A 144179-nucleotide genomic window follows, 5' to 3' on the forward strand; every position below is an offset into this window, starting at 1 on the left:
TCACCTTGTCACTATCTAGACAACCTGAGTTCTCACCTAGTAATCCCAACACATCTGCCTCAATCTCCCCTTGAAACCAGGATGATCTAGCTTCAAGGTACTTTCCATTTCATCAGTAGGGTCATTCTCCTTTATTGATAGCATCAAAAAATTTCATATGGTACTTGTCCAGTGACTTGTTGGACAACACAATGGACAAGATTTATTCAGAAACTCTGATGTGGATATGTACACAAGGTCCATAATCTTGGGCAATGTCAGCATCTTAGTTCCCTTATTTAAAAATAGAGATTAATTTTAATGGTCAGCTTCTTACAGATTTTCTTATGAAGTGATTAATGATTATAGGGGGTTTGGGAGAATAAGGTTCTTTGCAGAAATTCAGCCAAATTTACTTTTGAAATTGAGTTTTTCTTGAGGTCAAGAACAATGTCTTTGTATCCCCATAGATGCCAGCACAGTGTCTGTACAAAGCTGACACAAGTACATCTTTATCATTGGATTAATTTGGGGAAAACACTGAAAGATGTGCCCGTTTCTTCATCTCTACCACAAATTAGCTCCTTGGTTTAAAGTCTCATTTCAAAATAAAATTATTTTAATTGTGATACAATTATATTTTCTACTATTCTACTACTTTTCTACTCTTCTACTACTATTTTGTTATAATTGTTTAAAAAGAACCATTAGACATCAGCATTACAACCACCACTCTCCTATGTGAGTTTACATAAAGTGAATATCATAAAATAATTGGGAAGAAATCTCCATTATATTTAGCCAGGACCAAATAACTTTTCTGAGATGCTCAGGGGTAATAATGACACTCTGATCTCATTCAGAAATAGAAGAAATTAAATACTATTTAAACAGAAATCAAATACTAATGGGTGTGTGTGTGTGTGTGTGTGTGTGTGGATAGAGAGGCCTATAAATGGAAGCTTTCAAGGCAAGATGATGATGCAAGGATCCCCTGAAGAAATGTTTCTTGCTACCTTTGGGTACAGGAAAATCCAACCCTGACACCTCTTTGCTAGATTTTTCCAAAGAAAACTGTGAGCTAGCCTTCCAGTTAGATGCAAATCCCTTATATCTTTTGATTTAATTTATAACAAGAATGTTGATTGACCAATTTTTCACCTATTGACTCAGTCATCACTGGCAAAGAATCTCATACTTAGAATATAAAGAGCTAAGTCAAAAGTTTATGGATTTGAAAACTACATGATTCTGTTAGCACCTTTCCGCACAATTCTACCATCTTTACCACAGAAGCAGAAGAGGAGCCCCACATGGTATTAGAGACATTTGGAATTTTTTTTTCTATGTAGCCCTGGTTGAAGTGGCCGTTATTCTGCTGAGGATCCTCCTCATACATAAGGAGGCTACTCCTCAGAGAGTTGATACAATAAATCACTAAGACTATTAGAAGTCTTGCCAATATTGCCAAGACTGTCAAAACTTGTGCTTCATTGACACAGGTTTTTTAACCACCCAGTTTCACCTTAAGGTCATAATGAGCCTGTAGAATAAGGACTGTGATGAGGGAAGTTCTTCAAATACAGTGTTAAAGTCCCAAGTAAAAGATATTTTCTTTAAAAAAGCCCTTTCTGACATTTTTGCTTACAGATCCAGAATTTTAATTGATGCCATTTGCCTTGTATCTGAATGTGAAAACCTCAACCTTGCAGAGAAAGTTTATAAACTTCCGAAGAAATATTAGTCTTACTACTTTTTTCATTGACTATCAGTTATGATTAATACTATCATCCAATGGTCTTGATGAATCACTGTCACCAGACTGGATTCCAAATCAGGTGTGACCATTTTCCAGAAATCCCAACTACCCTTACTGGACAAAGATACACTATCACTGAGGATATTCAAAAGTATGTAGCTCAGACTCTGGCCAGATAAAAAGTTTCAAAAATATTTTGAGCAGTTACAGGATTTTTGGAATAGGTATATAGCTTATTGATTTGCCTTCTTACACTGAAATTTTCTTCATTATGAAGCCTTATCTTGGAATATCTTTTGACCATGTCAATCCCCTACTCCCATCAGAAAGTTCCTTGTGGGTGCCTTAATTGTGATGGCTGGCTTCATTCTTTTCTCAGCTATGTGTCTGACTTTCTAGACTTTGCCATTATTGACCTTATTTAGGTATTTTCCCCTTTCTCTCCTGCTTCAGCTCCCTTGCATGTGCTATTTAATGCAATGTTCTTGAGAGTAGGGAAATCTCTTTCTTTTGTATCCCTATCCCTTGGCACAATATATGGCACATATTAACTGCTTAATAAATACTTTCCCCTTTGTTTAGCCTCTGTGTAACAAGTTTGAAAGACAAAAGTTATTGGAATACATGAGTTTTTTAAAAAATTTCCCCCTACTATTTTATGATTGTGTCCACAAAACAGTACAGTATAGGGGGAAATATACTGGATATAGATAGAATCAGAGCACCTAATCAAATTTTGGTTCCACCACTTATTATTGGTGTGACCCAAAATGTCACCCAACCTCTCATCTGTGAAAAAAAAAAAGAGTTGGACTAGCTAGCATTTAAGGGACTGTGCAGTTCCAAACCTGTGAATGTATTTATTGAGGAAATATACTGAATAAATCCAACTCCCAGAATTAAGATCTAATAATCAAAGAGAAACTATGTGGTCATGTGATCAAACTTATCCCATGTTGGAATCCCTCCTTACATCTCAGACAGAAAGGTTGTAATCTTTCCTTTGGAATACTCCCAGGACAGAACTCAGTAATAAGAATTCCACTCCATTGTTAAATAGCTCTGGGAGTTAGAAGGTTCTTCTTGGGACTTTGCCCCTTTTTGCCATTATTTGTAGCTAGTTTTATTCTTTAGAGTCAGGAAGGAAAAGACTACTCTCTTTTCCACATGTTCAATCATTCTTTAGTTGTGTCCAACTCTTTATGAACCTGTTTGGGATTTTCTTGGCAAAAAAAACTGGAGTTGCTTGCCATTTCCTTTTCCAGACATTTTACAGGTGAGGAAACTGAGGCAAATGGGATGATGTGATTTGCCTAATGTCCTCTGACTCCAGACCTGGCATTCTTTCCACTGCACTACCTATCTGACCCTACATAGCTCTTCAAATACCTGAAGATATCCATTGTGTTCTCCTATAAGTAGAAACATATTGTAATGTAAACCTTATGGACTTCAAGTGTCAAAAAACCTGATAAATCCTAATTCTGCTGTCCACTAATTGTGTCTGAGGCAAGGGATGAAGTCTGGGGGAGGGCTCAATTTCTTTATTTGCTAAATGAAAGAATTAACTTTATAATTCCTATGATTCTGGCTCTAAATCCTCTCCCTTCTAGACTTACATCCTTAATTCCTTCAACTTTTCCATATATGATCTTAATTCAAGTCCCTTCACCATTTTAATCTCCTCTTCCAAGTATATTCACAGAATCAAACTTCATCAGGTGTGGTTGGACTGGAGTAGAGTGGGACTTTTTACTTCCCTTGTTATTTGGTACATTTGTTGACCAGTCATTTTTCAGTTGTGTCTGACTGTACCCTATATAGGGTTTTCTTAGAAGAGACCTTGAATGGGTAAATTATGATATATGAAGGTTATGGAATATTATTGCTCTGTAAGAAATGACCAGCAAGAGGAATACAGAGAGGCTTGGAGAGACTTACATCAACTGATGCTGAGTGAAATGAGCAGAACCAGAAGATCACTATATACTTCAACAACAATACTGTATGAGGATGTATTCTGATGGAAGTGGAAATCTTCAACATAAAGAAGATCCAACTCACTTCCAGCTGATCAATGATGGACCGAAATAACTACACCCAGAGAAGGAACACTGGGAAGTGAATGTAAATTGTTAGCACTACTGTCTATGTACCCAGGTTACTTATACCTTCGGAATCTAATACTTAATGTGCAACAAGAAAATGGTAATTACACACATATATTGTATCTAGGTTTTATTGTAACACATGTAAAATGTATGGGATTACCTGTCATGGGGGGAGGGGGAGATAATTTGGAAAAATGAATACAAGGGATAATATTATAAAAAAAAAGATAATTGTATAAATATGTTTACATATATTGAATATTGTATAGTATATATTGGATTGCTTACTATCTAGGAGAGAGGGTGGGGGAGGAGGGGAAAATTTGGAACACAAGGCTATGCAACTGTCAATGTTAAAAAATAATGCATGCATATTTTTTGAAAATAAAAAGTTTTAATATAAAAAAAAGGAAAAAAAAAAGAAGAGACCTTGAATGATTTGTCATTTCCTTTTCCAGTTCACTTGACATGTGAGGAAACTGAGGCAAACAATATTACAGTTGTAAGTGACTTGTCTAGGGTCACACAGTTAGTACTAGTATAAGATCAGATTTGAATTCAGGAAGAAGAATCTTCTCGACTCCAGGCTGCACACTATTCACTGCACAACTTAGTTATCCATTTTTGGAGCATGATTATTCTGGGCACTGTGCTTCTATCAAACCTAAAGTTCCATTAGTTTTTTGGTCATTTTTTTACTGATGACTTTGCTTTTACATAATTTTTCTCAGGATACATTCCCGCCCCCCCCCTCCCCAATTAACCCTCCTTTAAATCAAGGAAAACTATTTTGTTTTTTGCAGAGTGAATCAAGCACTTAATAAGCACTCACTATATGCCAGCATATGCAATGTATTGCATCCATAATACACTAACTTTCTAGGAAAAAAGATTTTTTTAATAGTTCCTCAGGATCAAAATTAGATATTGAAATTAATCAGAATTCAATTGCCTTTCCATGCTGTTTTCATTTACACTTCGCTGTCTTTAATAGTTAATAATAGCAAGAATTATCTAGATTTTTTTCAGGTTTGCAAAGCACTTTTACATATATCATATGATCATCACAGCAACCCTATGAAGCAGGTACAGATATATATATATATATATATATATATATATTTAACCTATAAAGAAGCTGAAACTGAAAGATTAGACAGTCTTCCCAGGATGCACAGCTCTCAAGTGTTTGAAACAGAATTATGAACTCAAGTCTTCCACACTCTCCTCCCACTCTAATATTCTATCCGTTAGACAACTAGCTGCCCCAATATACTTTTTATCTTCTAAGAGTTTCGTTCCTTCTCTCTGCATCAGTTTAATGCAAAGAGTTAATTCACGTGCCCCAGGCTCCCCCAGCCAGATTTAACTGCTCTTGACTGACTTTTAAATGCAGTGATTAGTATCTGGCCTGCCTTATCTGCGAATAACTACAAGTAAGGGCAAAATAGGAAAGCCCTAAACTCACTGCAATTCGCGTAGTGGAAGTTCAAAGAAGAGTGGGAGAAGGGCCAAACGCCCTGCTGTCACTGGTGTGCCCGGCCCTGCTCTTGGCCAGGGAGACGGGGGTGTTGCAGGGGCGGTGGATGGATAGTCCCCGTGGCCACCAGCGCGCGCCAACTGCCCTTTGAAACCGAAGGCTCAGTCGGTCTGCACTGCTTTGGGCGTTCTGGCAGATGACTTGAGCTCTGCAGAGGACTGCCGGACTGCCGGACTCCTCACGGTAGGGCCGGCTCTGCGCTCCTGGGCCTGCCAGCTGTGGAGCACCCGCGGGAACTGTAGATGGAACCTCCGGGTCCGCAGGTGCGGCCGCTGGGAGGCGCCGAGGAGGTCCAGATGTGCCAACCCATCTTCCCTTCCCACGCTAACCACCTCGGGGAACTGAGCGCCGGCCAGCTGCTCAAGTGGATTGACACCACTGCCTGCCTGGCAGGTAAGAGAGAGGCTCAGGCAGCCAAGAGAGAGAGTGGCCGCTGCTGCTGTCACCGAGGTTTGTAGTAATGAAGGGGCTGAACTGCCTCAGACGTGAAGGTATCTATTGGAGCCCCCTCAGGGTCTGGCATTTACCTGGCTATCTGCCGTACAGAAAGTTAAATTGCCTTTACCACACGTTCCCTGACAGCCCTCACTATTTGCCTCACGTTCTCCTCCTAGTGACCCAAATTTGGCGTGGCCACTCAACGTCCCAAAGTAAAAAAAGAAAAACAAGCCTGTGCATCCCAACCCTGGCTGTGACCTCTAGGTGTCCTGTCCTGTCCTGAATTTAGTATCACTAACTGGTGGGCTGAACCCTACATCCTATATCAGTCCTAAAAATCCAAATGGGAAGGATGCACAACAATTATTTATAGAATCTGTTGAGAAAATGCAAATATTCAGCAAATTTCACATCAGCCACTGAAACGGCTTCAATTCTGAGGCAACTAATTATTCTAGATTGATAACAGAGCCAAAACTAAAGATAAAGGGGTACTTTTAAATAATATTGTTTATAAGTATTTATTCCAGAAAATTAAATGGGAAATAATTATTTCATGACAAATAAAAGCTACGTGTTATTGGAAAGATTTAAGGCCTGTGTGGAGAGTAGCACTGGGGATTCAGCTGTCAAACTCATAGCTTTACTAGTACCTTAGGCAGAGCACACAAATATTTTGTCCAGGCAATGTGTTGACTTCCTTAAATGGGTAAATCACTTTAACTGGGGGAGCTTTAGTTTCCTCATCTCAATAGTGAGGGTGCTGGGCTGAATCCACCCTTATAATCCTTTCCAGTTCTAACATTCTATGATTTTTAGTGATTCTAAGGTCAGAGTCTCTAGGGAACTAGCAATGTAGACAGATTGGTTTCCCATCCCCTAACTTCTTTTTCAAAAACTTGCTCTACCATTTGGTATCCCACATCCCTCATCTCTAGCCCCAAGGGCAAATGTATAAATACATACAACTTAGAACAAAACTTTAGAATGTATGACCTTAGGAATACTTTAGATTTTCCCCAAGGTCACAATCCAGTTAGTGACAAAATATGAAGAGAAACAGACACACAATCCTATATTCTTGTCAGACATCACGGAAGATTTAAACCATGTGTTTTAGTTTTCGAATGTTATATAAAGAGGCAGCAGGACAAGTCACATAAGCTGCAGTCAGAAGACCTTAATTTGAACTTGGGTTCTGTCACTTTCAGATATGTCCTATCCATGAGGCAGCTAGGTGGCAGATAGAGTGTCAGATTGGAATAAAGAAGATGAGTTCAAATTCAGCCTCATATACTTACTATTTGACTCTTAACCTCTCTTTGCCTCAGTTTCCTCATCTATACAAAATGATAATTCTTGTATTACCTACTTCATGGACTGCTTGTAGTGAGTGTGTTGGAACCTTTCTAAAGCCATAGACAAGATTTAAAAATTACCACCTTGTATTTAATAATTGCACCCTGGGTCTTACTATTGCTACAATGGGGATCTTCACCATAACAAGTATTATTATTATTATTATTATTATTATTAAGGTCTATAAAGCAAAGAGATACGCTCTATGAGCCAACAGAAAGTTGATTTGGCCTTTGCCTTTACACTAGAAGCTAGGCTCATTTTTAAGTTCAGGCTATTTCTCTGAATTACCATGGTGATATAATTGAAAAATAAAGTGAAAGAGTTTTGTCATCAATGCAAATTACCCCCCCCCCAAATCATTTCGTTTTTGATTGAATTTCTTACACTGGGAAACTCAGGATCTAAAAGAATCTAAGTCTTAGTCAACAATTCCATACATTAATAATAGTTATGACAATAATAGAGAAGATTGTCATGGTGCAGTAAAAAGAACACTGGCTTAAAGTTAGAGGACCTGGATTCAAATCCTGATTTTGCTGCTTGCTACCTTTACCCAGGTAAAGACGTATCCCTTAACTTTGATCTCAGTTTTCAGATGTGTAAAATGAGGAGAATGGATGTGAAGGTCCTTTTGAAGCATCAAAAAAGAGCTCCATAATGGCATTCCTTCAGGAGAACCTGGATAATACTCATATCATAGCCTATATTGTGAAATACATCTCATTTTTAGAGTTGTTCAGTTGTTTTCAGCCATATATGACACTTTGTGACCTCATTTGAGGTTTTCTTGGCAAAGATACTGGAGTGATTTCTTATTTCTTTCTCCAGCTCATTTTACAGATGAGGAAACTGAGGCAAAAAGGATTAAATTTCTTGTCCAGGGTCACATGGTTAGTAAGTATTTGAGGCCAAATTTGAAGAAAAAAAAAAGACACTCGAAGTTGGGCACTCTATCTCTTGTACTACCTAATCATTAACACTTTAAAAAGGGCTTGTGCAAACTGGGAGTTTAATAAATGTTTGTTGACTTGAATTATCATTTAGCATTTATAACAGTTACATGAGGTATTGTAAGTAGTACATATATTGTGTGTGTGTGTGTGTGTGTTGTGTGTGTGTGCTCATTTTAAAAATGAATAAATTAAGTTTCAGGATGGTAAAGTGGTACAATGAAGTTTATATAGTAACTAATTCAGAATTCAAATCCAGTTCTCCTGTTTTAAGGTTAGCTCTCTTTCCATGGCACCACATTGCCTGTTTGTACATAGTAAAGGCATGATTTTACCCAATAGAATAGCCAAACATGAAAGGAGGGATGCTTGATGACAGTTGGACCAGATGAAGAGCTATTCTGTCAGCCAGGGCTCCCTTCTCATGGGCACTTCTGCATGTCTAGAGCACAATAATAACTGATGTTCATAATAAGGGCCCCAAGGCACTGCAAGATCTTCTAAATCATTAAAGGATGATTAATGTGTTTAGCTTAGCTTTAGCATTAACTACCTCACTTCTGTCAGGGGTATCAGCATTTTTGCAGCCTCCCAAGTTGTAAAGCTTGGAGCTGTCTTTGAATTCTTTCATATGAGCCTTTATCACTTATGATACAATAGGAAAAGTTACCAGATTTAGAATCAGAAATTTAAACTTCAGTTCTGCCATTTCTCATTGAGTGACTTTGACCATGTCACTTAGGAGGTTCATGTTTCTATATCTATTAACTATTAACTATTAGCTAGACAATATCCAATATTTTTTAATTGCTGAATCATATGATTAAGCTTATATATGCAATCATGTAAAATATAATTCCATATTAATCATGTTTAAAAGAATAAGCAGAACAAACAGAAAGAAACAACAAAAAAAAGAAAGTAAAAATAGTTTGCTTCAATCTGCATTCAGAATACATCAGTTCTTTCTTTGAATATGGATAGCATTTTCTATCTTGAATCCTTTGGAATTGTCTTGGATCATAGTATTTCTCAGAAGAGCTGGATCATTCATAGTTGATCATTGTACAATGTTGCTGTTACTGTGTACAACATTTTCCTGGTTCTGCCCACTTCACTTTGTATGAATTCATGTAAATCCAGGTTTTTCTGAAATCCACTTGCTCATTACTCCTCATAGCACAATAGCATTCCATTACAACCACACACTGCAGCTTGTTCAGCCATTCTTCAATTAATAGGCATTCCCCCAATTTCCAAATCTTTGCCATCACAAAAAGAGCTGCCATAAATATTTTTATACATGTGGGTCCTGTCCCCGCAGTTTTTTTAAAACAGCATTTTCCTTCTAACTATTCTCCTTGCCTCAATCATTTCTCTTTCTAATACACATTGAATAAGAACTAAAATACTGTTTTCATCATTTTGCTCCCCAAGAACCTTTGATGTTCCTTGTTACTTAGTACTCTGCCAGACTTTCAAGGCCTTTAATAATCTTGTTCCATCCTACCTCTCCTATCCTTTCTTAATATTTCTATGTGGCATTCTATTTCAGCCAGGTTTCCTCATTATCTCCCAAGTCAAATCAACAAGCACCTAATATATACCACGCACTAATGCTAAACCCTGGGGGTACAAATAAAGGTTTGTTTTCAAGATCCCTGTTTTCAAGGAACTCAAATTTTAATGAGAGAGAAAACATGACTCCTTCTGCCCCCAAAAAACCCCCTAAAATTCACCACCCTCTTTACAATCAAAATAGATAGGGGATAGATGGGGAATGATCTCAGAGAGAAGGCTTTAAGATTAAGGAAGATTGCAAAAGACTTTGCAGAAAATGGAATCTTAGTTGAGACTTGAAGGAAACTTGAAAATGGAGATGAGAAAGGAGAGAGTTCCATGCATGGAGGACAAAGTGAAAATTATCAGACTCAGGAAATAAAGCTCCATGTTTGAGAAAAAATAAATAGCCTAATGTCATTGAATCACAGAATATGTGTAGGAGAATTAGTTCTAAGAAAATCAGAAAGGTAAAAAGGGCCAGGTTACAAAGAAATTTTAAAATCAAACAGGATTTTCTATTTCATACTAGAGGTAATAGGGAGCCACTGGAGTTTACTGAGTATTAAGTGATTACAGGATTAGAGCTGTACTTTAGGATGGTCAGTTTTGACAGCTGAGTGAAGGATGGATTGAAGTGGAAAGAGACATCAGATAGGGAGACCCACTAGCAGGCTATTGCAATTGTACAAGCATGACATGTAGTGAAGGTAGAAAACACAAATCACCAACAGATTGAATATGAGGGATGAGAGACACTGAGGACTTATAAATGACACCCTGTTAAGGAGCCTCAGTGACTAGTAATGATCTCAATTGTAATGTGGAAAGTAGGAAAAGGGAAGGGTAGATAATGAATTCAGTGTGGTTGGGCCTGCTGAGTTTAAGATGCATATGAAACATCTGTTTTAATGATGTTCAATAATAGGTAGTTGTAGATGCAAGCCAGGAGGTCTGGAGAGAGATTATGGATGGATAAATTCATCTGAAAATCATGTGCAAAGAGATGATCATTGAATCCCTGGGAACTGATGAGGATACCAAATGAAATAGTACCATATAGAAGAAAAAGAAAAGTGGGCCCAGTAATTCACTATGGTTTGTGAAATGATAGAAATTGCTCCATGGAAATTTCTCCTCAGCTGCATAGATTTTTCCTATTTGGCTGTTGGCCTGTGGGTAGCCCCATTTCGAAACATATGCTGAGAGAAGCAGGCAGGTGAGTAACTTTGTGTACTTCTATTACAAACAGTAGTGTGCCAGGAATATTTTCACTCTCATTTCCACTGGAGTTGGCCCCACTGATAAATATAAAGAGGAAAGAAAAGAATCCTTTTTAAAAGAATGTAAATGTGATATAATTCATTGTTTCTTTCTCAGCTCATTTGGTGATATAGGAGAAAGCTAAAATTCATATGAAAAATTCAGTTTTTGAACTGAAAAAGTGAATCCATCCAATTTGTTTGTGATTTCATATTAAGGCAGAAAATCCTTATTTAAAGGGGACACAATCTTTTGCCATAAAAGACCCTAGATGATGTAAAAGGACAACCGTGAAAATACAACAGTGTTGAACTGATGCAGCACAGAAGCCAGGATACTCTCAGACTCTCCTCTCTTCTATTTTCCCTAGGAATCTTATTAATGTAAATGATAGCTGAATTGCACTAACTTCCTACCCTGAGGCTTCTTCATAGTATGGTTGTGATTATGGGCTACCTAAGACTACATCAATGATGTATAGGCCCGGCAGATACTCTTAAGCTAGAAAGCTTTATGCACTTGTCTATGTATCTGGCATTCAAAGACCAACCATATTAAATGCAAACATACACCAGATTACTGACCACCAGATAATGAATCAGTTTGGCCACTGACACTCATTAAACCATGCTAATGCATGGAGAGAGCTCTCTCATGAGTAAAGTCACAAGACTTTGAAATTCAAAAGAAGGTAGATGAATATTAATTTGATCAAGCTAACATGTCAATAAGGTCTCTAACTCACTATGTGCCCAGTATTGAGTTCTCAAGAACTGACCCTCCCTGATTTGGTTTTAAGAGTCAGTGTTGCAGAGTGGAGAAAGTCCTGGACAGGACTTTATTAGTTTTCATCTCACATTTAACATATGTGAACATGACCATATTTCAGAGTCTCAGTTTCATCATTGTAAATGAGAATAAAAAAATCTGTAGTACACAAGATTGTTGTGATCAAAAGAAATGGTTTATGTAAAGCATTTCAATACATATATCTATATATCTCGTATATGTATAATTATTTTTAATTGTTGTCTTCCATGTTAAAACAGGAATTCTTTGAGGGCAGAGATTTTGTTTTTGCCTTTCTTTGTATTTCTGGCACTTAAATGTAGTGCCTGGCATATAGTAGGATTTTAATAAATGTTTGATAGTTGTCTTGTATTAGTAATAAAATAAAAGGTCAATAATGTGGGGAATATTAGACAAAGCAAGTAAGGATGGTTTCCCTAAATTAAATAAATTCGATTGATGTAGACTTTTTATTTCAGCATTACAAGAAACTCTTTAGATAAAGGCATTCCCTCTAGCAATGTAGGTTCACATCTTATCAGCAATGTTAGAGCATTACTTAAAATCCTTAGAGCAGGCTTGGGGAACCTTTTTTCTGCCAAGGATCATTTGGATATTTATAACATCATTCATTCGCTGACCATCTAAATTATCAACTTAAAGAACTCAAGTAGTGTGAGGTTGTTGTACCTTGCTTTCAGTTTATCATCACCTGCTGTTGCCTTAGCAAAGATCAGATGGGATCAGCTGCCCAATTTTCCCCATCCCTATTTTAGAGGTCAAATGCCTCATCTAAGATCACATAAGCCAATATGTATTTGAGGCAGGATTTGGACCCAGTTTTTCCTGGATCTGAAACTAACTCTTTACCCACATATCTCACTGATTCCCAAAGTTGATAGGATATATGTTGGGTGATATAATTTATAAATTCCACATCGGCTGAATAAAAATTTCTATTTAAACTGGTTGGTGAGCTGTATTGTATTAACACAGAAACCAACACATATAAATTTAGAACCTTCCACACAATAGTAAAGATATGTGCAGTCTAAACATAACTCATAGACCAACAGCACAACTTCAAGCAGTCCAGAAATGTGCCCAAAGAGGTATCATGACAGATGAGAAGAGACCAGTTAGAATTAATTCATTTCAGTTTCATTTGTTTTCTCTGATGGTGAAATACATCTGCTATAACAACCCTTTCTTTTATCTGTTGGTTTGAAGCTGAAAAGCATGCTGGAGTCTCCTGTGTAACAGCATCAATGGATGACATACAGTTTGAAGAAACAGCCAGGTAAGGGATATGATGTGATGCTGCTAACCCTTTTTCCTGCTTCTGGTGATTGATTCCAGAAGTATGTTTCCAGGTAGTGGTTCACCTTCATCACTTGAAAGTAATAATCAGGTCATCAGCAGAGTAAATTACCCCGGGCCTCATTTAAATGGTTTTAAAAACTTAATATCCAAGAAAAACTTAGTTCTTATTTGCAATATAAAGCCAAATTCCTAATTACATTGTTTGATGAAAAAGATCTCCCAGCATTCTTGAATGCATTTTGGTAGTATGTAACTGGCTGCTTCAGGATTGATTTCCTTGAATAAAAATAATTAATGATAATAAGCAAACTCTACTAGGATATTTCATTATAAAACTGTTAGGCAAACTAAAGAATCTGAGTAGTTTGGAGGCTGGAATTTAACAAAGGGCAGACTGAGGCAATTCTCTGTCTGAGATATCCTTGATTAATAAGGACATGGACCTTGGTAACAGAGAATGTTAAATGTCTAGCTCTCTTTAGTGCCAAGCCCCTTAGCAAGGGCTAATGACTTTTTATATACCTAAATGTGTCTTTCTTCTGGATTGGGCATCATTTGGACATTCCTTGGCAAATGTAAAGGCCACCCTGATTGGTGAACGTTTTAGTGAGGAGATGGGCTAATAGTTCTTGGCTCCTCCCTATTACTTTTTTGGGCTAAGGCTAATCCTCAGGATCAATGTGCAATAAAGAAAGGGGGCTGACTTTCAGAGTGCCTGATCATATTCTTCTCTGCCATTAAAGGAATGCCAGTTACTCTGGGAAAGACAACTGTCTCCAGAAATTTTGGTTAGAAAAATATAAAACATCTCAGGCAGGTTGTTGGTTTTTTTTTTTTTTTTTTTTTTTTTTTTTTTTTTTTTTTTTTTTTTTGGCTTTGTCTCTCTTCTCCCCCTTTTTAGAGTGGCTCACTTCAAAATTTGATTAAGAGAGGCAAGAATCATCCCTTTGGTAGAATGCTTAAACTGGTTTCTGCTTACACTGTAAGCAAAGGTTCTTAGAGACACATAGGTGGTGCAGTGGATAGAGTACTAACCCTGAAGTCAGAAGGACCTGAATTCAAATCCCATCTGACACTTGATGGGTTTTAGCTGTGTGCTCCTGATCAAGTCGCTTACCCCCATTGCCTGGAGATGGGGGAACTAAGAGCCCTAATTCAGAGAGAAGCCTTGAGGGTGGGAATAATTCCAATATTTAGCCAACTGGGAGAAGTTTATTTTTTGTTAGTGTAAAAGATGAGAGAAGGAAATGCTGCCAGAAAAGGGTATGTTATACCCTTTAATATTAAATATCAAGTGATATAGCATCACATTAATTTTCCTCAGTAGAAGAAATTAATATAATTTCTAAGTAAGAAAAGAGCTCAGAGGTCATCTAGTTTAAGCCTCTAATTTTACTCATGGTAAAGCTGATGTCCAAAGAATTTAAGTGAATGAAGAACTTAAGTCAAACAGGTACTAAGTAGTATTTGAACCCAAGTCCTCAAACCCTGAATTCAGTATTCTTTCCACTGTCCTATACTGCCTTCTCTAAAACAATCAAGCAATCAACATAAGTGCTGGATGGTGCTGAAAAAATTTATTTAGGGTTTATAATAGTTTTTGTTATTGTTGTTGTTGTTGTTGTTGTTGTTGTTGTTGTTGTTGTTGTTGTTGTTGTTTTTAAAGGAAGGAGCCATAGCAAAAAGTTTGATGGGGGATTTGGGCAAATTTCCAGCGCATAGAGTATGGATATACTTAAATACATAAAATACATTTGTTTAACCCACTCATTTGTCTTCTACTCTTCAACTAGCATGTATTAGACAGAATCTCAGGAATTTGAAAGAATACCAGAAGTTACCTACCCAGTCCAATCCAGTCCTCAACAGAAATTTGTTTAATACATCTTGTTTTAAGATCTTTAGTGATAGAGAACTAATCACTCCCCAAAACATCCCATTACATTTTTGAAAAGCTGCTATACATAGTCAAAATCTGCAGGCAACTTTGCTTAGGTTAACTGTCTTTGCTTTGCCAAGTTTCTCTCAAGCTCCTTTACTTTGATTAAAATGACACTTTTTCCTATTCTTCTTAAGAAAGCACAAAAATAATTTTTTAAAAATTAGAAAGTTCTTAAAACTATTTTTAAAATATTTTGATAGCTATCTTAAACACAGCATTTTATTCACACATTAAAAAAAAACATTAGTCAATAATAACTTGAGTGTTCGAATATATTTTTAGAGGGATTTTTCTTTTTTTTACAGTCCTGTGTGAGATAGTGAAACTCACCCAAATTAAAATCAGAGACTATCAAGGTAAAAAGCAAAAAAGGATTATTACGATCTCAGGAGAAGGGACAATTCCCATTAGACAAGGTGTCAGTTGAGGAGTACAAAGCACAAGCTGCAAATGCAGGATTATATAGACCCTAACACAGAACCCCCCCACACACTGGCGGGTGAGTTCTAAATTACCCAGAGACTAAATATTGACTCCAGAATACAGAATACACTCTACCTTATTAAGTACTTAGATGCTAAAGAAAGGAGATTTTTTTTTTTTTTGGAGGGGGGAAACTGGAGGGAAATGTTTGTTTATCTAAGATAATCAAACACCTGCAGCTTTTAGCTATAGCTCAATTTATTATTGCAAAGTCTCAAATCATAATTAGGTTATAGGTTGAGCTTTTATGAGAGGTCTTCATTGGTAGAATGGATGAAAGGTCTTCACTCAGTTCATCCCATTCAGTCCAAATTATTATTGCACCAGATATAGGACCATGATTGAAATGGACATTTTAGTGGATTACAAATTATATTATACATAGAAGTCAATAATATTATTCATGAACAACAATCTAATATGATCTCAGACTATATAAAGAGATGTAGGCTCTGGGATCAGAGAGGCAGTAGTTTTATTGTCCTTTACCCTGCTTAGACTACTTCTCAAGTATTGGGTTTGGTTTTGCCTATTGTACACTGACATACTGTGGTAAATTGAAAGGCATCTAGATGAAGACAAGGAGGATGATAAAAGAGCTTGAGATCATGCTGCTTAAAGGTTGGTTGAAAGAACTTGGATTGCTCATCCTGTAGTAGAGAAAAAATTTGGGGGAGATACAATGGCATATTCAAACATTTGAAGATCCCACCAACACAAAAGAGATGGGATATGTTCCCTTTACATCAAAGGGAAGAACTAAGAACAGTAGGTGAAAATTACCAGAGTGCAGGGTGATATAGGAAAAAACTTCCTAATAATCAGAGCTATCCAGAAGTGGACTGGTCTCCTTCAGAAGGAAGAGCATGTCCCTTTCATTTATCAGTCTGGATGTTACTTGGTAGATACTTATAGAGGAAATCTTTGTTCAGATAGCTAGATGACATAATGAATAGAGGGTTAGGCCTGGTGTCATGAAAACCTAAGTATAAATCCATCCTCAGAGGCTAACTGCGAGATTTTGGGCAGGTCACTTAGGTCTGCCTGTTTCAACTTTAAAATGAAGAGAATTTCCACTTAAAAAACTACACTGTACAAAATATTTGGAAATTTACCTACCAAAGCACACTAAGAAACTATAGAAGTATACAGTATACAGAAGTATAGAAGTACAACTATAGAATATTCTTTACAGAAATAAAAATAGACCCAAGTAGTTGAAGAGATATTAGTTCTTGGGCTATCCCAATGTAGTGAAAAGTATTGGAACTGTGATTTTATTGGCGTAAGGAATTTCCAGTTGAGGAAGTTCCCTCTACCAATGTAGATCAACACTTTTTCTTGCAATTTATCTTTTTTGGGAGTTACTTGGGAGTAATGAGAGGTTAATAAACTTGCCAAGGATCAAACAGCCAATATGTGTTAGAAATAAAGCTTAAACTCAGGTCTTCCCAGATTCCCTGTTATTGTGTTATCCACAATAATATTTTGTCACAATAAAAATGACAATTTTTCCTAAATTAATTTACTTATTCAATACCTTATCAATCAGTCTTATTTTATGGAGCTAGAAAAATAAAATACCAAAATTTATTTGTAATAACAAATAGTCAGGGCAGCTAGGTGATGCAGTGAATAGCGCACCAATCTAGAAGTCAGAAGTACCTGAATTCAAATCTGTTCTCAGTCACTTAACACTTCCTAGCTGTGTGACCCTGAGCAAGTCACTTAACCCCAATTGCCTCAGCAAAAACAAAAACAAAAAGAAAAAAAAAAAAAAGATCAAGAATCTCAAGGGAATGAATGAAAAAGGAAATGGGAAGGAAGGGGGCCTAGCAGTACTATGTGTGTTACAAAACAATAATGATTAAAAATGTTAAAAAATAAAAAAGTTGACCAAAATTTAATACACAAAAGATATAATAATAATATAATATATATTGTTGGATATACAAGTATTACTATTTGATATAAAACTAAGAAAACTAGAAAACAGGCAGAAATTGGACAGACCAACAATTCACATCAGACCTCGAGTAGTTCCAAATAGTTAAAGGGTCTAACTATAAAAGGTTACCTTGTAATTATATTAGAGGAATAAGGAAAGCACTGACTTTTGTAACCATGGATAAGGAAGAATTCATAACCAAATAGGAAATGGAGAAGATTATAAAAAGATAATATAATCATTTATTGAGTCACTACTTTAGTTAAAATGAGAAGGAAAAAATCTGGAAAAGAAACTTTACAGCAAAGCTCTCTGATAAAGATATAATCTCTGAGTATATGGACCTGATAAAAATGTGTAAGAGCAATAGTTATTCCTCATTAGATAAGTGTTAAAAGAACATGAACAAATAGTTCTCAAAGGAGGAGATCCAAGCAAGTTTAACCACATTAAATATACTTCTAATCACTAATAATTAGAGAAATGTTAATTAAAATAAATCTGAGGTTCCAGCTCATACCTATCAGGTAGGCAAAAATGACAGTTGTTGAAGGAACTGAAGAAAAATAGGCATATCTGAGGAACTCTCTGGGGCAGAAGGGAGCTGTTAATTGGCCCAGCCATCCTCAGAAGCAATTTGGAACTGTGCCCTCATAGTCATTAAACTTTTGAGTCAACGATACTAGTTACATACCCTAAAGAGATCAAAAAAAGAGAGGGAAGATGGATTTGCACAAAAATATTTATAGCAACTTCCTTTGTTACCCCAGACAACTAAGAGGAGATACTTCAAGTGGAGAAGAGATGAATAAATTATGTTATAATTACTGCCAAGAAAGGAAAAAGGAAGGAAGGAAAGAAGGTAGGTTGGTTGGCTAAAGGAAAGAAGGAAGGGAGGGAGGAAGATTGGAGAGGGGGGAGAAAGGAGGATCATTGAAACATTTTTTTTTTTTAGGCTGGGGTTAAGTAACTTGCCCAGGGTCACACAGCTAGGAAGTGTTAAGTGTCTGGGATCAGATTTGAACTCGGGTCCTCCTGAATTCAAGGCTGGTGCTCTATCCACTGTGCCACCTAGCTGCCCCTCATTGGAACATTTAATAGAAAGTACACAAGTGAAAACAAAAGAAACTCGAAAGAAAATGGAGACCACCAACAGAACGACTCTGAAAGTAACATTTTCTAATTTAAAAATGTTTAAAGCAAAGTATATACAGTAGCAATTCATCTTCATATACAATCATACTTTTTACTGTTCTACTTTGTATATGAAAATGCTCTTTTTTGTTAAGTGCAGAATAATTCTTGAAAGATAGTGATGTGTTTAAATAATATTTGTCCAATAGTTCTTTTACATCCATACTTTAGAAATTTCCCACTTTTTAATTGTTAAAATCTAGTTGACTTTACTATCCTAATTATAGATTTTAGAGTTTCATATCAACTCTTCTAGTAAAAGAACATAGATTATAGGAGAGGAAGAAAAAGTCAAGCAAAACAAATAATAATGTAGCAACCATATAATTTAACTAGATACGTTAAAAATATATATTATAATGCAATATAATGCAACAGAAGTATATTAAGTAAGTCTAATAGAACACTTTGTTGCATGCACATAAGATACAAAATTTGAATAAAAATGGTTCTTGACCTCAAGAACCTTAAAATGTAGTAAGGAGTTAAAAATACCAGCATTTTAAAAAATGGTTTAATTTATGAAATAGCACAAGCACTTCCATAAGATAGTAGAATTTTTAAATAGATGATTGCATGTGAAAATACAAATCATTATGTACAACTTGCTATTCTTTTAAGATATATAATAAAGTTATTATGTATTTTTTCTTCCCTTCCTCCAAGAGATGGCTACATGAGACATAAATATGGATACATATATGTAACATATTTATATACACACATATACATATATATACAACACAAATATATATCAAATATGTTTTATGTAACAAACATTTGTATAACAAATATATATAATATATGTAAAATCATTTTATATATACTTCTACTTGTTACTTCTTTCTCTGGATACAGATAGTATCTTCCTTCATATGTCCTTTGTAGTTAATTTAGGTATTTATAATAATCAAAATGACTTGGTTACTCAGTTGTTCTTAAAACAATATTGCTGTTACTGTATAAAATGCTCTTTTGGTTCTGTTCATTTTCATTTCATTCTTTATTATAAAATAATAAATTATATATATATATATATATATAATCATATAGTATAGTTATATATGTGATTATAAACTAGCATTTATAATCATAAAGCACTTTATTACATGGTAAATGCTTTAGAATTATAAAACTAAAGTGTGCGAGTGAAGGTTGTTATCAGTAGTGCGCATAGGGGAAAATATCTAGTGGCCCTTTCTTGACAGCAATGATGATGATGATGATAATGATGGTGATTACAGTGATGATTAAAAAAAATCTAGCATTAAGAATGCTATTTCTTCCATATTCCCATGTATTTTTTCCCCCATGGTCAATGTACCTCTTTACAAGTAAGGAGTTTTTAAATGGGTGCTATATAGCTTCCTAGGAAGATGCCATGGATTTTTTTTTTTTTTTTGGTATCTTTTTCATTTCTGAATTCTGTTATTTTCACTACAGTCATAACCTCATTAGTGATATCTGATTTTGCCATTTTGTGACATTTAATGTGTATGTTGCTATATTCCTCTGGGGCTATTTAAAGCAAGGGTGGGGGATCTTTGTTCCATAAAAGGTCACTGGCCTATAGAAAAAAATCAATCCGGTTCCATTTACAAAAAATTACTTAATTTTGGTTTTATTTTTGTGAGAGAACAGAAAAATGTTTAACTCACTCATCTCTTAAATTAAGAACAGGAAATATAAAACTTTATTCAATAAGTATAACAAATATTGAAAGTACATAAATGAATGAATGAAGCCTTTATTAATCCCTTACTATATGCAAAGCACTATGCTAGTTTTGAAAATAAAAATAGAAAAGTAAGGTAGCCACTTCTTGCAAGGAACTCACATTCTGTTGGAGAGACAATAAATATAGGTTTTAGTTGCAAGCCAGATAGAAAAAAATCCCATAGTCCTTAGTGGGCGGCAACAAAACAGATGTTAATGTCTTTTTTTAAATATTATTTTTATTGATAACATAATATTAATTTCTGATGCAGAAACTATTATCAGTGGTAAGGACTTTGGTGGCAAGAACTTTCCTTTCTGGGTCTTTGCTAGCGATGGCTATGGCTCCTGAAGAAACAATCACCAGACTGCATTTCCATAGGACTTGTGTCCCAATACCATGGCCAAGGACAGTGGGCTAGAAGCATTACTATTTTCAAGCTTCTTGGGTTCAGGATTCTAGGCTGTCTCTATTAGGGTATGAGAAGAGATAGTGATCAAGGTAGCAACAGAAATTGCCCAATGCATTATGCCTCCTGTCTTTTCCTCAGGATGACTTGTTGCTTTAGCTAAGAGACTCCATCTCCCCTGTGGGTCACAATTAGTTGACAGTTGGATGGATGATGGATGGATGGATGGATGGATGAATATCTTCCACAAAAGTATCACACTGGTGGCTCTTCTTAGTATAGATATAACCTTGACATATTACAGATTATAGCAGGAAAGCATGAAGTCTAGCAGCTCTTACTTCCCAAGATAAACAGACTTCAGGAATATACCCAGTGATACCCTATATATTTCTAATATAAAATGACTAGTCAAAATAATTCTGAAGAAGTACATGACTAATTTAATCACAGTTGATAAATTATTAGCCACAGAAACTCTAGAAGACAATTTACTAAAAGAAGGACTGCAATCTGTTTTTGTGGAAAGAACAAGTATATTAATGAAATTATAGATCCTTGAAATATTATTATTATTATTTTTTCCTGAGGCTGGGGTTAAGTGATTTGCCCAGAGTCACACAGCTAGGAAGTGTTAAGTATCTGAGATCACATTTGAACTCAGGTCCTCCTGAATTCAAGGCTGGTGCTCTATCCACTGTGCCACTTAGCTGCCCCTGATCCTTGAAATATTAAACAAAATATATATTCACCCCAGGCCTTACTTTTATAATTTCATTTTTTAATAAATCTGTTATCTTATTCTTATTTACCTGTGAGATTGTAACCTCTTTGAGGGCCTGAACTGTGTCTTGTTTTAAGGAAGAAGCCATTGGTTCTTTCTTCATCCTGTGGCTAGAAAAGTATTTTCTCCCACTTCCTAAATCCCTGAGTTTTAGAGGCATACTTTGTCAAAGGAATATGATTTCCCCTTTCTCCTTCTCTGTATACTCGCCTCCCTAATCAGCTAATCCTATACTATTCTAGGCTTTCTTCTCTGTACTCTTCTAAAATGCTCTCAGGAATTCATGAGTTAGCCCGTTAAGATCAGAGAATAGTGATCCAAAATGAAAGGGATGATTAGGGAATATTCTATCATTAGGTGATAGTAAGTAAGAAAAAGAAAAATATAAAGGGAGAGATATGAGGAGAAAAGACTTTCTATATGGAGTTTTTAAAATGTCTTTTCTCCATAACAAAATATAAACACCTTAAGGGAAGAAACTGTGTTGTGTTTCTGTATTTATCCCTAACATTGTGCTTGTATACAGTAAGTACTTAATAAATATTCGGTTTAAATCTTATAGCATAAACAAAAGAATTGAGACAAATTTAGGCCTGAGAAAGACCTTAATTTAGAAAGTCAAAGGTCATCCTGGGGTATCTCTAAACATCTTGATTTATATCCTGCCCCTGGATTCTGATGTTTCTGGAGGAGAGAATGTGGCTGAGGACTTTGCTCAGTTCTGCCTCACTTAAATCCAATTCAGGCATTAGTCAACATATCACACTTGTGATGTCATTAATCCTCCTCAGGGATGAGGGACAAACAACAACAATAGCATAAACCAGACTCAAACCAACTAGCAAATATTCAAAATGTAATAGATATTTCTGAGCTATTATTTTACTCAGTAGCTTTTCACAGCCTTTTTCCTTAGGCTAAGGTAGCATTCTGAGCAGATGGCTTAGGATGCTTGGGGTTGGGGATGGAATGTCATGGTGAAATTAGAACTTTTTTTCTTTTGCTGTTAACTTTAATTTTATCATGCATGGACATTGTCACCAGCATCTCACCATTCAAGACGCTACTACTTTGTAGCCCATAGACTCTGTTGGATGTATAATAAACTTCAGATCTAACATTAACCATACTAGACAACTGAAATTTGATTTTTTCTCATTAGGGTTGGACAGATCATCATTATCAAAGCTAAAGTCATCAGAGCATTCACTACCAGCATGGAGGTAAATAATTGTCTAAGACAATTCAAAAAGAATTATGATGAAAAATGCTACATGCATTCAGAGAAAGAACTGATGGAGTCTAAATCTATATTGAATATACTATTTTCAGTTTGGATTTTGTGTGTGTGTGTGTGCTTCCTTTTTTTTTTTCTGTTTCTTCTTTCATAATATGACTAATGTAGAAATATATTCAACATGATTATACATGTATAACTTATATAACTCCCCTCTTGGAGAGGGGAGAGGAGAGGAAATTTTGGAATTCAAAATTTTTACATGTAATTGGGGGAAACAAAATACTATTTACATTTTTTAAAAGTTCTAATTGTCTCACTCTTCATAGGTTCTTATTCATCTCACTGCAGTGAAGAGGGATCATATCTTTACTATAATACATTTGATACCAATGCTTGGAAAATCCAAAAGATAAATTGCCCTGACAGGCATTCTCACAGATTCTAATGAACCAGATCATCTCTATTTTATGTTAAAATCATATGTCTTTCATAAAGCAAGAAATAAAAGAATTATATGCACAAAGAGTAGCAGGAATGTTCCTTTTTTTCTACAAAGCAGGAGAATCTCATTCTTTGTGTCCCTAAGTTAACTTGATCTTGCTCTCCCTTCCCTTTCTCACTTTCCTTATGCAGACCAGAAGCCCTTAAATGTCTGAAAAACAAAGTAACTATTCAAAAAGATATTTCTGTGACCTTAAAGGGTTTGGTTTTTAGCATTGCCAAATGCAAAATTCTATGGATCATTCAAAGCTTCTGACAGCTCTTTTAAAAATAGCTCTTGTGGAATGATGATTTTTCTTTGTTTTTGTTGGTACCTGTCATTTCATTAGCATAGGGAACTATCTCCACTAATAAAGATAGATTGGCAACTGTTCTGCAATTTATGGTCTTAGGGAATTGCTTGAGACTTTGAGAAGCTACATAACTTATTCCACGTGGTGCACCTAATATGTATATATATATCTCAAGGGTATGACTTGAACCCTCATTTTCCTAAATCCAAAATTAATTCTCTCTCTCTACTATGGGGCAATGCTTCTCTGTCCTGGATATTCTGATATAGCCCCATTATTTGGGTATTGTGGGCTGTTTTTGGTGGCTCCATCAGCCTTTGGGCCCATAAGTCTTCATGGAACTGGTTGAGGAATAGCTAGGTGATTATGGTGGATTTGCATTGATGTATCTATACTCTTTCACCCAGTTTCCATTATTACAATCGATCTATATTTGTGTGTCAATTGACCTTGGAGTAAAACTAAGCTAGTTAGTCATTTGAGAGGAAGGTCAGGGAAGAAGGGATCTTGACCTATTTCCCAACACTCCTGAGGTTTTTGTTTTTTTTGTTTTTAATTTAATTGATTGGTTTTTTCGAGACTGGGTGTCCCTGTATCATCCAGACTGAGATTCCATTAGCCATTCACAGGCCTGATCCCACTATTGATCAGCATGAGAGCTTTATCCAAATTCATTTCTGACCTGGTTTGGTTTACCCTCTTTAGACATTCTGGAAGCCCTCTGTTCCTCTCAAAACTGGTACTAGATTTTGTGCAGAGACATGGATTGGCTTTAGCCCCCTGTGGCTCAGCACTCCTGAGCTCAAGAGATCCACTAGCTTCAGTACCCCAACCCCCAGTAATAGAGATTACAGGCTAGTGTCATTATTCTAAGCCTGTTTTTCTTTTAAATAAATTCCTGCTAATCTTATTTTCTTCACATTTAACCTAGTTGTTTATTTCCCTTTTGATCTGATTTTTCTTGTACAGCAAGATAATTGTATAAATATGTTTACATATATTGGATTTAACATGTATTTTAACATGTATAACATATATTGGATTGCTTGCCATCTAGCAGAGGGAGTAAGGAGAAGAAGGGGAAAATTTGAAGCACAAGGTTATGCAAGGATCAATGTTGAAAAATTATCCATGCATATGTTTTGAAAATAAAAACCTTTAATAAAATTGTTTTTTTTTTAAAGAGTTGTCAGAAGCTTTGTATGCTCCATAGAATATTGCAGTTGCAATGTCCAACAAAACTAAACCCCTTAAGGTGACAGATACACAATTTGAATAGTTACTTTGCTTTTTAGAGATTCAAGGGCTTCTAGTCTTCATTTGGAAAGCAAAAAAGGGAAGGCAGGACAGTTTAAATTAAGCTAAAGGAGACAGAGAATGAGACTGCTTTGTAGGAAGTCCATAAAAAAAGGGGGAGTTCCTCTATCATCTGTGTATATATTTCTTTTACTTGGTGTATGAAAGACAGATGATTTCAGCATAACATAGATTTCTGGTTCTTTAGGGGTTCTAGTTGAATTTTGGTTAATCAAAGATTTTAAAGTATAATTAATATTAATTAATCCAGTAATTTGAAAGGAAAACTACATTACTTACTGGATTTGTATATGATGATGACACCAGAATGAGTGGCCATCATTTGTAACTAATGAAATTGTACCTTCACTGAACAATGAACCTAGTACTCCCATAATTCTGCAGACATATAAGGTTGCACATGCAGAATTGCAAAGAAGTAGTTCTTATTAACCAGAACCCAGACATTTCATGTTTCTGCCCTCACCTTTGTCCAGTTTATGCCTGAGGATTTGTTTTTACAATCTTCAGACCCAGGAATAATCAATCTCTTTGTATCATATCTCACAAGAAATGTCTTGCCCTTCTGCTTCTAGTGTCTTATAAGCTAAAACAAGTGCCCTTCTGCTGCTAGTGTCTTATAAACTAAAAATAAGACAAGCATCTCCAAGTGATTTAGAGAAATAACTGCATATTCGTCAGAGTGAACTATGCTATAGGAGATTTTTGCAAATGAAGATGAGAAGAACAGCTGCTTTGTTTTTCTTTTTTTCAATGCTTTAGCATAATACTGAATATAGTCAGTGCTTAATAAATGTTTATTGATTGATAGGTACTAAAGTTCTCTTTCTTTTCATTTTAGATTGGCATTAAAGTCATAGTGCAAGATACATTTACCAGATCTCAAAAACTTGTTAGTGTGGCATTTTCTACGTTTGTTGCTAAACCAGTTGGAAAAGAAAAGGTAAATTATCTCATTCAAGAAAAATCTGGTATGTAAACTCAAAGATGTATTCACAAACTGAATTGACATTTTTAGTCTATCATCATTCCTACTAAGATATGTATGTTCATTATTTGTCAGTATTTTAGAATGATACTTAGCCAGTAGAATTTCTTTAACCAGACAGCAAAATAGCACTTGGCAGTTTATGGAAGAGGCAGAAAAAAGCTTGGTATTTTAAAGATATGAAGGTCATACCAAGCTTTCAAAAATATTGCTTACTGGTTTGGTCATTTCTCATGGCTCTATAACTCAAAACTGATTCTTTTTTTAAAAGTAAGAGCAATTTAGTAAGCAGTTTCGTGTTATGGTCCAATCATTTTTGATACCTTAAGGAAAAAAAAAACAGTCCAAGTTGCTGAGTTACTGAAGTTTAAAAATAAGCTCCTAGGCATGTGTGGTAAATATTCCCATAAAAGAAGCACATAGGCCTAATGTGCCTTCACAGCAGGAGAGCGGGCCGTTGGTACCATGCTGCTCAGGAGGGAGCCTCATCTTTCGGCTGCTGTGGATACACAATTCTACTTACTTGGTTTTCCATTTTTATGGTCAGGTGGGACATAAACATATAGTAAAACCATTTAGATGTTGCCTCTTAAAAATGTTAATTTTTTTTTCTCTTTCTTATTTAAATCTTTTCCTGTAAAGTTCCCCCTTTTCCAACTTCTCTAAAGCTCCCTGGTGTTTTTTCTTCTGTCTTATTCCCCAGGCCCTAATGATTTAAATGTTTCTTTTTTGAAACCTGTCTCCTGCCTCTGTCTTTGTCCATCTCTTTTAAAATGAACATGGAAAAAGGTACTATTATGATACTGGCAAGGGACTACAGTAGGGCTTTACTATATTGTTCTTTCTGATGCATTTCCCCAAAAAGTCAGGCAAATATCAACCACACAAGAGCACCATTAGGAGTATTATAAGCTAGCAAAAAAGCCTAGCATAATATCTGGGGCCAGATCCAGTTCTGGTACTTAACACCTATGTGACTTTGGGCAAACTCTGTGATCAGTTTCTTCAGATAAAAATGGGAACAATCATATATAGTGCTTACCTCAAGGGATTGCTTTAAATAGCAAATGGAGTTATGTATACATACATATGTATATATAAGTGTGTGTATACATTATATACATACTTAAACATGCATGTATGTATTCAGCAAATTTCAAAATGCCATAAATACCAGCTATTAGGGGAGAAAGGGGAAGTGAAAAAACATTTGTTCAGTGCCTACCTGGGCACTGTGCTAAGCATTTTACAAATATAGCTAAGGTGAGTCTATTAATCAAAAGCATTTATTAAGCACCTACTATATGCCAAGTGCTGTGCTAAACACTGGAAATGGAAAAAAAAGGCAAAAACAGAGTCTCTCCCTTTGATTTGCATAATCTGCCCTCAAAAAGAATTTATCCTCTAATGGGGGAAACATGCCATTAATTAGGCACATACTCCATATATACAGAATAGATGGAATTGTCCAGATGCCCTAGTGCCATCTGATTTAGCTTGCCAGGTCATTTTTAATAAATGGGTTACATTTGAGAATGAAATTATCAATTTTTTGATGAAGTTTGGTTTTATGTTTAAGTCCTGAATGTCAGAGAACATCTCTGCACCTAAAGTTCCCTTTGCAGAAGAAATACATGGCAGGAAAGGAGTGGGAACAGCCTTGGAGCATGGCCCCACCCACTTTCTCAAAGCAAGAAATAGTGTCCAGATACTCCACCCTCTGTACCCAGCATGCAAAGAAGAGCAAACACCCCTGCCATCAGCTTCTTCCCCTCACTTAATTTTCCTTCCCTAAAATTTACAAAATGGAAGTGTGTTAAGTTAATGCTTAAATCCCATTCAGACTGAACATAAAAAATTGCTTTTAAAATCCTTCTCTTGGAAGTCTGGTAATCTGGGCTGCTGCCATAATTCTTTGGTTCAGCTAATTCCTTATCTTAAAACATTTAGATATAACCTAACTTTATTTTCCCCTTGGCAAAGTTCCTATTATTCATTCACACAACATTGAGGCTGTAAGTGAAAGATCAATGGCCAGGTTTGCTCTTACAGCCGGGCATGAACAGCTACTGTTTTCGGTTCAAACTGATAGTAGGTGTGTTTTAGGATAAAATTGAAGTGATGAGCTTGGCCCACCCACCTCCCTCAGGCAGGTCAAGCTGTGGAGCAAGGCACTACAACTCTAAACTCATCAAATGTTCAGATGTCATAAAAGTTAAGTAGCACTTAACTTTAAAAATCTGCAAAAAGGCTTTATTAAGTACCTACTTTGTGCTAGGTACTGTACTATACAGTCATTATCTTTTTTTGCTATTAAAAAACAGGAATATTTTGTCCATGACAATTATACTCTGGCTGTATGGTTTTTATGCCATCCAAACATGATGTGCTCCTAAAGCCTTATCACTGATGCATTTATATAGTAATGTATAGCTCAGCATCTATTTCTAAGAAATTCCAATTCCCTGAAAACTTTTTTTTTAAGATCAGAATATTGATTATATTATGAAAATTTTTCAAAGTATTTCTTGTGGTAAAAAGAAAAAATTCCAATATAAATGCCTTAAGCTAATAACAATTTATTTAGTGTTTTCAGATTATATACACCTATATAGATAAAGGAATTAGAGATAATTCCATTCCCCTATCTCCATTCTTTTGCATATAGTATTCTTCATGTCCTGAATGCTCCCCAGTCACTTCCACATCTTAGAATCCCTTCAACAATCAGCTCAGGCACCATATTTTACATGAGATTCCTTTCCCAGAATTCTTTGTATGTATTTATTTATCCATGTGCATGCTATTTCCCCAAAGTAAAATGTAAGCTGCGTTGAGGAAGAAGACATTTTTATTTTTATCTCTATAGCTCACTTTTATATAGCTCTTAAGGTTTGAAAAAAAGATACATTGCGTCATTTGATCCTAACAACTCTAAAGGGGATGTTGCTAATATTGACGTTGGGGTATTATAACCCCCATTTTACAGAAGAAAAAATTGAGAATGAGGGAAAGCAAATGATTTCCAGCCCAATCATACAGGTAAGTATTTTTGGTAGGATTTTGAATTCCTAATTTCATGACTCCATGTCCAGCACTTTATTCCTAGCATGTAGTCAGTGATTAATAAAATGCATGTTGAGTTTAATTTGATTTAATTTGGAAAAAAAATTATGACAAATTTTGTCAAGAGTTTATTATGTAGAGGTTCACCTGAGTAATTTTGAAAGATAATTGAACTTCAGGAGGAAAAAGTGACTCCATGAAACATCACATAAATGTGTGCTGCAAAGTCAGAAAAAGAAACAATGCCTTCTTTCATGGAGCATATATTTTACTGGGGAAAAAGTATACACAGAAAAAGAAATGCAAAATACACTTGAGGGTGAGAAGGGAACTGGTATGAACACTTAGAATGAACAGAACAGGTCTCTTACAGATTATGGTAGGCCTTGAATTGAACTTTGAAGGGAAGTAGGAATTCTAAGAGGCATATGAGGAGAGAGCATGAGGGATAGCCTATGCAAAAGAAAATGGAGGTGAGAAATGGAAGGGCTTTCCCAGTTCCTTTCATTCAAAAACCAGCATGGATTTAAGTAATCTAAAAACACAAAATGAAATTATTTTTTAGCTTAAAGCAATTAAATTGGCACCCTCTCCTCATACCAGAGAAAAATACCTTTTAAAAAGAGCTCTGAGGCAAAAAGCTGGGAAATAATCTTTATAGCCAATGTTTCTGATAAAGGCCTCATTTCTAAAATATATAGAGAACTGAGTCAAATTTATGAGAATACAAGTCATTTCCTAATTGACAAATGGTCAAAAAATATGAGCAATTTTCATATGAAGATATTAAAGCCATCTATAATCTTATGAAAAAATGTTCTAAATTACTATTGATTAGAAAAATGCAAATTAAAACAACTCTAAGGTACCACCTCTGGCCTCTCAGATTGCTTAAGATAACAGGAAAAGATAATGATACATGTTGGAGGGCATATGGGAAAACTAGGTCACTCATGCCTTGCTGGTGGATTTGTGAACTGATCCAGCCATTCTAATGGAGACAATTTGGAATTATATCGAAAGAGCTATGAAACTTTGATACATCAGTGTCACTATTGGGTCTGTTTCCCAAAGAGATCATAAAAGAGGCAAAATAATCCATATGTGCAAAAATGTTTGTAGTAACTCTTTTTGTGGTGACAAGGAATTGGAAACTGAGTGGATGTCCATCAATGAGAAATGGCTAAATAAGTTGTGGTATTTAATGTAATAGAAAGAATTGTTCTATAAGAAATGACAAGCAGGCTGATTTCAGAAAAGCCTGAAAAGACTCACATGAACTGATACTGAGTAAAATGAGCAGAATCAGGAGAACATTGTATACAGCAACAGCAAGATTATATGATAATCAACTAACTTAGCTATCTATTCTTAGCAATGTGGTGATCGAAGATAATTTCAATAAACTTGAGACAGAAAATGCTGTCTGTAACCAGAAAAAGAAATATGGACACTGAATGCAGATCAAAGCATACTATTTTCACTTTTTTGTTTTTTTCTTTCTCATGGTTTTCCCCTTTTGTTTTGAGTTTTCTTTTACAACATGACTAATATGAAAAATGTTTAAAATGATTGTCTATGTATAACATCAGATTGCTTGCTGTTTTCAGGAGGCAGGGAGGAAAAGAGGGAGAAAAAATTTGGAACTCTAAATCTTATAAAAAGTGAATGTTAAAAAAAATTTTTTTTACATGTAATTGGAAAAAATAAAATACTATTAAGTGGAAAAAGAAAAAAAAAAGAAAAGTGCTCTAAATATTATATCCAAAATCAGGTGTGGCTAAACCATTTAGCAAAATTATTGAGGTTACCCATTTTGGTTTTGTAGATTTGTTTAAAGCCAGTCACCCTTCTGACAGAACAAGATCAAGTGGAGCATGATCTGGCTTCAGAGAGAAGAAAAGTCAGACTTCAGCATATGGACACCTTCCAAAACTTGATGAAGGAGAGCAGCAAGTTGGATGGTTAGTAGCCTTCTTATAGACACCCTGACTGAATGGCTACAAAATGAAGAGATATTATTCAGAAACCCATGCATTTTCACTTCCTATTGCAATTCAACACTCCCAATATAGCTTGACACAGACTTAAATTTAATTGAGAAATGCTTAACAAAATAAATAAAAATACAACAAAATAGAGATAGCATTACATTTTAAAACCAGGTCAACATTGGCCTCCAGGGATCCTTATGTAGAGATTAGGAGTCTGTTTCTATTTAAGTTTGATACCTCTGGTATAGACAGACTATCCCCCTTGTAGGCAGAGCTGGATTTTCCATTTAAGTAAAGCTCATTTGCTCATCTGGTTGGTATCTCTGTCAAATCCAGACCTAATCCACATGGCCTAATGGGATGGCACCATTTTAAGCTATGGAGTTTCTCCTTTATGTATAGTATGCTAATTATCTTTTACATTTCTAATCTCCTGTTGTATCTATGATAAACCCTAGTTTCCTGTCTAAGGACCTCCAAAACTTACTTTTCATTTCATTTGTAGATCTGGAATAACTGATAATGCCTAGAGTCCATAAAGGATCACTCTTTTTCTGCCCCATCAACGTACTCTATCTAGCTCTAGAAGCTTATGTTTCAGAAATAACCTATACAATATTTCTGAGGATTTTTTGGTTTTGCTTATTTGTTCATGACCTCATTTGGGTTTTTTTTGACAAAGACACTGGAGTGATGTGCTATTTCCTTCTCTAGCCTCTAAGGATTATGAAGTCCTTGACTAGAAATTGGTGTCATTAAGAATACCAGTGGTATACACTCCAGTGTATCACTGCTGAAAGTGGAAGATAAGGGTTTCAAAAGAGAAAGAATAAGTTGGGAAGTGAACAGAGATTTTAGATTTTGAGTGAATAGATTTCCAAGTATTCAGAAAGGATATGTAAGATTAAATGATCTAAAATTCTTCAGGGGAAGTTGGCTGATGAATCTCTCAAAAATGACAGGATATTAAGATAATTGAAATGAGTAAGAGAAGGAAGCAGTTGCCTAAAGAGGCAGTTGTAGATCTCTAGGGAACAAATAACCAATTTGGTTTAAAAAACTGTAGAATTTGGAAGCACAGACCAGAAACTATGGATCAATATAAAAGTCATTTTAACAAAAGTACCAAAAGCATTAAAACTCAAAATGAGCTGAGACTGGCAATGAAAAAAACCTGCTAAGCAAAACCACAACCAAAAAGGCTTTTTTAGAACAAAGACATGCTAGTAGAGCCACTCTTGCAGGTGGATATGATGAAAATAACAACTATCAGCAACCAAACCATTCTGCCCTGTATTTTGCTTGTTTTCTCAAAGAAGGAAAATAATCTTTGGATTAGGAAAGACAGAACAAAAATGAGTTACAGGAAGTTGAAACAAAAGATATTATTTGTTAAAAGAGTGTTTAGTTGCTCTTGATGAATTCATGTAAGTAGGTATATGTAAACTAGATTCCAATGTGCTAAAATAACTGGTGAATATAATCACTGACCTATCATCAGTGAAATTTGTAAAATTCTAAAGAATGGACAAGACTCCAGAACAGGAGGTGGGAAAATTTCTTGTTTTTCAAAATACAAAAGATGTATTCAAAAAGGTGTATACAGATGATATTAGGCCAATAAACTTGACTTCCTGACAAAATTCCAGTTGTATTATTGAAGAAATTATTTTTGAACATTCAGAGAAATAGTGATCACTAAGAACCAGTATAACTTCTTCAAGAGAAATCATACTAGATTCGATGCATTTCCTCTTTTTACAGGGTTAGCATCAGGAGACTTGTTAGGAGAATGTAGACAGGGCACAGTTGGCTTTTCACAAAAGCATTATAAAAAAGCATAAAGTCCTTCATGACATTGTTGTGAATGAAATGGAGAGACATATACTAAATGATAGTAATGGTCAATCAGGTTCAGAATTGTTTGAATGACCAGACACAAAGACTAGTGAGTGTTTTTGGTTTGGGTTATTTTTTTTCCCAAGAGGAGTCAGTGTTAGGGCAGTTAGAATGCTGGGCCTTGAATGAGAAATACTTGAGTATGAATCTGGCTTTAGAAATATGCTATGTGACCTCGGGCAAGTCATTTAACTCTGTTTCAATTTCCTCATTTGTTAAAAAACAACAACAACAACAAAAAACTAAAGAAGGAAATGGATAAACCATTCTTATATCTTTTCTAAGAAAACCCCAAATGGAATCACAGTGAGTTGAACATGACCAAAACAACCGAATAACAAGAAGTCAGTGCCAACTTGGAGGTAAATAGCTTGGAAGGACTGTCCCTGAGCTAGTCGATACTTTTTATTAATAGCTTAAACTCTTATCAAAGGTAAGGTGGAATGTTAAACAAATGGGCAGATGGCATAACATTGAGACGGAAAACAGAGGCAACATCCAATCAAGATAGATTATGGGCCAATTCTAATTAAATTACACTTAATTGGGATAAATGTAAAGTCTTGTTTTGGTCTCAAACTATGAACTTCATAGTATAGGATGGAGGAAATGTGTTTAGATAGAAAGTGATTTGGGACTTTTAGCAGACTGTAAATTCAATATTTGTCAACATTATAGCATTTTAGCCAAGAAGGCTAATACAATCTTAGACTATATTAAGAGATACACAGAGACTCCTAGGAGGAGGGAGCTCATAGCTGCATTCTATTCCAGTCAAACCATATACAGAGAATTGTGTTCAGTTCTAAAATTCAAATCTTAACAAATATATTGAAAAACTTGAGCAAATCCCAAGGAAAGTGACCAAAATGGCAAAAAGATTGGTGACCTCATCTCTACCTCTTGGCTTCCCTGGCTTTCTTCAAGACCAAGCAAGAAGCTTTTCCCAATCCCCCTAAATTGTAGTGTATTACTTCTGTTGACTATCCTCTGCAAAGCTTATTTGTACATAGATATTTTCATTTTCTCTTTCTCTATTAGATTGTGATTTTTTTTAAAAAGCAGGAATGATCTTAAATTTCTTGTATCCCTGGGACTTAGCATAGTGCTTGACACATTGTAGGCAAATAATAATGTTTGTTGACTTACTAAGTGAACTTGCCATATGCAAATCAGTTGAAGAGAACATGAAGGAGGAATATGATTGCTGTCTTCAGATAATTAAGGGGTAGAAGTGAAATTAGGCATGTTCTGCTTGCTTTAGAGGATGGAACTAGGACTAATTCTTCTTAGAAGCAGATTTCAGCAAATTTTAAGGAACATTTTTTTAATAATTATCATAGTCCAAAAATTCAATTGGTAGTGCTGACTATAACCTTTTACAGTGGAGCCATCCATTAACTCCATCATCACCATGATGCCAGTTAGCACCCAGTATGTCCTATAGTTGCTCATTCTGCTGAATCTTTTTTTAAAATTCTAAAAAGTATACTTAGACTTGCCATGACAGAAAGATATCCCTTTGGTGTGTGTAACAGCTCACCAAAGATAAAAGAAGAAGCTTTCTTTCAAAGTACTGTCAATCCTTCAGAGGAAATACAACTCCTAAAATTGTCATTGGGAGTATGTGATGTGATCTGGGCTCTGCCAGCCTTCCTTACTGCATACCAACCTCTAGAAAGCATTTCAATAATTTCTCACAATTAGAAATCTGAACTTTAAAAGGGAGAAGCATAAAGAGACCACTAGTGGAACCCACAGTTGTCTAGCAATGTGAATGAGGCTCGAGTCTTTTTGAGTAATATACAGTCACAATAGGCTTAGAGTTAGAAGGGACCTTAGAAAGTATCACTTCCAATTCCCCCTTTTTAAATTTTTTATTTTTATTTTTATTTTTATTTTTTTATGAATGGAAATTAAATGGTTTTCCCAAAATCACATAGCTAGTAAGGGACTAAGACTCCAAACTCAGTGTTCATTTTACTACAACATGTAGTTGTTTCCATAGCTATTCAAATCTACCTTCAGATTGCCATAAGAAAGATCTTTTGAACCCATTACTCACCTGGGCTTATAGCTTATTACAATATGACTGGATCATAACAAAGATAGCAAATACCATTCTGAGCTCAGTAAAGGTCAACTGTATTTCTAGACAGGATGTTTATCTCATCCTGGATTCAGCAAATAGTATCTAGTATATTGTAATAACAAACACAAATAAAGTATTTAATTGGTCTTAGAGTAATTAGTTGATAGAGTAATTAGTTGGTAATCTTGTCATAGTGCTTTCTATCCAAGTTGTCAGTTATGTAGATTTTGATAGGCCATATCAGATGTCCTTGTCCCTCCCCTACTTAAGAGCAAAACAATTTAGATAAGATTTTTATAGGAATTGGCTTTTTTCAGGAATTGTGGAAATGATGACTCTGGACATCATTTTTTACAACAACAAGATACATTTCAGATTAACAAGTAAACAGAATCAAGACATAATCATCCAAATGTTAATAGCAAATATTAATAGTAATATAAATAAAGGTTATTAACATATTTTAGTTTCTGTCTTGTAGGAAAATGGCTGTCAGAGCTACATGTCATAAACTTTCTTAGAATAACATTTTTTCAAACTATATGTATTTGTGTGTATATGTGCATATATATACATATATATAATTTTATTCTCTTTCCATGTGCAAAAAGGGATGCAATGTGGTATAATAGATAGACAGCTGAATTCTGAGTTCTATTAAAATTAGGTTCAAGACTGACTATGTGACCCTAAGTGTCAATATGCTGGGCATCTCTAAGACAATGAGTTGCAGAATAAGTGCAGATCTGTAGTGTTAGATGGAGTTTTCTTATCAGAAGCAAATTATTCTAAAATCTTCCTGATCAAAAAAAATTATTCTTTGACTTTCATTGATTGTATTTCAAATACATATTAGCTCTTGTAAACTAGATTTGTTAAACACTCAGCCCATAAGCTACATACAACCCCCAACCTTCCCAAGTGTAAACCAAACCAGATTAAAATGGAATTGGGAAGTATTTGGCTAAATAAAAATATTATAAAATATAGATATCATTATTTTTGAAAACTAAGTCAATATGCTGCCCACAGAGATCCTTCTGTATGGAATAGGGGTCCCTACTTCCATTTAAGTATGATGAAATGTTGGAAACCACTAAGGCCATAGAAAATCACTTTATTGTTGCTACCTTGAACAACAATCATTGTTGATGATGGCAATAACAAAAACTGTATCAGCCTTCATAAATAATATCCATACTAAGAACAAAAAAAATTTCAAAATGTGAAGACTCTGCAGTTGCTTTATCTCTTTTCTATTAGGAGCATTCTATAAGAATGCTTTCAAATTTGCCTCCAGATACTTTTTTTTCAGGAGAAAAAAGCAGGTATTTATCTGCCTATGCAAATAGTTTACAAACATTATCTCTTTAGTTCCTCACAACTATCCTGTGAAATAAGTACAACAGGTTTTATTATCCTCATTTTTACATATGAGGTAACCGAAATTAAGAGAAGTTAAATAACTTGTCAGGAGTCAAACAACTAGTAAGTATCTAAGCTAAGGTTTGGACCCAGGTCTTCCTAACTCTTGAGTCAATCACTGCCCTAATGTTTAACAGTATAGCCACCTCACATGCTAGTGATTCTAATGGAGCTTACCTAAGAGATAACAGACTATTTATTTAAAAGTAACAATCAGTTTTTATACTGCAATAAGCAAGAAGCAATATAGATTTCCAAAGTAACAGAACATCAGCCATCTGAGAAAATTGGGTCAACTCTGAGCCCATCAAGCACTTCAAAGTATAGTGGGAATCATTTTTTTAAAACTGGCTTGAAAAAAAAAAATTAAGGCATTTACTAATGTCAGGGCAATTTGCATACATTAGTAAAGCATTTGCAAATTCACTTACTATTTTTAAATGTAGTGCTTAAGGGGAATTTCTGTTACTGAATATTTTCTTGAGAAAATACCAAGTTCTTTCTGCATCAGTCAAAATATCATACTTAGAAGGTAGGATACCATTTTTTGGAAAAATGTTTTGTGTCCCAAATGAAACTTGTTAGGGTAACAGGAAAGCTGAAGAAGGTCCACAAGCTCCAAAAGATAAAAGAATTACATCACACCAGACTCACTTTCTTATACATTGGGGTGAGAGTGGGGCCCATTGTCCTGGTACCTTTTTGTCATTTTCTGCTGCCATGAAAGGCCAAAAGAGGTGATGTGAGAATTCTTGGTTATTATTAATCATGCAATCAATTAAATTTTGCTGAGGAACTATTATTTGCCTAACTCTTTGCTGACAGTCATATAGAAAGAAAAATGTCAGTCTTTAGTCCTTTGACCTTAGCCTATGTCAAAGATTACTGACTTAAAATTTTATTCTGCTTTATTTTATCCTAAACTCAATAATCATAAATAAGAACAAATAATCAAATAATGAACAAGACAGCAAATCATCAATAAAGTCATAAACTCTAAACTATTAAGTCTGCCAAAAGTAAACTATGCCCCTTTAGCAAAATAATACTTTATTCACTTATGAATTCTTTTCTTAGCTCTTTTATATGTGTGCATTTATCAGATTTTGTTGCTTTTGCAAAGATTTAGTCACAACCAGTAAATATACTCTGATTATATCATTTCTTGGTCTCATCACAATTCTTTGTATCCTTCCTACTTGTCATTTTATGGCACAGCCATAATCCATAACATTAATATACTATAAATCATTTAGTTTTTCCCCAATTATTAAACATAAAAGCTGTTTACAAGTTAGGGGTTTGTTTGCTTTTTTGGAGCCAATAGGAATATGTTTTTATAGATGGCTCATCATTCTTCCTAATAATATTCTTAGGCTATAGTCCTAGCAACACCTCTTAAAATGTCAAATAGCATGGTCCTAGAAAATCATTATGTCATAGATTTAGATCTATAAGGGCCCTTCCTGATCTTAGGGGCTAGAACAGATATATCTGCACAGTATATTTGTAATATACAAGATACACCAAAAATGTATTGCACTTTAGAGCTTTAATAGTTTCATATACTGTTTAATATTTAATAGCATCATATTATATAACTAGTAAGTAGCAGAGTCAAGATTCAAACCACGAGCTCCAGTTTCCATATCCAGTGTTACTTTTTTTCTGCTTGCCAGAATCATAGAATTTAGAATCTGCATGGGATTCTGTGGCCATCCTGAATGGAAGCCTTACATAACCCTTATATGACCAATTCTCTCATTTTACAAATGGCAAAAGGGTTTAAGTGACTACTCAAGGTCACACCCACAGTAAATATCTCATTTGGAATTTGAACTCAGGTCCTTTGACGTTAAAGTAGTTGTTCTTTCCCCCTTTACTTTATGATTATCCTTGGCTTTCCAACTAGCTTGAAAACATGAAACTTACATGTCAAGTTGTGCTGTAAATATTACATAATACATCCAAAGTACAAATTTACGCAGATAAGCACAAACAATCCCAGGTATTGTAGAGCTTTTCTTGGCTGCTAGATGGGATGTTTGACCCAAATATGACAAATAAGTCTGTGCTCACAGTAAGTGGAACCCTAGACCATGTGCTTGTAAAGCATACCTAAAATTTCAAAGAAAAATATTTATACTAAGTATCTCTCAGTGATCTAAACACCATAGGTATTTAACTTTTATAGCCCTTCTGTCCTTAATTCTGGGGTTCAAGTCTCACATGATGGCCAGATCACATATTCAGGTCCCCTGAGTTTAGACACTAACAGACCATCTTACAAGAATAGACCATTATTTCCAGAAAACTGGAATGGGATTGATATTGACATTTGGACTAAGTTTCTTCACACTTGGCCAAATAGACAGGAGTTTTGTCTTTGCTTTTTAATTCAAGGAGAAAGTAGCTGCATTTGTACTGGCAAATAGGAAAAAAAGAAAACTTACTGCTGGGAATGATTTTTTCAATCCTCAGGATCTCCTTTGGGCATTGTTACTGAGCAAGATCCACTCCTGATGGACACTACAGAACACATTGGATGTTCAGTGACAGGGGAAGTAATGATTGCTTCTCTGGAAAGGAGACTCAACCCCTGAGTCTTTAGAAGGAAGGAGATGCACTTTTATGGGAAATGACATCTACCTTAAGGCCAGATTTACCCATCTGAAGATGATGGAGAGTCACACCTTTTACCTGATAACCTTAATCAGTCTCTCATGATTATGTGAGGATAGCATAGTTGTATTATGGGGAGTGATACAGGAGAAATGACATGGTAAAGTGAAGGTCATGGACTTGAACATCTTGTTTTCCAGAGAGAGAGTTAGGATTTTTGTTTAATCGTGCCCAATTCTTCATGACTCTATTTGGTTTTTTTTTGTTTGTTTGTTTTTTGGCAAAGATACTGGCTCACTTTGCAGATGAAGAAACTGAAGGCAGATAAGGTGAAATGACTTGCCCAGGTCACACAAATAGTGTCAGAGGCAGGATTTGAACTTAGGAAGAATAGTTTTCCTAACTTCAGGTTCAGTGCTCTATCCACTGCACCTAGATCTGGCCTAGAGGTAGGGTAGACATATCCTAAAGATCATACAGATAAGGACAACTCATTACAGCTATTTCAAATTATATACACACACCCACAACTCACCATGTATATATATTTGTATGCCTACAAACACAGACTTATATGTATGTATGTATGTGTATGTGTGTGTGTATGTGTGTGTATAAGACTAAACCTGTGATTTTATCTCCCTCCACCCTTGTAGATGAATATACCTTCTCTATAACTTACCATCTTAGAACAAGAATACTTAACCTAAAGTTCACAGACCTCTAAAGGGTGCATGGGTAGATTTCATAGCATCCATGAATTGTTTTTTTTTTCCCTTTAGCATTTTGATAACTTCACCAATTACACTGGATTCCTTTGAAATCCTATATATTTTATTTGATTCACTTAAAAACATTATTCTGAGAAGATATCCTTCATCTAATTGACTGATGGGTCCATGACTAAAAAGGTGAAGACCTCTTGTCTTAGAGAGCTGTTGGAGCAGTAACTCAACCAAGATCAATAGTGATTAGATGATAGAGAAGTTCTCAAACCCGGGTCTTCCTGCTGTTTAAGGTCGAGTTTTTCCCACTGTGCCATTCCATTCAGCTTCTCAAAAAAGCAGAGGCTTGATTGTTTTTCTTAGCTCAAGTCAAAGTCTGCTGCCTCAGACTGGGGTAGAATCTTCATGGTCATATTCTAGTAGACAGCTATCTGTCAAATGGATATAATTTGCATATAAGCTAATACATCACATCTGAACATTGTATTTTTAAAATATATAATTATTATATTCCAGATTTCAAAGTGTACTGGAATGAATGGATAAATCTGATCCAGGGAGGATTAATCTGGAAATCTTCATAAAGGTGTTGTTTTGAGAATTGGTAGGCAAAATATTTTAGTGTGATGTAGAGAGATAATTCAGATAATTTTGGTGAAAGTTGCTATTTTGTCCCCTTGATTTTTTGAGTTTCTTTTTGGTGAGAGGATTAAACTAAAAGACTTCTAACTCTAACTCCATGATCTTATAAGTGAACCAAATTCATTTTGATTGTGTTTGGACTCTGAATTAAGTTCCTTTATAAAAAGATGACAAAGGTGTTCTACATGAGTTGTCAGAGTTTTATAGCTAGAAGTCTTGAGAGAAGATGGAGATCTTTGTGGCCATTTTGTTTAGAGAATAACCCAAAATATCCTGTTGTGAGTAAGGTCTCTGGATAAATCAATGAAATGTGATAGAATGGAAGCAGAAGAGTAAGAGAAAGATAAATAAATTCAAATCTGGCCTTTAAGAACATAGGTTGTCAGTAGTCACTTTTCCTTACCTGCTTACTGGGTAATATGGCAACGAAAGTTGTTTCAAAAATGTTTTTATTGAGACTCAAAGTAAGTTCATTACAATCTTTATGCATGCATGTATAGGAATTTCCACACCAGATGATCTTGCAGTTCCCACCTAAATGGATATTCCTCCCTTCTCACGCTGCAAACTTAGCTCTGTCCCTGGACAAACCCACCGGATATGTGCTTTCTGAATTACATATCTACCCAAACAACAACACTTGTGAGATTTAAGCCTTGCTGGTGATTCACTTGATGATGCAGGAAGTATAATTGAATACATTTTATTTCTTTGCAGCCAGAGTAAATGATTTCTCCATTGTTGACAGTAAAAACCAATTTGTCAGTAAATGAAGGCAATATGATTCTGAAGCAGCAGAAGGACACTGAGATGTACAGCAGCATTGTGTCTTTTCTGCTCATAACAGCATTTTTTATAAACCCCAACAGCATTTCCATAGCAAGTGGCATCCTCATTCTGAGAGGTTTAGAACACTCAGTCACTGTGCCCCAGAGGGGCACTGGCTTACATACATATCTCAGATCTTGAATTCCTTGTTTTATTTATCCATTTTTCCAACCAAAATTCTGAAAGGAAGTTGTTAACAGGGAGCAAGATGGTTGCAATATTAAATCAAAAAGAAAATATTAAATCCAAGACATATCAGCAGGTATAGTAGTCTCTAGAAGAAGAAAATGCTTTCAATTTTATCTTAACTCCTTGCATGAAGATGAAACTTATCCATGACTAGAATAAAACTTGTTTGCTTCCTCAGGAGGTTGTATATTAAAGGGACGAGTGCATCTTTACAGGCAACTAGGGGTTAGCTGTTCTGCTTGAGGGAGTGGTCACCCTGGGGACACTGGTTAAAACTACTTCATTTAATGTTTCTCATTCACATTTCAGATGCCATCTGTGAACAAGAGGATGGTATGATTTCAACTGGTGATACCTCGGTACAGAGCATTGAACTTGTCCTTCCACCACATGCAAATCATCATGGAAATACATTTGGGGGACAGATTATGGCTTGGATGGAGACAGTGGCTAACATTTCAGCAAGGTTGTTTATTGGATTTGACTTTTGGACTGCGTCATAGAATTGTCTCTTAGAAAAATCACCTACTTTTCTGGCAGGGGTAGAGAGGGTGAGGGAGTTGCACATGAATGAGGGAAAAAAAATTAGGGAGGGTTAGATACTCAAAGTGGCCACATCAGGAAGTATGCTAGTATAGTAAAGACCTGAAAGAAGTTCGGGAAATAGTACCTTTCACAAAAATTATTTTTTTTTAGAGAACCTACACTAAAAGTCCTTTACTTCATGATTAATTTCTTCTTTTGTTTCAGGCAATCAACTGGAATTTATTAAGTTTAAGGGACCCAATGGGCAGTTGGAGATGCAAGACAAGAGGTCAGCAGAGAGATTAAGGCTGAACAAATAGAATTGAGAGTCATTTGCATAGAAATAATGATTGAATCTATGGTAGTTGATGAGATCACTAATTGAAATAGTATAGAGGGAAAGAAGAAGAGGACACAAGACAGAGCTTTGAGAGACCCTTGAGGTTGGAGAATGGGAGCTAAATAAAGACCCAGCAAAAGAGACAGAGAAGAACAGTCAGACAGCTGAGAGAGGGGAAGGAAAAAGGAAGGAACAAAGGTAGGAAAGAAAGGAAGGAAGAATGGGAGGGAGAGGGGGAAGGAGAGAAGAGAGAAAAGCATTTATTAAGCAATTACTATGTAACTGTTACTTATACTTTATAAATATTATCTCCTAAAATCCTGAAAAGTAGGTTGTGATTATTATCTCCACTTAACAGTTGAGGAAACTGATGCAGAGAAAGGTTGTGATGATTTGCCCTGTGTCACACAGTTTGCAAGTATCTGACATTGTATAACCCTGAGCAAGTCCCTTAACTCTGTTTGCCTCAGTTTCCTCAGATGTACAACAAACTGGAAAAAGAAATAGCAAGTCATGCTAGTAGTTTTGTTGAGAAAACCCCAAAAGGGTTTTTCTGCCAGGCTGGGGAGGAAAAAAGGATGGTGAGCCAGGCACTGAATGCATCAAGGAAAGAAGTGTCCTGGAAGTCAGTTCATAACAGCCACCAGAGTCTTCAGTGGGTAATAAAGATAGATTAAATGAACCACAAAGGAAAAGAGGTTACTTGGAGAATCTGAAGAGGCAATGAGGATCTGATGTATTCCAACTTCTCCACTGTGACCAGTGAGTCAGAAGTTGTGAGTGAAAAGTTTCCCCATTGCTGGAAAGAGCAACCAGAGTAATCAAGAATGAGACAGAGTTGAAGGAAGCAAAAAAGGGAAAAAAAATTAAGATAAAAGCTATTTTATTACTTATAGATCAGGCATTCCAAAGTGTACAATGAATGGCTGGGTCATTTTAAAGTAAGATTTGGAGTGGGTAGAGGTAAAAGAAAATGAGAATAAGAGAGTAATCAAAGGAGATGGAGAATAGGATTAAAACAATGGCATGTGGACTTTGAAACTCACTGAGATGAGAGTATATGAAGGTGGAAGTCATCTTAGTCATTAAAGAATGAGTTCAGGTAGATTATCCTGAAAATGACCATCTGAGTTCCTAGTTCAAAAAATAAAAATAAGATGAGAATTTTCACACTTTTCTCTGAATTATGGATGTTGATCTTGTGACAGAAGCTCATTGTGACAATAGTTTTATTACACAGGTGAATAGACTGAACAGAAATAGAAAATGCTTTAAAAAAAATTGTCTCACTACAAGCCCCTTTATGGTAACTTAAGATTGTTGTCTGACCTTTGAAAGTACCAGTTAGAATTGCTATGGCCAAAGGTTTAAATGAAAAATGAGAAGGAAAAGGAAGTAATTTTTGTGGGGAGGAAAATGCATTTAAAATTTTCTTCAATTTAAAAGAGGTGATGTGTTTACAATAACTATGTAGGGAATGAGCAGCTTCAAGGCATATTGAAGAGTTAGAAATAGTTGAATTGGAACTGTCTCTTCTGATGAAAAAGCGTAGTTCATTCTTTTTCCAAATTTAAAAGAAAATTTAAATATTCATTCATATAGAAAGCACCACTCTAGAAAGTTGTATATACTTCGGCCTTGAACTATGTTTAAATGAAGGAATTTTGTTTTTAAATAAAATGAGATTGTCATTTTATGTGGTATCATTTCTGAGAATGTTCCTTTGCAAACATGAATAATATAACTAACATGGTTGAATCCTTGACTCAAATTCTTTCTAGTGCAAATGAAGGACTAAGGTTTAACACATAAACCTAAAGAAAATCAGGGAATATAACCCTTTCTTTGATTTAAAAAAATCTCATTATTGTTTAGAAATTTCACAAAAATAGTGTGACCTGGTGGGCAAAAGAACCTCTTGGGTTGTGAATGGCAAGACTAGGAAATTTTGTGTGTGGAGAAAATCCACTAGTTTTCCCCTTCCTTTTGATGTGCTGGTACATTTCTTTAACTGTAAAACTGATGCATCAATGATACCGCACCACACCAGAAAAATCTGGCAGCCACTTCCATATTTCCCTCATTCCATAATCTAACAATGGTTATACATACCATGTTTATGGTTCCAGCCCTCCCTGAATAGGAGTATAGATTCCATTAAAGCAAACTTAACACAGGAACTCTTTCCTTAGGAACTAGAATAGAGTAGGTCTGTTAACATTAGGGCAAGGCAGCTATCAAGCTACAATTTGGTAAATTATCACACTCTGTATGCACAGACAATACAAAGTAGTACAAAGTTTCTTGCAGATGGCACATAGTAACACTGCCAATATGCACAAGCCATCCATTTGTTTTATTCTTTGGAGGGGGAAAAAAGATAGTCATTTAGCAAACAATTAACTTGAGTCACAGTGAGGGTAGCTTAACTGGAACTAGATTGAACCCACTTTAATCAACATTGAGCACTGGTGTCTGCACTCTAGGTTTCCCTTTTTAGGATTGCAAAAAGGCCAGATTGTTCTCCAAGCCAATGTACACCCACTTACCCTGACCTTGCTCTTAGTGAAAGAATTCTAAATCACACAATTTTTAGTCTGCAATTCACTGCATAAGGGTTATGAAGGGGCGGGAACACCCTAATTTATTTTCCAGGAGGATCTCCTTTGTCTTATTCTTTTTCTTTTGTGTTTCTCATTCAGCCGCCTCTGTAGCTCACATCCCATTCTAAAGTCAGTGGACATGTTTAAATTTTGGGGGCCATCTACCATTGGTGATCGCCTTGTCTTCAATGCCATTGTGAATAATACTTTTCAGAACTGGTAAGAGATGGCTCAGGGTAAGAGGGTTGGCTTGCTTTTCAGACTTTTATTTTGTGATCTTATTGGATAACTTGAATTCATGTATGGATTATTGTTGTTATTATTATTATTGCTTCATTTTGAAGGAAGGGAGAATACAGGCACATACTTTGAAGTAACTATCTTTTTTCATTTTATTATCAATTTTCTGACCTCACTTGGGGTTTTCTTGGCTAAGATATTGGAGAGGTTTGTCATGTCCTTCTCCAGCTCATTTTACAGATTTTACATTTTAACTCATTTATTACAGATTTAACATTTACTCATTTTACATTTTAACAGAGGCAAACAGGGTTAACATATTATCACACAGCTAATAAGTTTTGAAACCAGATTTGAACTCAGGTTTTCTTGACTCTAGACCAGCACTCTATCTACTGTACCATTAACTTTTAAATTGTATTAATTTAACTTTTCAGTTATAGTCTTTGGTTTCAAATGTACAGCTACATTGTACCTGCTTAGTGCATAACCACTAAGTAAATTATGGATGATGAAACAACATCTGGTGATGATGGGTCTGGCATTTAGCACTACTCTGCTTTGTATTTGTTTTAAATTGTTCTTTCCATGGGAGAGAGCTGCTCTCAATTACTTGCTATTGTTTTATGTAAGTGTCAAAAAGCATTTTTATCATTACTAATTTAATTATTGTCTAATTTGTTTTGTTTTCTTGGGTTACAAAACCATTACTTCTAGAAAAGAAAGATTAAGTATCTAGAACCAATGGCCTAGCAATCAAACTGAAGGCTTTTACAAACCAATTTCATTCTTGTGTGCTTCAACTATAATGCTGGAGAAACTGAGGCAAGATAGAGATTAGAGAGTATTTAATAATTTATTAAATGGAAGAGATTCACTGGGACCAAATGGATTCATAGTTTGGTCCCAGGGCTGATTGATACTATCATACCCAAGAATCCAGCAAACAATGTGAGTTCTCAATGACCTATATATACATGGCTCAGCCTCAGGGGGTAGATTCAGGGGGTGGAGTCAGGATGTTGAGAGTGGGAATGGGACTCTGACAGGGTGGGGTGAGCCACTAGAGATGAGATGACATAATAGGAGGAGGCACCCCGGACTTGGGGAGAGGCATCTTGATAAAACTGTATCTGACATTCTGATTGCTTGGGATGGGGAAAGGCCTTCTGATATTTTAAAACATCAGATCTTTATTCTTATCAAATATTCTGATAAAGAGGGAGGGGAGATTTTGCAGGACTGAGCTTTGAGCTGACAATTATAGAACAATTAGAGAAACTGAGTCAGGATTGGGTCAGGATAATTAGGGAAACTGAGTCAGGACAACAAAAGAAAACTATGGCATAGCACAACTTTGCCCCAAGTGCCCTCACTTTGGTCTGTATTACTCCCACATAGAGTGCTTTCTAGGAAATCTCAGAATATATAACTCTACAGATGTGGGAAAAATGGGTCCCTGGCTATCAGACAAATGCTTAAAAAAACAATCTATGTATCTAATGTAAGAGAGCAAGCCTTTAGTCTACCCCACAGATGATGCAGAAAATGCTTAAATTTGCTCAGTGTTCCATACCCAATTGATATAATTTCCTTTTTTCTTTTCTGCCTTTTCCCAGGGTCTTACTATGCATTGCTCCCCCCACCCCCCACAAGGAAGGCAGTTAAATCATTAAGTACCAATATAAATGGAGATATAAAGTCAAAAGATGACATGATCCTTCCTTTCATTTCATGAACTTATATTCTATTGGGGGAGATAATATAAACCTATAGAAATATTTACAGAATAAATAAATAAAAACAAGGCAATTAAATAAGGTAGTTAGGGAGGAAGAACACTAACAGAGGAGGGAAATCAGGAGGGTTTTAGGGAGAAGATGGTGCTTCAACTACAATTTAATGACAGTGAGAGATGGTATAAGAAAGAAGTAAGGAGGAAATGAAAGCCAGATCTGAGGGATAACCAAAAAAAAAAAAAAAAAAAAAAAAAAAAAAAAAAAAAAAAAAAAAAAAGCATGGAGTTAGGCAATAGAGTGCTGTGAGGGAAATGGGAAAAAAAAAGTTGATTAAATAATAATTCCTTTTTATTTTTGTGAGTGGCTCTTTCTAGAAAACTTGAATAGAATTCTAGACTTATAGTATGACTTTCAAGGGTGAATTCCCCCTAAAAGGGAAACATATTTGAGGCTATCAGAAAGGCAACCAACCTCCTTCACGTGTGACTTGCACCATCTGCCTAACTCCTGGTAACAGAGGGGTCAAAGTTGAAGGTTTTTGCTTCTGACTATCATGGCTTAAATTCTCTTACTATGCCTCTAGTTTTGGGGCCCACATATGGGATTCCTCTCATTCTCTAAGATGCTGGTGCTGTCCAGGAACTTTCCTTATCTCCCTTGAAGGCTTGTGTTCCTTTACTCTTAAACTTGAGATTCAAACCAATTATAAGTCTGGTAATTTCAAGACATTCCTTTTGTCTTATATAGGCTAAAGCTTAGGAATTTGCATTGTTTGGCATCTTGATTACTCTGTCCCAAGATCATGAAAGGCATTACTACTGTCTCTGTTAGCTAACCTGCCAGTCTATGCACTTATGATGCAAAGACTCTTGACACTCTAATATTGCCTTGGCAGTTGACATCTCTTAGGTCAAGAAATTGTCATATTGTGAGCGGAAGAAAAATACTCCTTCAGTTCCTGCATGATCTTTTGAGTGGACAATCATCCGCTCTCCTTCCTCCACTCCAGAGATTAAGGTCTATTCTCCTGCTTCTTATCTCTGACCTACAGTTAGAAAAGAGAAGAAGGAGTAGAAAAAAGTGCCCAAGTTATAATTAAGATACTTTTTTTGGTCAGCACAAGATATGATTCCTTGCAAAACAGACCTGTCTCTAGGTTACTAAATTCATTCTTAGTAGAACCATACTAAGTTTAGAATGGGTCATATGAACCCAAAGATCCCATATTCTCCAAGGAGATAAAAATAGGAATAAAGGTCTAATATACATCAAAATATTTATAGCAGTATTATTTATGGTAACAAAAAACTGGAATGATAATAGTTGCTTATGATAATAATATGTAGGACTTCCACGGTAAGGTTTACATGATATCTTACAAATATTATTTCATTTTATCTTCCCAATAACATGAGAGATAGATGATGTTATCTCCATTTTACAGATGAGAAACTGAGAAATTATAGGACTTGCCCAAGGCCACACGGCTAGTAAGTGTCTGAGGCTGAGTTTGATTTCAAGCCTTCCTTATTAGTCCAGTGCTCTATCCTATCCACCATACTACCAAGCTGCTTATTAAACAAAATAGATACTTATGGATTGGGAAATGGATAAATAAATTGTGGTACATTGATTCAATTGGCTATTACTGAGCCATAAGAAATGAGAAATATGAAAAATACTAAAAAATGTGAAAAATATGAGGTTAATATGAATGGTTGCAAAGTGAAGTGAACAGAACCAAGAAAACAATACATATAATGACTCAGCAATGGAAATGGAAAGAACATCAACAAAAACAAATTGGTTCAAATGGACACAAGTACCTCTTTCAGAGGAAAATGCCATCAAGCTCCTCAACAGTTAATTGAAGAACTCGCCAAGATTAACTACCTACACAGTATAATGAAATCCTCCTTCTTCTCCTCCCACATCCAAGGTACCAAATGAGGGACTGTACCTATTAATTCAAACAGTGCCTCAAAAGCTGTATTATATAAGTGATGTGAATTAAGAAGTTCTGTGAAAGAGAATGTACTAAAGCCATAAGCATAGCAATAGAGTTTGGGGCTTGTTTGATCCAGAGTATAATTGCTCAAGGATTAAAAAAAAAAAAAATTCTATGAATTTCACAGGATTAGAAATTTAGAGGACATGAAAAGTCATCTAGTCCAACCCCTACATTTTGAGGTGAGGAAATCAAGGTTTAGAGATATTAAATGACTTTCTCAGATCACACAGGTAGTAAATGGAAATGCTGGGATTTGAATTCAAGCTGTCCACATTGGTTCTTCAAAAACACTCTGCTGCCTTTTCTGCCATGGAAATTTATAACAAGTCTGGTCAAATTTGCCTTATTATGTTTTTTTTTTATCTTGTAGGGTTGAAGTCGGGGTTCGTGTTGAGGCTTATAACTGTGATGAATGGTCCAAAGGCCAAGGCCGACATATCAACAGTGCTTTTCTCATTTATTATGCTATTGATGATAATGAAGAACTCATCATTTTCCCTAGAGTCAAGCCTGTTTCAAAGGTCATGCTTACAAAAAATTATATGATCAGGTCTTTACTAGCTCCTCCTCATGGCATTACATATCCCTTTTGCTTATACTATTCCATTCACTGTCTACTATTTAAGAGTCTTATCCATTTTTCAATAATAACCATTTAGATAGCACTTTGAAGTATACAAAATCCTTTCCTTAGAGTGAACCTTTGCAGTAGACTATTTCAGTTTTTGTTCAGTTGTGTATTTCTCTTTGTGTTTCAGTTCTCTTTGTGATCCCATGTGGGGTTTTCTTGGCAAAGATACTAGCATAGCTCTCTATTCCCTTTACAGATATAGGTCTGAGGCAAACAAAGTTAAAGGATTTGCCTAGGGTCCCATAGGTAATAAGTGCCTAGGGCTGGATTTGAACTCAGGAATACCAACCTTCCTGATTTTAGGCACCAAACTCTAGTTACTGTGCACTTAACTGTACCATTTGTACATGCTCATAATCTCCATTAATGTGTGTCTTTCCCTTTTGACCTAATAGGTAGTGTCACTTTGCTTAAGTCAGAATTGCCTTATTTTTCATATCTTTTCCAAACCTTTTTTTCTGAGTCATAAAATGTAGTCGCTACATTACAAAATAAAAGAGCAATAGAAAAAGTCATAGGAGTGGAAATTTTAGTCATTTATCTATTTGGATGTTATGTGAGTGTTAACTCTTAAATCAAGTTAGGATATTCCACACAGGTATAAAAGTTCACAATTAAATTTTTAAAATTATTTAGTAAAGATGGGCAAAAATAAAGAATGCTAGATTTGGGGATAGAAGACCTGGTTGGGAATCCCTACTATTACCTATAATACAGGTGTTTTTAGACAAGGCACTTTTCCTCTATGCTCTTCAGTCTTCTCACAAATAAAATTGGGGAGGAGATGGCAAATTACCCAACTGATAAAAAAAAAATTTCAGCTCTAAATCTAGTACTGAATTTTTTTTTTTTTTTTTTGCAAGGCAGTTGAGATTAAACGATCTGTCCAAGGTTACAGAGCTATGATGTGTTAAATGCCTGAGACTGGATTTGAACTCAGGTCCTCTTGACTCCAAAGCCAATGCTGTATCCACTGAGCCATCTAGTTGCCCCTTAGAACTGAATTAATTAGGGAAAATTCATTAGTAGGTTTTTGTTTTGTTTCTTTAAAGGATGATATTAGAAGATATCGTGGGGCTATTGTACGTAAGAGAATACGACTTGGCAGGTATGTGTTGCAAGATTAAAAAAAAAGGTTGCTAAGATTTAATTAATATTACATACAGTTGGAATTTTTTTTTAACAAAAGTATCTTTTTTCCAAGAAATGATTTTAGTTCAGGAAATATAAGAGCTGTTTGAGAAACTGTTGTACCAGAAGGGACTATATATTGCATCACTGTTGATGACCTTCCAAAAGCTTTTGGACCATTCAACCAAACAGCAGAGCTACCACGTGCACACCATATGCTAAGCACAGGGCTACTTGCTAGAGATACAAAGACTAAAAAGAAACTGTCTATACCTTCAAAAAATTTTGTTGTTGGTCAGAACCCCATTTGGGATTTATTTGGCAAAGACAGGAGAGTGGTTTGCCTTTTCCAGCTCATTTTACAGATAAGGAAACTGAGGCAACCAGCATGAAATGACTTGATTAGGATCAAACAGTAATAAGTGTCTGAAGTTGGATTTGAACTCAGATCTTCCGATCTCCAGACCTGGTACTATAGCCATTGCACTACCTAGCTGCTGAGACCATTACATTCTACCAATTTACAGTTGTCTTTTACCATCTTGACCAGTTTAATGAGTGTGAATCATGCATATGTTAGGAATAACTTTTTAGTTACTTATCTATCTTTTTGTTTAAATTCATTCATCATATCTTAGATTTAGAGCTAGAGATGAGGTTACCTCCAGTGAATTTTATATTCGATTTTCTGTTTACACAGTGCTTGTTCCAATAAAACTTAAATTCCTTGAGAGTCAGGACTGTTTCCTTTTTGTTTTTTTTATACCTAGTACCTAGCACAGAGCTATCACATAATAGATGCTTAATAAATGTCTGTTGAATGAAAAGATGAATAAATGAATGGACAAAGGATGAATTTTGGAAGCTGATGAACATTATCAACTTTGTTTCAGGAGATACGTTATTTCTCACAAAGAAGATATTCCACTTTGTGTTCACTGGGATACAAGCAACCAGGTAATGGTTTTATAATCTGGATCTCCCTAAATGCAAACTAATTCTTCAGGAAAAAATATAGGTTTTTCCCCATCATTATCTTGGGCTGCCTAAATAAATAATAATTTGGTGACAAAAAATAAGTCAAGTCCATCCCATAATTTTGATACTCATTATAATTAATTCTACTGTTGCTCAGTCCCAAACACAGGAAGCTATGTAGTCACAGAATAGCATAATCTCAGGATTATAGATGGGACTTCAGTGGCCATTGAATTTAACCTGTACTTGGAAATGAATTCTTTCTTCAACATCTCCAATAAGTGGCTATCTAGTCAACTACTATTGCCCAAGGCAACCTTTTCCACTTTTAAATGACAACTCTAATTTTTAGTTCAGTTGTTTTCAGATGGTAGCTCACAGGTTAATGGCCCAAATCTGGTCTTTGTGAGACCTATTTAGTAGTTTGAGAGGCAGCATGCCATCATGGAATAAATGTCTGGTCTTTAGATCAAAATAGGCTGGGGTTTAAACCCCTAACAACAGTGTAGCTATTTTTCCTTAGGAATCACTTAACCTCATAACAGCAACACCCACATCTTCCTCTCTGTTGGATAGATGGAATTTCTACACCAGGCAGCTTCATATGCAAATTAACTCACAAACCTAGGAGGAAACACTTTTTTTAAGCTAGGTGCTAGAATTTTTGAAGATTATTTCATAATATCTGATGAGAAATGTGTTTACTTAATACATAGTTGTTACAAACCATACTACAATAAAACCTCAGGCCTGATGTGATTTATGGATGAAATGTAAACAAAGATTTGGAAAGAGACATAGGACCAGAGAATGTTAATTTGAAAAAAAGACTTTCAATATTAAAGGATGAGAAAACAGACAGTGTAGCATGGGCCTGGAAAAACACAGCTTCATGATCAGGTTTTGGTGGTGCTTTGAATCTCTTCCAATGGGGAGCAGGGTTCGACTGCTACCAACAAACAACTCACTCTAATGCTAGACCACCAAGAAACTTGTATGAGTTTTCAGACTCTACCATGCCATTCCAGGAAAGGAGAAAAGACAGGTTTCCCCACAGAAAACCAGCCTTCCGGGCTACAGTTTCTTCTCAGTGGTTTTTTTTTTTTTTTTGCTGATTTATCATTTTTGCCAATTTGAAGGAAGTGAATCTTGCCTCTGTTGGTCATTTACCTAAATGGTGACAAACTCAAAAAGAAATGGAAACCATTAATCCAAAGGATCCCTGCAGCTGCCTATTGGCTTAATTTTAAATGTAATGTTTTAGTTTGTTGTTCAGTTGTAGCCTCATGTGGGGTTGTCTTAGCAAAGATACTAGAATGGTTTCCACTTCATTTTTCAGATAAGGAACTGAGGCAAACAAGGTGAAATGACTTGATCTGTTCACAAAGCTAGTATCTGAAACCAGATTTGAATTCAGGAAGATAGAGTCTCCCTGACTCTTAAGACTTGCATTTTAATCACTGAACACAGCTGCCTGAATGTAATGTTATCTTTATTTTATTGTGTTTTTATTCATTTTGTTAAATATTTCTCAATTATATTTTAATCTGTTTCCTCAGCTGGGAAGTGTTGCTGGCCACAAACAGCATGTTTGACACTTCTGATTTACAAGTCCCCATATCCTGCTTCCAGTTGTTAGTGACCTCTTCCAAAGTCACTTTCTATCAGTATATGTTTCTCAGATTACAGATCTCTTATGACAGGTCACCATCTCTATTTTTTTATATGCAAATGAAGTCAACAATGGGGTGGGACTAGATCACCTGTATGGTTCCTCCAGTTCTATAAGTTTATAACTCCAGTATTTATTTGCATAAAATCCAATCTGCATCTTTGAAAATTTCTAGATTTGAGGTATTCTGGACCAGTGAGGGAAAAAGGTCAAAACTTTCTATAGAAAATGTCTAGTTCCCTGAGCTCCAAAAATTTTCTTAGGAGTTGGTTGAGTGATCACAGTATTTGTGAAATATTATACAAAGAGAGGATTCTTGAGATGTTCCATGAATGAAGACCCTCAGGCAGCTTGCCGAGAATGACAGATCCTTGTTGTTGTTATTGATAATGATGAGGATGAGAAAGAATTTACATAGCCCATAAAACATACAAGATATATGTATATTATTTCATTTGATCCTTACAACAACCCTGTGAGATAGGTACTATTATTATTATCTCCATTTTAGAGATGAGGAAATTGAAACAGAGTGCTCAAGTGAATTACTCAGGGTCCTATAGATAATAAGGATCTGCTCACATCTCCTCCTGACCATGTCCAAACCAAGAAAAATTAAAAGAGGAAAGATTATCCTTAGGCTAATGTCAAATTACTTTATAAGATTATCCAAGCTCATCTAGGGGCAAAAACTAAATGAAATGCTGTAAGTTATGTATTATCAAGTCTGTGCTCCACTTTGAGGGGTTCAAACTGTGTATTAACCATTGCAATTTTCTGCTTCTTAATTGTAAGCATAAAGCATCAAGGTTCAAACCACAACTTAAAGAAGACCACAATACAAAGGCCTTCACATATTTTCTCATATCTGCTATCATCCCTGCACTTTTCATTCACTTCTTTCTCTCAAAATAATTCCATTTCAGGCATACCTGAGTCACAGCAATGTGGATGCTCTCAAAGCCCTGGCAGCCAAAAGTGGTTGGGAGATCACAAGTGCTGTGGGAAAGGTAAGAAAGTGACATCAGATGTCCAAAAAGCAAACCCTGCTTGGCATGGCTATTGGTTTCAAGAATGCACTGGCTAGAGTAAAATAGTGTTACAGGAGGCAGTTTGTTCCATAGGAGCAATGTTGCTTATGGACAACTGACCATGTTATATATTATGACTTTACCCAAGGAGGTTGATTATAATGTATTAGCTATATTGTTAGAAAATATTGATAGGGCAACCTCTTAGGAAATAAATGTGTCTATGATGAAAATTCCATATCAAATCTGAATAGCTTTTTCCCCCTAAGGATATACAAAATCATTTTAGAACCATAGTTATTAAGAGGCATTCTAATCTAAAACAAACTAGCAAACAAAAAAAGCCACTTTTCTAGCCTTATCTTCCATTCACTATCCCCCAATTGTTCTAAACAAACTCATTTACTCATCTTCTCTAAAATATTTTCTACTTCCTCTGGGCTTTTGTTCCCCCTACTTAGAGTGTCCTTTCTTCTCAAACCCTATCCAAATCCCTTTAATCTATTGAATAACCAGGTCAAAACCCACCTGTTCTCCAAAATTTCTTCCAAATGCCCCAACCAGAAGGGGCTTTTCCTTTTTCCAGATTCCTTTGACAATTTTCTTTATAATAACTCCAGCAATTTGTAATATGTTGCCTCTTAACATTCCTTCTATTGCAATCACTTTTTATTATTTACCTTTTCACTGGTTTAGATTTAGTCTCTGTAGCTAGACCATAAGCTCCAGGCAGGCAGGTACTATGCTTTATACTTCTTGGTATCTCCCCAATACATCAGAGCATGGTACTTTATAGATAGCCAGACCTCAATAAATATTTGTTATTTTCATTTAAAATGGATATTAGGAGTAAGAAGTGGTGTGTATAAGATACAATATTAAATAATCAGATTGATGTAGGCACCAAATGTTGGGGTTTGATCATGTGAAGAATTCACAGTGACTATTCTGTTTGGGAAAAGGTAGATTTATTTATGAGAAGAGGTTACAGGCAAAATGAAGAAATACAATAGACACCAGAAATGGTAAATGTGAAATATATATGGGAGAGTAATAAGGTTACCAAGAAAAGGAGTTTGAAAGAATTCATTGAAAGATTATTCCATGAGGTGAGTTTGCCATTGACTGGCAAGTAAATGCAGAGAGGGTTTTAGCACCCTAAAATAATTAATTAGATAAAAGAAGAAGAAAGACACCATGAGGCATGGGAAAGGATAAGGAAAAAGACACTACAAAGCAGAATGTTGTGGCGGGATTCAGCAAAGATGGTGTGGGACATGAACAGATTTATAGGGGAAATTTAACCTTGGCGATTTGACTTTACTTGCATTTCTGACTGGACACAGCAAGGTGGGGCTATCCAAGACCTCCATGGAGTATCAGACTATAAGATTGAACTGATCCCCATTCCCTGTTTGCCTCAGGGAGTACTCTTACCAGTACTTTGGACTTTTTCTCCCAACCCTCACTTAGTAACCCAGGACCTCATCAGAAGAACCAAAGTCTTTGCAGCCAGGAGCCATCCCAAGACAACATCATCATAGATTGACCCTTCAAGTTTCATTGTCTAGATTTTTACATCTTCCTTAAAGACAGCCTCTGAAAATTTTCAGCAATATAAAAAAAAAAACCTTTATTTTATCAAGATCATTAAACTCTAATTAGGATCTAGCCTCCATGCTGAGGTTCTTTCACTATCTTTTTGTACGTGGCAGCAGTCAATTCAATCATTCAGACTGTCTCACAGGTCCTCTTGGTCTAGATCTTGGTCACCAGCCATGAATGGCTTACTGTTATGAAAGGAATAGAGATTTAACTTTAGGATTTTTAAAAAATACCTTTTTTCTCTAACTCCAGTCCATATTGCTAACAGATGCTTCAGGGTTTAGTTTTTTTTTAAAAGCAATATAAAAATTGCTTCTTGCATCATATTTAGCACCTGAAGATTCATAAGCAGCTTTAGAAAGCACAAACTCACATCTGGCATGAAAAAGAAAGCCATATTTAGTGTTCTTATATCATTGTACTTTTGTAGAGGGAAGAAAAAAAACCTGCATGATTAGGACTTAATTATTGTCCAAATCATTTAAAGCAAATGTTGTAGGAAGCAAGATACTTATTCATGTATCTCTCTTTGTTAGAATTTGGGTCTGTCCTTTTGGATTCTCTTAATGATGAAATCCTAATACTTATGAAACTAAGAGAAAAAAAAATTTTCTGGGTACATTTTAAATTATATATATTTTTTCCTTGGAGGTATTCTCTTTCTCCTTCCTACCTTTTAATTTAATAATGCTTGCAATGAAGCTGCTAAATTAATCTTTATTTCAGCCTTGGAAAATTTGCCCTAGTTTTCATTGCAGATTAGATAGTTATGAAATGTCCAAAACTTCTGATGAAGTATAGGCCATTTGCTTTGGGACTGTGCAGTATTAACTTTCAGTCTTGTCTGTTTCTCTACTTGGAAACAAAAGAAATATAGGAATCCTGTTTCTGATCTTCAGAAACTTCATACTCTAGTTGAGGAGACAGGATATCCAGAGATATAAGTGGCAACTTTGACAAGTGGGGCAAACTTTAAAAAATCACCCAAGGTAAGCAGCAACAACTGTTTGTAAATCAATTTTTTAAGATTAATTCAAAGAGGGGAAATTCTGAGGTACCACACAATTAGAAGCAAACGTAGATCCATGGGTTCCAGGCAGAGAGAGCCCAGCTTCCTGTGAGGCTGCTGCTGCTGACACTAGAGTTGGGAGGATGAGTGGGTCAGGGCTGATGGGAAAGGGCTATCAGGGAAAGCCCCTACATTTCAATACTCTGGCCCCAGATTCTGATCATTCTGCCCTCATTGCAGTTCTAATAACACATATACAACCAGATATGAGTTCTACAACAGGAGATAAATGAATGAGGTTGTCTGATTCAGACCAGATATTTTAATGGCAAAAGAATTCAATGCTAGAGACCATCTTACAAAATTCTTTGATTTCTGATTTTTTTTAAGCTTCAAAATAAATGTGTTTTCTTGGAAGCTTTGTCTCTATTCCATCTGGCAAATGCTGACTTTTCTTTCTAGTGAATGGAAATAAAAGGGCTGATTTTCTTGCTGCTTTGTTTGCACCAGCATCACCAGTACTGCCCAGAAGGAATGAAAGATACAATCAGGGCTTAGCAGTGACTCACTCAGTTGGATTTCTCTCCCCACACCTTTGCTCCTCTGAGGAGCAGGTGGCAGTACCATGGGTCACTTAAATAGCTACTCTTCTCATTCTCCAAAGCTTTCCTTATTCTGGACAAACAGGGATCAGGAGAAACTTTATAATGTGATCTCACAGAGGTGAGAGGAGCCCTAAAGTGCTCGAGAGGATCCTCAGCTCCTCTTAACCCCTTTCTGATACTAAGTCATTCTGCTATGCTAGTAGTTGAAGAGGAGTTAAAGGGAACCACTCCATTTACTGGCCTCTGTGAAGGAGGGCCACCTGTGCAGGATCTATATTGGGTATAGTATATTGGGGGTCATCTTGGTAACTTCTAGAAACCATATTTTCATTTTTAATTACTGATTATTAAGTGTTGGTCCTTGGAAGTCTCTCTATACAACTTTTGGTCATATAGCATCTACTGTAAAGACTTGGAGGAGTGTGGGATAACTGAGTTGAAATCCTGCTAATGTGGTTTAATCTCTTCCCCCTTCAGGAAAAAGCTATTATCAGATAAATCCCAAACCATTTAGGAAGGAATTCTTTAGCAACTCTCATCATCCATCCCCCAATCTCTGGGTATCTCCAAACAACCTTCTGAAATATTAGCACATCTCTAGCCAGATACATTCCCTCTGCCTCCCGACCCCTCCCTCTGGTCTGTCAGGTCTGGTTCCTGACTCCTCCTTCTGAGTTCTGACCTTTATTTCTCTAGTCTCCATGAGAAACCCCTAAGAGTGAATTTCCCCTATAAAAGATTTGATTATGGATGAAAATCTTTGTTATGTTTTCTTCAGGATGAAGTCCATCATGAGGTATTGTCTTTCTCCTCCTCATAGTGCCTTCCTTCTAATGGTGCCATTCTCCTTACTCTAGCTAGCTCTGGTCAGTTTAACCTGCTGGACAATGGCTCTCTCTTACCTTTGTCCTGGTTAATTGTGTTCTCCTAAGGGAACTTGTCTTTATCCTTTCTAACTATATGCTCTCCCAACTCTATTTCATATTTACCACTCCCGGGGTCTATTGTATCCTTTCATTTTGTCTGTAATCTCTTTCCTTAAATAAATCTACCTTTCGTCAAAAAGAAGGGCCATTTTGAATTTGTCACATGTTTCTTTTGAACTAGGTATTGTTATCCAACCTCATCACTGCCTCAGATGCTTGTTAACTATGGCAATCACTCTAAATCTAAAGACCTTAGCTTAAAAACTCTAAGGTCTCCCACTGCATCTAGGGCCATTTCCAATTGTCCTGATATCTGGCCACTGGACCCAGATGGCTCTAGAGGAGAAAGTGAGGCAGGTGACCTTGCACAGCCCTCCCTCACTTAAATCCAATTCATTTGCATGTCATGGCATCATTTCCCTCTTTGAGAATGAAGGACAAACAACAACACAATGGGGATGATAACACCTACCTAATAGGATTGTTCAGTAGACCAAATCAGGTAAAATTTGTAAAAAGCTTTGCAAACCTTAAGGTGGTTCTTCATAAGCTAGCTATTAGTAATTGGGGTAATAATGATAAAATGCTTTAGCATAAAGTAAACTGAGGAAATAGAAGGGAGGGAAGGCAGGCAGGTGGAAGTACATAAATAACTTTTTCCCCCTTTAAGTTGTTTTTAGTAGTTGTTTCTCATTTTTCTCCTTTCTCTTATTGAAGATATTTATGTTTAAATAAAGGTTTTTCTCCTTCACAGCCTAGTTTTTCCATCTGCTTGATTCCTGCAGTGAAGTCTTAACCCCATGTTTGTTTATCTTCTCACAGCTTGTTGCCATGGGAATGATTTTAAGATTGGAAATTCAACATTAACTTCAAAGCACACAGAAATAGATGGAGAAAAGGGGTGGAACAAGGGTTCGCTGGTAGCTCAACACTCATTTCTTTGGTTATCATCAAAAATCACAGTACCAAGAAAAAGTTACCATGACAAAAGAATAGATTAATGTTTAAGTAGAAGCCAAATTTCCCTTTCCTTGTAGAAGTCCTTTTATCTGAGGGAGCAGGGGTCTAAGAACTGGCCCCTAAGTAAGGCTTATTCTCAGATACATAAAGAGAAAAAGGCGGGCTTGAAGCAGTAGAATAGATTACTGGGACCAGAGAGGGTTTTGGACATTGGTCAGACCAACTACAGATCAGGATAGTGCTGGTCACTGTGCTGGTCACATTGCTACTTGGGGGGGTAGGGGGAGGAACAGAGCCTTCCTTCTCATTATTATCTTTGTCTTCCTCCTGAACCCACCTTTTCTCCCACTGCAACTTCCTCATTTCTGCCAAAGTGAAGATATTAGTGTCTTTCCTATCTTGGCGAGTATTCAGCCCACAAACCAAGCACAATTTTTCCCTCTCCCTTGTCAGCCCCTTTCCAATCAGGTACCAAGTCTTGTTGATTCTTCTACATCTCTCTCACACACACACATGTAAATGTCTATATATATATACATGTGTATATCTATGTATTCATGTGTGTGTGTGTGTGTGTGTGTGTGTGTGTGTGGATGGATGGATGGTTGAATAATAATCTGTTCACCTTGCACTCACTCCTAAATCCAGGCATCAGCTTTTGTCTGGACTATGGCAATAGCTTTCTAATAGATTTACTTGCCTCAAGTTTCTCCCCTCTACCTACAGCTACCGAATTGATAAAAAATAGTTGCCCTGTTCAAGGAATTCCAGTTACTCACTCTTGCTTTTCGAATTAAATATATAATACATATCTCTATATCCATGTATTTAGAGCAAGAGAGAGAGGCATAGATATGCTTATACACACAGATTTAGCAAGATTGAAAGTGTTTTTGTAATATATCAGCAGGAATCTACACACTTTGTTTAGACTTCTAAGTGATTCCTCTGTTGCATGCATACATATGGACTGGAGTCAAGTTGTGAAGGGCTTTAAATGTTAATCAGATGACAAATACACATATACATATATGCATATATTATTATATGTATATCTTTATAGTTTTTATAAGTAATATAATCTATCTATATGTCTACCTATGTGTGCATATTTATATATACCTATATTTATCTATCTATTTATTTATATTTATACATAAATATATATATATGCATTTGTATATCTATAGTTATCTATCATCCATTAACTTTTAAAGCCTCTTAAAACCTGATCCCAGACTACAGATGTGTCTACATATATACACACACATGCACAATTCATGTATATAGGTCTCTGTTATATATGTATGTATGCATGTATCTATCTTAATATATTTGATCCAAGAGGCAAGAGTGAACCACTGGAGTTCCTTGAGTAGAGTAACTATGCTTTAAGAATATCCATTTGGTAACTTTTCTTGATACTGTGATTTTAATAATAATCAGAGATATGAACATTAAATGCATAGAGTGAATTGGAATGGGAAGAGACTTGAGGCAAGTAAATCAATTATTTAAAACCCTTCACAACCTGGCTTTAGTCAATTTTTCCTGGCATATTTCACATTATGTTATCTCACATACTTTATTTTCCACCTAAATAAGGTTCTTCCTCAGTGTGTAGCAGTGCTTTTCACATAGTAGGCTCTTAATAAATACTTATTTATTGATTTTTATGCAGACAAGTTATTCTACTTTTTGATTTAATAAACATTTTCTACCAGTTTTTACTAATGAACAAAAGAATCAGCTTTGAAATTTTGGGTGCATTAAGATGATTTTTCTTTTTTCTATTTCCCTGATCCCCAGAGCATGCAACAGAGAAATCACTTAGAAGTCTAAACAAAGTGTGTAGATTCCTGCTGGTATATAACGAAAACACTTTCAACTTGCTAAATCTGTGTGTATAAGCATCTAAATAATATTTTACTATTTTCTTATTTAAAAGAAAGACCATCCAACATCTTGAGAAATATCAAATTGCCTGATTTCTGAGTCCTAGACAAAGAATTATCCTCATTTTTCAGGAGGGAAATTTGTCCACTTCCCAGTAATTGGAGGAAGGAGGAAGGAGAAAGAAGAAAGAAGGAAGTTGCTTCTAGACTTTTGGGCCAAACCTAGTTAGCCAGATTATTTGAAGTGAGGCAACTTACCCTTATTTTGCCTCATGGTGTTTTGTTTCATTCTCTAACCATTTAAAAGATGTTTTAAACATATGTAATATTTTCTCTTGATTTGAGCACTGATTACTAGATCCATAATTAACTTCTTTTAAATGCTATTCTCTTTCAGGTCAAAATGCATACCTTGGAGGAGAGAGATGTTTTGTCAGTATGGGTAGAAAAGCAAGTAGAGAGACCAGCTAAATTAGCTTTTAGCCTCCTGTCTGACTTCACAAAGCGACCTCAGTGGGACCCTCATTACTTGTAAGAATTAAACATTTTACTAAACTCTCTCTGATAATATTTTTTAAATCAATTTATCCTTCACAGCACATATTCAGGCAGAATTGAGGACATGATTCTATCTCCCAATATACCAATATATAGTTCATTGTTTAATTAATTCTTTGTTTAATTAACAAGTATTTAATAATGCCCTAGTAAGTAGGACTCTGTATCTGAACTTTTGGGTAGATACAAAAAACAACAAAGATGGTTCTCTGCCTTCATGGAAATTATAATCTAATTGCCTTTATTCTATTCCCAAATTATCTTAGCATCATTCTTATTTGTTTCCCTACTCAAGAAGGTTGTAATTATGCTAAAAAAATTATTCTCGGGGGCAGCTAGGTGGCGCAGTGGTAGAGTACCAGCCTTGAATTCAGGAGGACCTGAGTTCAAATCTGGTCTCAGACACTTAGCACTTCCTGGCTGTGTGACCCTGGGCAAGTCACTTAACCCCAGCCTGGGGGGGGGGGGGATTATTCTCTCTCATCCTTTCTCTTAAGTCTTGGAAATATGAGGAAGATGGCAGTAGCTGTTTGAGTAAACAGAACCATGACACATATTTCTTCCAGTCCTCATTGACAACTACTCATCTGATTAATATTAACATTAATATTAGCACTATGACCTATATCAGCTAGGAATACTTGCATGTATAAAACATACATTTTCCACATTAGATATTGATGGTTCCAGCAGATAGTTTCAACCATTCCTTTTGCACTTTTGGAATACAGAACCAGAAGGCCCCTTTCTCACCTAATTTTTATGATTAAATAAGGTAACATGAGTGAAAGAAAATAAAAGAAGCAGGATTCAAACCCAGGACCTCATCTCAATTTAGTACCACTCCTTACCACCGTGCTGGCTTCACAGAAATCTTATTTAAATGTAAATATGGTATTATGTGCTTACTGTTTGTTTGGCAGGGATATTATGAGTGTTATATTAAATGGTATCATTTATTTCCTAATCTTAATAAGTCAGAGCTCCAAAATTTAAAATTTTTTAAATTTCCTGTAATTAACACCATGTAATAGACAATTTAATACAATTAAAATGAAACTTCTCTAGGGTTGTGTGTTACATTTGCATGACTGCCAGAATAATACATCATGGTTAATGTCATCATAATGACCCACTTTGGGAAAAGGGAATGCTTTCCATATAACTCCCTGTTGTAGGCATTTATGTAGGAATCTCTCCAAGCTCTCCAACTTGTTCCTAGGAAGAATAATAACAGAAATTCTGCCTCGACTCATCTCCTAATTATTCATAACAGAGAGTTCCTCTATTCACTAAATATGCTGTGGGGAAGACTGGTTTAGTCAGGGGACTGAATCCAGGGGTATCTGACAAGGTTAGTCACTTTCTGAGCATCTCAGAACTTATCAGAATGACCAAAATGATCTATCGAAGGATCTGAAGTAAATTCATCATCTTCTGCTTAAAATCCATTTCCTCCCTCTTATGCCCTTCAAGCTCCATTTTAGGTCTAGAATTATAATCCTCTTTGTCCTTCTGACAGCCATCTTTTTTATTGGCTGTTACTGACTCTTTATCACATTCCCTTTAGCAGTCTACTAAAATTTTTTCATGCTCCCAAAGCCACCTTTACCTATCAAATTCTCAGCTGATAACCTTGCCTTCCATTTCAATGAAAGTAAGGCTATTAAATAGAAATACTCTTGATTTTGCTTCTCTACATCCCATATTCTGGTGTCTTCATCCATCTCTCCTGTCTCATTGGAAGAGGTGATCTTCTACCTGTGCCCTTGATCCCTTTCCTTTCCATCTCCTTTGAGAACTTTCTCTCTACATCATTGCCTTTCCTGAATTTTTTTTAAATAAAATTTTACTCATGTTTTTTGTTTTGACCACCTAAATTTTCTCTATATCTGACTTATTTCTATCTTAAAGAGCCATGTAATGGAAGAAAAAATTATTTTTAAAAGAAAAAAAGGAGGAACCCCCCCCCAACAAAACTGATCAACAGAATTTTAAAATCTGACATATATTGTGTTCTACGTGCATGGATCCTTTCTCCTTCCCCCTCTAAACAAGGAGTTTACCCCTCTAACCAAGGAGTTTAAGGAGGTGTCTTCTTAGATCTTTTCTTTTGAGTCATGCTTGTTCTTTTAAATTATATTATATACATCTTAAAAATAAATTTTGTTGATATCTTATGTTTGTCATACCACTAAACTCATGGAAATCTCACCTCCTCTGCAAAGGAAAGGATTGAAGATGCATCTCATTTCTTTTCTTTGGGAGCATGTTTGTTCTCTGTAATTTTACAATGTTCACTTTTGATCATTTTGTGGTGATTCTTTCCATTTATATTAGTGTGACCATTGTATATATTATTTTCTTGTCTTTGCTTTCTTTCCTCTATAGCACACAACATAAAACTTACCAGGTTTTTCTATGTTCATTGATTCCATTACATTCATGGAGAACAATTTTGTGAGCAATCTATACTTTGTGTACTATTTTGTTTCCAGATCTTTGCTAACACATGCATACACACACACACACACACACACACACACACACACACACACACACATTTGCACAGTGCTACTATAAATATTTTGACTTATATGGGACTTTTTGTTTTTGTCATTGACCTCCTCGAGGCATACGCCTAGAAAGTAGAATCTCTAGGTCAAAGAGTATGACCATTTTAGCCACTTTATTTTCTTAATTCCAAGTTGCTTTACATAATGGTTATACTAATTCACAGCTTCACAATCAATATTTTAGTGCTTCTGTCTTTTCTCCATCTCCTCCAAAATTGATTAACCTTTCCTATCCTTGATAATTTTCTCATTTTCTGGTGAAATCTTGGGATTATTTTAATTCGAATTTTCCTTATTATTAATAGTGATTTAGAGCAAGTTTTTAAAGAACTGTTTGTTCATATCATTTGATTATTATTAATGGGAAAGATGACTTTTGGTTTTATAAATTTGTTAGATATCCATATATTCTGGATACTAACTCATTATCTGAGAAATTTGATAGATTTTTTTCACATTTGTCTGCTTTGCTTAGAATCCTAGTACATTAATTTTATTTGTGTGTTTTTAGTGTAAATATAATATAAATTATCTATTTTATTTTATGTATTTGCTTCTATCTTCTATTTGACTAAGAATACACTTCCTACCCAAAGTTGCAAAAGATATGTAATCTCCTTCCCTTTTAATTTTTACTGTCTGATCTTTAATATTCAGGTCTTCTACATCTTTAATTTCTCCATCTCCACTGGTTATTTCTCCTCTGTCTAGAAAGATGCTCATATGTCCCAGTCTTTAAAAAATTTTCTTCCCTTGATGCTTCCAGCAGCTTGAATTATCACTGACCTATTTTTCTTCTTCTCCTAAAAGCCAAACTTTTTAAAAGGATATTACAGTCACTGCCTCCATTACCTCATTACCATCATTAGTCTTCTGGAGCTTGTGATCAATTATCTCATTGCTCACAATTCTTTAGTTTTTCCAAGTTATTGTAGTCATATAAATTGTTCTTCTTCTGCTCACTCACTCTGCATCAGTCTGTACAAGTCTTCCCTTCTTTCTCTGAATCTGTTACTGCAGTGCTTCTTATGAGGTATTACTATTCTGATTTATTTTCTGATCATTTCTCTGTTCTAAACCTTACATCCTATAAAGTAAAATATAAACTCGGGTCAGGATTCAAAGTTCTCTATAATCTAACCACAATTTACCTTGTCAGCCTTATTTCATGATACCTTCCTATAATTATCATTTACTATAGCCAAACTGGACTACTTGCTATATACCCTGAATACAACTTGTATTTTCTTATCATTTTTTCACCTGAAATGTATGCCTCTTTTGCCTGTTAGAGTTGTTCAAGGGCCAGATTACATGGCATCTCCCTAATCCATCTCCTTCCCCAGGGAAAAAATAACCCTTTCTTCTGAACTCCCTTTCTATCAATTTTATTAGAATATCACATCAAGTCTTATATTTGTATACACATCCAATCTCATCTCTTAAACTGTAAATTCCTCAAAAGCAAGAAATATGTTTTGTTTCCATTTGCATGTGTATTATGAAGACTTCCTTTGATAGAAAATTGAAGTAAGTTTTGCAGGTAAATATAGAAGCTTATAGTTATATAGCAAATAACTTTGCAAAAAACATTTTAACTGAGTGATATTTCTTGCCCACACCTTCTGAGGAGTATATTATGACCATAAAGTATTTATTTTCTCTGTTCCATGTACTTATAGGTCTTGTAAGGTCATAGACTGGGTGAGCGATGATGACACAATATATTATATCACCTGTCCAAAAGTGAGTAGCAGTAAACCCATAGATTTGGTTGTCCTTGTATCACGAAGAAAACCTGTCAAAGATAGGTGAGTATATGAAGTTACTAGATTATAAACTCCATGGGAGCAGGGAATGTGTGTTATTCATCTTGGTCTGCCTCAGCACCTAGGACAGCTACTGCACAAAAAAAGACACTGAATTCATGCTGAGTTGAATTAATTTCAGCTCAGAAATGCCTGGTAGTTAAGTTTTTGTATTTTAACTCTTCAAAGACCTGTGATTTCTTCAGTGTGGAAACTCCCTGTAGCAATGCAGAGCACAACCCCTTTATGCCTTAATAAACCATATTCAAAAGTTGTTGTGGCTAAAAAGTACATCATCATGGAGCCAACATGGTGATGAACCAGTTCTCCAAGCACAGGTTGGTAACACATGTAAAATCTGTCTCTCACTCTGTACTTGCAGTCTTTGAGCTTAGTAAATGATAATAGAATTTGTACTATTTGGCCATAGTCTTTCAGAATTCAGAGTTACTTCTATGCCATGATGAAAAATCAGAACAGGATTTTATTGTTAGAATAGAGACCTATATAGTCATCTCCTCTCAATCCAAGCCCTTCTAAAAGCTCCTCCAGGTTCAAGTCATGCTTTGAGTCAGTATCTATGCAAAATCATAGCACATAAGCCCACACTAATATTTCTAATATCATACCAAAGAGAGGATACACTAGTGTAACTTAAAAAAAAACAACAAAAAAACTTTAAATTAAATAATCCAGAAAATAAGCAAAAACAAGCATTTATCAGGCACTTGTCATGTGCCAAGCACTGCAATTAGTGCTTGGAAATATAGATACAAGCAAAAAAGAAAAGCAGTTTTGTCCTTAGGAAGTTTACATTTCAATGAGGAAAGACAACACATAAAAAGGAGCTGAAAAGCAAGTTAAAGGGAAATACTCACATGAAAGCTTGGTGGCAAGGTTCAGAAATCCAAAAGCAGAGTAAGAAGAAGGATAAAGATTAGGTAGCCCAGGCCTTTCCTTATCATGAAGATCTTGGAAAGAATTTCAATGAAAGAAGTAGGCTATTCCAAGGTAGAGGGTTCAAATAGACAGGGCTTCCTTATTAGATACTTATTAGATACTCAACACTTTTGAGTCCAACCAAAGCCAGTCTAATGTGTTATTGGGAAATATTTAGCAAAATAAACAAAAACAATAAAACATAGATAACATTATGTTTCAAAACTGTCACCATGCAACAGAAATCTTTATGTATGGATTAGTAATACTCAGTTCTATTTGAGTTTGACACCACTGTTCCGAGGTGAGAAGGCTGCATGGATATTCCATGGTGAGGAAGCCTGAGGAACTTAAGGACCGTCCAGAAGAAGACTGCAGCAGAAGCATAGTGGCAAATTTCATAAAGTCAAAAGCAGAGCCAGGAGGAAAATTTCTGTCTCTACACACACAAGTGTGTACTCTCCCACCTAGGGAATACCCATAGAAAGGATGTGTGAGTAAGGAACCCATGTGGAAAGCACACAGGTGCCATATGTAGGATAAGGAAATATATAGATATGCTATTTTGGACGAGGATTCTTTCTAGTTGGGGCTCATTGCATAGACCCCTTATTGTACTGTTCAAAACTCCTCAGTATATTCAAAATTGATTCCTACTTAGAAATCCATTGAAACCTCCTTAGGAAAACCAACCAACACACAAAAAGTATGTAACTAGAGCAACTCATGCTCCTGGGGCTGTATGCTGACTAGAACCCTTCTATGGCTGTGCTTCCCACAAAACTACTGCTGCCTGCTACTGGCTGGTGATTATAGTGAGCTGCAGGCATCTTTCTCTTTTGTTGTCTCAAACTACTAGTATCCCCTTTTCTGCACGGAGCCAACAGGGTAATGAACCAGTTCTCCAAGCACAGGTTGGTAACACATGTAAAATCTGTCTCTCACCTTGTACTTGCAGTCTTTGAGCTTAGTAAATGATAACAGAATTTGTACTCTTTGGCCATAATCTTTCAGAACTCAGAGTTACTTCTATAGCTGGTTTCTTTTCTGGGAGGCTTTCTGGTGGGTCTCACCTGATTCTGACTGCTAGTTGTTTGCTGAATTGCAGCTGCTATGTGGCCTTTTCCCTCAATGAGAAAAATTTCAGATTAGTTAGGTCATAGACTCAGTGTCTAAGTCAGTCCTTGGTGATTTAAGTTTCCAAGCCAGTCAAAGAAACCCTCCCCTACTGTTTTTCTTTTTAATGAAAAGTCTCCCTTTTGTAGGCAGAATGAAAAAATGTCTATTTCTTTCAACTCCTAAAAAGCAAATCACCTCAGGAGAGACATCCAAGCAGAAGGAAAGGACTGGGTAGGACTGAAGTCTTTTGCTATCTTCTCACAAAAAAGGAAGTCCTCTTGAATTGAAAAAAATTCCAAGAATATTGATTTTGAATGGTGCCCCATGGAATTCTTTCTCGTTGGGGCTCATTGCATAGATCCCTTATTGTACCATTCAAAACTTCTCAGTATCATTTATCACTGATTCCTCCTCCTTTGTAGAAAAAGTGTTACTACTCTATGAAAAGGTTAATCCCTCTGCCCATTCCTTGTTTCTCCAGAAATTTACTCCAGCTGTTACTCTCATGCATCATCAGAAACTCTCTCTTTGCTGATTCTTTCCCATCTGCCAAAAAACATTCTCACATCTCTCTACCTTCCCTGGACTCTTCTTTCTCCTACAAATTGTTCTCTTCCCTTTCATGACCAACTTTGTTGAGAGAAGATGCCTCAGCAGTTCTCAAAACTACCTCCAGTAATTCTCAAAGATTCATGACAACTATCTCAGTTTGTCAAAAGAATTAAGTAGTAACTGAATGTCTATGGAAGTTTCTAGATATTCTGCTATTATGTCACAATTCTTCCAGGCAAAGAGTATTGCTATGCAGAGAGAGAAAATAAAAGAACCTTTTTTCTCCACTTCCTTAGCATCTACTTTCTGCTAAGTCTTTGCTTTTTGTATCTCACTGCTCTCTCAAAAATTGCCATATTCCTTGAAATTTTTTACCTAATGTTTTATTGTTTCTTTTTTTTCCAGTCCTCTTCCTACTTAACCTATTTGTAGCATCTGACAAAGTTAACTAATTCATCCTAGATACTGTACCCTCCTTGGACTTTTGAGATAACTTTATATTTTTAATTTTCTCTTCTCTCTCTTAATTGCTCCTTCTCTGTTTCCTTTACTGGAACCATGGTCTCGTGTTGACACCTTAAGATGGGAATTACCCAAGGGACTTTCATCAATTTTCTACTCTTTTTTTTGCACTCTTTATTGATAATGCATTAGCTCTTATAGTTTCCTTTTATCTCCTCTAACCTATAACCTCCAAATCTATAAAATCGTAACATCTGTTTCCTGTGCTGCAGACTTGCATCTATAGCTATATCCACAACATTTTCATCTGGTTTTCCACCAGCACCTCATACTTAGAATATCTATTATTCTGCTCTTCCTCCTTGGCCCTTTCTGTAATTGGAACCATTGTTTACCTAGTCTCCCATGTTCAAATGTTTTTGTTATCCTTTTCTCCCTAAAGCCATTTCAATGCAGGCCTTTATTTCCACATCCTGAATAGTGAAGCATGACCTTAAAGTAAATATGTGTTCCATATATTTTTTAAAAATTTATTTTATTTATTTCATTATTTCCCAATTATATACATTTAAAAACACCTTAATAATCATTTAGAAAATGTTTGTGTTTCAAGTTCTCTCCTTCCAGCCTGTCCCTCTCTCTCCTTAAGAAAATAAGATATTTGATTTCAAGTACACATATGAAGTCATGCAAAAAGTATTTCCACATTAGTTATATTGCAAAAGAAAATCCAAACAAAATAAAACAATAAAAACAAAGTTTCAAAAGATACACTTCAATCACAATTCAGAATTCATCTCTGAAGATGTGAAGAAATATGCTACAAAGATAAAAATAAAAGGACTCAGGAGTGTATGAAGCAAGTTGGTTTATTTATGGTTCTTGCAAGAAATGAGCAATCCACCTAGGGGCAATCTCTGGGCTGATCTGTATTTATGATGGGGGATGGGAATGAGTCTTTTTTTTTCCTATTCCAAAGTGCAAGGTCCCTCCCTCATCACCCTGATTGACTAGTAATGATGTAAACAGATTTCTTAATCTTTCTTGTTTTGGGTTTGATTTTTTTGGTGGTTTTTTTTTTGTTGTTGTTTGATTGTTTGGTTTTTTTTAACCACTTCATCAGTTCAGCAGCTCACTATCTTGTTTTGTACAACTAACTTGGTCTGACTTGACTTTCTCTTTGTTTCTATGTGGAAATACAATTCTATACATTACAAACAGATGGATAACATTTTTTTTTTTTAATCTTGGGTACTTTGGAACTATTGTGGATCATTGTCTTAATCAGAGTAGCTAAGTTTTTCACAGTGGATAACTATTGTCATTCATTACTTTGTACTGAATCTTTCTCCACTGATCTGCTACTATTTCTTAGCCAGTTTGTTTAGATGATTACTGTTTTGTAAAATAGTTTGAGATATAGAACTACTAGGCTACTTTATTCATATTTTTTTTCCATTGATTGCCTTGGTATTCTTGACCTTTTATTTTTCCAAATGAATTCTGTACAATTTTTTTTTCTATCTCTATAAAATAATAATACAATATTGTTGTTATTGTGTACAGTGTTCTTCTGGTTCTGCTCACTTCATTGTGCATGAGTGCATATTAATCTTCCCTTGTTTTTCTGAAACCATCTTGCCTGTTATTTCTCATAGAACAATAGTATTTCCTCATCATATACCACAACATGTTCAGCAATTCCTCAGGTGATAAGTAATCCTTCAGTTTCCAATTCTTTTCCACTGCAAAAAGAGCTACTTTTTAAAATGTTGTACAAAGAGGTCTTTTTCTAGTTTTTTTTTTTTTTTGTTGTTTGTTTTTTGTTTCTGTTTTTTTGCTATCTTTGGAATATAGATCTAGTAATGTAATGGTATTTCTGGATCAATGGGTATGCCATTTTATAATCCTTTAGGCATAATTCCAAATTGTTTTCCAAAATTATTTGATCATTTCACAACTCAACCAACAATTCATTAGTACCCCAATTTTTCCACAACCCCTCTAGTATTTGTGGTTTTCCTTTTCTGTCATGTACTCATTCTAATGGGCATGAGATGGTATCTCAGAGTTGTCTTAATTTATATTTTTCTAATTAGTAGTGATTTAGAGCAGTTTTTTTTTTCTTATGACTATTGGTAACTTTGATTGCTTCTTTTGAAAACTACCTGATCATATCTTTTGACCATTTATCAACTGGGGAATGGCTCTCATTTTTATAAAATTGGCTTGGTATTCTATGAGATTGAGAACTGAGGCCTTTATCAATGAAACTTGCTGTAAATATTTTCCCATTTCCTGTTATCCTTTTAATAGTGGCTGCCTTAGTTTTGTTTGTGTACAAAGCTTTTTAATCAACATTATCTATTTTACTTCCAATAATCCTCTCTGTCTCTTGTTTAGTTATAAACTCTTCCCTTATCCATAAAACTGACATGTATATTTTTCCATGCCCCCCTTTTTTGCTTATAATATCACCTCTTATATCTAAATAATTTATCTATTTTGATCTTATCTTGATATATAGGTGAGATGTTGATCTATGCCTGTTTTTACCAAATTGTTTTCTAAGTTCCCAAGAAATTTTTGTCAAATGTTGAATTCTTACCTCCAAAGCTTGGATTTGGAGTTTACCCAACACTAGATAACTATTGTCATTTATTACTTTGTACTGAATCTACTCTACTGATCTGCCACTATTTCTTAGCCAGTAATAAATTGTTTAGATGATTACTGCTTTGTAATATAGCTTGAGATCTAGAACTACTAGGCTACCTTATTCATATTTTTTCCCATTGATTGCCTTAATATTCTTGACCTTTTATTTTTCCAAATGAATTCTGTACAATTTTTTTTTCTATCTCTATAAAATAATTATTTGGGCAATTTGACTAGTATACCATTGAATAAATACATTTACTGAGGTAGAATTGTAATTTTTATTATATTGCCTTGGACTGATGAGCAATTAATATTTCTCCAATTATTTAGATCAGTTTTTAATTGTTTTCTTTAATGTACTTATTTAAAACATAAGTGCAAAATAAGAAAAAACAAAATAGAAAAATAAATTCAGAAAAAGAAAAAAAAAAGAAAAGAAAACATTGTCATGTGCCTAGAACATAGGAATGATTCAAAATATGTAACAAGAAATTTCCATCCAAGAAAACACACACACAACACACACACACACACACACACACACACACACACACACACACACCTTTACATACATTATAGATCAGTCTTTATTTGTGTAAAAAGCATTTTGTAATTGTGTTAATAAAGTTCCTAGTTTGGAACTCCCAAGTACTTTATATTGTCTTAAGTTATTTAAAATAGAATTTCTTTTTAAATTTCTTCCCCCTCTGTCTTTTTGGTAGTATATAAAAATGCTATTAATTTGTGTCCTATTTCTCTGGCTGTTTTAAGACACTTCACTTGAACTAAAGCAATGGATTGTAAAAATTTCTTCTCAGCTCTATTATTCAGTTCATATGCCAGATGTCTCCCATCTCCAGGAGAAAGAAGCTGTCACTATTACTTGCAAATAGTGAGATTATTTGAGATCTATTTGACTTTTTTTTAAAGCTGTTTAATTTCAGTGCCAAAAACCACAAACCAGGTTCTGAACATTACAGAATGAACTTTTATCATAATCCATTACTGGAAGGCATTGAAGCAAATAAAATTTTCTTAGATCTATTACTAGGTAGAGTTGTTTTTTTTTCTACAGTAACAAGCACAGAAGACACATGAGTCATTTATTGTCCTTTCTGTGGGATCTATGAACTCCATATAAAATTCTTTGTCGCATTGTAAGGCAAACTCTTACTATATGAGAACTATCTAGGTATCCATGTGATCTATACTTGTTACCTTTTGCCCATTTATATTACAGTTGTGCTTTTTTTTTTTTCCTCTATAAAAGAGAGCTCCCTCAGAGATATGGCCAAAAAAAAAAAAAAAAAAAAAAAAAGAGTATGTGATGGGGTTAGAAATTAATCAAAACATTTAGTAATAGAAAAAAACCCTTCAATTTGAAGCTGGAGAACCTGGGCTTATGTTCTGCCTCTGAGGCTTCCTGGATAACCTTAGGCAAATCACTTAAACTTTTGGAGCTCAGTTTCCTCAGTTGTAAAATGGGGCTGATAATGGAGAGATTAGAGGTAGTGGTAAATGCCGGATAGAACACTGGGCTCACCCCTACTAGCTGTGTGACCCCAGATATGTCACTTAAGTTTTCTTGTTCCTTAATTTCCTGATCTGCAAAATGAGAGAATAAGTTGTAATGATCTTAAAGGTTCCCTTTATCTCTAAATCTATGATTCTGTGTCCTTACAAGAGTGCTATGAAATAGTCATTTGTGAACATTAGGTGGGAGATCTTATTCATCTCTTATTAATTGATCTCCTATTCACAAAATAGCAAGTGGATAGAGTGGCAGACTTGGATTCAAATCCTTCCTCAGACAATTAATTACTACCTTGTGTTACCTTAGACAAATAACATAACCTTGATCTGCCTCAGTTGCCTCGTCTGTAAAGTGGGAGTAAAAACAAAAACAAAAACAAAAAAAACTATATTATAGGATTGTTATAAGGTTCAAATAAAAATGATATATGTAAAGTTCAAACCTTAAGGGATTATATGAATGTTAGTAATTCAATGGTCTGGCGGCAAGGCAATATGGATGGATAAACAAGAAATGATGGGAGAAAAGCTAAGAAAGCTGAAAACTGAGAATGAAGAGGAGGATCTTCAGAGAGTACCTTACAGGTGACCAAGGCTGATGCTACTGATGGAAATGACAAATACTGGGCACCAAAAGAATCCTGTTTGAGGGGGGATTTTGTCCATTATGGAAAGGCCATCCAGAGTTTAAAGGGTAAAAGGGCTGGTGACCATCTGCCCAAGGATACAATCACCTGGAAGCCTGATGGAATATAAAACTAATTTTTTTAAACCATTTTCTTTATCAAAATGAGGAGGCCTCTGGTGACAATGTTATCTAAAGGGGAAGTCAAAAGTACAGATTTAAAGGGAAAGAGATATAATGTGCAGAGAAGAGCTTGACAAAGCAGCAGGGAGTAGATAAATTTTTTTTTGGTCAGAGTAGCTAAGACAAATGGGAAGGTACTCTAACCTCTCTCCCATTTTTCATTTAAATGAATGCTAGAGGGGTAGCTGGGTGGCACAGGGCCAGCAGGACTTGAGTGCAAATCAAGTCTCAGACATTTACTAGCTGGGTGGTCCTGGACCAATCATTTAACTCTGACTGCCTCCAAGAACAAACCCCAGAAGTGTAGCCCATGTTTAGAAAAATGGCAAGGCCTTTTGAACATTACCCAGGATACTCTTGGCTCTCATTGTCCCCCTGAATCCTTTTCTATATTCCATCTGTCTCTTCCTCTGGTTCACATTTACATGGCATACTTGAAGAAGTAGAACAAGCTTAATTCTAAGAAATGGGCAAGGAAGAATAGAAAAATTTAACAAAAATAATCCAAGTCCTAAAAATTAAACTGAAAATTGTCCATTTGTACGCAGTGGTATGTAGGTAGAAAGGTGCAAAATATTTGCAGTCCTTTTCCAAAATGTTTCTTTCACCTCTATCACTTTTTCATATATTTGAATGTGCCCTCTCCCAAGAAGGCTCCCATGGAGATTGCTGATCTAAAAAATCTAGGCCTTGATAAAAGCTACAGGTTGGGGTGAAAAGAACATAAAATTCAGACCCTGACAGTTCAAATCCTAGCTCTGAAGTTTATTGGCAGTATGACTGGGAAAACTCCTTGATTTTTTGGCCTCAGTTTCTCCCTTTGTAAAACAGGGATGATTATATTAAGCTCCTTTACTATGAGGAAAGTACTTGTAAACCCTCAAGAGGTACATATAGGACAGTTTATTTTCAAAGTGTTGCTAGTCTCTAAGATGGCCATAACATGTTTGCTTCATAATAAATGTCTTTTGACTCTGACATAATCTTATTTTTCTGTGACACCTGAGGATGCTTCTTTTCCTCCTCCAGTAACACTTACGTAGTAGCAATGAAGTCCGTCACCCTGGCATCAGTCCCCACCTTCTCCACAGTACAACAGAAGTGAGATCACGTGTGCAGGATTCCTGATACAGGCTGTTGACAGCAGCTCCTGCACGGTAAGTTTGCTAGAACATCTGCTGCTTTTCATAGAGCAGACGAAGAAAACTTTAATTCAGTTCTGCCATAGGGGAAGGACAGTCTTACAAATATATGTGAACTCTGAAAGACCTAAGAACTCTGATCAACTCAGTGAGCAACTACAGTTCCAGGAGACCCACAATGAAGCTTGCCATTCTTCCTCCTGTGAGACAATGGACTTAGGAGGCAGACTGAGACATGGGTTTGTTTGTTTTTTTTTTTTTTGATATGAACAGTTCTGGATTTTGTATTGCTTGACTGCATATTTGTTTATAAGAGGTTTTTTTTTTTTCTTTTTTAAAAAATTAGGTAGAGGGAGTAGAAAACAGACTTGCTAATTGAAAAAGAATTTTTTACAAGTGATTTCGGTTATTTATAGATCTTGATCATATAATTCTTAGATGCATCCCAGAACTGACCTTAACAGGTCAGTTTATGGCCTCATCCCCACCAGAGATATAAATCCTAACAAGATGTTCTATGTTAAAGTATTCTCCATTTTATAAAAATTCAGTTAAAACATCAAGATAGATTATATATATATATTTTCTTTCTTTTTGCAATAGGTATCATACCTGATACAAATTTCTTCTAGCACCCTGCCTTATTTTGCTGGAAATATTGGTGGCTGGTCAAGGTCCATTGAAGAAACAGCTGCTTCATGTATCCAGTTCATAGAAGAAACTAATGACACATTTATAAACAAATAATATTTTAAATAGTACAGCTCTCAGTGGTCTGTTTGTGAATTATACATTTTGTGGATTACTTGCAGCAGTTTTTTTATTCCAAGTCCACTTCTTCCTGACATCTAATAGGCTTGTGGGCCAAGGAATTAACTTTTATATTAGTCTAAATAAGATGGAATCAGGTGATGTTGAAGAAAATCATAAAATTCATTCCAGCACTTCAGGGATCAGTGATTTTGTGGGTGTGGGCCTTTTTTTCACCTGTATCAATCACAACCATCCCCATCTCACCAGATAGTTTGATGAACTGCTGTGGCCAAGCCCCTAGCGAGGACTCTTTCTAACCTTAGCTGTTCCAGTGTTGGATGACAGATGCACCATTTTTCCATAGGTTCATATGAAAGACTTTACAGCTTACAAAGAGTGGCCAAAGTGTGGTATCTGCTGACACAGCCTTCTAAAATCTAGGATCACTTTAGTATCCCAGTGAAGCACCAGAGTGGATCTTTAGTGGAGTGTACCTTACAAGGTCAGGTTTAAATGATTATTTATTTGTACACTGTACTAGATCCATCATGCTTCCCTCTGGTGGCTTGGATAACTGAGAGTTGACTGTTATGTAGTATTATCTATATGTTATGTAAATTGATATAGAATCAGAAAAGGGGCTCTTAAAATTTTTTTTTTTAAAGAACTAAATGGTTGTAATAGTGTGACTGGTGCACAATTTACATCTTTGGAAAACTTAAAATGAAGACTGGTTAGAAACTGAATAGTTGATTAATAGGATGACATTGTTTCATGGGAACAGCAGGTGCCTGTATGTCAGAAGCATCTGACAAGATGTATTACACTTTTAAAGCTTGAAATTAGGAGGACATTAAAACATAATGGAATTCAATCAATTTCAGTAATAGGAACTACTTACTGGTGTCATTTAATATATATTCAAGGTGGCTGATCAATTTAGTATCTATTGCTATATATACATGTAAAGTACCTGCAAAATGTGATATCGAGGGGTAAAAGAACATTAAGTGAACTCTTCTTTCAGAACTATTATATTAGCACTTTATTCTTTGACATTCATTCTTCTAGTCTAGTTATCCATGAATTGGATAGGTCCTAAAGGCAAATCAGCCCTTTCTAGGTGAGCCTCCTCTTTGGGAGAATTTTTCTGCAGTCTAAATCAGGGTTTCTTAAACTTTCCCCCCTCACAACCCTTTTTATCCAAGAAACTTTTATGTGACCCTAGGTATACAGGCACATAAAATAGATATACAAATAAAATTTAATGATAACAAATTATGATCCCCACATTCAGTTATGAGACTCCACATGGGGTCATGAGCCACAGTTTACAAAGCTGAGGTCTAAAGAACCATTTACCTGAGTTTTACTTGAACTCAGAACTTAGTATTCTGCCACTATAGTCTATCCCTTCAAAATCTCCATTCTCTCATATCTTTCCAATATAAACTTGTTCTAATTTTTTTTTTTTAATTTTCTCTTGGTATGTCCAAAATAGGGCTTTTATAAATAAAGTCTATGGTTATCCAAAGCTATTTTTCTGGATTTATTTTTAAAAAATGGAATAGTGACCATAAAGCCTAAAATCATTGTATATGTATTAAATTTAGGAGAAAAACAGAAAATAAGAAATGATTTATATGGAAATATAAAATGAAAGTAACTGAAAATTTTTTTCCCAAAAAATCTCAATGGCTTTTTAGATTGCTTTTTGATAATAGGGAAAAATGTAAGCTTAGCAATATAAGGGCAGTTAGACCACAAATTTATATTGCAGTATTTTTTTTTTAGCCCTCTCATACTGTCAGATGGCCCATACAACTGAGATTTCCAAATACTGTCTGCTTGCCCTTAACAACAATATGGTGTTTGGGTTTGCACCTTCTGAAGCCTTTTTAAGACTGTAAAAGTTTGGTTAGTTGTACAGTGTGAGTTCAGCTTGATATTTCTCAGATGTAAAGATGCTGTCAATTCTAGCCTTTAATATAGTCCTTAACAACAAAGGATGGCTCCTTCTTTGTGATTTTGAGGCCAAATCAGAATCCTTCCAGCCATTCTGATCCTAAGTTCCTCATATCCCAGACTGAAAGAATTCTTTCTAGTTTTCTTTCTGGCCCCAAATAGTGAAAACTACTTTTTTATTCTTTCTAAAAGGCTTTATGTTTATACATACAACTGAATCCTTCTCAGAAAGGGTCAGGAAGGACTTAACACTGAGTCTCATTTTTTAACATCATTAGAGTTTATTAAACCTTTGACGTAAGCTGCCTAATTTAGGATTTAGTTGAAAATTAGAACAAAGCACCTTTCTTTTAGGGTTCTTGGGCTTATAATTATAGTAGTAACTTTAGTCACTTAAGTTTTAAAGAAGCCCAGCAGAGACAAGTGACAGTGACAGCTGAAGGAGCCATTTTAAATGTGCTCAAGATGCCTTGTTTCATATGGTCTTAAAACAGTATTATTAAAATTTAGTAAGTCATAGTCATGGTATAATTCAACAACAGCTCCAACTTTCACATGTTCTTTTCATGGGTGCATGCTTAAAATCTCTGCCACCTCCACCCCAAAGTCCAAATTCTTGAGCAAACAATGCAGCTCAGTTGGCAGCTTAGCTGCCCATCAGTGGGCCGAAATGAAACTCAAAAGGGCAGTTGTAAGTCCTGAAGTTACAGGTTATTACTTTTTAGATTTTAGACAGCAGGAGTCCTTGATTTAATGTCTATCCAAATTATTAGGGACTTTGCTAACCTGACATTAAAAACTTTTTGCATGAGGCATGCCATTTTTAGTATTTCTTTTTAGTTCTTAAAGCAACCAAACTTTCTGGTGTTCTGGACACCAAATTCCTCTACTCTTGGTCAAATGGACTACATTGCTATGGCCTGGTATTCTTAATGTATGTTTTCTGTGTCTCCTGGACGTTGTTCCCTAATACCTGCTTGTGCTAGTACCAATGATCTGGTTAGTGCCTTTTGTCTACTACCTTACTTTGCAATGCAAACAGGGATGAAAATTATGATTTCAAAAAAATCTGATTCTCAACTGTGTTATGTCTCCCCAACTATGGTAGATAAATGAATATGGTTTATATTTTTACATGCATTTAATGACTTTTGACCAAAGCGATAATTCAATGTATTCATATATTCCTTGATGTCTATAGCCATATTCATATGGTTTTATTAATGATTCTCATTGTTTCTCTCTGGTCTCATTCAACTGAAACAGCTCTCTCCAAAAATTACCAATGATCTCTTTAATGGTTAAATCTTGAAGGCCTTTTATTTTTGGTCTCCATGCTTCTTAATTTCTCTAGAGTTCCTGGCATCCCTTCTTCTTGGATCCTCTCAACCCTTTTCTCTTCTGTTCTTTCACTTATAAATATCTTTCCATAGATCATCATCCAGGAGTCAGAATCATTATAAACTTTTAAATAAATTTGGAAAACCTTACTGGTATATATTCCTGGAATTATACAATACATATGTACACCTGTGTATTTAAAAAAGCATAGCTACAAGGTAAAGTTTTTGAGTAGAAAAAATGATTAATACTATAATAGCTTTTGAAACTTGAAATTGACCATTTATAGAGTTGAAAGGTAATAAATAGAACAGCAGATTTTGGTAGGAAGTTCAGGGACTGCTATGCTAACTAGCACATAGAAGGAACAAGTTTTGAAAGCAGAAACAAAGCTTTTAATTTGCTGATCCCTATTCTCCCTAAAATAAAGTCATCAAAAAAAAAAAAAAAAAAAAAAAAAAAGGAAAAAAAAAAGAAAATGTCATCACATTCATCCCTTCCCCATAATATGGATCCATCTTACCAGAAAAAGATCCCATAGATTTCTTCTTTCCACTATTAGATTGCAAGCTCCATAATGGCAGGGAGTAAGACTTTTCATATTTATCTTCCCAAGTACACAGAGCAGATGGTTGGTAACTTGTCAAATTGAGTAACTATGTATGCACATTAAGCCCTAAGGCCACAAGATGGGACACTTCAACAACAACAACAGCCTTCTTCCATTTTGATTTTCCTTTAGCACCCAATTACCAGCCTAGCTTTCATTATCCTTTGCCAAGGAATGCACGAATAAGACTATTAAGCATTAAGAGTTCTAGGCCATGGAGTTACACATTCTAAAGCAAACTTCAAACTGTTTCCAGCGCCTGTCCATTTCACCTTTGCATTATCTCCCAAATACTCCCCCTTCTCTGACCCACCTTTCATTGGGGCCAGCTCTTCTCACCTCACACCAGGACTACTGCTACAGGCTGCTGGGAAGTTCACCTCATCTTTCCCCTTCCAATGCACTCTCCATTTACCTGCCAAAGTGGTTTTCCTATGTCACCACATCACTCCACTAACTCGATAAACTCCAATGGCTATCAAATACAAAATGCTCTGTTTGGAGGTTAAAGCCCTTTATAACCTAGCCCCCTCCCACCTTTTAGGTCTTCTTATGCATTACATTGACTGGTACTCTTTAATCTAGTGACACTGACCTCCTGGCTGTTCCATAAATAAGAGACTCTATTTCTTAGCTCTGGGCATTTTCTCTGGCTGTGCCCCATACTTAGAAAGTTCTTCCTCTTCCACTTTACTTACTGATCTTTCTGGTTTCCTTTAAGTCTCAACTAAAATACCAACTTTATAGGAAGCCTTTCTTCTGGCAAAAACTGCCTATTTATTCTATGTCTAGATTGCTTTGTATATATGTTTGTATGTTATCTCCCCCAGTAGATTGTAAGATTTTTTAAAACCACTTTTAAAATTTGTTTCAATTACATGGAAAAAAATTTTAATATTTATTTTTTGAAGTTCTGAGTTATCACTGAGAAAGCAAACAATTTGGTGTAATATATAACTACATAGTGTAGTCATAAAAATCTAATTTCCACATTAGCAATATTGTGAAAGAAAATGGGAAAAAAAGGAAAAGAAAACTAAGTATGCTTCTATCTGAATTCACATTCCCATTAATTCTTTCAAAACTCAGAAATGGCTTGGAACTCTATTTCACTAAGACATTCACAGTAGATCAACATACAAGATAGCTGTTATTGTACACAAGTTTCTGGTTTCTGCTCACTTCATTGTGCATCAGTTCAGTCTTTCTAATTTTTTTAAAATCATCTTTCTCATTTCTTATAGTATGCTATCATAATCATACACTCATCAGCCAGTCCTCAATTGATAATCAACCACTCAATTTTCAATCCTCTGCTACCACAAAAGGAATTTTTGTACATATAAGTCCTCTTATATTAAAAAAAAATATCTCTGTGGGTTACAGACCTAGTGATGGTATTGCTGGATCAAGGGGCATGCAGTTTTGTAGTCCTTTGGGCATAGTTCCAAATCTAGAATAGATTAGTGCTCCTACTCCACTAGTTTTCCCATATTGCATCTGACATTTTACATTTTCCTTTTCTAAATTAGCCAAATTGTAAACTGCTTACTGGCAGGAGCTGTCTTTTACCTCTTTTTTGTATCCCTCCAGCTTAGGGCAATGCCTGGAACCTAGTAGCTGCTTAATGTTGATTGCTTGATTCTAAGGAGGGAGACCACATACTTAGGGGAAAGGACCAAGGAGTAGCTTTATAGCAGCTCTCTCTCTCTTCTTAGAAAAAAACTTATTTGCTCTCCATTTTTTAGATACTCATTAGTATTAGCAATCCTAGACCATTCCTTAAGTGTAAGTATAGGAATAAAAGGAACACAATCCTTATTGTTTCCTACTAGCTTTGCTATCAAACTGGATATAAGTACTGAGTTTGGAAACAGAAGACCATGATTCAACTTTGCCCTGTCACTTACTAGCTGTGAGACCTCAGGAAACTCATCATGTCTGCCTCCTAATGTGTAAAATAAGGGTATTACATATCTTCTACCAGGGCATGGAAATGTGAGAGTAAAATGAGTATTTTTAAAGTGCCACAAAAATGTGAACCCCTTTCAATTTCTTGCCCAGACCTTGCTCATTCACCTTAGTCCTTCAGGTAACCCCTGTTCATTTTAAGAACTAAAAAGAGAAATGTGCTTATTTTAAGCACTTGAATATTATATTTAAGTAATATACCAATCTTAGCATTTGGAATGGCACAGAGGATTTTGGAGGGCACAGGTATTTTCTTTCTTTTTTTAAATTAATTTTATAATTATAATTCTTTTTGACAGTACATATGCATGAGTAATTTTTTTTTTTTTACAACATTATTCCTTGTATTCATTTTTCCAAGTTTTCCCCTTCCTCCCTCCCTCTACTCCTTCCTCTAGATGACAGGCAATCCCATACATTTTACATGTGTTACAGTATAACCTAGATACAATATAAGTGTGTAAATTCAATTTTCTTGTTGCATAGTAAAATTGGATTCCGAAGGTATAAGTAACCTGGGTAGAAAGACAGTAGTGCAAACAGTTTACATTCAATTCCCAGTGTTCCTTCTCTGGGTGTAGTTGTTTCTGTCCATCATTGATCAACTGGTGAATTGGATTTTCTTTATGTTGAAGATTTCCACTTCCATCAGAATATGTCTTCATACAGTATTGTTGTTGAAGTGTATAGTGATCTCCTGGTTCTGCTCGTTTCACTCAGCATCAGTTGATGTAAGTCTCTCCAGGCCTCTCTGTATTCCTCCTGCTGGTCATTTCTTACAGAGCAATAATATTCCATAACATTCATATACCATAATTTACCCGACCATTCTCCAATTGATGGACATCCATTCATTTTCCAGTTTCTAGCCACTATGAAAAGGGCTGCTACAAACATTTTGGCACATACAGGTCTCTTTCTGCTCTTTAGTATTTCTTTGGGATATAAGCCCAGTAGTAGAACTGCTGGGTCAAAGGGTATGCACAGTTTGATAACTTTTTGGGCATAATTCCAAATTGCTCTCCAGAATGGTTGGATTCTTTCGCAACTCCACCAACAATGCATCAGTGTCCCAGTTTTCCCACATCCCCTCCAACATTCATTATTATTTATTCCTGTCATCTTAGCCAATCTGACAGGTGTGTAGTGATATCTCAGAGTTGTCTTAATTTGCATTTCTCTGATCAGTAGTGATTTGGAACACTTTCATGTGAGTGGAAATAGTTTCAATTTTGTCATCTGAAAATTGTTCATATCCTTTGACCATTTATCAATTGGAGAATGGTTTGATTTCTTATAGAGTCAGTTCTCTATATATTTTGGAAATGAGGCTTTTATCAGAACCTTTAACTGTAAAAATATTTTCCCAATTTGTTACTTCTCTTCTAATCTTGTTTGCATTAGTTTTGTTTGTACAAAAGCTTTTTAATTTGATGTAATCAAAACCTTCTATTTTGTGATCAATAATGATCTCTAGTTCTCCCTTGGACACAAACTCCTTCCTCCTCCACAAGTCTGAGAGGTAAACCATCCCATGTTCCCCCAATTTATTTATGATTTTTATCTTTATGCCTAAATCTTAGACCCATTTTGATCTTATCTTAGTATGTGGTGTTAAATGTGGGTCCATGCCTAGTCTCTGCCATACTAATTTCCAGTTTTCCCAACAGTTTTTTCCACATAATGAATTTTTATCCCTAATGTTGGTATCTTTGGGTTTGTCAAAGATTAGATTGCTATAGATGTACCCTTTTTTGTCCTTTGTATCTAATCTGTTCCACTGATCTACCGGTCTATTTCTTAGCCAATACCAAATGGTTTTGGTGACTGCTGCTATGTAATATAGCTTTAGATCAGGTACACTTAGACCACCTTCCTCTGAGTTTTTTTTCATTAGTTCCCTTGAAATTCTCGACCTCTTATTCTTCCATATGAATTGTTATTTTTTTCTAGGTCATTAAAATAGTTTCTTGGGAATCTGGTTGGTATAGCACTAAATAAATAGATTAGATTGGGGAGTATTGTCATCTTTATTATATTCACTTGGCCTATCCAAGAGCAATTAATGCCTTTCCAATTATTTAAATCTGACTTTATTTTTGTGGCAAGTGTTTTATAATATTGCTCATATAATTCCTGACTTTTCTTTGGTAGATGGATTCCCAAATATTTTATACTCTTGACAGTTGTTTTGAATGGAATTTCTTTTTGTATTTCTTGCTGTTGCATTTTGTTGGTGATGTATAAAAATGCTGAGGATTTATGTGGATTTATCTTGTATCCAGCAACTTTGCTAAAGTTGTGAATTATTTCTAATAACTTTTTATTAAAATCTCTGGGGTTCTCTAAGTATACCATCATATCATCTGCAAAGAATGGGCACAGGTATTTTCTACTGAAGTAGTGAGGTAGGCTTCCACTCAAGTCCTTTCTTGACACCCCTCAATTCTCCAAGGCTAAGCCAGCAAAGACCCAGATTTGGCACATTCTACAAGCCAGAAAGGTTAGTTCTTAGAGGATAGACATTGAGTTCATGTGTCAAGTGACTGATCATCAGTCACCAGTGGAGAACTAGCATAGAAATGAACTTTCTTCAGGCTTTAGGAACAGCCTAAGGCAAAGGAGATTATGATCTGTGTCAGCAGAAATAGTGCTTATACTAGCAACAAGTACAACAAAAATCAGATATTTGAGTAGGGGTATTATTAGAACTTGAAGGAAGGACCTGGCTTTAGTCCTGACTCTGCCATGAAGTGGGCAAGTCAATGCAACACATGGGGAGGAAAGGTATTAAAGAGTTCCAAAAATGTGAGCTGATATTTAAGTCACACTCTCTAGGGTTCAGTTTCTTCATCTGGAAAATAAGGGGGTTGAGCTATAATGATGTTTAATTGTCTTATAAAGTTATATAGGGGCAGCTAGGTGGCACAGTGGATAGAACACCAGCCCTGAAGTCAGGAGGACCAAGTTCAAATCTAGTCTCAGACAACACATCCTAGATATGACTGGGCAAGTCATTTAACTCCAACTGCCTCAGCAAAAACAAACAAAAACAGACATATATAGTCTTATAAACTGTAAGACACACCAAAAATGAGGAACAATAACAGTATTTAATCACTTGTATTTCCCCTCATGCTGAATAGTGTATGGTATGTATAAGACACTTAATTCTGAATTATTTTCATTCTAAAGCTAAGATTCTGTGACTATCTACCACATTCAAATCAACACATTGAATGAAATTCTTATAGCTGAATTGAATCTTTCACTACAAGTAAAAACCAAATACTAATGCTTTGCCCTTTTCTTCAGGAGGCCTGGGTTAAGCACACTTGGCACTGGAGAGACAGTGAGTCTTTTATCATTCAACCACAGCTCCTTTCAAGAGATACAAATTACTCAGGCAGGACCTGTCAGAATTCCTAAAAAGAGCCATTTAAAAAAAAAACAGATATTCAATATTTGACATTTGCAAAATAATCTTGATTATTTTACAATGGTCACGATTAACTTTAAATGCAGAGGAAGGGGCTCCAGAAAGGAAAAGATTTTGCTCTGAAAACTGAACAAGAGTATAGGGACTGGAGGGGCAGCTAAATATAAGTGTTTCAAGTGACACAGGAATAGTCTGTCCCTTCCATGACAGGTAAAGCAAATTTTGAATGTTCACTTCCCAAAGTGGCTGCTGCTCAGTTCAGCTGGATCAGAATATACTTTTTTTTTTTTTTTTAAAGGTATATCCAATTCTTTAAGCCTCTAGATAATGAATTATATTTGCTGTCCTCGTGTTTTCATTTCATTCCAGAAAAAAACAGTGAAGCCTGTTTAAAAAAAAATACCAACATTGTTCAGTTCCTCAGACATGACAACAGTGAAAAGTATCTCTTTTCTTATTTGGTAAATATTTTGCTAGCAAAGCTGCAGTAACTAATCACAGCTGTTTCCTTTAGTTATAAATGTATCCAATCAGGTAAAAAATCTCAAATGAAATACACAATACACCCGAGTCACTCCATTATACAGTACAATAGCAGAGTTATGTCTTGTAAAATGTATGTATTAAGTATGCATGTATTCATCAAATAAAACAAAGGATCTAATGTCTCCCTGATTAGTGTTCTAACTCCATTATGGCGCTGCTTCCAGCTCACCCTGACTCATCTAAATACATGATCACGAGGCTGAGTTTAAGGCTCCATTTGCTCCATGCAACAAAAACTGTCCATCTGGTCCTTTGCTAGAATTTCTCTCACCAAAATCAAGGACAAGAAGCAAGGGGCACAGGTGCTGGTAGACTTAAGTTTTGTTTAAGTTAATTATAATTCTGTGCCTCTGAGCAAACCAAAATTGGAATGAGTCCAATATTCCCTTCTTCTTTCCAAAAGAAAGAGACCAATTTCCATTTTTGTGAAGGATTCTGTTTCCAAAGTCATAGGCAACCAGATGAAGAGAGTCAGGAATGAAGTTTTAAGGCAACAAGTACCATGACAAGCAAAAGGTAAAGTTAATTTTATTAAATATTCAAAAACAAAATAAAATTTAAGGCTCTAGAAAAATTTCAGCTCTTAAAATATCATTGTATTCAAATAAATTGCAAAGAGATGTAACTTTTACAAAAATAAAAAAAGCTCACCTCCACATGAAGGTCTTTTTATCTATTCAAAGTCATTTTTAAGAAAACAAGATTTATACCAATTGGTATCATTATACTTTGCAAGTGCTGTTTTGTTAAGAGGTAGGTTTCCCTCAAAACTTCCGTTTTAAGCATCAAATGCTTGTTTTTGACTATTTCATGGTGGAAGCAGTCCACCAAGTTGCCAAAATTCCTTTTATGGAGTTTTGAGTGCTAAAGAGGACTGCCACCACCATGAAATAGTCAAAAACAAGCATTTGATAGTTAAAACTCCATAAAAGGAATTTTGGCAACATTCAAACTGTATTAACATTATTAGATATCATCTCCCTGCTATCAAAAGTTAACAACCTTGGCTACTAATTTTTTTTGTTTTTGTGGTATGGGAGCTTCCAAAATTTCTTCATGATCTGCACTCATCCCCTCTGTCCAACGACCAACTGTGACCATGTTATCTGTAAAAGAAGTTAAAAAAGAGAATTCAAGGAAAAAAAAAAAAGAACAATGAAGATAGCTATTGGGAACTTCACAGACTTAGTAAAGTAACTGGCTTTGACAAGAATAATCATAAGTAGGGAAATCTCCATTGCTAAAGGAAAGTGTGCATTTTTGTAATTGATTATATCTCTTGATTTCAAAGTACCACAGGCAATTTCTCTTCCCAATTAGGGAAATGCAGGAACTACTTTGCATTGCATAAATTGATGAGAAGGCTCTTTCTTTCTTTCCCAGAGTTCATCATTAGTGAGTCAATGAATTCCAAGAGTCTGTAAACAGCAAGGCTTATGAAGCCTCAGTTTTAAATGTACAAGATTCCACCTGTGAAATTATACACCATCTGCTTGTCATTCCTGTCATTCTGGAAGTGGTGATCCTCCCAGGAGGGAGAATTCACTTCCACTTCATCATTTTAATCTCATGGCTGAAGATGTAGTAGAGCCTCACTTTCCTTCAGACTCAACTGTGAAGAGGTTTCTAGGATGTGAAAATTAAATTTTGGGAGTTGGGGGGGAGTGTAAGGGGCCAACATACATATTGAGGTAATATTATCATTTAAGATTTTTAAAACCACCAAGTCTTTTGTTTAATATTTGGGGTTTCCACAATCTCTTGAAGAAAGGGGAGTGGATGGAACCAAAAACTACATTTTAACCACAGAAAGGATACGTAGGCTATGATGATACTGACCTGCTTACTTTCATAAACAGCATTAGGAACTTTCTATTCTATATAAACACTCTATGGGAAGTCTCCTGTGAATTTTATAAAAGTTTTGCCTCAGCTGGCACTTATTGGCTTTTATGACCAACAATGACCAGTCTTGTAATTAGTAAAACAACTATTGGCCAGATAACAAAGGTTAATATCATAAGCATTTAAAGAATATTCTCACTATTTCTGCACTTAAAACTATTTACCTAAAGTCTCTGCTTCCAGATTTACCTAGAATACCTCAAACTTGGGAAACTTGGGGATTTAGTTTTTACTCTTGTATTTTTTTCCTCTAAATTTTTTTCTTAAGGATCAATTCCTTGTCTTAAGTAGCTCCAGGGATTTAAAATTTTAGGTGACTGTGAATAAGTTTAATGAAAAAATTTACCTTCCTTATAGATTCTTGCAAAGTTTAGTTCTTTATGATCCATAAGTACAAGGAACAGCAGACTATTTAAGATTTAATAATTGTTTAATTTATCACATAATTAGGCAGGGACCTCAACTTGTTCTTTTTTTCAGTATATTATTTGAGGTCTTTTTTTGGTTTATTTTATTAACTCTACCAAAGGATGACCAAATAAAGACCTGACAACCAGCCATGCTAATCAATCTGTCAACCTTTTAAGCTATGAAAAAAGGCAGAGAAAATTACTTGCTAAAATAAAGATTTTATTTCTACAGGAAGAATTTCAATGATCTTGACTCTCCATTGACATTCATAATCAAGTAGTTTGTAACTTTCAGACCAGTTACCCCTAATTCCATGTAACCAATTAATGTCAAAATTAGTATGAAGAAAACTGAAAATCTATGAGAAATTACTTGTGGCCATCAGCAAGGCTAGCATATACAGCAAAAGATGGTTCATTTGTAATCCGAGTCATTTATAAACTGGCAGAGATCTTATAATACCTTCTGAATTATATATATATATATTTTAAAGTTAAATATTAACCAGAGAACCCTTTGCTCTGACTGTGTGTGTGTCAGTGTGCTCCCTCTAGTCCTAAATTTTTAATCCTCAATAGACTTTTGCTAAACACCTCAATTACTGAAAAAAACTATGAGATGAGTCAAGGGGAAACTCATGTTTATAACATAAAACTTTACACTTTCTTTCATATTTCAAGATAAAGTTTTTTTCAGAAAAAGCTCAATTCAATTCTGTTTACTTAGTTACAATCCCTCTGCCCCAATTTAGGTAGTAGAAAAGAGCTAATTTATTGATTGGTTAATTCAATAGGCACTAATATACACATACAACAATAACAACTATGGTAATAGAAGATTCAAGAGTTTAGATTTATTAGTAAAGGAGTAAAACATGCTTATGGGAAATTATGGCGTTCTTTAAATTCCAATTGTCTCTAGAATGGCAGCTAACAATAACACAGAACACCAAAGAAAACAGAGAACTTGAAATAAGATCTCACCTGAATTCTGATTTTCAGGACAATCTTTCTTAAAATGTTCCACAGAACCACAAATTCTGCAACCACCACCTGTTGAAGGTACAAAAAAGTTCAAACCACCTTACCTCTAACTAGGTATTAATAGAGTATATTAACCATACAAAGTATTGTCAAAATTTGTTTTATGATACTCACAGAAAATAGATACCCCGATCTACCTCACAAGTTGATTGTATCACAAGAGATATCTTTAAGTTGTATGCTTACATTGTGTGTATATTTACTGTATGTGTATATGTACAACACTTAATGTGTACATTACAAATACACACATATAAATAAAATTATTGCTTTGTGTTTATACTGATTATTTCAACCACCCTTCTCCCCCATATACCTTAAACATTTCCAAGTGAGAAAGAAAAACAATTTAGCAAAAATTGCCTTAACTTTTAACTATATCTAACAATGACTATAATGTTCTGTTCTGGTAGTCCCCTGTCCTCTGACCTGAATGGGGATTTATGTTTCATTAATTGTTTTCTGAGATCTTCTGTGAAGCCTTTAGAAATCTGGATTTTTATAGGAAGGGATGAAGAACCCTATATTTATACATAACCAATTTCCCTTTTGATTAGAAATTGTGGAAGAAAAGATAAAAATCAAGGAATATTCAATTCTTGGTTTGTAGAAAGACCAAGTAGAACCCAAAGAGTAAAGGAAGAGGTATTTTATTTTATGGATGAATAACCATGAGAGTAAAGCATTAATCATCTCAATTGTTGAAAGATGTGGTGAGGTGATTTAATCATGAGTAATTAAAGTATGAATGAGTCAATTCCAAAGCCATTTAAATAAAATATATTAACATTTACAAAAACCACTGATAAAAACACTGATAAATCAAATTCTTGTAATGTTAAAAAGTGATTGTACTTCACACATTTTTCACAAGATACTTAATACACCAAAAAAAGTCTAACTACATGCTCTGGTTGCTTTGTAAAGAATTAAAATATGTAGGAAAGTTACCATTTTCGTGTGTGTGTGTGTGTGTGTGTGTGTATGTGTGTGTGTTACAGAAAAGAACTGATTTTCCAAGGGTTTACAAACCACTAAAATTTTCTATTCAAAAGGAAAGTTATATTCTAACTTTTTATCAACGTTCGTCCTATTTCATGTCCAAAAATAATTCTCACCTTCAGCATAAAGTCCTTTAGGATTATCAGGACAAGATCTAGATAGATGTCCCATCTCTCCACAAATGAAACATTTGGCAAAAGGAAATTCTCCTGTAAAGGTAAATATTTTTTTACTTATTTATATTCATAAATGCACACTACTGATAATCTAGCATTACTTAAAGGCATTCTTCATGGAAACAAAATTATTTCAGCAGTGTTTGGTTCATTTAAAATATACAGAACAAAATTATTAAATAATCATGCTCAAAAATAATTATATTTAAATTTTTAAGAAAAATTATCAAGGGTTTATTTTTTTCTTCCTCTCACCTCCCCATCCTGAATGGAAAAAAAAGGGGGGGAGGGAGAAATAGTTATAACAAGCAAACATAGTTAAGGAGAAATTCCTATATTGGCCAGATCCAAAAATGTGTGACTTATTTGGCATATTAGTCTGATTTTTCCTGAATAATTACTTTGGGAAAATGGGGAAATGGGTACACTCTCTGTCACCCAGACTGGAAATTCAGGGGTTATTCAAGAACCTGATGCCACTACTAATCAGCATAGGAACACTGTCCTGCTCTAGTTTGCTTCTCCCCACACAGCCTGATTGCACACCTTTGTCCTGGAAGCTCATCATATTGGTACAGAACTTGCATGAAGGACTTGGTGTGAACATCCGACATTCAGAAATTCCTAAGTTCAAATGATCCACCAGTGTTATCCTCCCTGAGAACAGGGACTACAAGTATGCATCACCATGCTGAGTAAATAATAATTATATTTTCAAAGTACAAGGCAAGAATTAAATCTTGGTCATCAAAAAACCAGTATGAAAACAATTTCACTCCCTACCACCCACCCAATTTGTAAGACACTCTTTATTTCTCTTAGGCTAAAAATATAATTCTCACTCATACGTCTAATCCTACTGCAGATTAGCACGAAGACTTGATTTCTCTATCTGCTTTGGTTAACTTCATTTCTGATCTGGGCTCCCCAAGTAGTATACTGGCTGCCTCCTACAAAAGGTTCATCATATTAGTCTTGGACTTTCTATGGCCAGTTGATCAATTTTAAATCTTATTGCAGCTCAGAATGATGGAATGCAAATGATCCATTAGCCTCAGCCTCCCCTAGTAGCAGTAATTATAGCCATGTATCACCTTGCCTGGCACTGTTTTTTTTTTTTTTTTTTTTTTTTTTTTTTTGGAGGGGGAAAAATGAAAAGACATACCCATAGCTGGGTCTACTTTGGCTTTGCATTTGGTTATTTCATGTTCAGTGGACCCACATCGGTAACAGATTCCAGTGCCCATATCTTGACTCTCAAGGACAGCAGGGCAATCTGCAATACCATGGCCTGGCTTTCTGCAATGATAACAAACCTGGGAAAGTGAAGACATGTTAAAATTTTAAATTGTTAAAATCAAAATCAGTATTACCTGAAGGTATAGTAATGTACTTTAAGAAATGAGCAAATTCTGCTACTGATGAGGAAAATACTCTCAGAAAAACCTGAAAAGACTTACATGAAGTAATGCAAGTGAAAAAGCCTTCTACACAATGATAGCAATACTGTATAATGATCAGCTGTAAACTTAACTATTCTTAGCAATATAAGAATCCAAGACAATTTTGAAGGCCTTATGTTGAAAAATACTATCCACCATCAGAAAAAGAACTGATGGAGTCTGAATGCAGATCAAAGCATACTTTTTCTTTATTTTTTCTTGATATTTTTATCTGTGTTCTTTCACAACATGACACAGGAAATACATTTTGCACTGGGTGCTCAGTATAATATAATTGATTTACATTTGCAATGGGGGGAATAAGAGGGAGAGGCAGAATATGGAACAAAAAAAACATTAAATATTGTTTTTACATGTTATTACATGTAATTTATTGCATGTAATAGAACATTATATTTATTTTAAAAAGAAACGATGAACAGTCTGGTTTTAGAAGACTTTAGAAAGATATATGATAACAATATTGTTCAAATAATAATTGGGAATAACTAAATTATTTTTAGAAATAAAATATAAAGTATAATCAAGTATAAAGGCCTTATGGAAGAAAATGTTACTTATTTCCAAAGAACTAATAAATGGATGCATATACTGTATAGTTCCACATATATATCTGCTGGAACTCTGTCTTTCCAGAAATCAGCCGGGGTCAGGATCACCAAAAATCTTTATTCTTGGTCTTTTGGGGGTCGCTGTCAGGGGATTAGATCTAGTAATCTCCATACCTCCTTCCTCTCCCTCCAGCACCAGGAGAATGCCTCAATTTCCTCCTCCTACTCCACCCACACAAATCACTTCCCCTTCTTTGTCCCACCAATGGAGCCAGCACAGAATAGTTGGGGAGGGTCATCCTTCAAACATGTGCCAATAGAGAATTGTCCAATTGGCAATTAGTCTTATGTGCTCCATTATTCAAGTGCATTTGCTCAGTTCTAGCCCTTTACATATATCTATAACAAATGTTGGCCTTCTTGAATGTGAGATTGGAAGGAAGTGAAGGGGACAACTTGGAACTCAAAATGTAACAAAAAAAAGTTTAAAACAACCCCCCCCCAAAAAAACCTAACTTTGCCAAATGGCACATTCTGTGTTGTCATTGATTTAAAAAAAAAAATGTCCATTCTCATTTGTAATTTACTATCTAATTCCTTTTTCATAAATAACTTGATAAAATAAGCAACACAGTATACTGGAACACCACTTGACTTGTTCTTAGAACACTGGGTTTGAAGACTGATGCTACCACTTGCCAGTGACATAATCTTAGATAACTCATTCACCCTCTTAAAGACTCAGTTTCCTCATCTATAGATAATACTACTTAATAATAATATTTGTACAATCTACTTCACTATAGTGCTATAGGAATAACATCAAATGATATTAAATAAAGATTTGCAAAGCTTTCTAAAGCTACTATTATAGATCGAAATAGCCATAATACTCCTTTAAAAAAGGTTCTTAAAATTTTAATCTTCAAAGTGCCCTGTGCAGGATACAAAAGGTCCTGCAAAAAGTGGTAGTCAGTAAAACAAAGAGATTATACAGTAGTAGACATGGTGTTAAGAAATCTGAATTCACTGTAGAACATATATATCAGCTTTAAAAATCTGCATTCACAACATTTGCAACTTTCATCTAACTAGGATGGATTTGATTTAAATCAAATCAAACTGAATTATGATTCAAATTACTAGTCAAGAAGACTTAATTTAATCATGTTTTTCCTTAAAGCATATTATGATAGTATGATGTAACCTTAATATATGCTCATCACAATTCAGAAAGAGACGCAGCTTTTCATTTTTAGAAAATGTAATACATTTTAAAATAGTGTTTTATTTTTATATTTCGTAAAATTAATCTTATAACTCAGAAAATGGAATGACTTTCTTGGAAGGTAAATATTCTCCAATGTAACATAGAAAGGAAACACCCCCCCCCCCCCTTATACTCACAAGAACAAAAACAACAACTGGGTTTATTTACTTATTCATGGGATTGATGCTTTAGAGCAGGAAGGAACAATGAGTCCAACTCCCTCATTTCACAGTAGAAGTAAATGAGACCCAGAAAGATTAACTGATTTGCCTAAAGTTACAAATAATAGAAATTATAAATAATAGAACTGGACATCTAAATTCAAATCCCATAGTTAAGTTCAGTATTTTCTTCACTGAACCCTGCTATCTCCATATCATTCAGTCCTCAACAACAAACAAAATCACAAAGTTAGCATATGAATTTGAAATTATTTTAGACCTAAATATGAAATGTAAGCAAAATAAAGGCCAAGTGGCATAGTGGACATAGAGGCAATCTTGGAATCAAGAAGACCTTGATCATTAAGAATCAATCAAAATTTCTCCATTAGATTTTTGCCCTTTTTAAAAATTCCTCAATGCTTAGCACTGTGCCTGGCACATGGCAGATACCTAACATATGTTTATTGAGTAATTGTGTTTAAGTCCTCACTTTGACACATGCTGGCTATATAACCCTGCTCCTTAACTTTTTAGTGTCCCATGAGCTAAGTGTACCAGTCATCACAGCTAAAAAGATTCTAACTAAAATTATAATAATGGACTCTCAGATACTTAATTCACTACAAGTTGGCCATATTAATGAAATCAGGGGGTCTAATCCAAAATAAAAATTTAATGAAATGCAAAAAAGGAACATAAAAATTTGCCCTGAATTATGTAGTTAATTCAATGTTCATTTTCTTCTTCCTGTTTATTCAAACTGGAAAAGATGAGTTTTCTTACTTTTTAGTTCCCCAATGACTTCTCAATTTAGAATGAATTAGTTCACTGTGGAAAAAAATCCTTTGTACAACTGCAAAAGAAGTGGCTGCTGCTTAAAGCTAGATTGTCATTTCAATATATTCTGATTCTTGATGAATATAGGTGCTTAGATGACATGACCTTTAAAACTTCATCAGCAAACATGAATTTCTTGAATGGCTTCATTCTCAGCATTAAAATTTATCATAACTTAATGTTAGAAAAGAATCTTCTATAGCAAGGATCAGCATACTACCACCCATTGGCCAAATCACGCTCTGTGCCTGTTTTTGTACTAATTTGAACTAAGAATGAATTTTACATTTTTAAATTCTGTGAAATTTTATTTAAAATGTAAAAGCCTATGTCAAATAAATACAGGCAGCTGGTAGGATTCAGTCTACAAGCTGCAGTTTACAGACCTATGTTCTATAGTATAGAAATACTGACCCTGTTATGAAATACTAAGAATACTATTAATAGGCATAGTTGACAAGAGTAGTTGCACTATTTATAAAAGGTTATATAAACATACTATTTTAAGTTTAATGTAATGTTAAGTTCTAATGCTTATGTTATGATATACTCAAACTATTTAAAACTATACATCCCTTTTTATAGAAACATTTTAAAATGCAGTATGTATTAGATTTGAAAAATAATGTGTTTTATTTACCCTAATTATAAAAGAGGGCAGTTAGGTGGCATGGGGACAGAGTGCTGGCCTGGAGTCAGGAAGACTCATCTTCCTAAATTTAAATCTCAGTAACTACTTATGGGACCTTGGACAAGTCATTTACCCTTATTTGCTTTAATCTCCTCAACTGTAAAATGAGCTGAAAAAAGAAATGGAAAATTACTCCAGTATCTTTAATAAGAAAATCCTAAATGGGATCACGAAAAGTCAGATGAAACTGAAATGACTGGACAACAACAAATTATAATAGAAATGCTTATAATCCTCTACTCAAATATGCTTATTTGGGAAATAGTTTCTTAGATGTCATCTCTAAATACATAACAGAAGAAACTTCCTAACATCATGGAACCCTAAAATTTTAGTAGTGATTTGAATGATCTCCTAAGACCCATCCTCTTAATTTTAGTTGAAGAAACCAGAGCTCAGAAGCTGAAGAGATCCTCCCCCCAATTTTAATAGCTTTTTATTTTACCAAATACATGCAAAGATAGTTTTCAACATTCACTTTGCAAAACCTTGTGTTCCAAGTTGTTCTCTCTCCCTCCCATAGACATCAAGCAATTCAATATAGGTTAGATATGTGTGCAGTTCTTATAAATGAATTTCCATAGCCATCATGCTGCACAAGAAAAAATTGGATCAAAAATATAAAAGAAAGAAAAAAATGAGGAAAAAAAAAAAGCAAAGAAATACCCCCCCCCCCAAAAAAAAAAAGTGAAAATGCTATGCTTTGATCCAGTCAGGTTCCATAGTTCTCTTTTTTCATGCGGATGGCTCTGTCCATCACAAGTCTATTGGACTTGCCTTGAATTACCTCATTGTTGAAAAGAGCATCCTAGTTGATTATCACAGTTGAAGAGATTTTAACCAACATTACAATAATGGACTCTCAAACTCTTAATTACCCTGACTAATATGCTAATTCAAGATGCCTGGATATAACCTTTAGAAAACAGAACAACAATAGCATATTTAATAAATGGCATAAATCTAGTCTTAATATGATGTCTGCATCCAAGTCTATGTGATAAGTACTTACAAACCAAGAAGCCAGAAAAAATATCATTTGTACATTTTATGTATGATGTATCAGATATGCTCAAGTTCTCTAAAAATCAATAGGTCACCACTAGCAGCATTCCCGAAGAATAATGTAGATCCAGAGAAAGAACTGATGGGGAGTCTGAATGCAGATTAAAGCATACTTTTTTGTGTTTTATTTTTTTCAAGGGTGTTTTTTTGGAGGGGTGAAGAGGAATCCTGTGTTGTTTTTTTTTAATATGCTTACTATCTCAAGGGAAGGAAATTTTGGAGGTCAAAATTTCAAAAATAAATGTTATGTTGAAAATTGTCTTTACATGTAGTTGAGGAAAATTATATTAAAAAAGCCCCCAACATAATGCAGAATAAGGCTTTCAAATGAATATACAGTGAAGACAATAGATGTCTATAGAGTTGTAATGCCAACTTTGCAATAATTAGTATGACATTTTTATGGTGCCTTAGTTTTCTCATTTGTATAATAGGATTTTAAAGCATAACTGTTAATAAAAAGTTCATAATAAAAAATTCAGGAATTATGCCTGCATGAAGTGTCAAACTTATTAGGTGTCATACTCTTACATATAACGTAGCATATAACACTTTGCTGTAAGAAAGATCTAAAGTATTAGTACTGTTTAAAGAAGCCATGATGAAAAAGAAATACCATTTTGCTTGAAAGCAGTTTGACAAAACATAAGAAAAGGGAATTGCAGAGTTGGCATTTATGCTCCACAAGACTAAGCTGCTTCCTGGTACATGTTTCTGATTTTTTTTTTCCCCCTGAAGCTGGGGTTAAGTGACTTGCCCAGGGTCACACAGCTAGGAAGTGTTAAGTGTCTGAGACCACATTTGAACTCAGGTCATCCTGAATTCAGGGCTGGTGCTCTATCCACTGCACCACCTAGCTGCCCCCCCCCCCTCCCCTACATGTTTCAAGTGAAAAGAGAAACAGTCCTCCTCTTCAACATCACAATTTGAAAAGGAATTCTGCTAGTGGGAATACAATCTTTCCAAACAATTCAGAAACTATTCTTTACAAGCATTTGTTATCTTAAATTGTACAAGTATTCTATAAGTTGCACTTTGAACTCTAGAGAAATAGTAGTATATAAATCTAATATATAGTAACATTAGATAAAGTGCTAGCAAACATGATATTCTAGCGAAGAAACAAGAATTGTAGCAGATGAGAATAGACTGATCTAGATCAGTGAAGGGAGTATTCAAACCAATGAGACAGCGGATCCACGAACATATTGAAGTATATAAAAATATGAATGTTATGATAGTATAAGAACAAGTTATAGTTATAAGTAAGAACTAAAAGAAAGCAAACACAGATGATCCTACCTGTGAGTTTCTCTTTATTTTTTGTCTTTTCAACCTTCTTCCTTCTCGGCGACTATCTTTTTTGAGAGCTGTTGCTATTTCTTCTCTTATTCCCAGGCTATCTGCTGCTGTCATCTTTCCATTCTGTCTTAGATATTCCATGAACCCATTTACATCTTGATTGGTGTAAGATGCTTTCTTTTTGGTTTTTGATTGAGGTACATCATTCTTAAGGGAGAGACCACTGGAATTAAAGTGTTTATTCTTTTGCTCATTTTGGGTTGCTCTCTCCGTAGAGCCCTTCTTCATATCTTCCCATGATGTTGCTTTCAAAGCCTTCTTACTATGTGTTGTGTTGGTTCGTGCCCACCTGGTCATGGTTTCAACCAAGTTACCTTACCAATTAAAAAACAAAACAATACAAAAAAATGTTCTAAAGATTATACAGTTTCATTATATATAGTTTCCTGCTCTTAATATTTAAATATTTTAGTAACATATTAAAAGCCATAATTACTAAAAAAAAAAAAAATTACTTATAAAGAGTTAATTTAGATAAAAACATGTATTGCAATGCATAGGTACAAATTTGCAATACTAGCAAAAAAAGGTGACACATACCATACCAATATAAGGAACAAGCCTATTTAATTACAAGCTCAGAGTCAAGATCCCAAATTATTTCAATAAAGAAAAGCCATAACAGTAACCAGTAAGTCATCCTTTCTAGCTATTTGTCTTCTTGTCTGAAAGTTACATGTTTTTCTTCCATTTTCTTGTTGTCTGCTGTAATCTGATATTTGGGGGAATTAGTTTGTAGGGCAGACTTGACTATGTACAGAGATCTTGTCCTTTAATCTCAAGTTCATTACTGCAAATCTCCCCTGTGGATTTATAAATCTGAATAAATAAAACCTTTCTTAAATCATCTGTTCTCTGCTGACAAATCACTCCTCCCTGTTGATCCAAGAATTTGCTTATTCAAGATCAAAAGCTTACCACCAGTTAATCAACAATTCATACAATCATAGGGATTCATATCCCTATAAGACTTATGACGTACATATATGTACATAAATACATACATAATTGTATATCCACACACACACACACACACACACACACACACACACACACACACACACACACACACACACACACACACACACACACACATATATATGTAATAAACACATCCATCTACATATTTATCTGCATGGAAAATCCATCTAAGACAATGAAAGCCTTCCTCTTCTAAAAAACAATTATGATACTGACAAATAACGTCAGAAGAAACAAGCAAATGCCACGTCAATATCATACAGGCTTTGGTGTTTGTGCTTTGGTGTAAGATACAATGGCCACTGAAATAGATTAAAAGTAAACAATCAAAACAAAACTTTATGAACTAAGTAGGTTTACATTAAGTATGCAGCAAGGGACTATTAGCAAGCTCAGTGGCATTTTTCCTTAGCAACACGACCAATTTTCTGCCTAAAGGCATTGCACTCTCGGGTCACCCAAGAGCTAGTATCAATTCCAGGTCTGACGTTTTCTTTCCAGGACCAGGACGAGACAATTAACGTAGAAGCAGGGTCTGAATCATGAGTCTCTGGTATAGAAAACAGCTTTAAATCAACTAAACTCAAGATGAGACACCAGTGCCAAGGAAACCCAACCCTCAACTCCCCGTTTTACAGAGAAGAAAAACCAGGGGGGGTTGGGGCAATGGAAGGACAAGGTAATGGGGGCTATCTATATGGGTGGCTGTGATTCCATGGGTTCAAATCCCACCTATCACTGAGTTGTATTAAGTTGCTTTACCTAAAATAAAGGGATAGGAGGGCCTTTCCGGCCCTGAGTCGATGACCCCACGAACTCAGCGGGATGCGGTCGGCAGAACCGCACGGACGGGTTCTAGGGCCGCGAAGGCAGGAGCAAACGGGGGGCAGGGCTCGAGTCCGAAGGGTCCTTGGGTGGCATTTGGACAAAGGCTAACATCTAACACAAGGAGAAAACCGAGGAAAAGGCCCTATCCTCCTGCCCACCCATTCCCGGGATGGGGGAACCCCATAAAAAAGGCCAAAACCCCTCCCTCCGCCTGATTAGCCCCAGCCCGGACCTCCATGGGATTAGTCCCAGAGCCTCCCCAGCCTGCCCCAGGGGGGCGGAGCTCAAGGGCCTCAGGCCTCCTCGCAGGGGCCTATGGGAAATAGGAGGCCACGGGGATGGAGGCGGGCAGTGGTGGGGTGACTACAGAGCCTCGAGTTTCCTCGGCTTTCACCCCGCCCCTCCGGGACGCGCGCGGACCCTCCTCACCTGCAACAACCCGAACGTGCCTCCCCCGTAGCAAGGTCCCAGTACTACAGCTAGTGAGCACGAAAAAGTGACACCGGAGAGCGCCCACTAGACACCCGGAAGAGGAAATCCAAACTCCAAACAGCCCCGCAGGTCACTTCCGGTGGCTACTGCCCCCTAGAGTTACCTCGCGCCACGCTTAGAGCCTGGCGCCGTGGTTGGGGGGGGAGCTTTAAGTTGGAGCTCCGCCCCGCGCATGCGGCTTTCCCGCCCCATCCCACCCCCGCCCAAGTACGTGACCACGTGTACAAACATCAGACCAGCTGGAGGACCGGGTGCTCTCCAAATCCCTGGTGCTGAGCTGGTGCCTGATACACAAAAAGCGCATAATAAATGCCCATTGATTGATAATCAGCCAGTGCTTGTTGAAAATAACCTTTTTTTAAAATTTTTTTATTTTTTTTTAAGAAGATTGGCCTGTGGTCCTCATATTTTTTCTCTAAATATACAAGGTTAAAAGCAGTGCTCAAATGTTGGAAAGGAAACAAACCATTCTCAAAGTCTGGGGGAAAACGAAACTCGGAATTTTTTTTTTAATTTGATAATTATTTCAATTGCCCTGTTATCTTTTTATAATAGGTTAGCCCTTCTAAATTACCATTACCTTTGAAACTTTAATTTACCTTTTAAAATAATCCGTCTCACGCTTTTAAAGACCTTCTTTGAAGACTTCCGGAGAGCTAAAGGTGCTTTTCCGGAGGCCGTGCTGAGCCTTGAGGTGGAGGTTTCCCTGGTTTAGTGTTTGGAAAGAGAAAGGGTCTAAGCAGGCCCCTGTCAGCGGCCCTGCTCCGACCCTTCTTCATAGGCTTCCAGTCCGTCCCTCCAGAATCCGCCCTGTGCCTGCAACCTAGAGTTGCCTCTAGAAATAGCTTTGAACAACTAATATGCTAGGTACTGGGGGGTGTGGCTACAAGGAAGGGGGAAAGGAAGAGAGGAAGGAAGGAAGGGGAAGAAGGGAGGAAAGAAAGAGGGAGAAAGGAATGGGGGAAGGAAGGGGAAGGAAGAAAAGAAGGACTAAAAGTGCTTACTTAATGCAAAGCATCTTACCAAACTCTGGGGATACAAAGAGAAAAGTAAGATGGCCTCTGCCCTCAAGAAACTCTATTGGGGAAGACAACTCAAGGAAGGAGCGGAAAAGTCCTATAGTCCTTTCGAAGTGGTCCTCAAACTTTTTAAATAGGGACCAGTTCACTGTCCCTCAGACTGTGGGAGGGCCAGACTACAGTAAAAACAAAACCTCACACTCTGTCTCTGCCCCTCAGCCCATTTGCCATAACCCAGCAGGCCGCATAAATGTCCTCAGCGGAGGGCCATAGTTTGAGAACCCCTGTAAGTGCAGAATAAAGAGATGCTAATGCTTTATGTCATTTACCCTGATAAAATTATACTGCTTTCTGATATCGAACTACTTGAAAGTGCCAAGGACTTCAGTGCAAGTGGGTCTTCCATAACTATGGCTTCAACATCTGCAGGAGCAGATCCAAGGCAATCTCAATAAGTTTTGGATAGAAAATGCCATCTGCATCCAGTAGGAGAACTATGGAGATTGAATGTAACTCGACACATGTTCACTTCTTTTTTCTGTTTTGCTTTTCTCTCTTGTGGTTTTTCCCTTTTGTTCTGATTTTTCTCTTCTCACATTATTCATAAAGAAATGTGTATTTAAAAAGTGAATATACATGTATAACCAGAAAAAAATAAGAGAAAAAATTATCTGTTTTGTATATTGTTATTCAGTAATTTTAGTCATGTCTAATTCTCTGTGACTCCATTTGAGGTTATCTTGACATGACACTGGAACAGTTGCCCTTTCATTCTCCAGCTCATTTTACAGATAAGGAAACTGAGGCAAATAGGGTTAAAGTATTGCCCAGGGTCACACAGTTAGGAAATGTCTGAAGCTGGATTTGAATTCTGGTTTTCCTGATTCTGGATCCTGGGCTTGATCCACTGCACCACCTAGTGGCCATAGTGGTATTGTATTTTATGTTTTTGTTAAATATTTTTTGCAGAAAAAAGTATTTAATAAAAGTTGAAAATCCATCAATGATTAAAAATCCCTAAACAGTAATAGGATTGTCTTCTAACATGACAAAGCCTTTACGTGAAACTCAGAACAAACATTATTCCCAATAGGGGAACCTTCCCCATTACATTTTAATATGTAGCTGCACAAGGAGTGTTGCAGTCTTGTAGCTGCAACCACAACTCTGAGAGCTGGAGTCTTGAAAAAGGACTAGTAGTTTGAGAGGGCTTCCTTTCCCCAAGGAGCTTATAAAATAAGGAAGGTGGAAAGAATAGAGAGAAGAGAGGGGAATCAAGTTCCTTCCAGTTCAAACCAAAGCAGAACTTCAGATGGAAAGTGGAGAGTTGTCTTTTAAAACTCAGCTTAAACACCTTTTTTGCAGGTCTTTCCTGGTTGCCCCACTATTAGAACTCTCCCCTCTAAGGGTACCTTCTTATATATATGTATATATTCTCTTTTAAAATTAATTAATTAAATTAATTTTTACAAAAAACTTATGCATGGGTAATTTTTCAACATTGACAATTGCAAAACCTTTTGTTCCAACTTTTCCCCTTCTTCTCCCCACCCCTTCCCCCAGATGGCAGGTTGACCAATACATGTTACATATGTTAAAGCATAAGTTAAATACAATATATTTATACATGTCCAAACAGTTATTTTGCTGTACAAAAAGAATCAGACTTTGAAATAGTGTACAATTAACCTGTGAAGGAAATAAAAAATGTAGGCGGACAAAAATAGAGAGATTGGGAATTCTATGTAGTGGTTCATGAATCTTGTGTATATTTATTTTTTTTACATATTGTAAACTTCTTCTGGGCAGGAACTCCTCTTTCTTTTTATGTAATCCAAACATAGTTCTTAGAACATAATAAGTACTTATTGAGTACTTAGTCAATGCTTGTTGACTAACTCTCTGTAAATCAGATGAAATTATGGGGGCACAGGAATGAGTTGGTAAGTATTTATCATCCTGTTCTCTGAGATGAAAAGTTCAACATGCTTTTGTTTAATCTGCATTATTAATATTTTCTCTACCAGTTTCTTAAGTATAGAAATCAACAAAATGATAATTCAAGCTGTGATTTATAATGCTTGCTGATTTCTGAGATACAAACTTTCACACTGAAAATTTAACAATTAGACTCAATTGGAGCTAACTCCAGCATACCCTTGACTATAGTACAGTTGTCTACATTCAAAACTGCTTTAATAATCAGACCTGAACAGAAACTATTCTTGTGACACCAGTTAAAAAGAGATCTCTACTTGAGTGTCCCTAGGTTCTCTCCTTGGCTTGGTGCTGCTTATTATTTTTATTGATGAGGTTATAGATGGCATGTATATGAAATTCGCAGATGATACAAAATGGGTTAAATGAAAAGATCCAAAAATCCATCTAAATGTACTTGAGTAGTGAGTGAATTTAATAAGATTGTATTTAATATAAAGGTATATACTTGGGTTTTAAAAAAATCAGCTTTACAAATACAAGATGGGGAAAGCATGGCAAAACAATACTGTTCATGTAAAAAATATCCGAGGTGAGCTGCAAACTATATTTATCATCAGCTGTTCCAGTTTTTCCTCAGGCCTCTTTATTCCCTGAGAAACAACAATATTGAAATTAGGCCAATTAATAATCTTACAATGGTTTCTAAGTGTTCAAGTAAAAATAATAGTTTGTTCTGGAGGAGGACCATGACATCAAGGAGGTAATACCATAAAATGCTAGTGAACTGAATTTAAATGAGGGATGGCTGAAAAGGAAGAAAAAATCAATATAGCAAACTTCATTATTGTTTTATTTTAAGAAATCACCCCAAAAATTATCACTACAAAATCTTATAAAAATGAATTTTGAAAACCATATATGTATAATTGGAAAAATAAGGTACTGTTGAGCAGCAAAAAATAGCTATATACTGAATAAAAAGAAAGAAAAAGAAAATGTCACAGCCATTATAGCCTTCTGCAACTACCACTCTGATCAGGCAGCAATCAACATCTAAGCAAGACCCTCCACCATCAAAAAGACTCCAAGTCACTGAAGGCTAAAATGATGGTTAGCATTTTTTAGCAATAACATTTCTTAATTTAAGGTATGTACATTGTTTTAGACATAATACTATTGCACATTCAATAAAATATATAATATATATAAATAACTTTTATATGCACTGAGAAATAAAAAAAATTTTGTGACTTGCTTTATTGAGGTGGAATGGAATCAAACCCAGGAAATATTTCCTAGGTGTATATCTATATATCTATATCTATATATCTATATCTATCTATCTATACATCTCTATCTATCTATCTATCTATCTATCTATCTATCTATCTATCTATCTATCTATGCTCTGTTTTGACCAGACTATACCTGGGATATTATATTCAGTTCTAAGTTTCATGTTTTAGGAAGAATGTTAAGAAGTTGGAGAGCTTCTATATGGAAGTTTATGACTGCCAGACTATTGAGATTATGTTCCATAGGGTAATGGTTGATAGAACTAGGGTTATTTAGCCAGAAGAAAAGAAGACTTGAGGGAATGGGGAACAGTTGTTTTAAAATATAAGACAGGCTGTCTTTTGGGAAAAAAAAGATTACATTTATTTTCATTGCCCCCGGAAGGTAAAACAAGATCCATCTAACTAGATGGATATTGCAGAGGATAACTTAGGCTCAATAAAAGGGAAAAAATTACCAAAATTCATAACTATTCCAATGTGAATGACTTGTTCTAAAAGTTACCTATCACTATTTACCTTCAAGCACAAGCTTTTTAACCAATGCTAGGAATTTTTGAAGGTATTTTCCTTGTATGGTTAGATAAGAAGATTCCTTTCAATTTAATCTGTTATTCTGTTTATACCACAAGAGGGAGCTTGTAACTAAAACTTGGCTTTCTGGTATTCTTATAAGAGGTAAATTGTAACAAATTGTTGACATAGTTAAATGAAGGTATATATAATCTCATAAATATATCCTTGCATTGTCTTCCACCTGGAATTAGAAACTAAATGATTAAACCAGAAGTTTCTGTGCACAGATCTGTGGATTTTTATAAGGGATGAATAATAATAAAATAAACTTTTTTTTTTTTTTTTTTTTTTTTTCTTTTTGGTCAATTCAAACCTGGTTCTAAGACACTCTTGGCAAAATTATTGTTGCCAGTGTAAAAAAGAACATTTGCATGTAATTTTTTTTTTATTTCTTGGGGCTCCCTTTTTATTTCATCCCTGTCCTGTTTATTTTATTAAAATAATATAATTGCTATTTTCCATTATTCATAATAGTAAATGGTTTGAACAGCAAAGACAATGCAAAGAAGGACTTCAGATATCTCTTATTGGTTATAATTCTGTTAAATGTATTATTTAATTTACTTTCATGTCTATGAAGAGTAGAATTAAAGGATATTCTTTTTTTTTTTTTTGCAAAAAAAATCAGATTTTTTTTTTTAATTCTAGATAGTTCTTGTAATTATAATCAACAGATCAGGACTTGGAGGAGTAAGGAGTTTATCAAATATACTAGATTAGAATATATAGCTTAGGTTTTTTTTTTTTTTTTCCTGTTTTAGAGGGGAAGAAAAGCATCTGGGGGACCTGGACTGATTATTTTCATTTAGTGTAGGAACAGCAGTTGAGTAGTTCCTTCTACCAGTACAAATCTGCAACTGTTCTGCCACTTACAGTCTTGAATATTGCCCAGAGCAATGAAACCAAAATACCCAGGATCAATAGTTGATATATGTTAGACACAGGACTTGAACTTGATTTCCTAATTCTGAAGCCGACTGTTAATCCACTCCTCTGCTGCCATTGCTGCTTCTTTTTTCCTTTTTCTCCTCCCCCCCCGCCCTCCAGTCAGGAACTATGGTAATAGATGATGTTGGTCATTTCCTGCTGAGGAAACTGCAACTACCATTATAGATCAGCAATTGCTTTGTAACCTAAGAGAATTAACTATTTGGGTTATGGGCAGGAACTGTTATATTTTGCCTTTGTATTTCTAGAAATTCAATTTAGAAGCAACTTAAATGTTTGTTGAATCAGGTTGAAAGCTTGAGTGTCCCTCTCCAAAGGAGAGAGCTAGTGGAGAAGACATCAAGACAAGAAAGTGGATGGATAACCAAGTGGGGGCTTCCAAGCAGGTTTAAGAATGAGTGCGAATACCAAAAACCAGGACAGAACATTTGGCTTCGATCACCTTTGTGTTACTGCCTTTGGTTAAGCCTCACATATTGTGGACCAGTCCTTTCACTCTTGCATTTCTATAGCTGATTTTCTTTTCCAATGGCAACTGCTAGGTTATAAACAATGCTGCCTTATTTCAGGAATGAAAAAGAAAACAGGTGTCTGAAGTGCCAAGAAAAAGAAACAAACAGTAGAATACAGATTGCTTGGGGTTGCTAAGCAATGAAGAACAGGCATAAAGTGGAGCTCCAGTTCTCTACTGCAAGGGCTAACATCCTTAGCAGATATTTTGATTAAATGCTGAGAGAAAACAGGAGTGGAAACGTTAATCACAACAATGAGATGGCTTCTTGACCCTCTGGAATTATGTCCCTCAAAAGCCAGTGCCTCCCATCTTGATCCATAGTGGTAAAGGTACACAGTGCTTCAAAATAATACTTCAATCTAACTTACAGATGAGCACAATAGGAATTTTAAGGTGTTCCTTATTCTGATATGAACATTTTTTTGTTATTTCCTCCTTGGTTTGAGAAAACATTGCCACACATAGAATTTAGAATATGGATATATATGTATACAGAATATGTATGCACACAGAGATGTAAATAGGTATATGCACGCCTGTATATAAACACATGTATATATCTATGTCTGCATATATACATATCTGTAATATACATGTTTTTGTGTATATATGGGGGAGGTATATGTGAGTATAGAGAAAAGGAAGGAGGGAGAGAGAGAAAGATTTCCTTTTGCAACCTTGATCTAACTGACCTTTTCAGCTTCAGACATGGTTTCCTTCAAATAGTCTTCATTCTAGCCAAAATTGTCTTCTTATTTCTCACATACTACCTTCCAATTCTGATCTTGTCTTGCACAGCCTGACCCCACGTCTCTCTTTACCCCTCCCTCTTAGAACCTGAGCTTCCTTCAAAGTTCAGCTGCAATACCATTTTCTTTATAGGGCTGGAGCCACTAATATCTCACCATAAAAATCACCTTGCATTTTTATCTAAAGAGTTATTTTGTATAAACACCATAAGAGATAGGAGGGCTCTCACAGATTACTCCTCATTTTATAGGTGAGAAAACTCGGGTCTATCAGGGGTTAAGTAACTTGCCTAAAGTCACAATAGGTAGTAAATTGATTTGAACTCAGATTTCCTCATGATCTTGTAGGACTATCTCCTTATTGCCCTTTGTCCTTATCCTCTTCATGCTTCAGTTTACAACTCTGTCCCACAAAAGATGTAATTGGTATGCAGAATGGTTGGGTTGGGGAATATATAGAGCCGGTGCCATAGCATGGTCATTAAAATGGATTGTGGTAAAGTAGGGAGATACAATGGAGTCACAGGATAATTTTGGCCACAAAGCCCTGCTTTTGTTTCTGCACATGAGGGAAGCCTCATGAATTGATATTTCTTCAAGTGGTGCATAAAAGAATAAGTGGAGGATGGAGTGAAATCTATAAAAGCAATATCTAGAAACTGGTTAGATAGAAAGGGGAGAACAAACTCCAGTTTAGTAGAACTCACATAGCTTGTACCCTGCAAGCCCTCAAGAACCCAGGGTTCTCTCTGTGTAACAGAGTCATCATTGTTGGATTTTAGTGGAAGGAAAAATATAATTCTCTGCTTATTTGACATAATATATAAGCAGATATAATGACAGAATGAAGTCTCATCTGGAAAAATGTGCTTTGGTTTTCCCCCACCCTCATATGTTTGTTTGACTTTTATTTTGTTTTTAAGACTGAACCACTGAGTGCAAATGAAAGGCAGTCTAATTTATTGTCATGGAAAGTACTAGCAATGTTGTCTTTTTAATCTTATGTCTATAACATAGGGTTAAAGAGAACTCATCTTCACTTTTTAAAATTTTTAGATTAAGATTTAAGGAGGCAAAAATGATGACCAAGAAAAAACTTTTAAGTATACAATTTCTAATAAAAATCCAATGTCATAAGACAGCATTAAAGCTTTTTGGAAGAATACGGATGAGAGGGGAGGAGAAAATAAGAAATAATTAGAGTGAAGAAAGTAATAAATCATATAAATAAATTATTTAATGATTAGAAATTTTGATTCTTTGTCCAGTGAGGGGTGAATTTTTTGTTAAATGAATAAAATACATAGGAGAATTTTAAAAAACTCTCCTTTATTCATTAAAGCTTTCTAGTGCCTCATTAATTTTAATGGTATAACCCATTTCTGATTGAATGAAGTACACCTGAATGCAGTTAGTGCTTCATCAGTGCTGATGAGTTCCAAGTAATTCAGTCCATGTCTTCAGAGTACAAATTAACTGTGGATATCTCCCCATATATACATGCTCTTTTTTTATTTCAGTAGAGAAAGTTCCATCTTTTAGAACATATTTTGGTACTTTGGTAGGTCTATTTTTTCATTATTTTTTAATCAACCACAATCATTTATTAAACATCTACTATGTACTAAGCACTCTGCTAGAGGTTGACAAGGGGAACACAAATAAACATTAGCTTAACATCACAATTTCTCCACATTTATTCAATTTCTGTAAATTTCATGATACAGTGGAAATAATCAAGTTTAAGGAGCTTAGTTTGTGTGACCTTGGCCAAGTCAATAACTCTCTCTGCTATAAATAAGGATACTGCACTAAATTATTTCTAACATCCCTTCTAGCTCTATGTCCATAATCCTAAGTTTTTTCCATATTTTTTCTATAAATTCTCAGGGGAAGATCTACCAACAACTTAAAAGGCTTCTTGTTCTTTTTATTTTTCATTTGTATTAGTGTGCCTTTGATATTATCTACCTGTTTAGACCATGTCAGCATTGTCCAGAACAAACCTCTAATTTCTTAGTAGTTTTCAAAGTGCTTATATGTGTTTTATGCTACAAAATGAAACAAGTGACATGACTGTAGAGATCCTATATCACTAAAAATGAAAACAATGTTTTTGACTTAAGAGGAGACAAATAATTTTTCAGAAGCATTTATTTACATAAACAAAATCTATTATAGTTTAAAACCCAATCTGAGCTTAGCCATGCAAATTCTCTCTCTCTCTTTTTTTTTTCTTTAGTGTTTTATCATACCCAAATATTCAACTACTGGATGAAATATCATACCCAAATATTCAACTACTGTATGAGATCTAGTTGCTGGCCTGGTCTCTGGACAGATTCACATAAAAAGTACTTGCACTGGCTTAGTTTAGTGAAGTTTTTTTTACAAATCAAAGTTATAAGCCAGGACCTCCCTATACAGTTGACTCACTCTGTAGAAATGTTATGGCGGAGGGGAAAAGGACTTTCCCCTGCTAATAGAAGTATAAACTTTTGCCCTTATTATCTTTTTTATCTTTTCAATTAATTTTTTTTTTTTTTGCTATTATGTTGTGGTAGTTTTTTTATGGTATCCACCACAACTCTGATGAATTTATGTCAATAGTCCCTAACAAATAAAATTTGAATATTAAAGATGTCTCTAAAATGATCAATCTAATATGTATTTTATCAAGCAACAACATCAATATTTATTGTAATTTTCATCAAACCTATAGCGTTCTTCAGTAATCTAAGGAAATACTTCAATTGCCTCTTCTACAGTTTCATAACTATATTGTTGTTTAACTTTACTCATATTATCAAAGATAATTTATTGTTTTGAATTATAAAATATTATTAGTGTGCTTATAACAAAGAAAAATAGCATCACAATTATGATACAATATACTTCAAATTGAAGATCTATATATTTATACTGTTAGTCTTTTATGACTAACAGGAAAATATTTCATTAAACATATGAATTTAAACCTTCAAGTTCTAGGAGGCCAAACAACTTCAACTGAAAAGTAGTACCAGGAAAGTTATCTTCAAAGCTTTAAATTTCCTGAGGAACTGCATCTTATGTAATTTGTAACTCAGAATCTTAGGTTATTTTTTTTTAATTTAGCAAAAAACAAACAAAATTTACTATATAGGATCTTAGAGTTGGAAGGAAATTTAGCATTCACCTAAGGACTGAAAAACTACACAGAGGTTTCAATGACTAAGCTGCTCCCACCATTAGACACAGCTTTTAGTACTAATATTCTGGGGATGTCATATGGATAAGAATTATGGAATTCCATCTTTCAGAAGAATCACAATTGCCAGTGACCCAGAGGACCAGATAAAGATATATAATAAGTGTAAATAGATTGTAGAAAGCTATCAATGATGAGTTGAACCTAAGAAGTAACTTAAAATATGTGTAACTACAGGAAGAGATGAGGGGATCTCATAGCACAAAGAATGAATTACAGGGGCAGCTAGGTGGTGCAGTGGATAGAGCACCAGTCCTGAATTCAGGAGGACCTTCAGGCTACATTGTTATAAATAAAATATTGAAAGATGTCAAGGGCTTTCATCACCTTATGTGCTGCTTGGGACAACAACAGTAAGGAAAAAAAAGGATAGTTGGTTTGCAGTCTACACCATTAAAGGAACAACCACAGTGATAAGATCTTGATTTCTCAAAGAAGGGTGAAAATCATATAATTTATTTGTTATTTTTTGTTCTATCTATCATATTGGACTAATTTTCTTCCTTATTTGTCCATAGATGGACAAAAATATTTGCATTAGTCGTTTGTGCAATTCATATGCTAGTTTCCTTTAAAGAAAATTAAAATACAAACTAGACCTGTGGTTTCATTAATATAAAGAAATCATAGATAAGGAAATTCCTACCAATGCAGGTCAACACTTTCTCTGCAGTTTATTGTCTTAATGAGTTCTGAGGAGCTCATGTGATTTGTTCCCATCACACATGGCAGCAAATATCAGAAGCAGAACCTGAATCCTGTTCTTTTTGGCTCTAAAGCCAATTCTTTATCTACTATGCCATGCTGTCTTTCTTTAAGAGAATTAACATTTATCTAATCTATATTTCCATTTATGCATGCATATATACATATATACACACATATCTGTATCTTTCTATCTATCTATTAATCTATCTAGAGAGTTGGGTAGCCAGTATGGTTATCCATGCTGAGTTAGAAATATATATTTTATTAGTTTATATTTATTTGGGGGAGGAGGACAGTATAAGCACATATAAGAATTCCCTAGAGGTTCTATATATTCTAGCATTAGCTGAGCCACTGCTTCATGAACATGAAATACCATAGGATCACAGATTTCTCAGATTGTGCAGCTCTTAAAGGAAACATCACTCAAATGAGTCAACACTGGAAGATATGCAAACAGAACTTTTTCTTTTACTCAGTAAAATGAAAATTACTTATTATGTCCCCCAAATTAAAGTAATCATAATATATTGACAATTCCTGTTTACTAACGTCTAACTGAATATTTTACATGGGTGGGGCACTATACAGAATCATTTTTGTTTTCAAATACAATTTTTTTGTCCCTATTTGCTTGTGTTGTATTTCTACTGATTCTCTTAATCCACAATGTCAATATTTGGTTTTCAGGTGCCTTCAGGAGGCAAATCTGATGGCTTAATTGATAGCCCTTTATATATTTTTCTCATTCATTCTATAGTGACAATTCTCAATTATGCACTGTAATATTTACATATCACTGTCCTTATAAATATCCATGTAAAGTTAAGTATTACAAATATTATACCCATTTTAAACATGATGAAAATGAAACATTAAGAGGTTAAGTGGCTTCCCATGATGTTACTAAGGATTTGAACCTCAGTTATCTGGTGAAAAGGCTAGTACTCTGTTCTCTATGTTGTACTACTTTTCATGCTATATTCTAGCACAAAATTCCCTGAACAGACATGCTTTATGTGAGTTTTCATGCTGGGAATTTTATGGAATATTAATCTTATTAGAGATATATGACATATTTATATGATGATATTAGTGTATAACCAAGTCTGGTACAGATAAGAAATATTAAAAGAACTTTCAAGGACTTGCAGAAGGCTTCAGGGCATAAGAGAGATGTGAAGTTGTCGCTAGAGGATTTTTATAAGCTCAGAAGAGGAAGAAGAATATATCAAATAGCATAAGTAGGGGCAGAAGGGCTAGAAAATGCATATGGGTACAGATGCCACTGCTTAGATCTCTATAAGGTACCTTTTCTCTATTGTTGCTTCCCTTTGTCCACTTAGATTTTCTTTTATTTTTCTTAGTCTTGCTCATTGCCTTACGTAGCCTTCAACAGTGTGGAGCAACAACTTGAAGAAACAGGTTCTAAATTACTTCATTCTTTTAGGGCTTTATAATTTACCAAGTGTGTTCATAGACTTATTTGACCTTGACAATAATCCTGTAAAATTTTAACTTTCATGTTATATTCTTCCCCTGTATGCTATTTCTAGTTGTTTTGAAGCCATTACTTTTCTCTTATAGGTAGTTAAACATCTAGGACACTAAGAAAGTCCACACAATCTCAACAACTGGGTTAGCATAATACCTGAAAATTATGCCTGGTACAGTTATTGAAGGCTGAATAAAAAGTTGATGTTTCTTTCCCCCATGCTGGGTTTTCCTTTTTTTTTTTTTAAACTGAGTTAACAAGTTATTTTTGTGTCATATTGATATAGTATAAAAAGCAGTAATTCATTAATACTGAAAAATGTTATTTGGAATTTTGGAAGGTATTATATTTAGAATACTCCTAGAAGGTGGTCTTCTAAGAAACATTAGCCTATTAGTATATTTTGGACCTTTGAAAAATGGCTTCCTGCCCATGATTGCCAACCACTCTTTGACATTTTAGAAGTAGGCACTATAATTTAAAGGTGAACAGAGTTTCACTGGGGTAAATTTTCTTTTATTTATTTTTTATGAGGACCTAAGGGAATTCTTCAAGAATACTAAGCTTTTTCAAAGATAATGTTAAAAAGAAAAGAAGCCTTAATTGTTATAGATAATCTTAAAATTATCCATGTGATTGTAGACTTTTTTTTGGTAGAAAGCTGGATATTTAAATAGTTTGACACCAAGCCATGAGAAAATTACCCAATTCTCATAACCCATGTGGATCTGAGAAAGAAAAGTATATCTTTACTAAATGAGCCACATGAATTTGGAAATTGAATTTTTGGTTTGTTGTTGGTCCTTCATTTTGAAAGGGGGACCAATGACATCACTTGCTAATAAATTGGATGTAAATGAGGCAGAGCTGAGCTAAATCATCAGCCTTATTCCTGAGTCACCAAAGTGGCAAGAAAAAGTGGTAAGACAAAAGTCAATACCATTGGTGATATCTCAGGATTCAATGAATGACCCTGAGCTTTCGAAATTAAGCTCTATTCCAGGTCTCAATGTGCTTGAGGCAATATCTAATGCCTAATTGGCTAGTAAGGGCTAGTAAGAATTGAGACAAAAAGTGGCACAATTTACTATTATGTAAATTGTTAGTAAATCTCTACTGTGGTATTCAAAGTAAGTTGAATGCCTTGTAATCTATATTCTAAAATTTTCATACTGTGTATAGTTGGTTATAAACCAGACTCTACCTAATGCAGATTAAATTTCTTTACTATTATGACAAAGACTGTTATTTAAACATCTATTATGAACTTTAGACTTGTAAACCTGTCAGCTCTCCTTTATGAACTACATGTCTCTTTTAAAAACATTGTAATCAGCTCCTTTTTCCAATAACTTCTATTCTGAATTATTATCCCCAGTGAGCTGTACACTGGGCAATTCTAAAGGTTAATAAATAAGCTGCCCTTGCTAAATTAAGTGTAGATCTGACTTGATTTTCAATTGGAAGCATCACCAATAAAAACAGTGGGGGAGCTATTCTCAGTAGTATTATGTAGTTCTAGTTTCCTCCACCTAACATTGTGATTTATTTTTCTTAGGACTTTGAAAAATATTTTTCTTCCTTATGGTACATTTGAATCACCGGTGACTTAATTGGAGGCTGAGCATTTTAGTACAATTTATTCCCTTCAAAAATTATTAAGACAGTGAAATCAATTGGCACAATATTAGTTAGAATTTTTACACACTGATTTCCTTTTTAAAGTGAAGAGCTTGGATATAAAAAATGAAAGACACCCCCTCCTCTTTCTCTCCTTCTTCTTTCTCCTCCTCCTTCCAAATAGGAAACCATAAGCAGAGGTACTCCAACTTTAAAAAAGACCAAAAGGACACACCTGTTAGTGTATCTTTCAGGAGGGCATGGGCAAAAATCCATCAAAGTCTTCCTAATTCTATACTAGTCAGCTCTTCCTTTAAGTTTATCAGAATGCAGCAAACAAATCCAAGCCTAGAAATATACTTACAGATATATGTGACTCAGCATAGTGTCCTGTCCACAAGTTTGCTCAATAAATATTGATTGAGCCTGGATCTTGATAAACAGGAACTGTGAACACATTGTGACTGTTTTAACTGCACAGCATGAGTTTCAACTAGGATGTTATTTACTAGGAGAAAGAAGCCTCCATCCCTTCGTTTTGACTCATCTTCCACATAAAAATCACTTCCCTTCCTTAATTTTAGGTAAAATTGCCAATGTGTTTATTTCAAAAGGCAAATGGCAATCTTAAGCCAGTGCTCCAAGCTGGGATGATATCACTCCCCTTGATACTTAGCAGTGACTGAGACAAACAGGATGTACTTGGCAGGGATTTAAATACTTCCATATAAAGTGAACACTGCCTCAAGAACTGTCAAGAAATGGAAATTGACAAATAGAGAGTTGTTGGTATTTTTTTTTTTTAAATAAAAACAAAGTGTTCAGAGAAATGTGATCAAAACCCATGGTCAACACCTTAGATTACCATTTTAGCTTTAGAAACAAATTTATTATCCTAAAGGGATAAGGGATTTAAAAAAATTAATTGCACTCAAGTTAGAGTAAATAAGGACTCAGAAATACAGAGTCTAAGAGGAGTTAAATTGTAAATAAATAAATAATAAAATCTTTTATATTACTCTATGGAAAAACACATTTATTCAGTGATGAACCTTTCTGATATTATTATTAAATTCTAAATTATTTCTGGTATTGTCATATGGTTATAAATCACAAAACACTACAATTTCCAAAGAATTAAAATTGCGGTTTATCCCAAGGGTAACAAAGAGGTAGATGATGGATGCTAGCATCTGAGGAAATCAGAAAAGGCTTCCTGCAGAAGATGATGCTTAAGCTAGGTCTTGAAGGAAGCCAGAGATTTCAAGAGGCAGAGGGAGGGATGGAAGAAGGCAAAGTGTGGTAAAAAAACAAGTCAAAGGCACAAGGATAGAAGATGGAGAATTGTGTAAGAGAGAGGAGAAAGCAAACTTAGCTGGAAAGTAGAGTGTATGGAGAGTAATAATGTGCCAAGGCTTGAAAATGTTGAATGGGATCAGGTTGTGGAGAGTTTTAAATGTCAGAGGAATTTATATTTGATCTTAAAGGTAATAGGGAGCCCCTGGGGTTGATTGAGTAGGGATGTGGCACAGACATTTGTTTTAGGAAAACTACTTTGACAGCTGTGTGGAGGATGAGTTGGAGATGAGAGATGAGTCAGGGAGATTAATCAGGATGTTTTTGAAGCCAGTGTTCTATCTGTCTTTCTTCATGCATTTGCCGAAATTCCCATTACATTCAAGAAAATTGCTATTTAGGGATAAGAATTCAGTGGTGTATTCACCAATCCTATCCATTTGGTGATGATATATTCACTACAGATAAGGAAATTTAGGCAAAAGGAGGTTCAGTGATTTACCTAGTCACACAAGTAAGAAAAGTCAGAGGATAGTGTTCTATCCATTCTGCTACTAGTTGCCTTCAAACATTAATAACATTAATATCCTAACTGTAATAGCTTTCCTTACCCTCTGCCTACACCCAACACACATACACACACATACACACAGACACAGAGTACACAACTTTGTACTCATTAAGTATTTCTTTTTGTCCTAATGGTTTGTGTTTGCCTTATTCCTCTACTAAATAGAAAGGTCCATAAAGAAAAGAACTTTACTTTATCGAAACTTTTCAATCTCCTCAGTGCCTAATACTCTATATACTGTAAAGGAGGCACTTAGCAAATATTTATTGAACTAAATCACAAGAAATTATTTCATTTAGCATAACACAAACAGTTGCTCAGTTCAGGACAGAATACCAGAACTGTCAAGATTCCTGTTCCAAAGATTCACAGTATTATTGTCTTTTTATGAATGGGGAAAAACTTTATGACATCTCCATAGACCACCCCAAGCTATCCTTTCTTTCAAGGTCATAAGCACATCCCAATGTACAAAGAACTGTGTGGAAAAGAATTAAAAAATACATGGGTTCCTATGATGTCCTACTGATTGTTGGAAATAACTTGCAATAAATTTTTCTGAAAACATTGTCCTGAGTGAGCTAAGGAGAAACATTTTCCATTCAGCTGAGTATTTAGCATCAAAGCTTGGTGCAATGCTAAAATAAATGCCCTTTAGGAAGTAATGTAAGCTAGGTCAAACAATTTTCATATCCATTGATATTATATCAGTGTCTGATTTTACCAGGTATTCTATACTTAATACTTAAAGTCTTGACTTATGTAACAGCCCTGGGAATAATCACATCTTTATATTGCTCTCTCTGTCTCTCTCTCTGTCTCTGTCTCTCTATCTCTGTCTCTCTGTCTCTCTGTCTCTCTGTCTCTCTGTCTCTCTCTCTCTGTCTCTCTGTCTCTGTCTCTCTGTCTCTGCCTCTTTCTCTCTGTCTCTGTCTCTCTCTGTCTCTCACTCTGTCTCACTCTGTCTCTCCTCTCTCTCTCTCTCTCTCTCTCTCTCTCTCTCTCTCTCTCTCTCTCTCTATATATATATATATATATATATATATATATATACACACACACACACAATTAATTATTTATTTATAAATATGTTTATAAAAATATTTATATTGCTAACATTTTCATTGCCTTAAAAATCCTTTGCATCATGCTATATATAATTGAATCCAATTCAATGATTGATTTAAATGATTCTCCTTGTTACCATAGTGACTTAGAAAATAAGAACAAAACTGTTACCACTGCTGCAACCCAAAAAACCTCACACATGACAAAGCAGAGAAATTAGGGAGAGTTTATTGTAGTCCTTGACAAGACTTACATTTGTACATTTGCTATAGCTATAGAAACTCTCAATCTAGAGATTTATTTACGTTTTATTTCTGTCATACCAGCAGACAGAGTTAGGAGAGGGGATGGGGAGATAAAAATCACTTCCTGCCAAACTGGGGGAGGGGAGGTGGTACTTTGATGTCCTGGCCTCTCTCCAGCTTCTTTTCACAATCCACCAAGTAATTGACTCCATCAATGACGATCTGGACAAGCTCAACCTTCAAGAATAAAAACGATGTATTATTGAATCACATAAAAAGTACATGTACCATATTGATCAATACCATCAAGAGTGGGTTTAAATGAACATTATATCTCAGTAAACAATGCCCCTTCCCAGATCTCTATGAGAGTTGGTAGGGAACTTGAGACCTCCAAGCCCTGAGAGGGGAGACCTTTGCCCTATCACCCACCCACCTTCATGTCTTCTCCAGTGTACCTCCAGTTGCCTGCTCTCTCCTATTTGTGTCTATCTTCAGTGCTTCCATGTTCTCCCTCTCTGTTACATCAAATTTCCATCTAACTGGTTCCATGGTCTATGTATTTCTCTTCCTGCTCTCCTGGGTCCTTGAACCCCGTGTCTCTCTCCCTCCAATAACACGCAGCCCTTTCCTGCTTCCTTCCCTTTCCCATGTCCTTGGATAAATTCATGTTAGGAAAAATTGTTTTATGTAGAAGTCTGCAGAACTGTCTATTAGCGTAAAGATAGAACTCTGGCATTGTTTGTTTGTATGTATGTATACACACACACACACACACATATATATGTATTATATATATATATATTATATAACTTTGATATAGTATATAAATTCCAGCTACTGTACTGTTGTGATTATTTACATATTATATTTTATTATTACATATTAATTTCTTGGATCATAGCTTTTCTTTGGTAGAACTTTAAGAAATTAGTTTCATATAGTTTCTGCTTATTGGAGAGAATTTAAGGATAATAATAATAATAGATATAAAATGTTTTAATGTTTGCAAGATATGTATGTGTGTATAGATAAATACATATATGTAAATATATGTGTATGTAAATATATATGTATATTGTGTGTATATGTAAATGGATTAATTGATTTACATATATTTGATCCTTGAAGCAACTCTATGGGATAGGTGCCATAGATATTATTATTCCCATTTAAGAGATGAGGAAACTGAGATCTTGGGAATGTAAGTGACTTTCCCATATCTTTTATATAGCTAGTAGGAGTCAGATTGGAAGGATTAAAAAGAAGTCTTTCCTGGCTCCCAGTTCCAGACTCTTTCCACAATACATTACTAGATACTAGATTCAATTAAAGCTTTTTATAATTTCTTTATATCTTAGTTACCATATTATTAAAATGTGAAATTTGAAGCAGGTACTCTCTAACTCATTCTTAGAGTCAGTGACTTTGTTGGGCAAGGCAGCACAAGCTCTCAGGGAGGCTAAATCTGCTGGATTTCTGGAGCTCAAGAATTATGAGGTGCAGGGGGTTAAGCCAATTGGGTGTCTGGAGTGTTTGACAACAATATGGTGGATTCCTGGAAATGGGGAAAGAGGGGTTGAGGAGAGCCCCCCGATACCTAAGAAGTGGCAAATTTTGGCCCAAGTTGGAAAAAGAACTCTGGGATTATTAGCAATGGGGATCAAGGACTTGTGCTTTCAATATGGGTAAAATATGAAGATCCAGTTTTTAAAATTAAAAAAAAAACTTTAAAAGTCTATGGTGGCATTTTAATAGTAGTAAAGGAACTCATACTCAGATTTATAACAAACTCTTCCCCACACTTACAGAGGAAAGAACCAGAGAAAAAGGGACTATGTTGTGACATAAAGGACTTAGATATTATGAAGAATTAAAAAAGAGAGCAATAAGATTTTAAATTATATTGCTTTCTAAAAAGTATTTCCATTTAATTAATTAATTAACTTTTAATTTATGGAATAAAGTGACCATTTCCCTACTATAATAAAAGAGATGATTACATATGAAACTATAAATCTATTATGCACAACTTGCTCTTCCTTTCAAATATACAACAAAAGTATCATTTAAATTTATTTTTTTTTCTTTTTCCCCTCCTCTGCCTTAAAGATAGCTACCATTAGACACAAAGGTAAATTATATATGTATACACATATATGTATGTGTATATATTATATGTACATGTAAATATATATGTATAAGTATCTATCTGTATATATATATGTATATGTATAAAATTATTCTATACATCTTTTTTTTTCTTTTTCTGGATGCAGATGGCATCTTTCTTTATATATCTTTTATAGATCATTTATGTAATAATGATAAATAAAATAACTTGCTCAAAGATGTTCTTAAAACAATATTGCAGTTACTGTGTAAGCTATATTGTTGATAGGATTATGGTAAATTTGCTAGGCAAGAGAGGAAGATTTTATAGCAAATACAACCTACAAATAATATACAGTCTCATCTCTCTGAAACACTTTATGAATAGCCTTGTCTAAAGGCAGATTAATGAACAAAATGATCACTCGTGGCATGAAGATCAGAATATTTCATTTGTTTCTCTTCCCTCAATTTTAGGTAGCATACATATTTCCTGACTTCACATTGGTAAATATAGTCAAATCTTTAGCATAATACATTTCCTACTGCCAGGGCTTATTAGAATAGTTTGCAGGTTTATATTGGTGAATGATAATTCTACTGTGAATTTCTTTTTTATATTTTTTGCAGATTATCATTTTACACAGTGTTTAAGTCTCACATGATTCTTTTTTGTGCCAGAGTAATACCATATAAAATACTGCTTTCCCAGGACTTTACCAAAAATGGTAAATGTGACCCAGAAAGGAAAAGGTATTGCAAAGAGGCCTGTAATTTTATAATCAAGAATGGAATGTTTGATTTATCCCTATGCTGAGTTAAGCTTTCATATAGTTTGCTTTAAGGAAGTAAGAGAGACATATCACCTCTGATCGACCAATGCGATCTATGTTAGAGATATCATACACGTCTGCAACTGCTGCAGTGTCAACACCACCTGTGCCACGCTTCTGTAGTCTTAGATTCTCCAGGATCTTAGAAAAACGGGGATCCTAGAACAACAGATAATAACTTGTGGTTAACTAAATAAGTGTCAAGGCAGATTCACTATTGTTAATATAGTAATTACAGAAAAAGCTAACAATAACAGATGTTCCTAGACTTTTATTTTCCAAGCATCTAGTTTCTCCATATTTAATGTATTCATTGATTGATTTAAAGAATTTAAATCATGAAGAGACAAATCTCTTTGTACAACTTTTCCAATTGTAGAGTAATAATCATGTTTTAGGGTAGGAAACAATTTTCTATAAACCAAGTCAGAGTTAATTCTTTTATTCACAAAATTAATTTATTGATGCAAGTAATAAATGAATGACTGAGAAAGCATTGATTAATCCCTAACTATGTGCCAAGCACTATTTGGGGGGAGGGGGAAACACCACATATAGGAAGTTGCAGCTGCAAGCCAGATACTAAAAATGTCTAATGATCCTTAAAATACTATGGCAAAACATGTGATAATGGATCTTCTTTAGTATTATTTCCATTAATAAAGCCATATTTATTATTTTATTTGGAATTGCCTGGCAGGGACTTTGGTGATGAAAACTTTCTTTTCTAGGTCATTTGTGGCTATGGTGCTTCTACATACTTCTTCCAAAGAGTTGTCATTCTAAAGGATATATTCAGGTACAGGCTGGAACTATGGCCTGTGTGGGGACAGAGTGGGAAAGCTATTTTTCTCTAAGACTTGGGTTTCCTACCTATTGGTGAGACCTTTCTCCATAAGGATTGCTCCTTTGAATGATGATTGGGAATGACTGTAATAATTATTTAATCTAAGAGATTAAGAAATTTTCATAAAAAGAGAATATATAAATATAAAGAGAATAAGCAACTTCTTATGGGAAAAAGAGTTTTCTGTAGTATAATAAACTGGGATGGGGCTGAAGGTTACTGGTTAATTAGAGATAACACAATTTAAAATTAATAAGAAAATATGCAAATGAATATAACAGTGACTGAAGAATAACCTAACAGTGAGTAAGCAATTATATGCATTAGCATCTGTTTTTATATTGTACTGCCTAAGGACCACTAAAACTTTCCATTTAACTTATGGCTGAAACCTGTTATATATATTACCTCCCTCTATTAGAATGAGTTATTTAGAAGGTAATCCTCTAAAGAAAATTTGAACCTATACTGTTATGCCCATGTCAGAGATGAAGAAAGAAAATTTTAGAGAAATTATTTTTAAATTATTGGACACCAGTCCATCACATGTCAATCAATGAAAGATCTCTGACTCATTCATTCACATACCTTACTGAGTTTTGGGATTCTCACATGAACACCAGCTCGTAATCCGGTTCCGAGATTGGAAGGACAGGTCAGAACGTAGCCCAGCCGTTCATTCCACATGAACTCCCAACCTCGACCTTTGATTAATCTTTCCACCTACAAGTAAAAAATGAACAAATGCAGGGATTCAATGTGGTCTGTGTTAGGAAAGGTGAAGTTCATTTTAAAGTAACTACTGATGTGCTGTATAAGATTGATCTAGATGATACTGGGAAAAATGTATATTAGTTAGGACTAATTATTGACAACAAGCTTAGTATCTACTAACAGTGGGACCTAGTTATCTATAAAAAGCTTTCATTCTTAGGAGCAATAAGAAATAAAAAAACCCAATTCAAATATAGCAGAGCCATAGTTAAAATCACACATGACCTAGCAGCAGCTACATTAAGAAACCACAGGTCTTAGAATACTATATATTGACTAGTAAGAGAACTGGGATTATGACTGCAAATGTCACATCCAAGAAAGTTAAGCATAATCCTAAAGGAAAAAAAACCAGCAAAAACAGACATTCAGTGAATTGCCAGATTGTCAAGATTTTGTTGCAAAAAGACTTGAACTTAATAGAAAATCTTACACATCAGGTCCAAGAGAAATCTAAGATAAATAACAAAGATTAATTAATTATAAGGGACTCAATAAGGGCAAACTACTTATGTTTTATTATATGGCAATATAAACTATATATTTAAGATTATTATTAATAATTGATAGTCTGAAAGAAAGATTGGGGTAGATCTGAGCATGATGTGATTCTAAAAAGTAAAATTATGTAGGAAAAGGTAAAAAGAATAATTGTCATATAAATGAGAAATGAGAAAAAAAACTGACTTAGAAGAATTAGATTGGAGAGGAGGACTAATAGATAGTTCTAACATCTTACAATGAGAACGAGTTAAAGAAGTAACAATACATATATTCATATATAAAATATATATGTATGCATCTATATATACCTAGAAAGATATACATTTTCTAAATTCAGAAAAAGTAGGTATGGAGTACAGGGAGAAGGAAGAGAAAATAAGGGAGGGAATTTTAGAAGAAATCCTATTCATATCACATGAGAACAACATATCCATTTAGAAGGGAATAAAAATCTTCTAAATTTATAAAGAAATAAGAGAGTAAGGGAATAGGAGTGGGGTATAGAAGTGTGTTTGGATTAACAGGAGTGGGATAAGATATAAAGATTAATAGGAATGGGATAAAGAGGGCACAACACATATATTTATAAGACTTTAAAAGTCTTCTAAATTCAGATGGAAACAGGAGGATAAGGAGAAAAAGTAAGGGGAAAAAAAAGGGCAGGGTCATTGAAGGGGGCTAGGTTAAGTAATAGGAGGGCAAGGAAGCAGGTAGAAGTAAAGCAGAGGAATCAGGAAGGATAGAATATAAGAGATACACACAACATAAAATAAGGATCAGGAGTAGGGTTTGTTTTGTTAAAAAAAATCAGAGGTAGAGATTATAATCTCAGACAAAACTAAAACTAAAATAGATTTAATCAAAAGAAGAAAAATAGCGAAACTATGTGTCACTCATATTAATCTTGTTTTAGACTATTTAAAATAATTAGAAGGTTTAAGGTTGGAATATTGTTGTGGTACAGGAAATAATGAGTTAGTGGAGTTAGAAAAACATGATATATGAAGGATGATGTTTTTCGCCTTTAGAAAAAGGTCATAGTATGGTCTTACACAGATGCAAATAAATAAAAAAAAATATATATATATATATGTGTGTGTGTATGTGTATGATTATAGATTTCTACATATAGGTCTGTGTGTATTATATATATGTGAATATTATATGTGTGCATATGTATATATGAACATACATATACACACATGTACATATATATGTAAAACCTATAAAAGAAACCTACAAGGAAGCAAAGATGGAGAACTGAATACAGTGTGTACTATTTATTATATAGGCTTTCTTGAATTGGAAATTTATTGCTTTATGTTTTGAATATCTTTTATGTGCTGCTGTTCATTTGGAAATTTTTTTCTTTTCCTATTTTGCATTTAAGATCAAAATTTTACAAAATTTAAAAAAGGGAAAAAGTTCTTATTCAATTTAAAGTTACATTAATGAACTATAATGTCTAGCTCAGGGACTCTTTAGTAGTCTGTGAAACTTATAAATCTCTTCTCAGAAAAATATCTTAAAATTCATAAAATAAAAAAAGAAAGCTGTGTAGTATAAAGCTGAAGGGTTGAAAGAACTGAAAAAGTTTAGCCTGGGAATAGAAGAAAGTTTAGGAAGGAAATATGGTAGCTATTTTTAAATAGTATGGAAAGAAGAGAGTAGACTAATTCTGTGTTGTTCCAAAGTTCAGACCATGCATCTAAATGTTGAAGTTATAGAGAGATTGATTTTTAACAAAATAAATGGGAAAACCTTTAAAAATGAATATTGCTTCAAAATCCAATGGGCTATCTTTCTAAAATGATTAGCTCCTCATTAACTGGAGATGCTTAGGCAAAGGTAAAATGACTTACTTTAACAGGGCTGTTTTAGAAGGGATTTCTTTATTGGGTAGAAGATTGAACTAGATGCAATCCCTTCCATTCAACAACAATTATAACATGTCTTGGGAAATAGAGTGATAAGAAATCAAATTTGGGCTTTCATAAGATTTCCTAAGGACAAAGGGCTATTATCACTAATGATGATGTTCTGTCTTAGGAGGTTTTAGTACATTAAATAAGATTTGCCTTTCTTGTCTTCTAAATGGAATTTTCCCAGTCAGGGGAATCTCTCTAGAGATTCCTAGAAGTCTGAAAAGGAAAAAAAAATTAATATTTTAGTGTTGTTGTTGTTGTTGTTGTTGTTGTTGTTGGGTTGGTTTTTTTTTTTTTTTTTTTTTTTTTTGGCAAAATGATTGGGATTAAGTGACTTGCCCAGAGTTATGCAGCTAGTAAGTGTTAAGTATCTGAAGATGAATTTGAATTCAAGTCCTCCTGACTCCAGGGCCAGTGCTCTATTCACTGTGCCATCTAACTGCCCTGAAAAGTTTAATATTTTAAAGATTTATTACTTAAAATAACATTATTACCTCTTTCAATCCACGACAGAATCGCTCAAATACTCTTTTCATATTTCCTCCTTTTTCCATAGAGATTACCCTGGTATGATCTTCCTCATTAATCCAGATGAGGAAAGTCTTGTCATAATTGTGCCTGATAAGAAAAAGAAATTTAAGACTTGTGTTGTTTTATTTCAAACCTATGAACAATCCTAGTTTGTCTCAGCAAGTTGATTGCTTCCTTTAAACTCCCCTCTTTCCCCTAATCTTTCTTAATTGTGCTTGCACAAGGGGCACAAAATAAAGTTCTCTTGATAGGGCAAAGAATAAGAGCTATTGAAGGATTTCATTCTTCTGCCCACCAGGAGCATCCCACCTTCTCCTCAGAGCATTATGGCCACAGCTTGACTGGGGCACACCTATTTGCTGTTGCACTAGAAATGACATTTAGTATTCTAACTGGACCTGCTGCTAAGAGAAGAAGGTGAAAGAAAGAGGAAATTTCTGGAAAAAACATTCTCCCAGAATCTCAGAATGTTCAGGATACAAAAAAATGCAAAATACAAATCTCACACATATGTGTTACCTGGTACCTGCTTGGGGTAATTTGCTTAACATGGTGCTTTGAATTTTTCCCTCATTTATAAATGGCTCAGGGTAAGTGAATAAAATTAGACACTTAAGGAAGGAAATTGGCCAAATTGGCCAAAATAAAAATGATTATAAGTTTGGTAGCCACTTTTCTTAAGATGAACTTTATTGAAGGTTTTTTTTTGTTTTTGTTTTTGTTTTTTTTTTTTTTTGCTTCATCTTGGTGCAAATTTATTGATAGTAATTGGAATGTTCCCAATTTCTTTTCATATTCTTGATTCAAGTTTGGTAGCCACTTCTCTTAGGGTGAGCTTTATCAGATTTTTTTGCTTCACTTTAGTGCAGACTTATTAACAGTAATCGAAATGTTCCTCATTACTTTTCATTCTTGCTCTAGACACATTCCATGAAAATGACTCAAAGGAAATAAAATGCCATAAAGGGAGTAAAGTGCCATAAAGTAGGTGCCTTCCACACCTGGATCACCTTTTTTCCCCTTCAATTTTTGTAGCAATGTTTCTCATGCAGAATACATGCAAACCAAATCAATTTCCTTCACTTCATGGAACCATCACAATACTTACAAACGCACACACAGTCTCTCAAAATCTGTTTTCTCAATTTAGCTGAAGCTGAGCATGCTATGAACTGCAGAGCACAATAGTTGCAAGGTTAGGATAAGCCAGGTGATCTATGAAAAGATCCTTTACACATAAAACACATGTATTTAACACAGTATGTGCCGTACCAGATTCCTCTGGCATCTGGCCAGTCTCGGGCCATCCCTGCACATGTTAGCAATGGAGATACTGGCTTATCGAATAGAAAGTGATCCTGCAAGCCAAAATGTACATGAGAGAGAAAGAAGGTTGAGAACAAGCAAGGCAAAAAAAAATGCTATTTCCTTCCAATTCCTCAGATCTGAAAGGTTTATCACTAGTTCATCTTCCTCCTTCCACCCTCTAAATGTATCTTGACCTCCTTCTTTTTCTCTATCTACCCTTGGTAATCTCATTCACTTCCATAGTTTCCTCTATAACTTCTATGCAAATGATTTCCAAATCTATTCATTCAGAACAATCTTTTCTTTTTTCCCAATCTTTTCCCAAATTTCTAGCTGTCTAGTGAATATGTGGCCCAAATGTCCTTTGGACACTTCAAACTCAGCATGGATCAAATCAATCCCACCCTCCCTATCCTCGTTTCTTTATAATCACCTAGTCTCCAAACATCGGAGTTGTCTTTTATTATTCTTTTTTCCTCACTATGATTAACCAGTTACCAATTGTCAGTTTTGATGACTCTATGATATTTCTTGTACCCATCTACTACCAACATCCTAGCTCAGGCTATTTTAGCTTCATAGACTATTGTAGTGGCTTCCTAGCTATTCTGACTGTCTCTAGTCTCTTTTTCAGTCCATTCTGCAAATAGCTGTCAAAATAACCCTCTATATACACAAGTCTGACCTATGTTACCCTCCTGCTTAGCTTTCATCTCACATAAACTACAAAAATTATTCATACCTAATATAAATTTTTTTCAAGTCTCATCTATGAAATCTTTCTCTTTCTTCAAAGTTCAATAGTTATGTCACCTCCTCTAGGAAGTCTTTCCTATCTCTTTATACCACCTCCCCCTGCCCAGTAGAAATTTTTCTCTTCTTCCTCAGATTTTCTTAAAGGACAGTGATTAGATTTTTTTAAAGGGAGGGTTTCATAAAAGCCTTTATTAATTTTAAGAAGCTGTTGCATGTTCTCATCCTGGCCTGGTTCCTGCTGAATAATTAAATTATTCATGTGAGTTCCAATTGGCTATATTTCTTGTGAGTCCAGATCAGAACAATGAACATTCTTCTTGCTCTTTCTAAAGTATTGGAACAGGGGAGGTGGGAACAGGGGATCTTTTTGGTGATGGAAGAAAAGGTAGGGGAATTCTTAAGGGCAGCATCTCTTTACAAGGCACAACAGGGACAGTATTGGAACAGACGAGAATGTTTCAGAAGATCCTGCAGCCGCTGAGGCTGCCAGAGATGAACCCCCTTTCCCAGGGATATTTCTTGATGTATATGCTGTCTGTCTCTTGCTGCTCCAGTTCTTGTTAGGTGAATATCAAAATTTAAAGTCATGATCCTGAAATCCAAACCCCAATTAAACAAACAAACACCTTAATACCTTAAGCTGCTGGTCTCCAGAGTGCGGATTGGGACCTCCTAGTGATCATGACCTTACCCAAGAGGCCTGGCCCACAATCATTTAGAGGATGAGAAGGTGAGTCACATCCCACCCATTGGTTATATCCAATCATCGGATTTGTCCAATAAAGCTTCACCATCCTTATTCTGTAATTCACCACAGCCACAGTGGAATCATCCAAGTTCTCTTTTTCTGAGCCTCCCATCATCTCCTTACACAGTTCAAATCTAACTTCTACCAAGCACCCTAGTAGCAATTATGCAGGTGCCATGGGAAATTTCTACTCCTTGGGTAAGGTCATGCTTCACAGATCACCTTGAGGTCTTACAGGAGCCCTTTGAAGAGTAGAATAGTTATCAGAGAATAAGAGACCCGTGTTCCCCATTTTCATTTTATTTGGCTCAGAGGATAATCAAGTATGCCTGTATTGTGACAGATTTCTGGATCTCTATCTTTCAAGCCAAACTTAACCCTCATCAAACTTCCCTATGAGTATCAAAGGCACCATCGTCCTAGTCACCCAGGTTCACTACTTCAGTATCAACTTTGACTTATTTTCCTTCACTCCATATATTCAGTCAGTTCCAAATCTGGTTATTTAGTCTAATATTTTAATCTTCTGTCTCTTTCTCTTTACTCATAAAGCCACTATCACCAACCTTGTTCAAATCCCAATTTTCTCTCTGTTGGTGTTTTACTATAGCCTTTATAATGGTCTCTTTGCCTACAGTCTCTCCCCTCTTCAATCCATCCTCCAGATAGCCACCACTGTGATTCTCTTTAAACATCTATCTAACTCAACTTCTCAATAATCTTCATTGGCTCCTGATTGAATGAATAATCCTCAGGTGATATATGATGTCATTTTTATCTCTTTTTAAAATGTCAATTTTTGTGTATAAATTTTATAATAAACCTTATGATAGTAACTTATAAATAAATGTACATTTACTGGGAATATATTTCAAAAATGTTATACAGCTAATTATTTTGTATAATCCAAAATTTTGAAGACCCCCTTCCTTGAGCTTCTAATGGCCATTAAGATCCTATCATTAACTAGTTTTCTCCACTAAAGTTTGACTCCAATGCCTCATCACAACAAAGAGGTCACCCTGGGTTCTCCAAAGTAGTTCGTGAATAGAGGAACTTTGTCAGGTCCTGTTAAGTTAAAAAGATTGTGAGTAGAAACTTGGTGATAGTCTGTGCGTCTGCTGTCAGGATCAGCTGTCATTTGGAGAAGCTTCTCACCAAATAAATGGTTCACAGCAGAATGAATTTTTCAACCACAACATCTCATGAAGACTGTCTGAAAAGATAATTCAGGGTTGCAATCTGCATAGGTGAAAGAAATACATACCGTCATTGGCCAAATCATGAATCCTCGAAGGATACTTGTCCATAGTACATTTTCATCTCTGAGCAGTTGGGTTGTAAAACCATATCTTTACTCCTTTCCCTAAACTCAATATACTTAAGATTTATGAGAAATACTTAAGTGTCCAGAGTCTTTATTTTATTTTTATTCTGAGAACAAGGCAGTGGTAATTCTGCCTTTTCATTATCTCTCTCTGGGGTAGATTGGCAACCTCCCTCAGTTTTGGACTGGGCTATCTGGGTACCGGAAAAGCTACAGGAAGGAGAGATAATGAATTACAATGATATCAAATGTATAAAATTGCCACCTCCTACACCCCTACCCTGGGTTACTCACATCAATGAGCTGTTGCTGTTCCTGCTCAGTCATTTCAGTCAGCTTGTAATATTTCCCAGCCAGGTCTCCCTTCAGCCCTTCTAGGGCTGTGATGGCAACATTTTCCACCTCTCTTCTCTCTGCCCGGGAGCAGGCTGGAGGCAGGCTAAGTCCACGGATACTACGTCCTGTGCGGACTCGGGATGACAGAACGTAGCGCTCGTCAAACTGCCCATGGGTGATCTAAACAGAAGAAAGGCAGTGTCTCCAATGCACCCCCAGTTCACAGACCCCAGAGGGCTCATTACAGTCCCGTACTAGATTTTCCCTTTCTACTTGTTTCCTTCCAAAGGGTGTAATTGTTGCTTGTTCACTTCTATACTCTTTTTGTGTTAATATCCCTTGGATACCATAACATTGGATTGTTGGATCAACTTGATGAATGAATTTGTTCAAAAGCTTTTACAATACTAGCACATTGGAACAGCCTTTGTAGTTTGAGAGATACATTTATAACAAACACACAAGTATTTTAAACTTCTAATGGACCTGAGATCTTGTCAACATGGCCACTTCCTGAACTAATAGAGATCACGATTTCCCACTCATCTTATTTTCAATGAATTTTAGTTATGTACTTCTGTAAATATTACGCAAGGGATCCACTCATCATTTTAAGAGTTTTCTAGTTCTTATAATGTTGTGTGGATAGCACTGGACCATATGCACTGACTGAAGCAGCTAGGTGGGATAATGGATAGAATCCTGGGCCGAAGATATGAGTTCAATTCCACTCTCAGACCCTTTTTAGATGTATGACCCTGAAAAAGTCACTTAAATTCTATTTGTCTCAGTTTCCTCAAATGTAAAATGGGAATAATAACAGCACCTACCTCAAAGGATTGTTGTAAGGATCAAATGAAATATTTATAAAGCAATAAGTGTGATGCCTGATACTCAGTAGACACTTCCCCCACCTTTAGCTATTCCTTAGTCTTGTCACATGGTGAACCATCTTCTTTCCTATCCTCCTTCTCTCTAACTACTTCTTTGTTTAGTCAACTGGTATTTATCAAGTTACTTTGTGCTGAGCACTGTGCTAAGCAATGAAAATATGAAAAAAGCACAAAAGGCTTTAAATAATGGATAGCAAATTAATGGAATTTATAAGGACTAGTAAATATATATGTATATAAATAGTTTCAAAAAAAACTTAAATAAACTAATTCACAAGGAAACTAAAGATATGTGTGTGAATAGAACATATTCTTAAATGAAATGTATCCTAAATATAAATGTTTAGAATCCATGTCAATAGAGCTTCATCATTTGAAATTGTTTTCATATAGGTCTTCCTTGACCCTTACAATAACTCTGGGAGATAGATAGGACATTTATTATTTACTGCATTTTACTGATATGAATGTTAAAGTTAATAGCAGTGATGATAATTATTTGTAAAATGTGTTAATGCATTATCTCATTAGAACTTTTACAGTGATATTGAGATTATTTATCCCCATTTTCCAAAGGGGAACATTGAGACTCAGAGTTTAAAGATTTGCCCTAAGTCTCACAACTGGTAAATATATGAAGCAGGATTTACACTTAGATCTTCTGGCTCTTATGCATCCCTTACAATATCCCTGAGGCCATCCTCCCTCCTATTAAGTAATTGGGCCAATAGTATATAGCAAGGAAGTGTCAGAAATGAGACTCACATAAGATCTTCTCTTGTTAATCTCATGTTTTTTCTGATACCACAGAACTCCAAGGAGGTACCTACAAACATGTTCCTGAGTGTCCCTCTCAAAGATAAGAAAGAGAGCTGCCTTTCTTTGTATCTCCAGTACTTAGCACACTGCTTGGAACATAGTAAGGACTTAAATGCTTGTTGATTGACCGACAAAGTGAATGGAACATGGGCCCAGGTCTGACTCAGGCCTATTAAAAGGCATTCAAATGCAGGGGTTGTTCTATCTCTTCAAGTCCCTTTGTAAGAATATACATGATAACACACACACACACACACACAGACACACACACACACACGAAAAAACCAAAAAAATCAATCTCCAAAAAGCCCCTTCAACTCAACTCATCTACATTGTGGGAAAGTGAAACATGGGGGCAAGAGTTGTATTGAACATACCTTGGATGCATCCAGGTCAGTATGGTGCTTCATCACTGTTGGATCATAGCCATTGTGTCTTAGCTTAATGACTGGGTCAAAAAGCTCTGCAAAAACCTGTGGAGGGGAAAGGACATCAGCTTAACAGTCTTTTTTTTTTTCCATTGTCCATTTACCCAGAGGCTGATACACAGGATCTGTTTAGCAAGGATCCTTTTCTCCCTTGAATTCCTGGGCTTTTGATATTGCTGTTTGTCCTTTACTCTCAAAGAGGACCAATAACATCAGGAAAAGTGATGTCATGACTTGCAAGTGAATTTGCAAATGGATTTAAGTGAAGCAGCCATGCAAAGTTATCAATCTTACTCTCTCCTGAGGAGCCATGTGAGTGGCAAGACATAGATCTGGATGACTGGAGATGACCCTAAATAAAGGGCTGACCTTGCCTTTTTAAGCTAAAGTCTTTCCCAGGTCTTAGTTTGTCAGGCAATGCTCATTCAGTGACTAAGGGTAGGTAAAAAATGAGGTAAAAAGACCTCTTTTATCAATTTTAAAAAAATCAACCCAGGAAGGGAAAAACATCAGGATTTCTGGTCATAACAGAAACAATTGCTATTTACACTCACTCTGAGCCATCAAAACACAATGACCAAATGAGGTTTGGACTGGGACCTATTGTTGATCAGTCCATGAGAGCCAGAATAACTTGGGTTTAAAACATGGCACTTTAAAAATAAAGAAAGAAGTCTAGCATGTACTTGTAAGATTTCAGTGATCAAAATTTATATTCCTTTAGACAGATCACCTGTAGATCATCTGTAGGTGAGGGGTTTAACTCTCCATATGGATGGAGGAAGAGGAGGGATAAAAGGGAGAAAGGAAGGAAGGAAGGAAGGAAGGAAGGAAGAGAATAAGAGAAGGAGGGAAGGATATTGATAGGAAGAAATGGATAGTGGTTTTCTTTTCTAGGCAGAATCATCTACATTTGCCTCTGCCACCTTACCACACATTTATTCTTCAGATTCTTGCAGTCCAGTTTTTGTCCTTATGACCAATGATGTTCCAATTAACAAATCCAGTGACCTATATTTATTCTTTACTCTTTTTGACCTTTTTACATCATTTGGTCATCTCTTCTTGTAATAGTCTCTCTATAATAGAGATAATCTCTCTTCTAATAACTTTCATGATCCCATATTTTTATGCTTCTCCTATTTTTCATCACTCCATTTTCCTTCTCCCCTCTGATTTATTTTTTATTTTATTCTTTTGTATATCTATCTCCCAAGTTTTGCTACTGCCTTCTTGTTTTCTTTCCCTTTCTTTTCCCCTTTGGGGATGTCATCCTCTTCCATGACTTTAGTAAAAATATCTCTATATTTAATTCTCCATAAGCAATGCCTTATTTATCCTTGAGATCTAGTCTTCCATTTCCAGTCATCTAGTAGATTGCTCTACTTGGATGTCCCTCCAAAATTTTAAATTCATCATATCAAATACTGAACATAGTCTTTCTTCCCAAACACATCTTTCCCTAACTCCTCTGTTTTTGGTGATGACATCACCATTCACCTATTTCCTCAACTTTGGCAGCTAGAGTCAACTTTGACTCTTCTCTCTCCTTATCTCCTACCCATCAGAATCTTAGATTTTTGACCCTAAGTCCCCCGCTTTGAGAGATGAGCTTTTGCCTTTTCTTTCTGAGGCAAGTCTTTCCTCACCCACTCCTTCAGATCTACATCATGCCAGTATCCCTTTTTATCTCCATTAATCCTTCATATGTTGTCTTCTCATGTTAAAGTATAAATTCCTTGAGAACAAGGACTCTCTTGCTGTTTGTATAATCTCCCAGGTTTAGCAGAGCATCTGTCACATAGTAAACATTTTATAATGATCTATTTATCTCAGGTAATAAGTGTTATTAAGTACAAACCATGTGCCAAGAACTGTGCTAAATGCTAGGGATACAAAAAAGAGGCAAAAGACAGTTCCTACCCACAAAAGCTTGCAATTGAATTCTCTGTCTCTCTCTCTGTCTCTCTCTCTGTCTCTCTCTCTTTCTCTCTCTGTCTCTCTCTGTCTCTCTCTCTCTCTCTCTGTCTCTCTCTGTCTCTCTCTGTCTCTCTCTCCCCCCCTCATTTCTCCAATATAATCAGTTGATTGTCAGTTCTACTTTCACATTATTTCTTGTAAGGGGCCTTTAAATGGGTGCCACAGCGCATCGGGAGATTGAGGCCCGGAAGTAATTTCTGTGGATATTAGGACTGCCCTTGGGCGGGATCCTGGCCATATTGAGATAGCTTTGTAATGGGTGACTCTCTCGCTGATTGGCTGTGTGTGTGACCTCACAGGCCCTATGTAAGCCCACTGCAGGCAGCAACCGCCCTCTTTAACCTCGTGCTGTTCACCCTGGCTCCTAGCCTGGGTGGCCAAGCCAAGATGGGTAGCCAAAAGAGGTAAGGGTTTTGGTAGTGAACACGTGGGTCTTCTGACCAGGTGTTCACTCGGGAACCAACAAGTCAGGGCATCAGTCAGGGCATTATGTGAGTAGGTATAATAAAGGCTTTTAAGATTACACGTGGCTGTTCTTGAGTGAGCTACCGGTTATTAAGCTATAGATTCAAGAGATTGTGGCCAGAGACCTTAGAAGGCCTCAGAGGAGGCAAGCCGGGTAGAGTTCACACTGCAAAGGACAGTGGTCAAAGGTACTCTGGTGGGTCTAGGACAGACTAGTAATTGTAACTGCCAGGAGAGCACGCTACAATTTCTTCTATTCATCTCAACTTCTAATTCCCACTACAATCATACAAGGTCAAGCCTTATCATGTCTGATCTAATTTAATATATTATGTATCTTATAACATAACTAATTTTCCTACTCTAAGTTACCTCTTTTGCAAACACTTCACACCCAAATAATTTTCTTAATATAATGTTCTGATCATTTTACCCTTTTACTTGAAAAATTTCAGGGTCTCAAACACTGCCTGTAAATCAATGTTTAAAGTTCTTATTCTGGGATTCAGTGAACTCAGTCTTTTTTCACAAACACATTTCTTGTTTAATTTACTATTCCTCTTTTAAATGGCTATTTCCAACCAAGTTGGATTACTGATTGTCCTTATGCTTGTTCTGCTCTTTCTAATTACTAGGCCTTTGCTCACACTACCCTTTACTGTCTAGCATGGACTCCATTGTCCCCTCCCCCCCCTTTCCATCTCTTAAAATTCCTTTTTCTTCAAGGTTCAAGTCAGGTACCATTTCCTCCAGGAAGTCCTCTCTGGTCACCTTGCTAAAAGTGTTTTTTTTCCTCCTTAGATATGTCATTAACACCTGTCTGAACCTCTCTTTTTCACTGCTTACATTCTAACTTATAACACAGTTTTCTGTAAGCATTTCTTATACTCCTCATTAGATTGTGAGATCCTTAGGAGGTGGGTCTCTGTCTTATTTAATTTTATATCTTTAGGGTCTAGACAAGTACCTTTGGCATGACAGGTGCCAAGTAAATGCCAAATTAGTGGAATTGAATTGACAAAAATCATACAACTTAGCCATGGAATATATTTCTCAGCAGGAGGTATGCTATTCTGCCTTCAGTAAATGAAATATAAACTGTAGGAATTTTAGGTTATATCTTCCAGAATATAGTTGTATATAGCTCATCCCTTTGAGAAGTAAAGGGAAACTAGAATTATCTGCCTAAATCATTCTAAAGACTCTCACTGATGTTGTGAGATCCAAATGCATCCTTCTATTTGCCTTCAAGTAGAATGAGGAGCTGATTCTTTAGCCCTTTAACAGCTTCTTGGGGCAAGAAACCAACAGCATTACCTCATAAGATTCTTCATCGCCAGCCACCATGCCTACAGTTTTAATGAAGGGATGGCCAGGGTTGTCCACACCAGTCTGGATACACTGGTCCAGGGTGTAGCCATTGGGAGTCATCTTGTCCCGAAGCCTAGCATAGATGCCTGGTGTGAGACACTCAGCCATGCAGTTGTTATGCTTGCGTAGGTCAGGATAGTCTGCACTGCAGAAAAAAGAAAATACAAACCTTAAGTGGGGATGCATTTTGGGAACCATTTCCTGGTTTGGGTGACTCACAAATAAGAAAAGGATTGAGGGGAGAGGTATTGAGAGTAGGAATTAGCATTTGCCCGTAATCCATTTTCCTACTATTTTTTCAGAAGAGCATTTGCATAAAGCATGGGGAATATTTGGCTACTCAACTGCTCAGGAAAAAAAGTGAATTCAGGAGAATTAAGATTAAAAACACAAGTAGCTCAAATGTGCTATCAATCATGGATAGAAATTGATGATTCTCAAGAAAACATAGTACATAACAACAAGATTATGTAATGAGCTTTGTAAATATTATCTCATCTGAGTCTCATACCAATAGTAAGAGGTAGATGCTATTCATATCTCCATTTTACTGGTAAGGAAATTGAAGCAGGCAAATATTAAATGACTGGTCCAAGATCATACAGTCAGTAAATGTCTGAGTCCTACTACATAGCCAATAAAGGTCGGAGTCCTATTTTAAATTTAGATCTACCTGACTACTCCAGGTAGTGGTCTGAATCATTAAACCAGTTTTGTATCTATCTATTTGATTATCTAGCTTCTTAAACTTTTTTATTAAAAAAGAAAAAAAAAAACAAAAAAAAACTGTGAGTTGTGACTACATATGGGATCTCATAACTGAATGTGAGGGCTATGAAATTATGGTTTATTAACAGTAAATGTTTGATTTGTTTACCTATTTTATATATGTGGGAGTCACGTAAAAGTTTCTCAGGTAAAAAGAGGTCACAACTTGAAGAAGCCTCTAGCCTCTACAGCTTGTCAACAAATATTTTAAGAGAGACTCAGTTCAATACTTTAGTGAAATTAAGGTAGACAATTTCTCTGGTGTTATCTTGATTCATCTTTAAGTATTATAAGGATTCTCATATGGAAAGGGGTATTGAATGCAGCCAGCTATGGGATGACCTGACTTCAGCCTTTGAATCACTAAATTGCCTGAGGACACTTGTTCAAAGTAGCTTTAAAAAGCCAGCTTAAAAAAAAAAAAACTACAAAAAATTGATTATCCCTGGAGCTCACTGTTCTGACTTGATGCTACCATTCTTCAGCCTCCCCAGCCTTTAGCTGTCTTCGCAGTTAAAGTATATTTAAATCCTACTGCTTTTGCTCCTTGGAGGCCCTCCTGACTTCTGGTGTTATGAGCTGTTGTGAATTGCATTTCCTTTGCTTCAATTAAAGTCCCTTTTTGTTGCTACCAAAGGTACTTCTCAGTTAACATAAGGATTTCAGTTGACAATGGATGGAATTTGTTCTGCTTGCCTGCTGAGAATGAGACAAGGAATGATAGGTAAAAATTGGAAAGAGTAATATTTAGGCTTGATATAAAGAGAAACTTCGCCTACATTAAAATTGTTCTAAAGTGAAATGGGCTACCTTGAGAAGTAGTGGATACCTCCTCATTGGAGGTCTTCAGGTGCTGGATCAGCACTTGTTGGATATTAATCAATCAATAAGTACTAAATAAGCACCCACTGTCTACATACCAGGTACCATATTAGATGCTGGAGACATAAAGACAAAAGGGTAACAATTCCTACCCTTGAGTTTACAGGATATATGTTTTACAGAGTATTTTTCAGGTAGATGAGTTAGGCTAAAAAGGGTATTCTTAAATTTCTTTGTGTCCTGGACCCCATTAGCAATATGGAAAATCCTATACACCTCTTTTCAGAATAATGTTAAATACATAAAATAAAATACATAGGACTATTAAACTACAGTTATTGAAAAAAATTAAGTTCTTAGACCTCAGATTAAAATTACCTAGCATGAGTTGGGTACTGAGGTCTCTTCCAGATTTAAAATGTTATAATTCTTTTTTTTCCTAAACGTTATTTCCATATTTGTCATGTTGTACAAGAAAAAAAAAGATCAAAAGGGAAAAAACACAAAAAAGAAAAAGAAAAAAAAAGATGAAAATATTATGCTTCAATCCACATTCAGTCTCTATAGTTCTCTCTCTGGATGTACATGGCATTTTCCATCCCAAGTCTATTGGAATTATCTTGGATCACTGAAATGCTATATTTCTGTGGTATCCCTGTTAAAGAAAAAAGATTATCTGGTGTGCCTGCTTCATAATTCGACTCGATTATATGCTTAAAGATGGAGAGCACATCGTTGTTTATTTGTATCCTTTGTGGAACTAGCCTATAGTGCCTTCCACACAATAGACATTGGAATGTTTCTTATTTGATCATCTCTAAGAGCAGGGCAAAACTGGGAATTTTCATTCCTATAAACCACCATCCCCACCACATACCAGTTTCCTGGCACTGAGAAGCATGCCACTGACTCTCACATGAAGTTATTTTTTAAGCCAAGGGAAATTATTTACCTTGCAGGAAAGAGCTTGGTCCTTTCCTGAGCATGAGCACTCACACTCTGCTGATTCAGCAGGTAGCTACCTGTTAAGGCACCAGTGCCAACAGTAGCCAAGAGCAGGGAGGCACTTCGGCCAGTTAGAAACCGAGAGAAGGCACTGGCCATCCTTCTTCTTGGGAGATTGCCTAGATAGAAAAAAGAAGTGTAGTTGGATAACAGCACTAGATGACCTTCATTGCTAAACAGAGGTAAATGATAGCTTGTAGCAGGATTCACTTTTATGTATTATAGAGGAAGATTAGAACAAAGGCCTTTGGAACACAACTTTAGAGAATCTAATCGATAGAGCCCTCTGGCATCCCCACTCATACCCATTTAGTCAGCAATGCTAGACAGAAGCTTTGATATCACAAATTAAAAAGCAGTAATCACATGGAACTTTACTTCAGTGCTGATATCTGAAAACGATTCTCTCAATCTTGAAGACAAAAGAATTAATGAAATCTAGAAAGATAAATGGGCAAGCTCTTAAAGTTACTACTTATAATGAACAAGGTATAAATGTTAACGAGTGTGCTTTATTAAAAAGAAAGAGACAGAGAAACACAGAGAGACAGAGAGAAAGAGAAAGAGAGAAGGAGAGAGGAAAAAAGGGAAAGAAGAAGAAAGAGAGAAAAAGGAAAGAGAGGGGGAAAGAGGGAGAGAAGGGAATGGGCTTTTTTTTTTTTTTTTTTTTTTTTTTTTTTTTTGCATGTCCTGGTAGTAAGTGAAATGATTACCTTTTTAGAGGTATTCATAAACTTTTCACATCATTGGCTGGCAGCAGAACAGCCATTGCTTTTCCCTATTCCTCTCCATGCCAGACCCAATGTGTAGTCAAGATTATTTTATCCCTTGATGACTTCATGAGAAAGTATTATAGTACAATGGGGAAAAGATGGGCTCTAGAGTTAAAGTATCCAAATTAAAATTCTACCTCTGATACTTTGTGTCTTTGAATAATACACTTAATTTTCTGGGCTTCCATTTCCTCTACTGCAAAATGAAAGTGACTGGCCGAGATCCCCAAAATCCCTTTCAACTTTATGTTCATGAACCTATGACATATCAACATTATTTTTATTGGTTTCTACACATTTAAAAAAGAAAGTAGCTACTCTTCCCTTACAGGACTTCAGAGATGCTTTCATATTTTGGTCAGTTAACAAGTAAATATTAAATGCTTATTATCTGCTAGGCACTCAACTAAGTTCCAGTTTCCACCTCTCCAAATTAAGGGTGTTGAACTGTGAGATATGGGGCTGCTTTTCAAATCAAGTTTTATAATCCAGAAACTTCCATCTTACCAGGAAGTTTGTCCTTCTATCTAGTAAAATGTTGAATTGGTAACTTGATGGTTTCAAGTAGCTCAGCTTGGCAGAAAGCCTTAATGTCTCATTTCTCACTCTTTAACACTTGTCACTACTATAGGTCTTCATCACCTCATGTCTGATTCCTGATTGATTTTTCAGCCTCAAGGCTCTTCTCATTTTAATCCATTCTCCACAGATCTGACAAATCGATCTTCTTAAAACTCATGCTTTAAGTATTTGTTAATACCCATTTATGTTTTTTTATATTTAAATTGTACCTTTTGTGGTAAAGGAAATAAATAGCTCTCCTGTACCTGATATTGACTACTTTTCTTGTACAGTGAGTGCCATTCTAATAAAGATTTTTAAAATCTCTCTTGAATAAAAATATTCTTTGGTTATGCTTAAACTTCATTTTAGAGATTTCTTCCTAGAATTCTAGAATGGGGGAAATGAGCCAGAGAGTGCAAGAAATACCTTTCCCCCCTTCTCTGGGATCAGGGTCCTTAAGAATTGAGCTCATTTTGGAATGAGTCCAAAGGCAGGGTCCCTTGCATGGTTGTCTAGACTGCAAAGGACCCTGAGGTTAAAGTCCTTTTCCAACAAGGACCACCTGGATCTAACCCAAGCTTACCCAGGAACTGAACAAATTCTTGCAGACAGGACTTAAATTTTTCCTCGTGACTGAACTAAATCCTTATTGTAGATTTTGTTAAGTGAGAATCTTTCACCTTCCCTCTCAAAAATGTAGTATATTAAGGTTATGCCTATAAAACTACATTGGGATAAAAGCACTTCATCTTTCTGACAATTCCACCACCTTTGGGACTTTCCCTGTTTGAGAATATGCTTCAAACTCTATTTAAATACTCTCTGTAGCTGATACTCTCATTTAGAAAGGGAACCTAATTTACTATTTGTACAGATAGGACTGTATGGTATAAATAAGTAAAGCTTTCACAATGTCTTTGGAGGAAATTTGTGTAACGGATGTGACCAGCTTGCCTCTAAAACAGTCAGGATGCAGCTTATCTTATTTTCCAGGCAGGATTGTTTTATATCAGAAAATGTACCTTGTAAAGCCGCTGGGACAGGAGTTTGGAGGAGAGAGAAATCTATGAAAAGCTATGTTGTTTTCTTCAATTCCCTTCATGCCCCTTAGCATTAGTATAATCTCACTGAGTGAGTTTGTTAAGAGATCACACAGGAGAGGTGATGAAGGGCCAGCCTGGCTATGGTATGTCTCCCTTGGATAAAAGTTGAATATCTAGATATATATCACGGCTCAATTCATAGCCAGAGGGCCTTGCAAACAGTATGAGTGACCTAAAAATTCATTTTGGCTGAAAAACTACTTATTGCCAAGTTTATTTTTTATAGTTGTCTTATGCATAGAGATTCAGTTCCCTCTCCTCTTTGTCCCTGGAGAGCAGTATTGACTGCTTGCTTAGGAGACTCAGTGAGGAGATTAGTGAAGACTGTCTTAGAATTTCTAATACTTGGCAGTTATTTGAAAGGATGTTTTTTTTCTGGTAGCATTTCTTCTGGGAAATGTAGAAAGGTCTAGAAGGACTGAACTCTAAACTGACCATCTTTCTTTGTTTTTCTCTCCCTTCACAAAAGTCTTTCCTCAGAGCCTCACTTGATTTAGAGGTCACTTGGGCATTACAGATACATGAAAGATCCAGGACTGCATTAGCAACTCTCTAACAATACTTATCACAATCCATCTAAGACTTATTTTAAAAGTCCTAAGTAGTTGTTTGAGATATATAGATCTCAAATGATTTGTCTAAAATCACACAGCTAGTAATTGTTCCCAAGGTAAAATTTGAATCTAGATCATCCTAATTTCAAGCCAAACATTTGATCTATGACATCATGCTACCTTTATGTGGAAGACAAAAATATGAAACAGCACTCAATACTATGCATCTTCTATCCCATTTCAATCAAGAATGGTAGAATGGTGTAAAGGGGGCTAAAGAATGCTTCAAATTCCCTTGTTGTTAGTTTCCAAACAATAATTTAACTGTTGGCACTGCAAATGTGCCATCTTTGTCTAATCATCAGTGAGGGGGCAGCTAGGTGGTGCAGTGGATAGAGCACCAGCCTTGAATTCAGGAGGACCGGAGTTCAAATCTGGCCTCAGACACTTAATACTTCCTAGCTGTGTGACCCTGGACAAGTCACTTAACCCCAGCCTCAGGGGGGAAAAATAATCATCAGTGAGGCAGATACACTTCTGAAGGTCCTAAAGAACATCCATAGCATAATAGCTTGCACATAGTAGATGCTTAAAAAATCTTGGTTAAATTGAATTGAAATATTCTAAAGAGATAAAAGAGAAATATAAAGGACCTCTATGTGCAAAGATATTTATGTCAGCTCTCTTTGTGATGACAAAGAATTGGAAATTGAAGGAATACCCTTCAATTGGGGAATGCTGTTATAATATATGATTGTGAGAATATCACTGTGCTCTAGGAAATTATAGGAAAGATAGTATCAGACCAACAAGAGAAGATGTATGTGGACTAAATCAAAGTGAAGTGAGTAGAACCAGGAGAACCAGCAATACTATAATGATAATCAACTGTGAAAGATTTAACTACTCTGATCAACCAATGGATCTAAAACAATTCTAAAAGACTCATAATAAAAAAACTGATGAACACGGTGCACATTTAAGCCTTCTTTTTCCATTTTAGTTTTCTTGCCTTTTTTTGATAGCATGGTTAATGTGAAAATATGTTTTTTGACTTCTCAATGAAGAAGAGAAGGTTGGGGGAGGAAGGGAATTTGAAACTGAAGATTAAAATAAATAAATAATGGAATTAAACAGTGTGATAAATTCAACCAAAAGACATAATTTGTTGATAAATGGAAGAATGGTTCATTCATACTTTTCAGTGAGGAAAATATTCTATTTCATCCTGTTATTTTATCCTGTACCCAAAAGCAACAAAAAACATGATTTCATGGGACATTCTGTTATTTCACTTTTTTGTTCATTATTTCAATAAGCATAAGCAAACCAACTATCATGATGGTGGATTCAGCTTATGTGTTAATATCTATTGCTAAGACTAGAGGTAAAAAAAAGTCTGAAGAACTTAACAAATTCCAAATTAAATCAATAGGTACCTTAAGGTAACTTCAGTGAAAAGTTGGTATGAGAAGAGGAGGAGAGGACAGTTAAAAATTATGTTAGAAAAATAAGATTCTAGAACAAGAAATGAGAGTCAAAAGGCTTAAATTCATATAGACAAAGGTTTATTACTTAGATGACCTCTCCTTTTCCAGATGATATAGATGAGCCATGAAAGGCACAAGGTAAAATATATTATTAATGATGACTTGCACATAAGATATTGTATAAAAATTAATAATAATAATAGCTAATATTAATGTTGTCTTTTAAAGGTTCGCAAAGTGCTTTATATACATTATCTCATTTTATCCTTACAATAACACTAGAAAATAGATGATATTATTATCCCCATTTTACAGATCAGGAAAATAACACAGACAAAAATTAAGTGACCAAAATCATATAGCTTATTAGCCTGAGGTCAAATTTGAAGTCAGGTGTTCCTGACTCTAGGTTCAGAATTCTATCACCTTTTATTACTAGCTGCTTCATAATTAAAGAGGTGATCTAGTTACATATTGAGAAGGAGTGATGATCAATGGATAGCTCAAATATTGAACTTGTATTCAAGAAATATTCAAATTATAAAAGCATATTTAGATCCTGTTTGATAGATTATTAGAAAGACACAGATGTGATTAACATAAGATAAGGAGTAAAAAAGGATGGATTAAAATATATACCAGTTGGAAGGGGACATACATCTGTGAGATAATGAATGAATTTAAGAATATTCCTTCCAAGGAGAATTTATTAGAGAAAATAAAGTAAGGGTAGTAATCATTGATCTCAAGTCAAACTTAAAAAAGATTCATCAAGAGAGAAATCTACATTATATGTCAGTCACTTCAATATTGTTTTAGATATATGGATCTATATATATATATGTATGTGTATGTGCATAGGCGTGTGTGTATATATATATATGTATATATATATATATATATACATAAATATATCCATGTTTAATTATAGACTCCTTTGGGGAGTTTGGGGAGGAGAAAAGGTAAAAAAAAGAATAAAGTAAGACATGCACAGCAGGGAACAAAAGAAAAGGAAACAAAGAAAAGATGGAGAGTTCTAAATACAATATTTTCTATTATTATATATGCTTTATTGAAATAGAAATTTGTTAAATATTTTGAAATCTTCACATGTTCTGCCAGGCACAGTACCATGTTTTTGTTCTTGTTTTGTTTTGTTTTCCTGTCTTTGCCTATTTTGTTTTATCTTATTTTGCATTTAAGCTTTAAATAAACAAATACATTCAAAACCTAAATTTGAAAAAGAAAATAGTCCTTCCCTGCAATGTTAGGAGTTTCCTTACCTGGGAGCTCTCTATTCTAATGAAATCATAGGTGCAACCTATATTCCTTTGTGAAAGTCACTGTGCTAGATATTTGGGATAGAGATCAAAATGAAAACAACCCCTTCCTTTAAGGAACTTATGCTCTATTGGAGTAAGCAATAATAATAGTTTGTTGTTGTCATTGTTATTATTATTGTAATTAAGAAAATTGTCATCTTGAAACAAGAGGCATAGCTAGCATTTTTCACACCTGGGGCAATCATAAAATGAAACTGGGTCAAGTTCA

At 35.3% G+C, this 144179-nt stretch overlaps 3 protein-coding genes across 5 annotated transcripts in view; 1 reads left to right on the top strand and 2 right to left on the bottom strand.

The window, feature by feature from the left end:
• Positions 1-5631: 5631 nt before the first annotated feature.
• On the top strand, positions 5632-77675 carry ACOT12 (acyl-CoA thioesterase 12). Its single transcript, XM_074282050.1, is given in 16 exon segments — positions 5632-5782; positions 12982-13051; positions 22714-22774; positions 25744-25845; positions 30785-30920; positions 41682-41838; positions 44940-45059; positions 49201-49351; positions 50514-50569; positions 51486-51549; positions 54169-54252; positions 61671-61804; positions 66090-66218; positions 75319-75364; positions 75366-75446; positions 76035-77675. Coding segments are annotated over 16 exon segments (1686 nt in total). The 3' UTR covers positions 76179-77675.
• An 8879-nt stretch (positions 77676-86554) lies between these two features.
• ZCCHC9 (zinc finger CCHC-type containing 9) lies at positions 86555-100390 on the bottom strand. Of its 3 annotated transcripts, none has more exons than XM_074282180.1 (6): positions 100235-100390; positions 97937-98310; positions 91759-91909; positions 90534-90626; positions 89356-89424; positions 86555-87162 (listed from the first exon to the last, which is right to left on the bottom strand). In XM_074282180.1, exons 2-6 carry the CDS (start codon positions 98291-98293, stop codon positions 87044-87046), a joined length of 789 nt encoding a protein of 262 aa, XP_074138281.1. In that variant the 5' UTR covers positions 98294-98310; positions 100235-100390; the 3' UTR covers positions 86555-87043. The 3 variants fall into 3 exon arrangements, with proteins under 3 accessions (XP_074138281.1, XP_074138282.1, XP_074138283.1); XM_074282181.1 differs by lacking the exon at positions 100235-100390 and adding an exon at positions 100038-100130; XM_074282182.1 differs by lacking the exon at positions 100235-100390 and adding an exon at positions 99740-99983.
• Positions 100391-117559: 17169 nt separating this feature from the next.
• Positions 117560-144179, bottom strand: part of CKMT2 (creatine kinase, mitochondrial 2) — a 45628-nt gene continuing 19008 nt past the window's right edge. The window contains exons 2-10 of the mRNA XM_074282183.1: positions 138092-138263; positions 135496-135694; positions 131683-131778; positions 129552-129773; positions 126391-126476; positions 125082-125205; positions 121973-122107; positions 120571-120696; positions 117560-117829 (exon numbers count right to left, since the gene is read on the bottom strand). Coding sequence (XP_074138284.1) covers positions 117710-117829; positions 120571-120696; positions 121973-122107; positions 125082-125205; positions 126391-126476; positions 129552-129773; positions 131683-131778; positions 135496-135694; positions 138092-138243 — 1260 coding nt within the window. The 5' untranslated portion in view covers positions 138244-138263 and the 3' untranslated portion in view covers positions 117560-117709. The remainder of the gene's footprint in view (positions 117830-120570; positions 120697-121972; positions 122108-125081; positions 125206-126390; positions 126477-129551; positions 129774-131682; positions 131779-135495; positions 135695-138091; positions 138264-144179) is intronic.

This window comes from Sminthopsis crassicaudata, chromosome 1 (genome assembly GCF_048593235.1).
Source record: "Sminthopsis crassicaudata isolate SCR6 chromosome 1, ASM4859323v1, whole genome shotgun sequence".
Lineage (NCBI taxonomy): Eukaryota > Metazoa > Chordata > Mammalia > Dasyuromorphia > Dasyuridae > Sminthopsis > Sminthopsis crassicaudata.

Bases quoted from the DNA above. Each gene is read 5' to 3' on its own strand.
- ZCCHC9 (XM_074282180.1), bottom strand. From the start codon at position 98,293: ATGACCAGGTGGGCACGAACCAACACAACACATAGTAAGAAGGCTTTG. The intron at 90,627-91,758 runs GTATGTCTTTTC...TTACCTTTACAG, and splicing joins CAAAGTAGACCCAGCTATGG to GAGAATTTCCTTTTGCCAAA. The intron at 89,425-90,533 runs GTGAGAATTATT...TACCTTCAACAG, and splicing joins TAAAGGACTTTATGCTGAAG to GTGGTGGTTGCAGAATTTGT.